At 36.5% G+C, this 135,342-nt stretch overlaps 4 protein-coding genes, 1 non-coding gene and 1 pseudogene across 6 annotated transcripts; 4 read left to right on the top strand and 2 right to left on the bottom strand.

Moving 5' to 3' along the window:
* Positions 1 to 3,999: 3,999 nt before the first annotated feature.
* On the top strand, positions 4,000 to 6,474 carry LOC130981060 (cytochrome P450 704C1-like). Its single transcript, XM_057904698.1, has 6 exons — positions 4,000 to 4,290; positions 4,849 to 5,064; positions 5,173 to 5,460; positions 5,554 to 5,871; positions 5,972 to 6,175; positions 6,277 to 6,474. The coding sequence occupies exons 1-6, from the start codon at positions 4,000 to 4,002 to the stop codon at positions 6,472 to 6,474; spliced, it is 1,515 nt and encodes a 504-aa protein (XP_057760681.1).
* An 856-nt stretch (positions 6,475 to 7,330) lies between these two features.
* LOC130981059 (13-hydroxylupanine O-tigloyltransferase-like) lies at positions 7,331 to 8,746 on the top strand (annotated as a pseudogene).
* Positions 8,747 to 23,259: 14,513 nt separating this feature from the next.
* On the top strand, positions 23,260 to 27,611 carry LOC130981058 (13-hydroxylupanine O-tigloyltransferase-like). The gene is made up of 3 exons (XM_057904697.1): positions 23,260 to 23,724; positions 26,596 to 27,050; positions 27,131 to 27,611. Exons 1-3 carry the CDS (start codon positions 23,260 to 23,262, stop codon positions 27,609 to 27,611), a joined length of 1,401 nt encoding a protein of 466 aa, XP_057760680.1.
* Positions 27,612 to 28,905: 1,294 nt separating this feature from the next.
* LOC130983164 (serine decarboxylase 1-like) lies at positions 28,906 to 35,124 on the bottom strand. Of its 2 annotated transcripts, none has more exons than XM_057907351.1 (7): positions 35,041 to 35,124; positions 34,832 to 34,905; positions 33,325 to 33,568; positions 33,010 to 33,241; positions 30,642 to 30,835; positions 30,346 to 30,482; positions 28,906 to 29,533 (listed from the first exon to the last, which is right to left on the bottom strand). In XM_057907351.1, exons 3-7 carry the CDS (start codon positions 33,560 to 33,562, stop codon positions 28,949 to 28,951), a joined length of 1,386 nt encoding a protein of 461 aa, XP_057763334.1. In that variant the 5' UTR covers positions 33,563 to 33,568; positions 34,832 to 34,905; positions 35,041 to 35,124; the 3' UTR covers positions 28,906 to 28,948. The 2 variants fall into 2 exon arrangements, with proteins under 2 accessions (XP_057763334.1, XP_057763333.1); XM_057907350.1 differs by having other exon boundaries at positions 34,832 to 34,887; positions 35,041 to 35,089.
* Positions 35,125 to 58,657: 23,533 nt separating this feature from the next.
* LOC130984519 (small nucleolar RNA R71) lies at positions 58,658 to 58,765 on the bottom strand. Its single transcript, XR_009088453.1, has one exon. It is a non-coding gene; the product is annotated as a small nucleolar RNA R71 (small nucleolar RNA).
* A 21,907-nt stretch (positions 58,766 to 80,672) lies between these two features.
* LOC130981057 (13-hydroxylupanine O-tigloyltransferase-like) lies at positions 80,673 to 84,340 on the top strand. Its single transcript, XM_057904696.1, has 3 exons — positions 80,673 to 81,137; positions 83,291 to 83,745; positions 83,860 to 84,340. The coding sequence occupies exons 1-3, from the start codon at positions 80,673 to 80,675 to the stop codon at positions 84,338 to 84,340; spliced, it is 1,401 nt and encodes a 466-aa protein (XP_057760679.1).
* The last annotated feature ends 51,002 nt before the right edge of the window (positions 84,341 to 135,342 follow it).

The raw sequence follows: 135,342 nt of genomic DNA, 5'->3' as shown, positions 1-135,342 counted from the left end.
TATAATTAGTTATAAAATAATCTGTCTGAGTTCTGTAATTTTGTGTGGGTCCTAAGTTCTGCAATAGTTACTACTATCCTTACTGTTTTATTTTACTATATTATTGATAATTCTAAAAAAATCACTTTTAAATATTAGTTATTTTATTTTTTGCAACAATTAAATATAGTCGTTTTTATATTTTATTGCTAAAAGATTTTAGTAACATCATACATTTGACGATAAAATTTTTTTTAATGGTCGTAAAAAGTATATAATTGTTACTGCCACCAAATTAAAAATAAAAGTTAAATAAAACATACAATAAACATTATATTATTGCCACCAAAATTAAATTTTGTTATCAGATGATATGATTTCTACTATATATTTTAGGTATCTATATATTAATATTATTTTAACTATTAATATTAGTCAAAAAAACAAAACCCATTAATATTTATATTAATATATAATTAGAAATGGTAGAATTTTGTTATTGATATAACGGTTATAACTCAATTCCATACGTTATAACTCAGTCAAACATTATAACTCATCAATTCTATACACCAAAACGAATATTATAACGTCTTTATATGATATCATTTCTTTAATATAAATTATTTCTGAAACGTAATTGTTAATATCTCACCTCACATATAAAGGAGATAAGACATTTTATAAAGCAAGAGAAGAGACATAATTTTTGACACACTCATTGACTTAAATGTTGACATGCCTTTTGTATATACTTTTCTTTTTTGTTCTTTCTGTACTAAGGTATAACTCTTTTCAAACAAAAAATTTAAAATTGACTGCCGAAAGACGAGCTATATCTCGACTATCTTACAAGAACAATTATATAATTATTTTTTTTCTTTTCTAAAACGTTTTTTCTTAATTAAACTCATATATTATTTGTATACATATTTGGGCCATAGATTCTTTATTTCTACTTTTTTGTAGAAATATGATTAATAAAATAATGTATTAATATTGTGTTTATTAATATCAAATGTTGAGTTCCACGAAACCGTTACGTGAAGTTTTAACCACGGTTAATGTTGTTGCTAAACCGTAAATTAAAGTGTAGTTCTTTTGCTTTTCATTTAGTGGATATACTAATAATAATTATTTGGTAAAATTTATATGCAGTTAATTTTATATAAAGTTAATAGTTGAGAATTATTAAATGAGAATTTAGTTAAATATATCAAATTATTTAATGACTCTTATTTATTAACTTTACAGAAAATTAATTACACTTGAGTTTCTATTTAATTATTATTATTTGAATAAAAAATAAAATTTAATTTTGGTGTACTGTTTGTGTAAAGTAAGTAATTTTATATGTGTATCTAATTAGATAATATATCACATTAATAAAAATAACTATCTTTTATATTAACTGCGTAAATAGTCATCTAAAAAAATAGATATAATTAAATTATTACAAAAATATTTTACACTGTTAATACATTAAATTTAAATTTTAAAAAATAAATTAAAAGTTTAATTAGCATGAGGCTAAGACAATAAAGAATGAGTTAATGAGTGGCAATAGGATAAAAAAGTATGACAATATATAGTCCGCCGTAATTCTTAATTACTTACTCAAAAATTTCCTTCTTTTAATTTAGTCTGTTTGGGACTCTTTAATTTTATCGACGGATAGCCGAGAATGAATTTTTTATTTTTTTCAAATTTTTTTTTTATAAAATATACTTTTTTATTATTTAATATTTTTTATATATATTTTTATTTTATTTAAAAATATTTAAAAAAATATATGATAAAAGATTATATTTTATAAAAAATTAAAAAAATTCATTTATAATAGTCAAATACGGTTGTAATTAATTTTAGCTTCTTTGTTGTTTCTCATCCATCATAACACGTATATATCTTTGACGTCGGCTAATTAATCCGCTGTATTTGGCTTTTAATGAAGAACGAGAACTTGAATTGTTGGTGAAACCTAAAACCCAGGACCTACGTAATTACGTATGTGGCTATGTCAGTATGTCACTTATCTTCCTTGAAATATGAATGAATTCGAAGTATTTTTATTGCCCAATGACCTGGAATATTACAAGTTTTATTCGGACAGTAAGGATCTAATTTAGTTTTCGAAAGTTTACATATTAGTCAATTTGATTTTTTCAAAATTTAATTGATGTAAAATATTTTTTAAACTTAACATTGTAATTTTATTTGTTTTTTTTTTAATTTTCAATTCTGTATTTCTCAAATTTGACATAGTTACTCATCAATTGGTCTCTAACTTTTCAATTACTATTTGTAATTAAAAGATATTGTTATTACTAAATAAATATAAAATATAATATTAATTTATATAAAAACAATTATTTATTAATTAAGTTTAACCAAATTATTATAACTATTTTTCACATAATGCGTTATTTATTATGGGTATATTTTTTTTACCTTTTTTAAATATACATCTTTATCTTTTTTTTCATTTTTGTATTTTATCTTATCATTATTATCGCTATCACTACCGCATCTTCCTCTTCGATCTTCTCATTTGATTTATTATTTTTTTCTCTTACTCTTTTATTACCACCACTCCCACTACCACCACCACTATCATCATCATCATCTTTTTCTTTTTTTCTTAATTAAATATTACACAATTAGTTTAACAATAAAAAAATACATTATATTTTTATGACACGATTAAGAAATTTCAATATCAAAATAAAAAAAATTTGTGTCACAGTTAAAAATTTATGATGCTATTTTTTGATAAATTCTTCTCTTCCTCTCATTTTTTTTGTTTTACATTCTCATAATTATTGGTTCACTCTTTTAACAAAAACCTGTGTCATAGTTACGAAATTTTCAATGTTAAAATTAAAAAGTTTTGTGTCATAATTAAAAAGTTTTGGTGCTATTTTTTTGATAAATTCTATATAATTTAAAATTACTCATTATTCTCCTCTTTTTCTTTAGTTTAATACTACACACAATCAATTCAATGATAATAAAATACATCATTTTATTCATTTAGTTAGAAATAACACATAAATTTTTAATAAATGACACAAAAAAATTTTGAAAAATTATAAGTCCAAAATCTTAACTCACTTAACTAATAAAATAAATTTAAATATATATATAAATAGAAAAAATCTAGGGACTACAAAATAAATTAATTAAGTCAATTTTTTTTTATTTCTGATTTTAAATTTTGAAACAATTAGGATAGTAGAAAATTATTATTTTTTTTATAATAAACCGATTTTTCAACTAATTAATTAAAGTTGATTTCACTCCTAATTAATTTCCTAGTGGAACCGATAAAAATAATACATATGAGTTTAATTAACCAAAAAGAATTATATAACAAAATCCTGCCATTTCTCATTATATATTAATACGTAATAAATTATTTAATAAAATTTATTTTTAGTGATAATAACATAATGTTCATTGTATGTATTATTTAACTTTTATTTTTACAGCAATTATATATTTATCGTTATTATTATATGTTATAATAACAATTATATAATTCTTGCGATCATTAAAAAAAGACTTTACCGACATTGCCGCTAAAATTTTTTAGTAATAAAACATAAAACGGTTATATTTAATTGCTGCTAAAAATAAAATAATTAATAATTAAAAGCGATTTTTCTAAAAGTATCAATAATATATTAAAATAAAGCAATAAAGATAGTAGTAACTATTGTGGAACTTAGGACCCACACAAAATTGCAGAACTCAGTAATATACAGATTATTTAAAGCTAATTATATAATAAAAACTCATGTATTATTTTAATTATCTAAAAAAGTTATAACAAATTTATAATACTAGTTCTTCACATATTATAAAATGACAGGCCAGGGTGGTAGACCAGTGGGTGACAAACATAGTGTTTAAATACCTTCCTATGAAAAATATTATAAATAATTCTGTTGTTGTTATAGGTATTTCAGTTTCTTCATGATCAAAATTTTATAGTAAATAGTCTTCTGCTGAGCCAAAATGTTAAATTACTTTAGCATTGATTGCAAATATCTAGCTGCAGCAGTTCTAGCCTTAGTTATAGCAGTGTTAGTTGCCGAAAGACATGGCCGGAGAAGAAAACGCCACCCCATTGCCGGAACTGTTTTCCACCAACTTGTCAACTTCAACAGGCTACATGATTACATGACAGATCTTGCAAGAAAGCACAGCAGTTATAGGCTGCTTAGCTTATCAAGCAGTCAGGTGAATACTTCAGACCCCACCAATGTGGAATATATCCTCAAGACAAACTTTTCAAACTATGGCAAGGTACTAATTCAACTCTACAAAGTTAAATCATGTGAGGATCTACTTTTGCATGTACACACTTGAATTTTATTTCCTAAATATTTGGCTATTTTTGTGCATGTTTTGTTGCTAATTTCCAAATCCGTTCTAGCCTCTAGAATTGATTCTAGCAAAAGTGAATATATTTACTTTCAGAATAGTAACAACCAAATATAAATACCTTGCATCAAAATCAATTCTATCAGAATTAGTTATACAAAAACAGAACTAAACATGTTCAGATATGTGATAATTTTGTGGCCAGAAAGAAAAGTTGTTATTTCAGTTTGCATAGTAATAGCAAAAAGCTGGAAGGAGAGGAAGTTCACAAGTCAGATTTAACGTTCCAAATTATGCAATTCCTAGTTGATTGGAATTTTAGAACTAAAGGAAAACTTGAATTGATTCAGACATTTTAAATATTTCATATCTTCGTGATGAACATATTTTCCAAATCTATAGTGGAAAATACAATGTATTATTGAATCAGTAACATAGTTTGGATGCTAGAGCCTAAAAAGTTCCTATAACTTGTTTCAGGGACGGCATCAGTATGAGATTCTGAGGGACCTATTGGGAGATGGGATATTCACAGTCGATGGAGAGAAGTGGAGACATCAGAGAAAGGCAGCAAGCTATCAATTTTCCTCAAAGCTTTTGAGAGATTACAGCAGTTCAGTTTTCCAATCGAATGCTGTAAAACTTGCTGCAATAGTATCTGAAGCAGCAACATCAAATAAGGCAATTGAATTCCAAGTATGACTCTTCAAATAGAGAGATATACTTCTACAACATTTAGTTAAACAACTTTGGTTATTATTTGAGTTTGTTACACAGTGATGAAAGAAAAGTTCTTATTGGCAGGACTTACTTTCCAAATCAACCATGGACTCGGTATTTAATATAGTACTAGGTGTAGAACTGGACACTATGGGTGGAACATATGAAGAAGGCATCGAATTCTCTAGTTCTTTTGATGATGCAAGTGCAATTACTGCACTTAGGTATATCGACGTTTTCTGGAAGGCGAAGCGGTTTTTGAACATAGGACAAGAAACTTTACTGAAGAAACATGTCAGAGTTGTAGATAAATTTGTGTATAATGTGATTAAAAGCAAGACTGAACAAGTCCATAATCAAGATGATAAGCCTGTAAGAATTCATAAGACAAAATCTTATTTACTGATAGTTATAGAAAATCATTGAAGAAATTCATTGGCATTACATGTTGTTTTCTTTTGACAGGTGAGGAAAGATCTTTTGTCAAGGTTTCTAGAATTGGATGAGACCAATCCGAAGTACCTGAAAGACATCATCTTGAGTTTCATCATAGCTGGAAAAGATACAACAGCCACTACTCTTTCATGGTTCCTTTTCCGGCTATGCAAGCTTCCTCATGTGCAGGAAAAGATTGCACAAGAAGTCAAAGATGCAACAGGGTTATCAGATTTTTCAAAGCCTGAGGAGTTTGCAGCTAATATAACTGAAGAAGCTCTTGAAAAAATGCAGTATCTACATGCAGCTTTGACAGAGACACTAAGACTCCACCCTGCTGTTCCATGGGTGAATGATACAACAAAACCACACGGGAAAAAAGATATTCTTCTATAGTATGTTTCGTATTCAATTTGTTTAACAACTTGGTTTGATGCTTGTATGGCAGGATACAAAGATTTGTTTCTCAGATGATGTGTGGCCGGATGGATTCTATGTGAAGAAAGGTGATGTTGTGGCATACCAACCTTATGCCATGGGAAGGATGAAATCATTGTGGGGTGATGATGCTGAAGAGTTCAAACCAGAAAGGTGGCTCGACATAGATGGAAAGTTTCAGCAAGAAAGCCCTTTCAAATTCACAGCTTTCCAGGTCAGAGCTTGATATGATATCACTTCAAAATAGTTTTCTTAGCGAACAAGAAACGTTGAAAGAATAGAAAGTTATATATATTTTGGTTGTTGATTCCACAGGCGGGTCCAAGAGTTTGTCTTGGGAAGGATTTCTCATACAGACAGATGAAAATCTTCTCTGCTATCCTCTTAGGCAGCTACAAATTCAAGTTGGTTGATGAACACAAATCAATACATTATAAAACTTCACTTACTCTGCATCTGGATGGAGGTCTTCATCTGAATGCTTATAGAAGATTTGGATATTCAAATTCATAGATATCAGAATGCTTTATTCTCATTGTATTGTAAACTAAGAAAACAAAGTTGTGCTAAATTGCTGTGTATTTACATAACAAGAATGGGAAAACAAATATATAAAAGATATTGATAAAATTATTATCAATCTTTTTTCTTACAATTTCTAGCTTTTAAAGATATATCTGCAACCTTTTACAAGCATCAATATGTTGAAAGAGAAGAGAAGAGTACCCTAGTACATTTTACAATTGTATTTGTAGGTTTTCGAAATTATTCCATTGGAGAGTAGCTGGCTTGAGATTAAATTAATTAAGCCATATTCTTCTTTGGGAATTTAATGATAATAAAGTATAAAGATTTAACACTTGATGCTATCAATAGTTTCTCCAACTGGTTTGATCATCATGTGGTAGTTTTGTGCAACATATGTAAACTGCTCATAAATTCTATCTACTCCAGCTGGCAGCAGCATAGCACCTCAGTCTTTTTTTTTTTTTTTTTTTTTTTTTTTTTTTTTTTTTTACAGTGTAATGAGGTAGTTACCATTCATGTGATTGAAGAGATAAGCTTCTCCTACACGTGGCAGCCATTAAAATCTCTCCAGCAGCGTCTCTAACTAGTTTGCTGTATAATCATCACTACTCGTCCTTTATTACTCTGCTAGCTGCACGGCAAAATAGTTTACTTCTATTTACAAATAGTTCCTCTCCTTCTATATGCTCCGCCGAATTCAATCAAGTTTAATTTATTCAGTTTTCACTTCTCTTTCTCTACCTTGTATTAATTAATTCTCTTGCTATCAACGTCTCTCTCAGTTTGTTCATCAAACACCAACATTTCCATTTTTTTGCTTTAGTTCACATAAAAATACATAATGGTTCTCCAGAAATCATCATCTATGGTGCTTAAAGTGAGGAGGAAGCCAGCGGAGTCAGTGGCACCAGCTGGACCCACCCCCCGTGAGCTCAAGCTTCTCTCCGATATTGATGACCAAAAGGGTCTTCGTTACCACCTTCCATTGGTGCAATTCTTTCCTTATCAATCTTCAATGGCAGGGAAAGACCCTGTCCATGTCATCAGGGAAGCGTTGTCCAAGGCACTTGTGTTCTATTATCCACTTGCCGGAAGGCTTAGGGAAGGACCTAGGGGAAAACTTATGGTGGATTGCACTGGCGAAGGAGTACTGTTCATTGAAGCTGATGCAGATGTTACACTTGACTATTTTGGTGTTGACCCTCTGCCTCCATTTCCTTGCTTTGATGAGTTCCTCTACGATGTTCCATTTTCTGATGATGGAATGATTTAAGTCTCCTCTGCTGCTTATTCAGGTAACACGTCTCAAATGCGGTGGTTTCATCTTTGCTATACGTGTTAACCACACACTGTGTGATGGATGTGGAATTGGTCAATTCATAAAGGGCATACCAGAAATAGCCCAAGGTGCATCAAACCCTTCAATTCTCCCAGTTTGGTATAGGGAGCTTCTTTGTGCCAGAGACCCACCAAGAGTCACATTCATCCACCATGAATACAAACAACTATCATCACTTGACAACAAAACTGTCTCCTTCAAACCCTCCCAAGCTTCCTTCTTCTTTGGCCCCCAAGAGATTGATGCATTGCGCTGCCTGCTCCCTCCTCGTCTTGCTCAATCTTCCACCACCTTCGAAGTCCTCACTGCATGCATATGGCGTTGTCATACAGCTGCATTGCAATGGCAAAACCCTAACCAAGAGGTTCGCTTGCTTTGCACAGTCAATGCACGTTTTGAACCTTGCAGGTTAAAATAATAATTACATCAGCATACTCCTGTTTAATTTGAACAAGGATAATCATTAAAAGAATGGTAATTTTTAATTGATTCTCTTCTCCTTTAATAGGTTTATTCCTCCACTGCCTGAAGGGTATTATGGCAACGCTTTTGTGCTTCCTACGGCAGTTTCCACCATGGAGATGCTTTGCAGGCGGCCTTTGAGCTATGCATTGGAATGGGGTTAAGGGTAGACCTGCGTTTTCCATGACAGCAACGTTTATAGTGTCAGACATCACAAAATGTGGGTTTAGAGATGTGGATTATGGATGGGGTAAGCCTTTGTATTCTGGATTAGTCAGAGCTGGTATAGATGATATTTCTGGTGTGAGCTACTATGTTCCATATACTAACTCTAGAGGAGTGCATGGTAGAGTTGTTTTAATTTCCCTGCCAGAAGAAGATGCCATGAAAAGGTTTGAGAAAGAGCTTAACGAAATCCTACAGATCAAGGATGAAATTATTGGTTATCTAACATAACTTTTTTTTAATAATAAAAAAATGATGATAATAATATATATGTTTTATATAAATATAGACAATTTATATTAAAAATTTCAATGTTGGGGCATTGCGTGCCTCCCTTGGCTTGTATGAGACGACTCTGTTTCTGCAAATACATATCTTCTTCATTCTGCTGCAAAAATAATTTTTATAGTAAAAAGTATAATTATCAAAAATACTATTCGTATATTAAAAGTAGTTATTATATATTTATATATAAATATATGTATAATTTAATTTATTTTTAATATGTATTTTATATTTTAATGTGTATCTTATACTATTAATTTAAATAATTAATTTTGATATTTATTTAACATAGTTGTATATTTATAATTTTATATAGTAAATTTGTGCAATATTTTTTTATTTTTTATCATATCTTTTTGTAATACTTTTTGTTAAAATATTAAGACATATAATCCAACTAACATTTTTTTTATTTTTATTAAAATATTGTAATCGATATTATAATATTAAAAATTGTTACGGTGGGTAACCGGAGATTGACTGAATGGATGGCGTTGGCTGGCCCAAATGTGTGAAGGAGGAGGTTGCCGAATGAGTGTGCAACTCGGGAGGCTCCGTCCGACTTGTTTGTGCGAGAAGAGGGGGTGGTACCTGCAAAGACACTCCGATACCTAAGTTAGCAAGAGTGTGAGCAGATCTAGAGAGTATTGGGCTTAGAGATACCTGAGGGATGTCAGTGTATTTATAGTGGTGAGCCAATAACCACCGTTGGAGTAGTGCCATATCTTTAGGATGTTGACCGTCCCATTATCTTAGGGAGGTTAAGATATGGCTTTATGAAGCGGTTAGAGAGATTTTAGGGCCGGTTACTCATTTGAATGAGTGCTTATCTGCCAGCTAATCTCATGTCCGACTTCTTTAGAGCAAGTCGTAGTGGACACCGACTTCTTATGTGAAGGTCGGTGCTTAGCTAGGCTTAATCTATCGGATTAGGCCTTTTAGTTGGACCTGGGCCCTTATCATTGGGCCAGGGTATGAACAGTGCCCCTACTTGAGCCCAAGATCTCTTTAGGGCTTGGGTTCAAGTATTTAACTCGGGTTCGTAGCCGACTTTCACGGGTTTTGAAACCGACGTGATTATCGCGACCTTTTGTTTCTGACAGTTACGTCTATTCAATCGTCGTGTCCGTTAGGGATGCACTTAGGGATTGATGGCTTTGGTAACGGTGCACTCTCATTAATGACTGCTTCGTTTTTACCACTATGCCCCTTAGCATGTTTATAAATACTTTCCCTCTCTTTCCTTTTTCCGTTTCTGCAATCTTTCAAACTTCTTCTTTCTTTGTACGTGTCGTATTCACTCGTACTACATTCTTGTGCTCTGGAGACATTTGCTTCTTCCTACCTTCATTCCAAAAAGAGGTTAGTTTCTTTCTCCTTTTTCGCACCTTTCGTATGACTTTGCTTTGTAGAGAAATAGGTTTGTAGACTTGCGCCTGGTTCTTTTTTCTCCTCTTTTAGAGACCTTTGTTTTTTGATTTTTTTTCTTTTCTTTTTTCCCTTTGTAGGTTTCTTCATTTTTCTTAGAGAAAGAAAATGGCCTCCGTAGATTGGGTTGACGTTACTGTTCTGGGGGAGGAGCCGTTGGTTGATGCGGAGTTTATTACTCACCTTCGCACCCATCACCGGCTCTGTACTTCGGATGAGGATGAGCCTAAATATGAGTTGCTTGTTCCCGGTTCAGAGGACCGAGTTTGTCATGGGAGAGCCAACGAAACGGCTCCCCATTTCTTCTTTATGTATGAGTGCATGATCACCCGTCTGGGCGTCTTTCTGCCCTTTTCAGATTTCGAGATGTCTGTTTTGCAGCATTGTCGGGTTGCCCCTACCCAGCTTCATCCCAACTCCTGGGGTTTCTTGAAAATTTACCAATTTATTAGCCATGCTCTGGATTTCCCGACTTCTCTAAAAATCTTTTTCCATCTTTTTCATATGACCAAGCCTTTTAGTGGGCTGAATAATAAACAACAATGGGTTTCCTTCCAAGCCATACAAGGTCGGAGGATTTTTACCCTTTTTGATGAATCTTTTCATGACTTTAAAAATTTCTTTTTCAAAGTGCAAGCTGTAGAGGGTCATCACCCCTTTTTTCTGGATGATAATTCTTTTCCTCGCTTTCCTTTATACTGGCTGGAGGCCTCCCCTTGTGAGAAATATGGTCTGGATGACCTGGATGAAGTAGAGGCTGCCGTCGTGGGGTTCCTCCGAGAAGTGTGGGGGAGGGCCCCATATTTGGATACTAAAAAATTTCTCCAAGGGTCTCCGACCTTTGTCCAATCACAGCTAGGTAGTTTTTTCTGGTCTGCTAAACTTCCGACTTGTTAACTGATCATTCCGACTTGTTTGATTCTTTAGCTATTGTTTTCTTTTTCAGAAATGGCAAAGACAAACGCTCAAGAATCTTTTCAGAGGGTCCAGGAGGCTAAAGCTAAGTCTCGCGCTCGGTCTGGTGGTGCCAGGGTTATCTCTCCTCCTCCTCCTCCTCGGAACGTTGGGACTCTTTCCAAGCCTATCGTAATTTCTTCTTCAGCTCCCCCTCAGTCGCTCCCCGTCGTCCGACCTTCCCCTGATCCAAAGAAGCGCAAGACTTTAGAGTCTGGTGCTTCTGAGGTTAAGGCGGATGCCATTGAGTTTGTCCGAAAGAATATCTATCCCCATGTTCGTATAGGCATGGATGATATGTCTGTTCGGGGTCACCTTACCACTATGGTCGAGGAGAGTCTCAAGGCGGCGGGGGTTTGTGGCAAGCTTTTGGATATCTTTGAGAAGGCTCCCCTCAGCTCTTTAGGGACGACCTCGAAGGTCGAGGAGCTAGAGGGGAGGCTTCGCTCATATCAGGAGCATGAGGGAGAGTTGAAGAAAGAAATTTCCAAGCTGAGGGAGGAGAGAGATACCTTTCGGGAGAAGGGGAAGGCTTTGCAGGCCCAGTACAACATGGAGATGGAGTTGAGAAAAACGGCGCAGGCCAGTTATCAAAGCTTATTCAAGGACCTTGTGTCTATGAGGAACGATCTGCTGAACTCTCGGAAGGCATATGATAAGTTGGAGGACTCAATTGCTAATGGCGCCGAGGAGTCTTGGAGGATTTTCTTGGAGCAAGTCAGGGTCATTGCTCCCGACTTGGATCTTTCTCCTTTACATCCTGACAAAGTTGTTATTGATGGTGCCATCGTGGATCCTCCTGCCCCCGAAGTTGTTTCCGAGTCAGAATTGAAAACTCATGGGCAGAGGATTATTGAGTCCCTTCCACGATCTAAGGACGCTCCGAGTTCTTCAGATGTTCCTCCGATTTCTTCTTCTTCTCCTGTGGCTACCCCTCTTCCTGGTCCTGATGGTGGTGATCCGTCTTCTCTTCTGAAAAAATAATTTTTTATGGCTATATGGGGGCTCGGCCTATGAGTCCCCCCTTTTTTTTAAACTTATTTATATGTTGTTTGGTGATGCTTGAACAATTTCTTTTGGCCTTTTAAGGCCGTTAACAAAATATTTCGGCAAGTGCCCTTTTTGAATAAGGGTTTAGATTAACAAAGTACCCTTTTTTGGATAAGGGTTTAAGTTACCTTGTGCGTGTATGCTTTTCTAATTTTCTGAATTCCCCTTGACTTTTTCTTGAAAACCTTTCTTTTTGGCTTGTTTGTTTTTCGGAGCTTTTCGTTTAAGGACTTTCGGGACATCCTTTAAACTGCTTCCTAGGTTTTCCTATCTCTTTTTGTTATCCCTCATACTCAACTTTGTTTTAACAAGTTCTTATGACTTAGGTTATTTTTGCGATGCGTTTTTCTTCTACTCGGTTTTATACTCCGATTTATGGATCGAAGTGTTTCCGAGCTTTCCTACTCGGGGTCTCGTTTCGACTTATGAGTCGGATTTGTTCCCGAGTTTTTACGATCGACTCATATAACCTCTTTACACCGACTTGTACCTCGTCGTTTTATCCTGACGACCACTTAGGTCGATTCATGGGATTTTCACGTTTTGTCGAGCTTAAGTCGGCGCGTTTCGTAGAAAGACTTAGAAAAAATAAAGAAGGATATTATAAGAGATATTGTGAATAAAAAAGATCTTTATTAATTGGGGAGGTACCTTCTTTTGCTACTAAGGGTCTTGATAGCCTATTTTCCCTTAGTCTCTACTATGATGCCTCGTTAAAAACCCTTCTCCAGAAAAAGCCCTTTTGGGAAAAAATCATGAAGTTGGGAAAAGAGTACATCAGGGAGTAGAGTTCGCTTTTAACTGTAGTACATTTTCATGTTACAAGCATGCCACGACCTTGGTAGCTCAGTGCCGTTCAGGTCGGTTACTTTATAATAACCTTTTCCTAAAACTTCATTGACTTTGTATGGTCCCTTCCAATTTGCGGCGAGCTTTCCTTCTCCCGATTTGTTGACTCCAATGTCATTTCTGATTAAGACCAAATCATCTGGAGCAAATGTTCTTCGAATGACTTTTTTGTTGTACCTTGTAGTCATCCTTTGCTTCAACGCAGCTTCTCTTATCTGGGCATCTTCTCGGACTTCGGGGAGCAAGTCGAGCTCCTCTTTGTGTCCCCGTACATTTCCGACCTCGTCATGAAGAATTACCCTTGGGCTTTGCTCATTGATCTCTATTGGAATCATGGCTTCTACACCATAGACTAGTCGGAAAGGTGTTTCTCCCGTGGCGGATTGGGGTGTTGTCCTGTAGGCCCATAGCACTTGAGGGAGCTCTTCAGTCCAAGCTCCTTTTGCTCCTTGCAATCTCTTCTTTAGTCCTGCCAGTATGACTTTGTTAGCTGCCTCGGCTTGCCCATTGGCTTGTGGGTGCTCCACCGAGGTAAACTGATGCTTGATTTTCATACTGGCTACTAAGCTTCTGAAGGTAGCATCGGTGAATTGGGTTCCATTATCCGTAGTGATGGAGTAAGGTATCCCATATCTTGTGATGATATTTTTGTAGAGGAATCTCCGACTTCTTTGAGCGGTGATGGTGGCCAACGGTTCTGCTTCTATCCACTTTGTGAAGTAATCTATTCCCACGATCAAGTATTTGACTTGTCCTGGCGCTTGGGGAAAAGGACCTAACAAATCCATTCCCCATTTTGCAAAAGGCCATAGAGAAGTGATACTAATGAGCTCTTCTGGTGGAGCCACGTGGAAATTTGCATGCATCTGACACGGTTGACATTTTTTCACAAATTCTGTGGCATCTTTCTGCAAGGTCGGCCAGTAGAATCCAGCTCGGATTACTTTTCTGGCTAGTGACCTTGCTCCGAGATGATTTTCGCAGATCCCACTATGTACTTCCTCCAACACCTCGGTGGTTCTTGAGGTCGGTACGCATTTTAACAATGGTGTCGATATCCCTCTTCGGTAAAGGACATTTCTCACCAAAGTGTAATGCTGTGCTTCCCTTTGGATTCTTTTGGCTTCTTTTTCCTCCTTAGGGAGGATGTCGAATTTCAAGTATTCGACTAAGGGATTCATCCATCCGAGGTTTAAACCGATTACTTCAAGTACCTCTTGCTTACCTTCCGTTTTTGCTACCGAGGGCTCTTGGAGGGTTTCTTGAATCAGGCTTCTGTTGTTTCCTCCTGGTTTGGTACTTGCTAACTTGGATAGGGCATCCACTCTGCTGTTTAGATCCCGAGTTATGTGTTTGACCTCGGTTTCTGCAAAGCGCCTAAGGTGCTCCAAAGTTTTTTCCAAGTACCTCTTCATATTAGGGTCCTTTGCCTGATATTCTCCGCTTATTTGGGAGGTCACCACCTGTGAGTCGCTGTATATCATCACCTTTGTAGCACCGACTTCTTCTGCCAACTTTAGTCCGGCGATCAAGGCTTCATATTCTGCTTGATTATTTGAAGCCGGAAATTCAAATTTTAAGGAAACCTCTATCTGGGTTCCTCTTTCATCTACCAATATTATGCCCGCGCCGCTCCCTGTTTTGTTGGAGGATCCGTCTACATAGAGTTCCCATGTAGTCGGCTTTTCCTCTTGATCCCCTGCGTATTCTGCCACGAAGTCGGCGAGGCACTGGGCTTTAATTGCTGTCCGAGTTTCGTATCTCAAATCGAACTCGGAGAGCTCTATTGCCCATTGAACCATTCTCCCTGCAACATCCGTCTTTTGGAGGATTTGCTTCATGGGTTGGTTTGTACGGACTCTTATTGTGTGAGCTTGAAAGTAAGGTCGTAGCCTTCGTGAGGCTACTATTACCAAGGAGTAGGCAAACTTTTCAAGTTTGTGGTACCTTAGCTCAGGGCCTTGTAGGACCTTACTGATGAAGTAGACTGGGTGTTGTCCGACCTCGTCTTCTTTTATCAGGGCTGACGAGACAGCCCTGTTTGCTACGGATAAGTACAAAACGAGGTCTTTCCCTGGTACTGGTCGGGTTAAGATAGGAGGTTGGCTTAAAAACTTTTTGAACTCTTGGAACGCCTCCTCACATTCCAGAGTCCATTCGAATTGGCATCCCTTTCTTAATAAGGAAAATAGTGGAAGGGATTTTAGTGCCGATCCTGCCAAAAATCTGGAGAGGGCTGCAAGTCGGCCATTGAGCTGCTGGACTTCTCTCAAACAAGTCGGACTTTTCATTTCTAGGATGGCTCTACATTTATCGGGATTGGCCTCAATCCCTCTTTGTGTTAGCATAAATCCTAGAAATTTTCCTGCCTCCACCGCGAAGGCGCATTTTGCGGGATTTAGTCTCATCTTATGCAGCCTTATGGTGTCAAAGACTTGTGAGAGGTCGGATAAGAGGTCGACTTCTTTCTTGGTTTTTACTAGCATGTCGTCGACGTATACTTCCATCAGGGTCCCTAGGTGAGAGGAAAAGACTTTATTCATCAACCTTTGATATGTGGCTCCTGCATTCTTTAATCCGAATGGCATGACCACGTAGCAATAGTTAGCTCGGGGTGTGATGAATGATGTTTTCTCCTGGTCGGGCTCATACATCGGAATTTGATTATATCCCGAGTAGGCGTCCATGAATGACAAGTATTGGTACCCCGAGCTGGAGTCCACCAGGGTATCAATACTTGGTAGGGGATAAGGGTCCTTAGGACATGCCTTATTTAGGTCGGTATAGTCGACGCACATTCTCCATTTACCATTCTGTTTTTTGACTAGCACTACATTGGCTAGCCATGTTGGGTACTTGACCTCTCTAATAAAGCCGGCTTCCAGGAGCGCCTGTACTTGCTCTTCTACTATTAGGGCTCGTTCTGGGCCGAGCTTGCGTCTTCTTTGTTGTACAGGTCGAGATCCTGGATAAACCGAGAGCTTGTGGGACATGAGCTCGGGGTCAATCCCAGGCATGTCGGAGGCCTTCCAGGCGAAGAGGTCGGAATTATCTCTTAGGAGCTTAGTCAACCCTTGTTTTAGAGTTTCCCCTAGGTTGGCTCCTATATGAGTGTTTTTCCCTTCCTCTTCACCAACCTGTATCTCCTCGGTTTTTCCTCCCGGTTGTGGTCGTAGCTCTTCTCTGGCCTTTGCACCGCCGAGCTCTATTGTGTTAACTTCTCTGCCCTTTCCCCTTAGGTTTAGGCTTTCATTGTAGCACTTCCTTGCTAGCTTTTGATCTCCCCTTACCGTTGCTATTCCCGCTGAGGTCGGGAATTTCATGCAGAGGTGAGGGGTAGATACCACTGCTCCGAGTCGATTGAGGGTAGCTCTGCCGATTAGAGCATTATAAGCTGACCCCACATCGATGACTATGAAGTCTATACTCAGAGTCTTTGATTTTTTCCCTTTTCCAAAAGTGGTGTGGAGGGGAAAAAATCCCAGTGGTTTTATTGGCGTGTCCCCTAATCCATATAGGGTGTCGGGGTAGGCTCTTAATTCTTTCTCATCTAACCCTAGCTTGTCGAAAGCAGGCTTGAAGAGAATGTCCGCCGAGCTTCCTTGGTCTACTAGGGTTCTGTGGAGATGGGCATTTGCTAGGATCATAGTTATTACCACTGGATCATCGTGTCCAGGGATTATTCCTTGCCCATCTTCTTTTGTGAATGAAATGGTAGGAAGGTCGGGTGACTCTTCCCCGACCTGGTAGACTCTTTTGAGATGTCTTTTGCGAGAGGATTTGGTGAGTCCCCCTCCCGCAAATCCTCCTGAGATCATATGGATATGTCTCTCTGGGGTCTGCGGTGGGGGGGTCTCTTCTATCCATATCATCTCGCTTTCTCTTTCCGTGACTGTCCGACCTTTCTATGAGATATCTATCAAGCCGACCTTCTCTAGCCAGCTTTTCTATCACATTCTTGAGGTCGTAACAGTCGTTAGTGGAGTGACCATATATTTTATGGTACTCGCAGTAGTCGCTGTGGCTCCCCCCTTTTTTTATTTTTAATGGGTCTAGGGGGTGGCAGTCTTTCAGTGTTGCAAATCTCTCTGTATACATCCACTATAGAAACTTTCAGGGGAGTATAAGAGTGATATTTCCTTGGCCTCTCGAGACCGAGTTCTTCCTTTTTCTTGGCTTCCCTTTCCCTCTCTTTAGTTGAGGGAAGAGGTCCAGGTCGCCAACTCAGGTCTCTTAACTTGGCGTTTTCTTCCATATTGATGTACTTTTCAGCTCTCTCTTGTACATCACTTAGAGAAACGGGGTGTCTTTTAGATATGGACTGTGAGAAGGGACCTTCTCTGAGCCCATTGACTAGCCCCATTATGACTGCCTCTGTGGGCAAGTCTTGGATCTCCAAACATGCTTTGTTGAACCTTTCCATATAGGCTCGTAAAGATTCTCCGACCTCCTGTTTTACTCCCAGGAGGCTCGGTGCATGTTTCACCTTGTCTTTCTAATTTGAGAACCTCATCAAAAACTTCCTTGAGAGGTCTTCAAAGCTAGTGATCGATCTCGGGGGAAGGCTATCGAACCACTTCATCGCTGCTTTTGATAAAGTGGTCGGGAAAGCTTTGCATTGCGTAGCGTCGGAAGCATCAGCTAGGTACATCCGACTTTTGAAGTTGCTTAGGTGATGCTTTGGATCCGTGGTTCCGTCGTAGAGGTCCATATCCGGGCTTTTGAAGTTTCTCGGAACTTTTGCCCTCATTATGTCCTCGCTGAAAGGATCCTCTTCACCCAAGAGCGGCTCCTCTTGTTCGTCGCGGGAGTTGTGACTCTTGAGGGAAGATTCCAGCTTTAAGAGTTTCCTTTCTAACTCTTTTCGCCGTTCCGTCTCCTCTTTTAGGTACCTTTCAGTTTCCTTTTGTCGCTCCCGCTCTTGTTCTAGCTGTTCCAGGCGGCTGTGGACTAACCCCATGAGTTCAGTTACATGGGATAGTCCTTCTTTTTCTGATGCGCGCCCGTCTGAGGAATTTACCTTCGGGTTTTTTTACCCCGGAGGTGCCCTCTCTGTGCTGATTGTTAACTTCCTGGTGTAGGTCTAGGTCCACATTGTTATTGCCCGTGTCCAGATTCTCTTGTTCAGAATCCGTTTCCACATGACCTTCTTCGTGGGATCTGTCCGCCATCAATGGATGATCTCTCGGTTTCCCGGCAACGGCGCCAATGTTACGGTGGGTAACCAGAGATTGACTGAATGGATGGCGTTGGCTGGCCCAAATGTGTGAAGGAGGAGGTTGCCGAATGAGTGTGCAACTCGGGAGGTTCCTTCCGACTTGTTTGTGCGAGAAGAGGGGGTGGTACCTGCAAAGACACTCCGATGCCTAAGTTAGCAAGAGTGTGAGCAGGTCTAGAGAGTATTGGGCTTAGAGATACCTGAGGGATGTCAGTGTATTTATAGTGGTGAGCCAATAACCACCGTTGGAGTAGTGCCATATCTTTAGGATGTTAACCGTCCCATTATCTTAGGGAGGTTAAGATATGGCTTTATGAAGCGGTTAGAGAGATTTTAGGGGCGGTTACTCATTTGAATGAGTGCTTATCTGCCAGCTAATCTCATGTCCGACTTCTTTAGAGCAAGTCGTACTTCTTTAGAGCAAGTCGTAGTGGACACCGACTTCTTATGTGAAGGTCGGTGCTTAGCTAGGCTTAATCTATCGGATTAGGCCTTTTAGTTGGACTTGGACCCTTATCATTGGGTCAGGGTATGAACAAAAATATTTGGTAATCAAAGAAAATTAACTATAATTTATTTTATTTAATATTTATTAATTTTTGTCACAATTAATGAATATTAAATAAAGCAAGTTGTGTGTTTTTTTTTAATTTTTTATCTTCATAGCATTATCGAATAATATTGAGAAAACTCGATCCTTACTAATTACTATACATTTTTAATAGATTAGTAAGTACATTAGTATCTACTAATACACTAATAAATATTATAATGGAGTGCACACATAATATAATTTGCTAGGAATTAAAGCACAAATATATTGTATAGCTAATACAAATCTGAATGACGATAACAAACTGTGCGTTGAGCAAGAACAATTTGCAGTACCAACATCTATCCTCTGAAAAGAAAAGCCATAATCCTTGAACCACCAAAAGGATCGTTTCTGAAGAAACTCGGCGACAAATGAATCCAACATTTCAATGGTAACGTGATGCATGACCACCACATGCGCAATGTTCCCTTTGCATGCCAGATTTCACCTACGGACGTTGAATTCATCATCAAGAGGCCTCCCAAGAGTTTATGTATCCAAAAAACCACACACTTCCGATGGGTTTCTTGAAACTTATCTTTGGTGCCTGCATGCATGCATAGATACATTAAAATGATAGATGTATAAATGAGAATGTAAATTAAAAAACTGTAATGATGTGACAATTAAGAAGAAGATGAAAGGATAGTACGAATGTATGAGTGAACATTATGAAGGATGAATTCTTCAATTATTCCCTTCTTCTGAGTTGAGGAAGAAACTCCTAATACAACTCTATTCAAATATTCCAAATGATTCTCTACTCAGTTATCTCTCAAATCGTATAATTTTTACTCACTCTAACAAACTCTCCAGTCTCCACATTACCGTTTACAACTACTTAACATAATCCTTCTCTTTGGCCCACTCTTTTCTTCATCTGATTTTGATCCAGTTACTCCCTTCTCAGTTCTCTCTGGCCCAATGAACCATCCTTACTTGGGCTAATGATTCCAACCAGCTCTTAAATATTGTTTCTATTAACCAATTTGGGTTGATCGTATCACTCGAATGCTTAAATAAGTGTCGGAGTTTGAATCTCGTATTGTGCATACAGTAATTTATTAACCAACAACAAATTATTAAATAAAGATTCACAATAAATTAATTTTTAGTCTATCAGACTAAAAAAGACTGTGCACAACAAGAAAATTTGTTTTTATTTTCTAGCTTATGCTAATAAGTCATCCATATCTATACTCTCAATAGCCTGCATAGACCCTTTCAAGCGGCCTTTTTAATTACCCCGCAAAGGAGGATACAACCCAATGTCATTTATCATGTATGTCTAGGGGCCTAATATAATTTAGGTGAATACACCATGGTAGAGTCTATGGTTATTATTATGATAGCTCCTATATATCGGCTATAAAATTTTAGTGTTGTTAAAATTAAAGATAGGAACAGGTAAAGTAGGATAGGATTTAACTTCTACCTTAATTATATCTATAGGTTTAAAATTTTTAACTCGAACTTTATCCGCATTTTAAATTTTTCAATTCGATTTGATCTAACCTGTAAAATTAAATTTATTTTAAAAAAACATTGGTTGAAATTGACTAATAAATTATTGGTTTTATAGTTAAATTCATTAAAAATCCATAATCTAAACTCTAACTAGAACTTAATTTATTATGTTAAATTGAACATGTGACTCAATTTAGTTCAACATCAACAACAAAAGTTAACAACAGTGCAGCACACTCTAGGTTAGAGGTAGAGGTGACAATAAATAAAATAAGGTTTAAACTCTAAATCCTATCAAATATAAAATCTATCTAAAATCATATTTATATTTCTACTTGCAAGTTTAAAACCTTTCAAGCTGAAAATTATGCATAAAGTGTCCTTTGGGTGTATTTTCTATAATCGTTTGGGTGTATTTTCTGTAATCGTTTGGGTGTATTTCTGAAGTTTCATTATTTTCAAAACGATTTCAAAACTTGATTTCAGAAACCATGAAAATCGAAAAAAACAAGTAAAAATACCAGTAATAAACGAGTAAAACAACTAATGAAAAGGCAAAGAGAATAACGAAGAAATATCGTTTGGGTGTATTTTCTATAATCGTTTGGGTGTATTTTCTATAATCGTTTGGGTGTATTTCTGAAGTTCTATTATTTTCAAAACGATTTCAAAGTTTGATTTCAGAAACCATGAAAATCGAAAAAAAAGAAGCAAGAATACCAGTAATAAATGCAAGTAAAACAACTAATGAAAATGCAAAGAGAATAACGAAGAAATATCGTTTGAGTGTATTTTCTATAATCGTTTGGGTGTATTTCTGAAGTTTCATTATCTTCAAAACGATTTCAAAGCTTGATTTCAGAAACCATGAAAATCGAAAAAAAACAAAGCAAGAATACCAGTAATAAACGCAAATAAAACAACTAATGAAAAGGCAAAGAGAATAACGAAGAAATACATGGAGGAGGAGGAAGAAGAAGAAGAAGGAGAAGAAGAGGAAGAGGAAGAGGAAGAGGAAGATGAGTTGTTCATAATCCACGGTGAGTGAAGAAGAAGAAGAAGAAGAAGAAGAAGAAGAGGAAGAGGAAGAGGAAAAGGAAGATGAAGATGAGTTGTTCATAATTCACGGTGAGTGAAGAAGAGGAAGAGGAAGAGGAAGAGGAAGAGGAGTCGTTCATAATTCACGGTGAGTGTAGCGCTTTGGAAATTAAATAACGCATTAAAAGACTCTAATGTGTAGCAACTTGTAAAACTTGTAAGTCAAAAAGACTTGTATGTGTAGCAAGCCTCTAAAACAAATTAAATATGAGGTGCGAATCCAAAACTCTAATTAATTAGCTAGATTACTAATACGTTATGGAGAAGATGCACTTGTTATGTCACACAAAAAACTTCTAGCAAGTGCTCGTAAGTTTTCAAGAGCTAGCAAGTTTCACGAATCATTTAAAAGTTCGTTCCAACTAAACCTTCATAATTTTTAACTTCATTTATTGCATGGTAGGCACCGTTCATATAAAAGTGACAAAAACAAATTTTTCTAAAGTTATTTATTTGATCACAGATAAAATATATATTTTAGAAAACGTAGATGAATAATAAAAAAATTCAAAAATAAATAAAAATTATTAGACTAAAAATAAAATAATTGACCATAAGAATTAATAAATTAAAATATAAATCTTTAAAAATAAAAAATATTAAAAAAATTATAAAAATTGTAAATAAAAGCTCAACTTGTAAAAAATTATTAAATTCGTAAAATAAAAAATATCAAAATAATAATAAAATGAAAGAAAAAATTATTATAAAATTTATAAAAAATAATAAAAATAAAACAATCTTTTTAATAAAATTTTTGTTAAAATTTAAATTTTAAACAAATTAACAAATTAGTATAAGTAACCATTTCAAGAATATAACAATATTATTTTTTAATAAAAATAATACTTTTAATTTATGTTATGTGTAAAAAATTTAATACATGATAATTTATTCAATGAATAAGATCAAAAATTTTTATTTAAAGTTATTTTAAATGCTTTACGACTGCCAAAACTTTAATCAACAGTATGTTACGGTAAATTTTAGAAGATTGGATTTAACAGTGTTTGTATAATTTTCTAAAGTATTTGAGAATGTTCTAGATGGTTCTGGAACGTTTTAGAACGTCCTAAAAGGTCCCAGAATACTCTAGAAGGTTCTAGAAGACTCTGAAAGGTCATAGAATATTCTAGAAGAATGTGAATGTATATAGGAGTATGAAGAGTAGTATGGAAGAATTTAGAAGTATTTAGAAAGTTGTAGTAGGATAGATTTTTGTAATGAAGGTTCTAGATAATTAATCTGAACCGTTGATTAGATTTAATCCTAACCATTCATTAAGCAGGTGGATGACTATAAATAGGAGGTGAGAGTTAGTGTGAGTTATGTGTAAATCATTTGTAACAAATACATAAATAATAAAGTGTTATTTTCACCAAAACTTCTTTTCTCTTGTATACTTAATTTTTTTGCTAAGTACTGAGAATTATACTGACTTGATTTTAACTTAAAAGATTGAGTAAGTTCAAGTACTGACACGGTAGCATTGAAATGTATGACAAGCAGCAATATTTGACAATAATCTAAGCCTCCATAAAAATTAAGTAATCATTTTTTAACAAAACAAAAATCAAGTCACATACATAGCAAACTAGTTTAGTTCTCTATATAAATAGTACTTTCTCTCGTTGTATACGCTGTAATGAATTCAATCAAGTTTTATTCATTCAGTTTTCACTTCTCTGATTTTTCTCTGGCTTACATAGTTACATTAATACTCTTACTGTCAACACATCTCAATTTGTTCATCAAACACCAAACCTTGGATTCTTACTTTAATTCACATAAAAATACAAAATGGTTCTCCAGAAATCATCATCATCAACATCATCTATGGTGTTTAAAGTAACAAGGAAGCCAGCAGAATTAGTTGCACCAGCTGGACCCACTCCCCATGAGCTTAAGCTTCTCTCCGACATTGATGACCAACAAGCTCTACGCATCCACTATACAGTGGTTCAGATCTTTCCATATCAGGCTTCAATGGCAGGTAAAGACCCTGCCCATGTCATCAGGGAAGCGTTGTCCAAAGCACTAGTATTCTATTATCCATTTGCTGGGAGACTTAGGGAAGGTACTAGGGGAAAACTTATGGTGGATTGTACTGGAGAAGGTGTGTTGTTCATGGAAGCTGATGCAGATGTTACACTTGACCATTTTGGTGTTGATTTTCTGCCTCCATTTCCTTGCTTTGATGACCTCCTCTGCGATGTTCCATCTTCCCATGATGGAATTATTAACTCTCCGCTCCTGCTTTTTCAGGTTAATTAAATTATACACACAAGCTGGTCCTATTATTATAAAACGAAAATATTTGGTAACCAAAGAAAATCAGTCAAAAATAGGTATAATTTATTTTATTTAGCATTCATTAATTGTTACGACAATTAATAAATATTAAATAATGCAAGTTCTGACTTTTTTTTTATCTACCTAACATTATAAAATTATTTTTAGTAGTAATTAAATTGTTTTTAGTAACCATAAAAATAGCTGCTAATACTACATTTATACTTAATGAATCGATACTTATTTTATATTTTGTGGCTAAAAATTTTTAATGACAATTATAATGATTGGCAATAAAAAAATGTTTAATAGTCATAAAACTTAATAATTTATCATTGTAATAATATATAATAATAATGATAAATATATCATTACTACAAAAAACTAATTAACTAAAAAATATCATAATATTATTACCATGAAAGCTAGTTTTTTTTTAGTGTATATATTTTTGTTTGGGTTGAAAGTGAGACAAGTCAACTCATGAGCTAGTTCGAGCTTAACTCGTTAATAGATCAATAAGCTAAACTCGTGAGCTGGTGAGCCAAACTTAAACCTAAAATTGAACTCATAAATTAAATGAGTCGAGTTTGAGTTTGAATAAGTTCAACTCATTAACTCGTGAGTTGGTTCGATTATATATATATAATCTATACTTTTAATATTATATATATGCATATAAAATAGTAATATATAATTATATATATTAATGATCTTAATTATTTAAAATTTTATATTTATTTTTATATATAATTTTGATGTAGGATATAAATAAAAAATTTATAATTTATTGATAGATAAACAATATGTAAAATTGATTTTTTTTAAATTTTTTAAAAATATATAAGTTGTATAATTTATTGATATAGAATTATAGATTATGTTACTATTATTTAAGCTAGCTCGTGAGCTCAAGCCAACTTGTGAGCTTTCAGTGAAGCGAATTTGAGCTTAAGAAATATGTTCGATTATTAACGAGTCAAGTCGCGAGTCGAACTTGAGCTCGATCTAGTTTGGCTCAGGTCGATTCACTTCCAACCCTAATTTTTGTTCAAAAAATTTGATGAACTAACATTAATTCAGTCAACTATTTAAAAATTAGCCAACAATTAAAAAAATATAAATAATAAAATACCCAAAATTTAGGTATAAAAAAGTGAAACAACATAAAATAAAACTGATTTAGAGAATAGAAATTAAGATTTACAGTTTAATTTTTTAAATTTAAGAGTTTAAAATTTAGGAGGATTAAGGCTTAAGATTGAACGTGATCGAAAGTAGTGGTAGAATGACAGTAAAAAAATGTACTAGTGGTCAATTGTGGAGGAGTGGTATTGGAGTGTATAAAAAAAATTGTCAGGTTGAGAGGAAGAAAAAGAAATAAAATATAAAAAAATAATTTTAAAATAATTGAATAAATGAATTTGTTACCTGCAATTGGTGTGTTGGCTTTCTAATTAGGTTGATTTTTTTGTTTATATATGTAATATTATTTTTATTAGTCCATCGTAATTTTGAAAAGAAAAACACTCAAGGAATAATAACAGAATTTATTATTTTTTGTTAGTATTTTTAAGTTCTAAGTATTGTTTTGTTCTCTAACGTTGAGGGTCAGAATCGAAACCGTTCTCAACATAATTTTTTATTTAGAATTATCCTTAACATTTTTTTCGTATTAAAATCGTCCTTTTAATTTTTTACGGACAAAAATACCCTCCACCATCACCAGTACCTTTACCACCATCACCACCACCTCTCTTACTCCACCATCACCACCTCCCTTTCATTAAATACTAATAATCAGATTCAAGAACATCAACAATAAAACATTTAAATTCAACATTAAATTCAACAACAAAATCAATCAGAAAAATAATAAATCAAAATCAAAATCGAAAGCAGAACAAAAATAAAGCAGAAGCAAAAATAGACAGACGCAGAAGAAGAAGAAAAAGATGCATCTGGCAGCCATCTCAAGCGGCAGCGGCGTTTTTCGGCGGCGAAGGCTTGTCCATCCATCACTAGCGGCGGCGACGGAGCGTGCGCAGACTGGCGGCGCACTCTACCCTCGGATCCCTCTCTCTCCTCGGCCACCCATTGCCCGCGGATCGGCGACGGAGCGTGCACGGACCAGCTCAGCATCGGATCCCTCTCTCTCTCTCCTTCGCGTGCCGCCCTTTTCGCGTCGGGCTCCCCTTTCCAGCAACGTACTCCACGGCGGCAGAAGCATGCATGAACGGTCATCTGTTCGCAGTTCTGGCGGCGGCTCGTGGACGGACCGACAACGATGTAGGTGTCGCGATGGTGGCGGCGACGGCTATGACAGTGGCCTCCTCTCCTCCGCTGGCGCTCCCTCTCTCTTTCCCCCTCTCCTCTTTTCCTCCCCCCATCCCTCGCGTCCTTTCCCCTTCCCTTTCCCGTCTCGTTTTTTTCTTTTTTTTTAAATTTTATATTTTTTTATTAGAATATGAGTAGTTTAGTAATAAAATAAAAAATTTTATTAAAAATGACGATTTTAAAAAGAAAAAAACTTTAAGAATGATTCTAAATAAAAAATTATGTTGGAGACGGTTTCAATTTTAACTCTCAACGTTAGGGACCAAAACAATACTTATCTCTATTTTTAATTATTAATTTAATTCTTTTAATTTAATAATCTAACAACATATTTTTAATCTATATTTTTAACATTAATAACTAAATTTAAAAATAATAAATTTTGTTAGGCGTCTAATATTACTTTTTAGGGTAACAATTTTATAGTTTTATGGTATGAGAAAAATAATATTTGTAATTTGTAACGGAGATAGTGATGATATATTATATGAATGAACGGATTGGCAGGTGACACGGCTCAAATGTGGCGGCTTCATCTTTGTTATTCGTGTGAACCACACAATGTGTGATGGAAGTGGATTTATGCAATTCTTAAAAGGCATAGCAGAAATAGCTCAAGGTGCAGGAAAGCCTTCGATCCTCCCAGTGTGGTGTAGGGAGCTTCTTTGTGCCAGAGACCCTCCAAGAGTCACGTACATTCACCCTGAATACAACCAACTACCCCTTCAAGACGACAACAAAAGTGCCTCCTTCAAACCCTCCCATGCTTCCTTCTTCTTTGGCTCCAAAGAGATTGATGCAATGCGCTTCCTCCTCCCTCCTCACATTGCTCAATCTTCCAACACCTTCGATGTTCTCACTGCATGCCTCTGGCGTTGTCATACAGCTGCACTGCATTGGCAAAACCCTAATCAAGAGGTTCGCTTCATGTGTGTAGCCAATGCACGTTTTGAACCTTGCAGGTTAAAATAACTATTAAAAGAAGATTAATTTTTAATTGATTCTCTCTTCTCTTTTGCTAATACCATTATTCTTGTGACAGGCTTAATCCTCCACTACCTGAAGGGTATTATGGCAACGCTTTTGTGCTTCCTGCGGCAGTTTCCACTGTGGTGAAGCTATGCGGGCGGCCCTTGAGCTATGCATTGGAGTTGGTGAAGAAAGCAAAGAAAGAAGCAAGTGAGGAGTATGTTCACTCTACTGCTGATCTAATGGCCATTAAGGGAAGGCCTGCACTTTCCTTGACAGGGTCCTTTATAGTGTCAGACATCACAAAATCTGAGATAAGAGATGTGGATTATGGATGGGGTAAGCCTTTGTATATTGGACCAGATAAGGCTGGTATAGATGATGTTCCTGGTTTGAGCTACTTTATTCCATATACTAATTCTAAAGGAGAGTACGGGAGAGTTGTTTTAATTTGTCTGCCAGAAGAAGCAATGAAAAAGTTTGAGAAAGAGCTTCATGGAATACTTCAGATCAAAGATAAACAAAAACCTATCAAGTCAATTTCCAATCTATAGTGGATGGTTGATATGAATATCAGAATATCTGAATATGTATGCATGTCAACTAATTAGTTTTATAACTTGTCGTGTTTGGGTGTGTTATTTTTTTATATATGTACTTTTAATAAAGAATTGACAATATGTTTTAGATTGGTGCTACCCTAAGAAGCATGGATATACTTTGCTAGTTTTCATGTTTGAACACGACACTTATCGACATGCTTGAACACACTTAAATATACCATCATGTGTCAGTGTATCCAATCTTATTTTTAACATATTTTTTTAAAATAAATTTAGATATAATATATATTATTAATATCAATAACATATCAAAATATTATTACGATTTATCTAAAAAATACTTTATATTTTATATATATACGTGTCTCCTTATCTTATAAGATTTTAAAATTCGCGTGACGATGTGTCTCATATCGTGTCGTATCCCGTATCCGTATCAGTGTCCGTGCATCATAGGTGCTACCCTGAAAGTATAACTTGTAAGGCACAAATATGGCACACCCTAGTAAATTAAATCAATCAAAACTTAATACTGCATTCTAACACTCGCCATAAAAATTTAGCATTAAATTGTCCTCCTAATTAATAATTATACAAAATTAAACCATCTTCTTATTGATTAGGTTCCATTCTTCTTATATTTATTTGTACATAGCCAAAAAAATTTCTTATGTGACCTCAGAATTCGTTATAGCCCAATATCTAGGATGGCGTTGGAATCTCTACTCTGGCTAGAATGTCTCTTGAGGGCAAAATAATATCGAAATCAAACTATATCCCACCAGAATTGGTTGGGATCAGCTAATAAAATATATCTCCATAGTAAAGTGCAACACTATAAATAATAGGCGAAACCTTCACTACTCTAGGTATATGTCATGTAACCCAAAACTTAATATCATTTGAGTCCTAAACTGACTTGATTATTAGAGTCTTTTACAGTTGTGAATACCAGCCACCTCTATTTGATTGGAGGATTGAAGCTGATCTGACTGAAAGTTTCTTTCTTGACTCTGATCAATAATATAATGTCAAGGAAACTTGTATATGTAAAAAATAAATTTAGGAGTCAACTATAATATAAGCCAACTTAGTTAATTTCTTTTTATTTTTAATTTTAAAATTCAAAAAATTAGCATAGTAAAATTTTTTTTGTAACAAACCTGTTTTTCAACTAATTGACTACACTCCTAGTTGGTTCCTAGGGAAACTCATGTATAAGAACAAACATATTGGTATATATTAATATTTAATACTACAATTGAGTGCACACATAATATAATTTGCTAGCAAGGCACATATATATTGTATAGTTGATACAATCTCAATCACGATAACAAACTGTGCATTGAGCAAGAACAATTTGCAGCACCAATTTCATCTGCAATGCAGCGAGGCTGAAAAGAAGATCCATAATCCTTGAACCACCAAAAAGATCGTTTTTGAAGAAACTCAGCAACAAACAAATCCAACATTTCAATGGTAACGTGCTGCATGACCACGACGTGTGCAATGTTCCCTTTGCATGCCAAACTCCACCTACGGCTAAATTCATCGTCAAGAGGCTTCTCAAACACAACAATGTTGCTATACTCATTTAACATTGCACCAATTCTTGCCTCACGCAATCGATTATGTAAGTAACGTGCATTCCTTATGCAAGTTTGAGCTTCTTTTTGAAGCCCCAATGAACCTCTTTTAGTGATAGCATACCAAAGGAAGATTGGAGCATGTCCAGATCGGCTACCTGTGATTGTTGCATCCCTTGAACCAATGTATTCTATGTCTCTACATAATGTATTAATATATTCTTTACGAGTTATTACAACTCCGCATGGAATTGGGCATCCTAAGAATTTATGTCCAGAAACACACACACTTCCGATTGGTTTCTTGAAACTTATTTTTGGTGCCTGCATACAGCATATATGTGCAATTACCCATACATTCTTAAGATGGACAAAATCAGGAATGAGATTCATTTCATTTATTTTTGAGAAAGCCACACTCTCTTTCCTTAGATATATTTTGTAAAATTATTATAACTTGAATCAAATATATATATAAGTTATACAGTTTAGCAACAGTTAAAAAGTATTACTAAGGTAATTTAGTCACCATATATAAGTCCATAACCACCGCAACTAAAGAAATGAGAGTCTTGTTAAATATCTCACAAAAAAAACTAAATATTATTCTTTCACATGTTGATTTTATTGCTATACTAATTAACTCTCTCTGACTTAGCTTTAAACCAGTGTCAAATAATTAATTATACGATCGTGTTAGAGAAAAAAAAAAAATCAGCCAAAACATTCTAAATTTATATTATTTAATATTTATTTATTGCATAATACATTAAATAAAGTCAAATATAATAAATTTTGACAATTTTTTACTAAAAATTGTTGTTCTCCGAAATTTTTCGTTAATTATAATTATGCACGCAAATGATATAAAGATATATAATTTATAAACATTTTTATTTTAAATAAATAATTAAACTAATTTATTGATAGAATTATCCTAAGTAATTACTCCACATATGGATTACATACCATAAATTAAATAATAATAATAATAATTAAAAAATTGATTTTGGATAAATTACTTTTTTCGAGATATAATATATAATTGAAAAAAGATTAATTGACTAAATTAATATTTAATGAGTAGCATATAAATAATGTATATAATTAAGTGTAAATAATTAAGTGTAACTCACTTGTTTGACAAAGGGGAGTATGATACCAAATAGAGCTCCATCACAGTGAATGTAGAATCGATCACGACTGAAACCATTTTTTTTCAATGTTTGTATTACAAGATCAATGTCATCAACAGCTCCTTTCATTGTTGTACCTATATATATATACACACATATAATATATAGTTTATTTTTAAATTCAACACAATGCTATTAATTAGATCTTCGGGAAATTAACAATTTTTTTGTCATAAATATATTGATTTCATTTTTGTATCATTTGATAATATATCAAAGATTAAACCAAGACCTACCTATGTTAAGATTGATGATGGCTGGCTTGTCCTTGTGAGCAAGTAATGAAGCTTTTAGTTCAGCGCAATCAATTTCACCGGAGACCAAAGTTCCAACTTTGACACATTGCATTCGGTACATTCTTGCAATTTTGAATATTGAATAATGCGAATCTTGTGAAGTATATAGAATTCCATCAGGAAATTTTTCTCTCCTATATTAATTGATACATATATAGATAAATGTCAGATTAGGATACATTTAAAAAATACAAAAGAAAAATAATAAAATGAGAAATGGTTTTCCATTTACTTCTTTTAATAAATCCAGATGATTGATTTTCATATATATTCATATATTATTAAGATAAAATGAGATTTTATTAATGCTGAATTAAGTTTGGTTTTGGACTAATATAGGATGACAAATATTAATTGGGTTAAAACTTAAAAGTTTAATTATGATTTAATGTGTATTTGAATGATGCAAGTCCATTACTCATTTCACTCTCAAACAATGCTGCTTGTATATTTTTTTAATGTGTCAAGTAAATGCACAAATTCAATGCACTTAACAAAGCACTGTTCGACAAAAATAGAAGGATATACATTTACAAAGTAAAAAATGGATGTTTGTCTTTGTCATAAAAAAAGGAGAACAGTTAGAACAAAAAGGAAGCAACAACACAGTAAGGACAAAGACAGGTGTGACTCTAGCAAAGTAATAAGGACATAAAGACATCAGTAAAAGCAATATTTAGAATATGGAAGAGCAAAACATAAACTTACACAAAAGCAAAAACAGTAAAATAGCTCCTCGGACAGCAAAAATAATGAAGTAAAGGGAGAAAGAAATGCATGCCAAGGAAGAAAGTAAATGGAAGGACACTAGAGATGGTGGTCGGAATGGCTTCTCAACCAGTAGAATTAGTGGAACAAGCTGAAAAAAATACTACATGCTCTCAAAGAGAACTTCAACGGGTTGATGGTATGAGGGATTGGAAGAGGCAATGGAGAGCAAACTGAAAGAGCAAGCTAATTCCATAAGAAGTCTCGTCTCAACATTTGAAAGTAAGAAAAAAAAGAGAAAACTCAAAGCATTATATCCTCTCAATCGAGCCAAATTTTTTTCTTCTACTAGTGCTTTATTTCTGATTTTCTTTATTATAATTGTCTTGTGTCATCTTTTGTATTAAGAAAAGGCTGTATATGTGAATGAAAAAGCCATGAGGAAAAAGGCAAGAGAGATGCATGAAAGAGCCACTAAAATTTGTGTATTTGGGTTGTTGAACTAGGACTAGTTTCTCTTGCCAAGTTAGGATAGCATTTGGTGAGTTTGAATCTTTTTATGTTCTCCTTCCAAATTGAGACTGCACTTGGAAAGTTGAACTTTGGTGAAGAAAGCTTAGTGGTAGATACTAGTTAAATTAGGTTGTAATTCAATAGTATTGGTTATTGTAATCAATTGATTATAGTGAAAATTCCACAATGATTATGGTGGAGACTGAACGTAGGATTCATGGCACTTAGAATCCGAACCAAGATACATGCATGCTGGTCTCTTTCTCTTTTTCCTTTCACCGTTTTTTTTTTTTGAGTATGAGACAAAACGAAAAAATCTCCTATAAAATTAACTTTCATAAAAACAGAACTTGCAATATTTATTTTTAGCCAACTTAATTCAACTCCTTTCTCAAGTTCAATCAGTTTTATCAATTAAGTTATTCAATTATGTGTATACTAAAAATTAGTCAATTTATTTATATAAAATGCATATTACAATATAAAATTTATATTAAAAGTATATATATATATATATATATATATATATATATATATATATATAAAAGATATGATGGTTGATGTTTTGTGAATACACAAATAAAATTTAATCAGGTTATTTGTATAAAATAATATTAAAATATAAAATATGTAATAAAAATATATAGATACTGATTTGATAATTAATTTTTTGTGTATATAATATTTTTGTGTGTTAAAAGAGTAAAGTTAGAATAAATTAAATTGGTTTAGAAGAAAAGATGATTACTGCAACTTTATATAAAGCAATGCTATAGAGCGACTAATAATATTTAAAAGTATTAACTAAAAATATAATATTAAAGTATTGGACTAAAAATAATTAGGTTTTTGGTTAAAACTGTTTGCCCTCAAATATATATATATATATATATTAATTATGGTGTTTATGAATATAGGGCTATATAATTAAAAACGTTTTTAATTTAAAAAATAAAAATAAAAATTTTACTTAACTATAAAAAATATGACATTAATTTTAGCAATACTTTTTAAACATTACTAAAGTTTTTTAGACACCACAACGATAAGCATAGTAGATTGTAGCATATATATGTATAAGACTGACCCTAATAAAATGGCGTGAAGATTGCTTTCAGTTCCACCAGTGGTGACGTATCCCCAGTACTTGTTGTTTTGTATCTCCCACAAATTTGCAAACCAATCAAGCACACTAACTTCAAATGATGTTGAATTTAGGCACACGGTGCTTCCTAAAAATGGATCACCCGCATTGTTCAGGTGAAATCGTAGCAATGGTGCCAATGCATCGTAGTTGAAATTCTGATTAAGGGGGTAGCCTGCAGTAGTTGTAGTAGTTGACAAATTGTATAGATAAAAAATATATTATCCAAAATTAAAATAAGAATGAAAAGGCGGGTACCCAAGTTTCGCAAGTTAAAGTGATTGAGAGTGTGGATATAGTGATTAATCACGGCACACAAATTATTGGTATGTGGCTCCCCATTATTATTCTCCTTCTCTTCTTCTTCTTCTTTAGAGAGCATGGCATTATTGCTGCTGCTGATAGATCTTATTAGTAGAAACGGATTTGTTGTTGCATCATGAGGTGGTGGAGTCAATGCCATTCGCACCTTCTTTCCCACTTCTTGATTCGCCATCTGTTTCTGTGTGGGTAAAACAGTAGAGGGACCTCTATTTAAAGATAATCTATTGGATATATTGAGGATATTATAAATTAATAATTTAATATTATATAATAATATCATTAAATTATAAATAGTAATTCAGAGGTTACCAAATTGATGAGTAGCTATGTCAAATTTGAGAAAGAGACTGAATTGAAAATTAAAAAATACCAAATAAAATTACAATGTTAAATTTAAGTGCTAGCAAGTTTCACGAATCATTCAAAGGTTCCAACTAAAAATTCATAATTTTCAACTTCATTTATTGCATGGTTAGTTGCACCCGCCTAAAAACTTTAATCAGCACTTCAGCAGCAGCCATATTTAAATATTTAACAATAATCAAATTATTCAAAGGTTATTTTTCCAACTAATTATACATTCTTCATTTAAACTTCAATTCATTTATTGGTTGTGGCACCCGGCGGCCAAAAAACTTTAATTGGCAGCAGCAACATTTGACAAAAACCTAAGCCTTGATTAAAATTAAGTAATCATTTTTTAACAAAATAAGAATCAAGTCACATGCACAGCAAATTAGCAAATTAAACTAGACTTAACTAGTTCAGTTCTATATATAAATAGTTTCTCTCGTTGTATATGCTGTAATGAATTCAATCAAGTTTAATTCATTCAGTTTCTCTGATCTTACATTAATACTCTTACCATCAACACATCTTAGTTGATTCATCAAACACCAATTATTTTCTAAAAATTGGGATACAAATGAATGGTTCAGGACAATTTCATTTATCACAAACTAAATATATTATTCTGTTATCCATAATTGGTATGGGAGGACAAGTCCAAAGCCTACTCCTATGATTTCTTCTCTTTATTTGATGTCTAAAGGTTTAAAAAATCCGAAGATCCAAAGTTCTATAGGACTGCGGTTGGATCATTACAGTACTTCACTATCAATCGCCCTAAATTATCCTTTGCAGTGAGCAAGGGAAGTCAATTCATACATTGTCCCTTATTATTCACTAGAAGGCTATTGAAAAGGTGTTGAGCTATCTTCAAGGGACAAAAGAGTATGGGTTGCAGCTTCACAAATATGAGATCACCAGATTGTTTGCCTTCTCTGATTCAGATTGGGCAATGAATCTCGAGATAGAAGGTCAGTTTCAGTTTCAGGCTTTTGTTTATACCTTGGGTCTAATCTTATCTCTTAATCTTGTAGAAAACAAGCTACTAATATAAGCTACTAGCTTTCATAGAGACAGAATTTAGGAGCCTTACATCATGTGAAGCTGAGCTTGTCTGGTTGAAGAACTTGCTTGGAGAGCTGAAAATTCCTACAAACACAGCACCAACTATATTTTATGACATGAGTACAATGTTGTTAATGGCTAATCGTATTCTACATTACACGACTAAACATTTTCAGTTTGAAGTGCAATTGATCAGAAACAAGCTGAATAATCAAGCTCTACATATTGTACATATACCTGGAGTTGATCAAATTGCATACATATTTACTAAACCTTCGTATTTTACATCATTTGAGAGACTTAGAAGCAAACTTCGAGTTGAGCTAACGCACTCTTCTATTTTGAAGAGGGGTGTTAAGGAGAGTAAAAGTAAAGAAGACAATTCTTTTAGATAAACCACTATTAGCTGATGAGAGTTAGGTAGATATGATTGTTTAACTATTTGTGGTTAGTAGTTGGTTAACTTATTGACCAAGTCTCTGTACTATTGCTATATATAGGTAGTGCATGGTTCATTCTGTTACTAGCAAATTTACATCTAATAGCTCATATATTCAATTCATGTATATCACTACTTCCCTGTTCTCTATTACTAGTTCCTGATCTATCATTTCCTTTTTTGTTTTCTTGTAATCTTCACAAAACCTCTTCAAAAACCTTTCAAGCTGAACCCTTAGATGCACTGACTCTGTACCCAGTTGATCCTACTTAACCTACCCACAGTGTGTGTATATATTGTTTCTTTAACTTTTTGTTGAATTAAATCGTTATTATTTGCTTGAATATGTATCTACTCCCTGTTTTTGTTCCACATATAGTATTTGAACTAGTATTTTTACCCATAATAATATTATGGAAATATAATTTTTTTAAAATTACAATCTATTTTGTTCTGACAATATAGATTATGCAGAGCACAAAAGATTTATAAAATCAAACTACTTTTACAAAAAAAGTCGTAAGTTGATAAAAGTCTCTAGCTAAAAAGACCAAGATATCTGTAGATAAAAAATCAAATAATAAGATTTTTAGTTATTATTTTTATATAAAAAAGTCTAATTTTTTATTAATAATTAATTTTAACATTTGTTATCTAAAATTTAAAACAATTTAATGTGTATACTTTTACATTTAATTAGGTGTTAACTGTTAAATTTGTTGCAGAAATAGAAATAATTAATTTTTATATTTACTATTTAAAAATAATATTTTTTCTCTCTATGTATATAAAAATATAATTAGATATTACCATAAAAAATTATACTGATAGTTATAAAATTAACTTAAAATTAATTTTTTTAAAACAATTGAATCTTGATTCTAACTTTTAATTATAATATTTTCTTCAAATGATATGTAATAAATATTTGAAAGAAGAAAAATAAAAAATATAAATAAAAAAGATAAGTAGTGAAAATATAAAACTAAATAAAAAACTAAAAAATTATGTATATAATAACAATAATAATATTTTTTATTTAAATTATATTATTTTGTTAATTTTGTTTTTTTAGAAGAGAAAGATAGAAAAAATAGAGAATGAGAGAAAAGAGAGAGAAAGATAAAGATGAAAATGCGAGTGAGAGTGAGAGTTTGTTAATTTTAAAAGAAAATTTTTTATTTTAATTGTAAAAAAATATCAGATGACATATTTTGATTTATCAAATTACTAATATAAAACATAAATTATATATGAGTAAAAATAGTAGAGAGAAACAGAAAAATAGAGAGAGATAGATAAGAGAATTTAGGAAGGGAGTTTATTAATTTTGAAAAAAAATATTTTCTCTCAATTTTAATAAAAGAGTATCATGTGAGATGTGACACATTTGATCGTTAAATTAGATAGTAATATATAATACATAATACATGTATATTTCAATTTCAATTTTAATATTTCAATTTTAATTTTAACACAATTAAAGAATGTCATGTTGCACACTTTGATTATCAAATTAGTAATTAGTTATTGACATTGATAATGATATATAAAATAGATAGATTGATTGAAGGAATGAGAGAAATAGAGAAAGGAAGAAGGAGGAGGGGAGAAATCTTTAATTTTAGAGGAAAAGATTTGATTTCAATTGCAATGAAAGAGTGACATGTGGCACATTTTGGTTGTAGAATTAGTAAGGAGGAGGGAAGAATTCTTTAATGGAAAAGCCTAGGGTCTAGTAACTTTATTAAATTTTGGCCAGGATGTAACCAGCGAAAGAAAAATGAGTAATCCTACCCCATTGGATCGGATGAAATCTCACACCATTAAAAACATCATTGATGGCTATTTGATAGCTACAAATCACAAAAGTTGCTATCCCTTAACACTCATCTTCTTTAATTTGGAGGAAAGGATTTAGTTTCAATTCTAATGAGAGAGTGACATGTGGCATATTTTAATTGTAAAATTAGTAAGGAGAGGAGCATTTTTTAATTTTGGAGGAAAAGATTTGATTCCAATTACAATGAGAAAGTGACATGTGGCACATTTTAATTGTAAAATTAGTAAAGAGGAGATGGTAATTCTTTAATTTTAAAAGAAAAGATTTGATTTCAATTATAATGAGAAAATAACATGTGGTATATATTTTAATTGTAAAATTAATAAGGAGAAGAGGAGAATTTTTTAATTTTGGAGAGAATGATTTAATTCCAATTACAATAAAAAAATAATATGTGGTATATTTTTGTTGTAAAATTAGAAATATATAATAGATATTTTATTTCTAAATCTCCTTACACTGCTTTTTGTTTTAATTTAATTTAATTTTGTTATTTCTAATTAAAAGACTGGATCGGATTGATTCTTCCAAAAGTTTAGTAGCCCAGTCAATCCAAAGAATTAAGCTCAAATTAAAACTCAAAATTAACTAAATCTGATCTAATTTCATTGGATAAAATTGTTCAAAGTAAAAAAGAAAAATATAATAAATATAAAGAGAAGATACAATAACTAATACACATTTTTGTTGAGAGCATAATAAAAAAGCATGGCCAAATAAATATTGTTAGGAATAAGAGAGTAATCTGAAATAGTGTATTATTCAGGTTGAGAAAAAGTATAATGTACAAGAGATATATATAGTTGCTAGTAGAATCAAAGTAATAAAAGTATAGAATCCTACAATTAATACACAGATATGCTATATAAATACAAATGATACTAATTGATCTAATTTGATTTTAATAATTCTCTTAACATCCCCCTTCAAACTCAAGTGGGAGTTAAGGATACCATCTTGAATTTGGATAATGGAGTCCGGAAACGAGTCGGATGATGAGCCTTCGTAAAGATATCAGCAGTTTGATCTAGTGTTCCAACAGCGACGAGACGAACAGCACCAATAAGGATACGTTGCCGAACAAAGTGACAATCATTTTCAATGTGTTTGGTGCATTCATAAACACATCATTATGGGCAATCTGAATAGCACTGTGGTTGTCATAAAAAATATCAATTGGGGATGATTGAGAAGCACCCAAGTCTTCGAGAAGCCAATGAATCAAGATAACTTCAGCAGTGGTGTCAGCGAAAGCACGGTATTCAACTTCTGTGCTTGATCGAGTAGTGAATCTTTGCTTCTTAGCTCACCAAGAGATAAGAGAGTAGTCAAGAAACAAACAATAACCAGTAGTAGAACGACGATCAGTGGGATCATGATAAACCACTATTTTATGGTTTATCTTGTGCTAAATTGTGTGGTCTTTATCAATCCTTTGCACACTTATTCATACAATTTGCATGATTTTAAAAATCCTTCCCAATTTTGTTTTATGGTTGAAAACCTGCTTCCTAAGCCCTTAAATTCTGTATTTTTAATTTTTATTTTTACCATTCGACGCCGTGATCTGTGTGTTAAGTGTTTTCAGGCTTTACAGGGCAGGAATGACTAAGAGGATAGAAAGAAAATTGGCAAAAATAGAAGGAACACAAGAAACTAAGGAGATGACTAGCGAGAATCGATGCGCACGGATGGCTCAGGCGTGCGCAAATTGGCGTATTCCATAGTGACGCGGACGCGTACCAGATGCGTACGCGTGACACGCACAGAGGACCATTGACGCGCATGCGTACCTGACGCGTACGCGTGACATGCACCACGTGCAGAAATTACTGAAGACGTTGGGGGCGATTTTGGGCTGAGTTTGGACCTAGTTTTCAGCCCAGAAACACATACTAGAGCCAGGGGACAACAGGGACTCAAGGGACATTCACACATTCTCATTCATTAGTTTTAGTTTTAGTTTTTGAATCTTAAAATGAGAATTTACCCCTTCTCTAGGGTTCTTCATATTCGTAGATTTCCTAGTTTCATGCTTTTGGATTGGATATTGAGAAGAGTTACTACCTCCGTTGAAGTCCCTATCATTATAGTTTGTTTTCTATTTTCTTACTCTTTTAATTCTCATTTACTTTGTTTAGAGTTACATAAGGATATCTTTGATTTTGGAATTTATTAATGCAAGGAGTACTTTTCTATTTAATTTCCATATTTTCTTAATTATCTTAATTCAATTTTAATTACCATGTCTTCTTTCTACTCCCTTTACATGCATGCGAAAATGGAATCCATGTCAATGGAGTAGGCTCTCAACTTGATTTTGGAGTTGATTAATAGGAGACCCTTGAGTTGGAATACTCAAGAGTTAATTTGAAATTGGACGTTGTTGGCTGGCTCTCTAGTCACTAACGCTAATCCTTCCCAAGGGAGAGGATTAGTACTTGTGAATAAGAATTGGCTCAATTACTTGACTTTTCTTTATTCGGTAAGGGTTAATTAAGTAAAAACAACAACCTCTTACTATTACTCTTGGAAATTTCCAACAAGGATAGAACTTCCCATTAATATTCTTCGAGTCAAGGCTTTTATTTTAATTACATCAAATTCTTTTCTTAATTTCCGCTGCTTTAATTTACAATCATTTATTTGCCCATTTCCCAAACTCTAAATTTTTGAGAAAACTCCTGACCAATAAATTGCACTCTCATAGCAACTCCTTGGGAGACGACTTGAGAATTCTACTCCCAGTATTTTATTCTAAATTTGTGACAACCCTTTTTAAATTGATACGCAAAATTTTCAACGGTTAAGAACTGTACTTGCAACGTTATTTCCGATATAAATTCTTAATCGGTAATTTTTCGTACGTCAATTTTTGGCGCCGTTGCTGGAGAGTTGCAACAGTGTGCTAAATTATTGGTTGGTGTACATATTTTTATATTTACATATTTGCATATTTTATTTTCTTTATTATTATCATGAGTTGTATGTTTCTTTCATTGAATGACGCGTTCACTATCTGATCCGAGCTTAGTCGCGTTTGATAAAAAATTACGTGAAATAGTTCTTTCAATTTCTGGATCAAACGCGACTAAGCTCGGATCAGGTAGTGAACGCGTCATTTAATGAAAGAAACATACAACTCATGATAATAATAAAGAAAATAAAATATGCAAATATGTAAATATAAAAATATGTACACCAACCAATAATTTAGCACACTGTTGCAACTCCCCAGCAATAGTGCAAAAAATTGACGTGCAGAAAATTACCGATTAAGAATTTATATCGGAAATAACGTTGCAAGTATAGTTCTTAACTGATAAAAATTCCGCGTATCAATTTAAAAAAAGTTGTCACAAATTTAGAATAAAATACTGGGAGTAGAATTCCCAGGTCGTCTCCCAACGAGTTGCTATGAGAGTGCAATTTATTGGTCAGGAGTTTTCTCAGAAATTTGGAGTTTGGGAAATGGGCAAATAAATGATTATAAATGATTTTAAATTAAAGCAACATCAGGTACGCGTCCGCATCGCTATGGAATGCGCCAATTTGCGTGCACGCATGAGCCATGCGTGCACGCATGAGCCATGCGTGCGCGTCGATTTTCGCTGGTCAGCTCCTTAGTTTCTTGTGTTCCTTCCATTTTTGCCAGCTTCCTTTCCATCCTCTAAGCCATTCCTGCCATGTAAAGCCTAAAAACATTTAACACACGGATCACAGCGTCGAATGGTAAAAAGAAAAATTAAAAATACAGAATTTAAGGGTTTAGGATGCAGGTTTTCAACCATAGAACAAAATTGGGAAGGATTTGTAAAATCATGCAAATCGTATGAATAAGTGTGCAAAGGGTTGATAAAGACCACGCAATTTAGCACAAGATAAACCATAAAATAGTAGTTTATCAATCTCTCCACACTTAAACATTAGCATGCCCTCATGCTAAGCTCAAGGAGACCAAAAGAATGAATGGGGAAAAGCAAGACTCATGCAATGCAACCTATGTAAATGAATGCATCTACATGCCGAGATGTTTCTACCTATTTGGTTAAAAGTAAACAAGTCCTCTAAGACAAACATAAATCAGATTCTACTAATTCAAATCACACAATAAGAAGTAAGTAAACTTGTAAGAAGATAGCTCATGAAAGCCGAGAATATAGAATCAAGCATTGAACCCTCACTGGAAAGGTATATGCACTCTAGTCACTTAGGTGTGTAGGGTTAATCCACTCTAGTCTCCTCTAGTCATGCTTTCTAAAACTTTGCTCTTCATCTAACCAATCAACAAATATCTAGTGTACGCATGCAAATATCATGAGGTCTTTCCGGGGTTGTAATGGGGCTAAGGTAAGGGTGAGGATATATGTATGACCAAGTGAGCTATAAATTGAATCTTTGACTAACGTAAATTCTCACCTAACACACACATACACTCTATATAATTCTAAATTCATGCCTAGCTTCCCGTAATCTCACTTTTGCATATTTCACATGCTCATGTATCAAATTTTCTTTAATTTCATCACATATGCATTGATTTTTCTATTGCACTTAACAATGGAGTAATTTTTGTCCCTTATTTATTTATTTATTTATTAATTTTTTTTTATAAAAGCATAATGGATCAATGCCTATGGTTTTTATAATTTCACATGAGTAGAGTAGCACCCAAATTCTCAAAATTTGTCAATAAAAACAGAACACATCCTTACTAACCCAAGTTCCCACATTTTCCCACACTTAATTGATACACAATCTCAATCTTAAGCTAACCAAAGATTCAATTAGGGTAATTACTTGTTTTTCTTCTTAAGGCTAGTGGTGTGGTAACATAAAGAACAGATGGGGGTCAAAAGGCTCAAAGTGGCAAACAAAGGCAGATGAAATGGTAGGCTATTTGGGATAAATGAGCTAATAACAAATGATGGCCTCAGTCATATGTATGCATGAATATACACTAAACAATGGACATATAGAATGGAACAAACCATAGATTACAATCATAGAGGAGAGAAAACACACAAGAATAAAAAATCATGGTTAAATAATGTAACCATATAATTAAGCTCAAAATCTCACCGGTTGTCTGTTCTTAGCTATCGACCATGTTCCAAATTACAGTCTTCAAACAAGTTTAACACAAATTTTCAGTTTGAATTAGTGAAATGCTCTAAAATAGGATCTTGAAAAGAAACTCATTCATTCAACCAAGTAGAACATACATGCAAATAGTTATTATCATGCAATCTATCCTATCTAACAAAAGAAAAATAACATATTGGTGTTAGGAGAGAGAGAGAAATTACCTCCGGAAGTCAGGTACTGACCTCCCCATACTTAAGTCTTGGCACGGTCCTTCGTGCCATCAATAAGGAGCAAGGTGGGGCTGGTAGCATCACCTCCGCAGTCGGGCTCGTCATGGATCCCAGTGCTGGTAGGTGAAGTGGAGTCCGGGGTATCCTTCTCCTCTGGAGGCGGGTGAGTACTAACAATGATTTCCTTCAGATAGGTGTATGGCGCTTGTTGCGGCGCTCCAATTGCTCCATCTGCCGATCCTGCCGGTCTAACCTCTGAAGAATCTGAAGGAACATCTGAGTAGGGGATGGTGTATGAGGTGTAGGTGATAGCGGGGCGGAAGTAGGAGGAATGTCTACAGATAGGCTGGGAGGTCGGCTAGCAGAGGGTACTGGGGGTCTGATATACTTCCCATGCGGGACATACTGATCAGCAATTGGGATCATGACTTTGGTGTCCCCAGCCCTATATGCAACTCCAACTGCAGAGATAAGATCCAAAACCAGTGCGGGAAAGGGTAGGTTGCCCCGCAATCTAGACGTGCCCCATGGCCTGTCGAATGTCTCTTGGTAAATTGAGAGGCTGCTCTATGAGAGTGCACCAAATGAGGACAGCCATGTCCGCAGTGAAGGTGGACTCATGAGTGCTCGGAAAGACATAGTGGGATATAATCTGTGCCCACACGTGAGCCTCCAAGGTAAGTGCAGGAGCTGAGATGCTCTTAGGTCGAGTCCAATGCTGTCCATAGATCCAAGTGCTGCCAGGTTGTGCTATTACGCCAAGGATGCTATCCCAGTCAAACTGGTATATCTGGCGCTTGAGGGAGGCCTCTTGATAGGCGTCCATCCCCTCAGGGCCAGGTGGAAGATTCAATGCTCTCTGAATGGCCCCTTCAGAGACAGGTACTTACTTTTGACGAGCATAGACAGACTGCAGGGTTGGAAAGTGAAAGTTGGAGTAGAATTCAACTACCCATGATAAATTGGCCTCCCGCGGCTGCCTCCTCAAGAATCCCCACTGTCTCCTTTCAATGTGGGGTTCCACCAAATCAATAAGGTGTGTTGGAAGAACGAGTAAATGCTCATTATTATAATTTCGCTCAGCCAGGATGGGGAACATTCGCTCACAGTAACGGTTAGTGAACCGTGCAGAGTTCTGCGCAGAAAACGCCTTATCCGCCTCATCAACTTTGATTGTCCATTTTACCCGCTTCATGGGCGGCTTAATGCTTGTAGTGGGTTGCGCCTTGGCCGCCACTCTTTTAGTGCCTTTCCTTGCCGGTGTCTTATCAGTAGCTTTCCCCTTTCCTTTCTGGGTACCCATCCTAAAGAAGAAAGAAAAAGGAAAAAGATTAAATATAGATAGCGAAAAACCCGGAAGGAAGAAATTTCAAGTGATGATAAATGTCTAAGAAAAAAAACAATGTCTTGAGGGCATGGTAGCTACAACATGCATATGGGACAGCAATTAAGATTATGAGGGCATATGAGAAGAACTAGATGCAAGAGAGGTTATGGCATGCAAGGAAGAAGCATGAGAAGCATAGATCAAGCATCAAGTTCAATAATAAGTATCACATGGAAGAAAATAATAAGCATTGGTATGATGAAAATTGTGAAAGATATGCTCAATACATGTGGATTGCAAGAGTTGTGAAAAAGGGCATCAAAGTAGTAAGAATATGATAGAAAATAATTCAAAATACCATGTTGGCTTTTTTACAAACACTTGGTGTTCAAGTTAAAATAGGAATAAAAATAAGTAATCCAAGTATATATGGGATCCATAATAAAATATCAATTGTCAAATAACACCTCATGATATCCACAAACTCAAATATAATAAAATAACATCCAAATAAAACTCCAATACCAACATAAAAATGCAAGAGAAAAGCATGAAAAAGAAACTATAAAGAATTAAGCTAAAAGAAAATTTAGAAGAGAAGAGAACAAGAATTAAATGCAATAAAAGAAAGAAGAATGAAAGAGGAGAGAAGAGGAAGAAAAGAAACCTCAAGAAGAAGATGGAGAGAGAGAGAGAGAGAGAGAGAGGAAAGAAGTAAGAAGAAAGGAAGAAGGAAGAAGAAAGAAGGAAGAAGAAAGAAGGAAAAAGAATTAAGATTTAGGTGGGGTTTAAAATCTGGGTGGCGTACTAGGTAATTGAGGCGGCGCAAGTGACGCGTATGCAAACAGCACGTGGACGTGTAGGTTGCTTAGGAAAGAAGGGACGCGTAAGCGTCCAGCGCGCGTACGCGTTCCTCTAGTTATGCAAGTTGCACGAGGCCGCACAACTTTCTGGTCATTCTGGGTTGGGGGCCAAAATTTCATACGACGCGTGAATGGTCATGCGTTAAAAGGGACGCACACGCGTCAGGGACGCGTACGCGTGAGTTAATTTGTGCCACTACAGTACTAGACCCAGACTAGCACAACTCTCGGGTCAAACATGGTTGTACGCAGATTTCTGCATCCACGCGGACGCGCTATAGACACGTACGCGTGGGTTGCTAGAATCGTAAAGCGACGCTTACGCGGTAGGTACGCATTTGCATGGGCTATATGGTGCCTAAAGCACGCGTCCAGCACAGCTCCTACTGAACTCTCTGTCTAATGTGAAGGTGTCGTGCATTCACGCATGACGCATGCACGTCATAGACGCTTGCGCGTCGGATACCTCTCTTTTTTATGCAGAATGTAGGTGACAATGCAGAATAAATGAATGAACACTAATAAAAAGAAAATAAAATAAAACTAAGAATGAAAAGGAACAATCATACCATGGTGGGTTGTCTCCCATGGTGGGTTGTCTCCCACCTAGCACTTTTTTTTAACGTCCGTAAGTTGGACGGTCCACAGGCTCAGTCTACTTTTGTTGGTGGATCCTCCAAGAGGAGGATTTCCAGCTCCTTGTTATCCTTCATCTTCTCACCATGGTAGAGCTTCAAGTGGTGATCGTTGACCTTGAGGATATTGGGGCTTGAAGGGTGACTCAAGTGGAAGACGCCGTATGTATGGCTCAGCCTTTTCCACTATGTAGGGGCCTTCCCACCTTGATTTCAGCTTGCCTGGCATGAGTTTCAACTTGGAGTTGTAAAGGAGAACCAACTCCCCAGGTCTGAACTCCCTTCACTTGATATTCTTGTCATGCACAACCCTCACCTTCTCTTTGTTTAGCCTGGAGTTCTCATAAGCTTCTAGGCGAAGGCACTCCAATACTTGTAGTTGCAGCTTCCGCTCAGCCCCCGCTTTCTCGAGTCCCATTTACATTCCTGCACTGCCCAGAAAGCCTTGTGCTCCACCTCCACTGGGAGGTGACAAGCCTTTCCGTAGACTAGGTGGAAGGGACTCATTCCAATTAGTGTCTTGTAGCAGTCCGATATGCCCAAAGCGCATTTGCGATCCTGGTGCTCCAGTATTTTCTATGAGGCTTGACGACCTTCTCTAGGATACACTTTATCTCTCTGTTTGACACCTTGACTTGTCCATTGGTCTGTGGGTGGTAAGCTGTGGCCACCTTGTGAACGATCCCATGTTTCTTCAGCAGACCTGTTAATCTCCCGTTACAGAAGTGAGTGCCTTGATCACTCACGATTGCTCGTGGTGATCCAAAGTGACAGATAATATTATTTCGAACAAAGGAGACAACAGTGCTAGCATCATCAGTATGGGTAGGAATTGCTTCCATCCATTTAGAAACATAATCTACAGCTAACAGTACATATAAGAAACCATGAGAGTTCATAAATAGACCCATGAAGTCAATGCCCCAAACATAAAAAATTTCACAGAACAACATAAGTTGTTAGGGCATTTCATCCCTCTTGGATATATTTCCGAGCCTCTGGCATAGGGAGCACGATTCATAGAAAGTAGCGGCATCCTTAAATAGTGTGGGCCACTAGAATCCACAGTCCAGAATTTTTCTAGCCGTCCTTTGAGGACCAAAATGTCTACCACTCCCTGAAGAGTGGCAGGCCTCTAAAATTGACTAAAATTCTGATTGTGGCACACACCTTCTAATTATCTGGTCAGCACCACATCTCCATAAATATGGATCATCCCATATATAATATTTGGACTCACTTTTAAGCTTGTCCCATTGATGCTTAGTAAAATTAGGAGGGAAGGTACGACTGACCAAATAATTAGCTATAGGTGCGTACCAAGGAACTACCTCAGATATTGCGTTCAAGCAATCAAATGGAAAAGAATCATTGATAGGAGTGGAGTCATTCTTAATGTGTTCAAGGCGACTCAAGTGGTCCGCCACTAAATTCTGGGAACCACTCCTATCTTTGATTTCTAAATCAAATTCTTGCAGCAACAATATCTAACGTATGAGCCTTGGTTTGGACTCTTTCTTAGCTAATAAATATATTAGAGTCGTATGGTCTGAGTATACTACCACCTTAGTACCAAGTAAGTAGGCTCAGAATTTATCCAGAGGAAAAACAATAGCCAGAAGCTCTTTTTCAGTGGTAGTATAATTAGACTGATCGAAGTCTAAGGTCTTAGATGCATAAGCAATTGTAAAAGGGTCCTTACCATCGCGCTGAGCCAGCGCCGCTCCTACTGCATGGTTGGAGGCGTCACACATTATCTCAAATGGCTGGCTCCAGTCTGGTCCTTTCACAATAGGGGCTCGGGTCAATGGGGTCTTCAGCTTATCGAATGCTTCCATGTAGTCTGCACTCAGCTCAAACTCAACATCCTTCTGCAGCGGTCGGAATAAAGGCAGTGCTACCTTACTGAAGTCCTTGATAAATCGCCGGTAGAAACCCGCATGACCAAGAAACGAATGGACTTCCCTCACGAAGGAGGGGTAAGGTAAACCAGAAATAACATCTACCTTTGCTGGATCAACTGAAATACCAGTATTAGAAACAACATGTCCTAAAACAATACCTTGTTGTACCATGAGATGATATTTTAAAAAATTCAATACAAGGTTTGAACTACCACACCTGTCTAATACTCTAGCTAAAATATCCAAGCAAAGGTTAAACGAATCACCATACACACTAAAGTCATCCATTAAAACTTCCATACAGGTCTCAAGAAGATTTGAGAAAATGCTCATCATACATATTTGGAACGTCGCCGATGCATTACATAAGCCAAAAGGCATTCTCTTATATGCATACATTCCAAAGGGACATCTAAAAGTAGTTTTCTCCTAATCTTTAGGAGCTATATGAATTTGAAAATAGCCAGTGTAATGATGAGCGGATAATTTATACACTTTTTGGCATTGTTTTTACATAGTTTCTAATATGTTTTAGTTACTTTTTAGTATATTTTTATTATTTTTATGCAAAAATCACATTTCTGGACTTTACTATGAGTTTGTGTGTTTTTCTATGATTTCAGGTATTTTTTGGCTAAAATTGAGGGACCTGAGCAAAAATCTGATTCAGAGGCTGAGAAAAGACTGAAGATGTTGTTGGACTCTGACCTCCCTACACTCAAAGTAGATTTTCTGGAGCTATAGAAGCCTAATTGGAGCGCTCTCAATTGAGTTGGAAAGTAGATATCTTGGGCTTTCCGGCAATGTATAATGGTCCATACTTTTTCCGAGATTTGATGGCCCAAATTGGCGTCAAAACGCCGGTCAGAGACCCTTTTCTGGCGTAAAACGCCAGAACTGGCACCCAAGCTGGAGTTAAACGCCCAAACTGGCACCAAAACTGGCGTTTAAACTCCAAGAAAAGCCTATGCACATGAAAGCTTCAATGCTCAGCCCAAACACACACCAAGTGGGCCCCGAAAGTGTATTTCTGCACTATCTACACTTAGTTACTCATTTTCTGTAAACCTAGTTTGCTAGTTTAGTATAAATAGGACTTTTACTATTGTATTAATATCTTTAGATCATTTTTGAGACTATCTTTGGATCACTTTTGATCACTTGATCACGTTTTGGGGGCTAGCCATTTGGCCATGCCTGGACCTTCATCACTTATGTATTTTCAATGGTGGAGTTTCTACACCTCATAGATTAAGGTGTGGAGCTCTACTGTTCCTCATGAATTAATGCAAAGTACTATTGTTTTTCTATTCAATTCATGCTTATTTTTGTTCTAAGATATTCACTCGTACTTCAACCTGATGGATGTGATGATCCGTGACACTCATCATCATCCTCCCTTATGAACGCGTGCCTAACAACCACTTCCGTTCTATATGCGAGAGCTTGAGTGTGTATCTCTTGGCCTCCTGGTTCACGACGCATGGTTGCCTCTCCTGACAATAGAGCCTTCCATTCTGTGAGATAAGAGTCTTCGTGGTATAAGCTAGAATCAATTGGCAGCATTCTTGAGATCTGAAAAGTCTAAACCTTGTCTATGGTATTTCGAGTAGGATCTGAGATGGGATGGCTGTGACGAGCTTTAAACTCGTGACTGTTGGGCGCAGTGATAGTGTACAAAAGGATTGATGGATCTTATTCCGATACGATCGAGAACCGACAGCTGATTAGGCATGCGGGAAATCGTAGCGGACATGTTTTCACTGAGAGGACGGATGGTAGCCATTGACAACGGTGATCCACCAACATACAACTTGCCATGGAAGGGAGTACGCATGATTGGATGAGGATAATAGGAAAGTAGAAGCTCAGAGGGAACAAAACATCTCCATACGCTTATCTGAAATTCCCACTAATGAATTGCATAAGTATATCTATCATATTTTATGTTTTATTTCTCTTTTAATCATCAAAACCTCATAACCATTTGAATCTGCCTGACTGAGATTTACACGATGACCATAGCTTGCTTCAAGCCGACAATCTCCGTGGGATCAACCCTTGCTCACGTAAGGTATTACTTGGACAACCTAGTGCACTTGCTGGTTAGTGGCACCGGAGTTGTGAAAAGTGTGAATCACAATTCCGTGCAACAAGTTTTTGGCGCCGTTGCCGGGGATTGTTCGAGTTTGGACAACTGACGGTTCATCTTGTTGCTTAGATTAGGTAATTTTCTTTTTTTATTTATTTATTTTGTTCTTCAAAATTTTTAAGAATGAATTCTAGAGTTTCAGTTGATGCTTTTATCATCACAGGAGCTAGTTGATTCCCATCAATTTGGCTGTTTTATGTAATGTCCTGCTAAAGCTCCACCCAATGGCTCTCTTGTGCTTTCTCAACACACTAAGCAACTTCTCCTCCTGTTGGGAAGTGAGTTCCCTTGCAATCATGGAGCTTCTGATTATCCTCAAGGTAAGCATACTTGAGGTGGGGGGAAGGGGCTTCAATTCCATTTTCTGCTCCTGGCTAGGCACTTTATCATTTGTAGCTATTTGTGGTGGTAAGGTATCTTTAGTAAGCTTAGAGGGTTTTCCCACACTTGCACCTTGCTCCGTGTTGATCGCTGCTACTTCTTCTTGATGAACTGTAGCCATGGCTTCGTCAATGAGATCGCACTGGAAGATGGAGTGATCTTTCAATGGATGCTTTATAACTTCATCCAGGTTGATGCTCACTCTCCTGCCATCTATCTCAAAAGAGTAAGTTTCTGAGAAGGCGTCCAACTTGAACTTCGAAGTCTTTAGAAATGGCCTTCCAAGCAGGATGGATGATGGTCTTCCTGATTCATTAGGGGGCATCTCCAAAATATAGAAGTCAATAGGGAATGTTAGCCCCTTAATGCTTACTAGCACGTCCTCAGCAATTCCAACCACCGAGATTATGCTTTTATCTGCCAAAAAAAAAAACGTGCTGTCGACCTTTTCAAGGGAGGGAGCCTCAAGGAATCATATACAGATAATGGCATAATACTCACACATACACCTAAATCATACATGCAGTCAAAAAATTGTGCACCCGCAATAGTACAAGTAACTATGCATGGACCCGGATCCCCACATTTTTCCGGTATGGCACCCATTAAAGCAGAAATATAGCTACCTAGAGGAATAGTTTCCAAATCATGTATTTTATCTTTATTCATGCATAAATCTTTTAGAAACTTAGCATATTTAGGTACCTAGTGAATAGCATAAAAAAGTAGAATGGTTACCTCAAACTTTTTGAATATCTCCACCATCTTGGGGTCTAGCTCCATCTGCTTTCTGGGCCTCCTAGCAAGGTGTGGAAATGGAATATGGATATTGTCTCCTGTAGCTTCTGCGTCCCTTGGTGCTCTATCCATTGGTTGAGCTGCTTCTTCTTCAACCATGTTTTGTACTTCATCCTCTTCTTCAACATCTTCTACCTCAACAGAGTTTTCAACTGGGATGTCTTCTTTTGAGCTTGGGTCCTCATGACTTCTCTCTTGCAGTATAGTCCCAGACCTCAAGGTAATGGCATTGATTCCACCCTTGGGGTTGGGTAAAGGTTGAGAAGGAAGTGCATTAGAGCTTGCAGGTTGATTGTTGAGGGTAGTCAATGATCCGATTTGGGAGACGAGGGCTTGTAAAGTAGAGTTCAGACCATTTATGGTAGGGTTAAGTGTGTTCTGAATGTCTTTTTGTCCTTGCGCAAGAGATTGAAGCAACTCGTCATTGGAAGAGGAAGGTGGGTAAGTGATTTGAGGGGCTTGCTATTGGTTATTTTGAGATCCCTAGGCTTGCCTTTAGTGAGGTGCTCTACTTCCTTGGTTGTAGTTGTCCCTCCATCCTTGGTTGGAGTTACCTCTCTACCCTTGGTTGGCGTTATCTCTCCATCTCTGGTTAGAGTTATCTTGCCAACCTTGATTGTAGTTCCCACCTTGGTTATAATTATCGCCTTGTTGATAGTATCCTTGATTCGGGCGGTCATAGAAATTATGGGTAGCTGCCAAGTTGTTGTCTTCTTGTTGGAGTTACGGACATTCATCAGTGTAATGAGTATAGCAGGCACATATTCCACGCACTCTCCGAGGGACCAGCTGTTGACACTGTTGTTGTGGAGGGGGCTGAGGTTGTTGTTGATTCAACTGTAGCTGCTTCAGTATGTTGGTCATTTCTCCAAGAGTCTGTGTGAGAGCACCGTCTTACTGCTAGAGGAAACCCCCGCAATAGCCTTGGGATGGTTGTTCCTGTGCCTAGCATTTCGGGTGGACTCAGCTAGATCGGTGATTAGTTGCCACGCTTCTTCCGCGATCTTGTGCTTCTTCAGAGAGCCATTACTCGCACCATCTAATGTAGTCTTGTCTTGAGGCTTCATGCCTTGTGTAAAATAGCTAATCAACACCAGCTTGTCAATCATGTGGTGGGGATATGCGTCTAGGAGATTCCTGAAGCGTTTTCAATACTTATAAAGAGTCTATGTTTCACCTTGAATAATGTAGGAAATTTCTTTTCTCAGTCTATCAGTAACTTCAGCCGGAAAGTATTTGTCCACGAATTCCCTTCTGACAGATCCCAATTAGTAACAATTGCTTCAGGTTGAGTGTAGTACCACTCCCTTGCCTTTCCCTCAAGAGAAAACGGGAAGGCAGATAGCAAAATAGTAGTCTCATCTGCACCATGACGCCAAATAGTCGAGCAGGCTGTCTGAATATCTCGGAGGTGCTTGAGAGGCTCTTGAGTAGGTAGGCCATGGAACTTAGGCAGTAGATTGATTAGCGTAATCTTAGTTCAAAATCTGCACCCAGATTTGGATGACGCGCTTGAAACAATGGCAGTGTAAAGTTCGAAGCTCCTGCTTCCTAGAGAGTAATCCTTCTGGGCTGCGCCATATTATCTGCACGTAACTCAACAGAATCAGTAGAAGAGGAGCTTGCTTCTTCCTCAAATGACGCTTCAGATTTGCCCTCAGATAAGACTGGCAAATTGGCAGTAACCACTTCACCACCCTCAGAGGCTAACCAACGCCGAGCTCGCCTTACACGTGAAATAGTTCTTTCAATTTTTGGATCAAACGCAGCTAAGCTCGGATCAGGTAGTGAACGCGTCATTCAATAAAAAAATATACAGTTCATGATAATAATAAAGAAAATAAAATATGCAAATATGTAAATATAAAAATATGTACACCAACCAATAATTTAGCACACTGTTGCAACTCCCCGGCAACAGCGCCAAAAATTGACGTGCGAAAAATTACCAATTAGGAATTTATATCAGAAATAACATTGCAAGTACAGTTCTTAATCAATGAAAATTTCGCGTATCAATTTAAAAAGGGGTTGTCACAAATTTAGAATAAAATACTGGGAGTAGAATTCTTAGGTCGTCTCCCAACGAGTTGCTATGAGAGTGCAATTTATTGGTCAGGATTTTTCTCAGAAATTTGGAGTTTAGGGAATGGACAAATAAATGATTGTAAATTAGAGTAGTGGAAATTAAGAAAAGGATTTGATGTAATTAAAATAAAAGCCTTGACTCGGAGAAGATTAATGGGAAGTTCTATCCTTGTTGGAAATTCCTAAGAGTAATAGTAAGAGGTTGTTGTTTTTACTTAGTTAACCCTTACCGAATAAGGGAAAGTCAAGTAATTGAGCTAATTCTTATTCACAAGTCCTAATCCTCTTCCTTGGGAAGGATTAGCATTAGTGACTAGAGAGCTAGCCAACAACGTCCAATTTCAAATTAACTCTTGAGTATTCCAACTCAAGGGTCTCCTATTAATCAACTCCAAAATCAAGTTGAGAGCCTACTCCATTGACATGGATGCCATTTTCGCATGCATGTAAAAGGAGCAGAAAGAAGACATGGTAATTAAAATTGAATTAAGATAATTAAGCAAATATGAAAATTAAATAGAAAAGTACTCCTTGCATTAATAAATTCCAAAATCAAAGATATCCATATGTAACTCTGAATAAAGTAAATGGGAATTAAAAGAGTAAGGAAATAGAAAACAAACTATAATGATAGAGACTTCAACGGACGTAGTAACTCTTTTCAATATCCAATCCGAAAGCATGAAATTAGGAAATCTATGAATATGAAGAACCCTAGAGAAGGGGTAAATTCTCCTTCTAAGATTCAAAAACTAAAACTAAAACTAATGAATGAGAATGTGTGAATGTCCCTTGACTCCCTGCTGTCCCCTAGCTCTAGTCTATGTTTCTGGGCTGAAAACTGGATCCAAACTCAGCACAAAATCGCCCCAACGTCTTCTACAATTTCTGCACGTGGCGCATGTCACGCATACGCGTCAAGTACGCGTGCGCGTCGATGGTCCTCTGTGCGTGTCACGCGTATGCATCAGGTACGCATCCGCGTCGCTATGGAATGCGCCAATTTGCATGTACACGTGAGCCATGCATGCGCGTCGATTCTCGCTAGTTAGCCCCTTAGTTTCTTGTGTTCCTTCCATTTTTGCCAGCTTCCTTTCCATCCTCTAAGCCATTCCTGCAATGTAAAGCCTGAAAACACTTAACACACAGATCACGGTGTCGAATGGTAAAATGGAAAATTAAAAATACTGAATTTAAGGGCTTAGGAAGCAAGTTTTCAACCATAGAACAAAATGGGGAAGGATTTTTAAAATCATGCAAATTGTATGAATAAGTGTGCAAAGGGTTGATAAAGACCACGGAATTTAGCACAAGATAAACCATAAAATAGTAGTTTATCAGATCACCAGCCCAATCAGTATCTCAGTATAACTGAAGGTATAAAGATCGATGAATGGGCAGAAAAATAAAGGCCATAGAATAGGGTACCTTTGATGTAGCAAAGAATGCGAAGAACTGTCGCATAGTGAGTAGTACGAGGAGCTGACAAGAACTGGCTAAGAACATGAACCGAATAGGCAATGTCTGATCAAGTGACAGTTAAGTAGACAAGTCCTCCAACTAGTTGTTGATAAAGAGTAGGATTATCTAAAACAGTGCCATCCATAGGAGTAAATCGAACATTAGGCTCAAGAGGAGTAGACTCAGTGCGAGTATCTGTAATTCCAACTCAAGCAAGAAGATCTGAAGCATATTTAGCTTGAGAGAGATAGATGCCATCATCGGTGGATATGACTTCTAGACCAAGAAAATAGCAGAGAGAACTAAGATCTTTCATATCAAATGTACGCTGAAGGGATGCCTTGAGATCAAAGATACCATCAACATCATCTCCAGTAATGATCATGTCATCAGCATACAGAAGTAGAAGAATAACTCCACGTTCACTTTTACGAATGAAGAAATCATTCTCATGAGGGCTGCAAGTGAAACCAAGACTGCATATGGTAGTGCTAAACTTGTCAAACCATTCACGAGGAGCTTGCTTAAGTCCATAGAGTGCCTTGTGAAGGAGACAAACTTTGCTAGAAGGGCAAGGATAACTCGGAAGGGGTTTCATATAGATCTTCTTTTTCAAATTTCCATTAAGAAATGCATTCTTCACATCCATCTAACTGAGAGACCATTTTTTAACCACAACAATGGCAAGAAGAGCTCAAACAGATGTAAGACGAGCAACAGAAGCAAAAGTCTCTTCATAGTGAATACCATACTCTTGCGTATAACCCTGAGCAACCAATTGTGCCTTATAATGGTCAATAGAACCTTCAGAGTGAGTCTTGATCTTGTATACTGATGAGCGGATAATTTATACGCTTTTTGGCATTGTTTTTATATAGTTTTTAGTATTTTTATTCACTTTTTAGTATATTTTTATTAATTTTTAAGCAAAATTCACATTTCTAGACTTTACTATGAGTTTGTGTGTTTTTCTTTGATTTCAGGTATTTTCTAGCTGAAATTGAGGGACCTGAGCAAAAATCTGATTCAGAGGCTGACAAAGGACTGCTGATGCTGTTGGATTCTGACCTCCCTGAACTCGAAATGGAATTTTTGGAGCTATAGAAGTCCGAATGGCACGCTCTTAATTGTATTGGAAAGTAGACATCCAAGGCTTTTCATAAAAATATAATAGTCGATACTTTGCCTGAGTTTAGATGACGCAAACTGGCATTTAACGCTAGCTTTCTGCCCAATTCTGGCGTTAAACGCCAGAAACAAGTTGCAAAGCAGAGTCAAACACTAGAAACAAGTTACAAACTGGCGTTCAACTCTAAGGAAGACCTCTACATGTGAAAGCTTCAATGCTCAGCCCAAGCACACACCAAGTGGGCCCAGAAGTGGATTTCTGCATCATTTACTTATTTCTGTAACCCTAGTAACTAGTTTAGTATAAATAGAACTTTTTACCATTGTATTAGACATCTTGGGATCTTTGGATTACCTTTTGATCCTTTGATCACGTTTTGGAGGCTGGCCTCTCGGCCATGCCTGGACCTTCATCACGTATGTATTTTCAACGGTGGAGTTTCTACACACGATAAATTAAGGGTGTGGAGCTCTGCTGTTCCTTGAGTATTAATGCAATTACTACTGGTTTCTATTCAATTCATGCTTATTCTTAATCTAAGATATTCATTCGCACTTCAACCTGATGAATGTGATGATCCATGACACTCATCACTATTCTCACTTATGAACGCGTGCCTGACAAACACTTTTGTTCTACCTGCGAAAGCTAGAGTGTGTATCTCTTAGATTCCTAGTCCACGACACATGGCTACCTCTCCAGACAATAGAGCCTTTCATTCCATGAGATCAGAGTCTTCGTGGTATAAGCTAGAATCCATTGGCAGTATTCTTAAGATCCAGAAAGTCTAAACCTTGTCTGTGGTATTCCGAGTAGGATCTGGGATGGGATGACTATGACGAGCTTCAAACTTTGCGACTGTAGGGCGTGGTGACAGACGCAAAAGGATAGTAAATCCTATTCCTACATGATCGAGAACCAACAACTGATTAGCCATGCAGGAAACTGTAGAGGACCTTTTTCACTGAGAGGATGGGAAGTAGCCATTGACAACGGTGACGCCCTACATACAGCTTGCCATAGAAAGGAGTATGAAGGATTGGATGAAGGCAGTAGGAAAGCAGAGATTCAGAAGGAATGACGCATCTCCATGCATTTATCTGAAATTCCCACCAATGAATTACATGAGTATCTCTATCTTTATTTTCTGTTTATTTATCTTTTAATTATTAAAACTCCATAACCATTTGAATCCGCCTGACTGAGATTTACAAGGTGACCATAGCTTGCTTCAAGCCGACAATCTCTGTGGGATCGACCCTTACTCACGTAAGGTTTATTATTTGGACGACCCAATGCACTTGCTGGTTAGTTGTGCAAAGTTGTGAAAAAGGATTGAGATTACAATTGTGCATACAAGTTGTTGGTGCCATTGTGTATCACAATTTCGTGCACCAAGTTTATGGCGCCGTTGCCGGGGATTGTTCGAGTTTGGACAACTGACGGTTTATCTTGTTGCTCAGATTAGGTAATTTTCTTCTTGTTTCAACCTTATTTTATTTTCAAAAAGTTTTCAAAAATCTTTCAAAAATTTTTCTTCTTTTTCGTTTTTATAAAAATAATTTTCGAAAAATAAAAAAATTATAAAATCATAAAAACAAAAAAATATTGTGTTTCTTGTTTGAGTCTAGTGTCAATTTTTAAGTTTGGTGTCAATTGCATGTTTTTAAAATTTGTGCATTTTTCGAAAAATTCATGCATTGCATTCTTCATGATCTTCAAGTTGTTCTTGATAAGTCTCCTTATTTGATCTTCATATTTTCTTATTTTGTGTCTTTTGTTGTTTTAAATATGCATTTTTGAATTCTTAGAGTCTAAACATTAAAAAGTTCTAAGTTTAGTGTCTTGCATGTTTTTCTTTTCTTGAAAATTTTTCCAAAATAAGTTCTTGATGTTCATCATGATCTTCATAATATTCTTGGTGTTCATCTTGACATTCATAGTGTTCTTGCATGCATCATTGGTTTTGATTCAAAATTTTCATGTTTTGGATCATATTTATGTTTTTCTCTCTCCTCATTAAAAATTGAAAAATAAAAAATATATATTTTCCTTATTTTACTCATAAATTTTGAAATATTTGGGTTGACTTAATCAAAAATTTTTAAAATAAGTTGTTTCTTGTTAGTCAAGTCAAGATTTCAATTTTAAAAATCTTATCTTTTCAAAATCCTTTTCAAAAATAAAATCTTTTTTATTTTTTTATTATTTTCGAAAACTTTTTAAAATTGATTTTCAAAATCTTTTTCTTAATTTTATTTCATAATTTTCGAAAATTTTACTAACAATTAATGTGATTGATTCAAAAATTTGAAGTTTGTTACTTTCTTATTAAGAAAGGTTCAATCTTTTTCTAGAGTCATATTTTTTAGTTTCTTGTTAGTTAAGTAATCAATTTTAATTTTAAAAATCAAATCTTTTTAATTTCCTTTTCAAATCTTTTTCAAAATAAATTTTAATCATATCTTTTCAATCATATCTTTTCAAACATATCTTTTTCAAATCATATCTTTCTTAAAAATCTTTTCTAACTTCTTATCTTTTCAAAATTGATTTTCAAATCTTTTTCAACTAACTAATTGACTTTTTGTTTGTTTCTTATCTTTTTCAAAACCATCTAACTACTTTTCTCTCTCTAATTTTCAAAATCACCTTCCTCTTTTTTTCAAAAATTCTTTTAATTAACTAATTGTTTCAAATTTTATTTTTAATTTTATTTCTTCTCTTAATTTTCGAAAACCACTAACCATTTTTTTCAAAAATAATTTTTGAAATTCTTTCCCTTTCATCTTCCTCTATTTATTTATTCATTTACTAACACTTCTCTTCATCTCAAAATTCGAACCCTCTCTTCTCCTATTTGTTCGAATTTTTCTCTTCTCCTTCTTCTATTCTTTTCTTCTTCTACTCACATAAAGGAATATCTATACTGTGATATAGAGGATTCCTCTTCTTTTTCGTTCTCTTCTTTTTCATATGAGCAAGAGCAAGGACAAGGACATTCTTGTTGAAGCAGATCCTGAACCTGAAAGGACTCTAAAGAAGAAACTAAGAGAAGCTAAAGCACAACAATCCAGAGAAAACCTTACAGAGAATCTCGAAAAAGAAAGAGACATGGCCGAATCCAATAACAATGGTGGAGGCGCAAAGAAGATGCTTAGTGACTTTACTGTACCAAATTCCAACTTACATGGAAGAAGCATCTCAATCCCTGCCATTGGAGCAAACAATTTTGAGCTAAAGCCTTAATTAGTTTCTCTGATGCAACAGAATTGCAAGTTTTATAGACTTCTATCAGAAGATCCTTTTCAGTTCTTAACTGAATTCTTGCAGATCTGTGATACTGTTAAGACCAATGGGGTTGATCCCGAGGTCTACAGGCTTATGCTTTTCCCTTTTGCTGTAAGAGACAGAGCTAGAATATGGTTGGACTCTCAACCTAAAGATAGCCTGAACTCTTGGGATAAGCTGGTCACGGCTTTCTTAGCCAAGTTCTTTCCTCCTCAAAAGCTGAGCAAGCTTAAAGTGGATGTTCAAACCTTCATACAGAAAGAAGGTGAATCCCTCTATGAAGCTTGGGAAAGATACAAGCAACTGACCAGAAAGTGTCCTTCTAACATGCTTTCAGAATGGACCATCCTGGATATATTCTATGATGGTCTGTCTGAATTATCTAAGATGTCATTAGACCATTATGCAGGTGGATCTATTCACCTAAAGAAAATGCCTGCAGAAGCTCAGGAACTCATTGACATGGTTGCAAATAACCAGTTCATGTACACCTCTGAAAGGAATCTTGTGAGTAATGAAACGCCTCAGAGGAAGGGAGTTCTTAAAATTGATACTCTGAATGCCATATTGGCTCAGAACAAAATGTTGACTCAGCAAGTCAATATAATTTCTCAGAGTCTGAATGGATTGCAAAATGCATCCAACAGTACTAAAGAGAAATTTTCTGAAGAAGAAGCCTATGATCCTGAGAACCCTGCAATGACAGAGGTGAGTTACATGGGTGAAGCCTATAGAAACACCTATAATCCCTCATGGAAAAATTATCCAAATTTCTCATGGAAGGATCAACAAAAGCCTCAACAAGGCTTTAATAATGGTGGAAGAAACAGGTTTAGCAATAGCAAGCCTTTTCCATCATCGTCTCAGCAACAGACAGAGAATTTTGAGCAGAACCCCTCTAGCTTAGCAAACATAGTCTTTGATCTATCTAAGGCCACTCTAAGTTTCATGAATGAAACAAGGTCCTCCATTAGAAATTTGGAGGCACAAGTGGGCCAGCTGAGTAAAAAAGTCACTGAAACTCCTCCTAGTACTCTCCCAAGCAATACATAAGAGAATCCAAAAAGAGAGTGCAAGGCCATAACCTTGCTTGGTGTGGCCGAATGCACAGAGGAGGAGGAGGACATAAATCCCAGTGAGGAAGGCCTCCTGGGACGTCCTCTAGACAAAAAAGAGTTCCCAATTGAAGAATCTAAGGAATCTGAGGCTCATCTAGAGACCATAGAGATTCCATTGAACCTCTTTTTACCATTCATGAGCTCTGATGACTATTCATCTTTTTCAAAAGATGAAGACATTGTTGAAGGGCAAGTTGCCCAGTATTTAGGAGCAATCATGAAGCTGAATGCCAAGCTATTTGGTAATGAGACTTAGGAGGATGAGCCTCCATTGCTCATTCATAAACTGAATACCTGGGTTCAGCACACTTTACCTCAAAAGAAACAGGATCCTGGTAAATTCCTAATTCCCTGTACCATAGGCACCATGACCTTTGAGAAGGCTCTGTGTGACCTGGGGTCAGGCATAAACTTAATGCCACTATTTGTAATGGAGAAACTGAAAATTTTTGAGGTACAGGCTGCCACGTTCTCATTAGAGATGGCAGACAAATCCATGAAAAAGGCTTATGGACAGGTAGAGGACGTGCTAGTAAAGGTCAAAGGCCTTTATATCCCTGCTGATTTCATAATCCTAGACACTGGGAAGGATGAGGATGAATCCATCTTCCTTGGAAGACCCTTCTTAGCCACAGCAAAAGCTGTGATTGATGTGGACAGAGGAGAGTTAGTCCTTCAACTGAATGCGGACTACCTTGTGTTTAAAACTCAAGGATTTCCCTCTGTAACCATGGAGAGGAAGCAAGAAAAGCTTCTCTCACTGCAGAGTCAACCAAAGCCCCCACAGTCAAACTCTAAGTTTGGTGTTGGGAGGCCACAACAAAACTCTAAGTTTGGTGTTGAACCCCCACATTCAAACTTTAAGTTTGGTGTTGGGAGGTTCCAATAATGCTCTGAACATTTGTGAGGCTCCATGAGAGCTCACTGTCAAGCTATTGACGTTAAAGAAGCGCTTATTGGGAGGCAACCCAATTTTATTTATCTATGTATTTTCCTTTTTTAGATTGACGATCATGTGAAGTCACAAAAATAATTGCAAAAATTCAAGAAAAATAAAAAATAGCATTAAAAATAGCACACCTTGGAGGAGGAACTTACTGGCGTTTAAACGCCAGTAAGGGTAGCAGAATGGGCGTTTAATGCCCAATCTGGCACCATTCTGGGCGTTAAACGCCAAAATCAAGTACCAGACTGGCGTTAAACGCCAGAAAGAAGCAACAATCTGGCGTTAAACGCCAGAAACAGGTTGCAGCCTGGCGTTTAATGCCAGGAAAGGAATAAAAGCTGGTGTTTAACGCCAGAAACAAGAAGCAGTTTGGCGTTAAACGCCAGAATTGCACAACAAGGGCATTTTGTATGCCTAATAGGAGCAGGGATGATACATCCTTGACCCATCAGATTTTGTGGACCCCACATGATCCCCACCTTCCCCCTCTTGGCCGAATTCACTCCTCCCTCCATCTCCTCCATTTTTCTTCTTCACCCCCTTCTTTCTTTCTTCTTTTGCTCGAGGACGATCAAACCTTTTAAGTTTGGTATGGTAAAAGCATTGCTTTTTGTTTTTGCATAACCATTTATGGCACCTAAGGCCGGAGAAACCTCTAGAAAGAGGAAAGGGAAGACAAAAGCTTCCACCTCCGAGTCATGGGAGATGGAGATATTTATCTCAAGGGTCCATAGCCCAATAGTAGAGCATTTGACAGCAAACAAGAGAGCCCACTCATGGACCTCAACAAGAGCATAAGGAATTCCCTCATCAAGAAATCCCTGAGATGCCTCAAGAGATACATTTTCCTCCATACAACTATTGGGAGCAACTAAGGATAGGAGCACCAAAAGCACTAAGGATGGAGCAACAAAGGCAAGGAAGAGACATAGAGGAGCTCAAGAGTTCCATTGGTTCTTCAAGAGGAAGACGCCACCCACACTAAGGTGGACTCATTCCTTAATCTCCTTGTCTATTTATTTTCTGTTTTCGGTTTTTGAGCTTCATGTTTGTCTATGTTGTGTCTTCATTACATGATAATTAGTGTCTAGTGTCTATATCTGAAAGCTATGAATAACTCCATGAATCCTTCACCTCTCTTAAATGAAAAATGTGCTTAATTACAAAAGAACAAGAAGTACTTGGATTTCAATTTTTATCTTAAAATGAGTTTAATTACTTTGATGTGGTGGCAATACTTTTTTTCTGAATGAATGCTTGAACAGTGCATACTTTTGATAGTGAAGTTTATGAATGTTAAATTTGTTGGCTCTTGAAAGAATGATGAACAAAGAGAAATGTTATTGATGATCTAAAAAATCATGAAATTGATTCTTGAAGCAAGAAAAAGCAGTGAAAAAGAAAAAAATGGCGAAAAAAAGAAAGAAAAGAAAAAGAAAAAGCAAGCAGAAAAAGCCAATATCTCTTTAAACCAAAAGACAAGGGTAAAAAGCATCCAAGGCTTTGAGCATTAATGGATAGAAGGGCCCAAGGAAATAAAATCCAGGCCTAAGTGGCTGATGAGCGGATAATTTATACGCTTTTTGGCATTATTCTTAGTATGTTTTTAGTATGATTTAGTTAGTTTTTAGCGTATTTTTATTAGTTTTTAATTAAAATTTAATTTTTTGGACTTTACTATGAGTTTGTGTGTTTTTCTGTGATTTCAGGTATTTTCTGGCTGAAATTGAGGGATCTGAGCAAAAAACTGATTCAGAGACTAAAAAGGACTGCAGATGCTGTTGGATTCTGACCTCCCTGCACTCGAAGTAGATTTTCTGGAGCTACAGAAGCCCAATTGGCGCGATCTCAACGGCGTTGGAAAGTAGACATCCTGGGCTTTCCAGCAATGTATAATAGTCCATACTTTGCTCGAGATTTTATGGCCCAAACCGGCGTTGCAAATCAGCTTCAGAATTCCCAGCGTTTAACGCTGGAACTGGCATAAAAATTGGAGTTAAACGCCCAACTGGCATAAAAGCTGGCGTTTAACTCCAGGAAGAGTCTCTACACGAAAATGCTTCAATGCTCAGCCCAAGCACACAACAAGTGGCCCGGAAGTGGATTTTTCTGTCATTTACTCATTTCTGTAAACCCTAGGTTACTAGTTCACTATTAATAGGATCTTTTGACATTGTATCTGGACCTCATGACACCTTACACGTTTCTCATTGTATCTTCTACAGCATGAGTCTCTAAACCCCATGGTTGGGGGTGAGGAGCTCTACTGTGTCTTGATGGATTAATGCAATTACTACTGTTTTTCATTCAATCACGCTTGCTTCTATTCCAAGATATCACTTGTTCCTAACCCGGATGAATGTGATGATACGTGACACTCATCATCATTCTCACCTATGAACGTGTGCCTGACAACCACCTCCGTTCTACCTTAGATTGAGTAGATATCTCTTGGATTCCTTAATCAGAATCTTCGTGGTATAAGCTAGAATTGATGGCGGCATTCAAGAGAATCCAGAAGGTTTAAACCTTGTCTGTGGTATTCTGAGTAGGATTCAAGGATTGAATGACTGTGACAAGCTTCAAACTCCTGAGGGCTGGGCGTTAGTGACAGACGCAAAAGAATCACTGGATTCTATTCCGACCTGATTGAGAACCGACAGATGATTAGCCGTGCTGTGACAGAGCGCGTTGAACATTTTCACTGAGAGGATGGGAGGTAGCCATTGACAACGGTGAAACCCTACATACAGCTTGCCATGGAAGGAGCCTTGCGTGTTTGAAGAAGAAGACAGTAGGAAAGCAGAGGTTCAGAAGACAGAGCATCTCCAAAACCTCAACCTATTCTCTATTACTGCAATTCAAGTACCTGTTTCATGTTCTTTTGCTTTTTACAATCAATCCTGATAATTTTTGATATCCTGACTAAGAGTTACAAGATAATCATAGCTTGCTTCAAGCCGACAATCTCCGTGGGATCGACCCTTACTCACGTAAGGTATTACTTAGACGACCCAGTGCACTTGCTGGTTAGTTGTGCGGGATTGCAAAGTGTGATTGCAATTTCGTGCACCAGTGGCTAAATCAAGTTGTCCCTAACCATGTGCTTGTGTCATGAAGGTCCAAGTGAAAAGCTTGAGACTGAGTGGTTAAAGTCGTGATCCAAAGTAAAAGAGTGTGCTTAAGAACTCTGGACACCTCTAACTGGGGACTTTAGCAAAGCTGAGTCACAATCTGAAAAGGTTCACCCAGTTATGTGTCTGTGGCATTTATGTATCCAGTGGTAATACTGGAAAATAAAGTGCTTAGGGCCACGACCAAGACTCATAAAGTAGCTGTGTTCAAGAATCAACATACTGAACTAGGAGAGTCAATAACACTATCTGAAATTCTAAGTTCCTATAGATGCCAATCATTCTGAATTTCAAAGGATAAAGTGAGATGCCAAAACTGTTCAGAAGCAAAAAGCTACAAGCCCTGCTCATCTAAGTAGGACTAAGTTTTATTGATATTGTGATATTCATTGTATATTCTCTTCTTTTTATCCTATTTTGTTTTCAGTTACTTGAGGACAAGCAACAATTTAAGTTTGGTGTTGTGATGAGTGGATAATTTATATGCTTTTTGGCATTGTTTTTATATAGTTTTTAATATATTTTATTCACTTTTTAGTATATTTTTATTATTTTTTAAGTAAATTTTATATTTCTGGACTTTACTATGAGTTTGTGTGTTTTTCTGTGATTTCAGGTATTTTCTGGCTGAAATTGAGGGACTTGAGCAAAAATCTAATTCAGAGGCTGACAAAGGACTGCTGATGTTGTTAGATTCTGACCTCCCTGCACTCGAAATGGAATTTTTGGAGATACAGAAGTTCAAATGGCACGTTCTCAATTGCGTTGGAAAGTAGACATCCAGGGATTTCTAGCAATATATAATAGTCTATACTTTGCCCGAGTTTAGACGATGCAAACTGGCGTTTAACGCCAGCTTTCTGCCCTATTCTGGCGTTAAACGCCAGAAACAAGTTGCAAAGAGAGTCAAACGCCAGAAATAAGTTACAAACTGGCGTTCAACTCCAAGGAAGACCTCTACATGTGAAAGCTTCAATGCTCAGTCCAAGCACACACCAAGTGGGCTCGGAAGTGGATTTCTGCATCATTTACGTATTTTTGTAACCCTAGTAACTAGTTTAGTATAAATAGAACTTTTTACCATTGTATTAGACATCTTGGGATCTTTGGATCACCTTTTGATCCTTTGATCACGTTTTGGAGGCTGGCCTCTCGGCCATGCCTGGACCTTCATCACTTATGTATTTTCAACGGTGGAGTTTCTACACACCATAGATTAAGGGTGTGGAGCTCTGCTGTTCCTCGAGTATTAATGTAATTACTACTAGTTTCTATTCAATTCATGCTTATTCTTATTCTAAGATATTCATTCGCACTTCAACCTAATGAATGTGATGATCCGTGACACTCATCATTATTCTCACTTATGATCGCTAGAGTGTGTATCTCTTAGATTCCTGCGAAAGCTAGAGTGTGTATCTCTTAGATTCCTGGTCCACAACGCATGGCTGCCTCTCCTGACAACAAAGCCTTCCATTCCATGAGATTAGAGTCTTCGTGGTATAAGCTAGAATCTATTGGCAGCATTCTTGAGATCCGGAAAGTCTAAACCTTGTCTGTGGTATTTGATGAGCGGATATTTTATACGCTTTTTGGGGGTAATTTCATGTAGATTTTAGCATGTTTTAATTAGTTTTTAGTTAAATATTATTAGTTTTTAGGAAAAAATCATATTTCTGGACTTTACTATGAGTTTGTGTGTTTTTCTGTGATTTCAGGTATTTTCTGGCTGAAATTGAGGGAGCTGAGCAAAAATCTGAGTTAGGCTGAAAAAGGACTGCTGATGCTGTTGGATCCTGACCTCCCTGCACTCGAAATGGCTTTTCTGGAGCTACAGAAGTCCAATTGGTGCGCTCTCAATGGCGTTGGAAAGTAGACATCCAGGGCTTTCCAGCAATATATATAAGTCTATACTTTGCGCGAAGATAGACGACGTAACTTGGCGTTGAACGCCAAGTACATGCTGCTGTCTGGAGTTAAACGCTAGAAACACGTCATGATCCGGAGTTGAACGCCCAAAACACGTCATAACTTGGAGTTCAACTCCAAGAAAAGCCTCAATTCGTGGATAGCTTCAGTCTCAGCCCCAACACACACCAAGTGGGCCCCAGAAGTGAATTTCTGCACCAATTATCTTAGTTTACTCATTTTCTGTAAACCTAGGTTACTAGTTTACTATTTAAACAACTTTTAGAGACTTATTCTGTACCTCATGACATTTTCAGATCTGAATTACATACTTTTTGATGGCATGAGTCTCTAAACTCCATTGTTGGGGGTGAGGAGCTCTGCAGCGTCTCGATGAATTAATACAATTCCTTTATTTTCCATTCAAACACGCTTGTTCTTATCTAAGATGTTCATTCGCGCTTAATTATGGAGAAGGTGATGATCCGTGACACTCATCACCTTCCTCAATCCATGAACGTGTGCCTGACAACCACATCCGTTCTACATCAGATTGAATGAGTATCTCTTAGATTCCTTAACCAGAATCTTCGTGGTATAAGCCGGATTGATGGCGGCATTCATGAGAATCCGAAAAGTCTAAACCTTGTCTGTGGTATTCTGAGTAGGATTCTGGGATTGAATGACTGTGACGAGCTTCAAACTCCTGAAGGCTGGGCGTTAGTGATAGACGCAAAAGAATCAATGGATTCTATTCCAACCTGATTGAGAACCGACAGATGATTAGCCGTGCTGTGACAGAGCATAGGAACGTTTTCACTGAGAGGATGGGAAGTAGCCATTGACAACGGTGACACCTTACATAGAGCTTGCCATGGAAGGGACTCTGCGTGTGGAGAAGGATTTTAAGGAAGAGTTGAAGTTCAGAGGACAAAGCATCTCCAAAACTCCAACATATTTCTCATTACTGCACAACAAGTAACGCTGTTATTCTCTTTTATTTTTCCAATCTAATAATTCCAACTGATAATTTTAATTAATATCCTGACTAAGAATAATAAGATAAACATAGCTTGTTTCAAACCAATAATCTCCGTGGGATCGACCCTTACTCACGTAAGGTATTACTTGGACGACCCAGTGCACTTGCTGGTTAGTTGTGCGAATTGCCAAAGAGTTAGATTGCATTTCGTGCACCAAGTTTTTGGCGCCGTTGCCGAGGATTATTCGAGTTTGAACAACTAAAGGTTTATTTTATTTCTTAGATTAGGAATAATTTATTTTTATTGTTATAGAGTCATTAAATCTTGGTAGGATAATTTCTTTTCAAAAAAAAAAATTTTCTTTAAAAATATTATTTTTCTTTATTAATTGTTAAATTTTCGTGAGTCTAGTGTCTTGTTCTAAGTTTGGTGTTAATTGCATATCTTATATTTTTCTTTAAAATTTTCGACTTGTGTTCTTTGTTCTTCATTGATCTTCAAGTTGTTCTTGTTTATTTTTCTTGTTTGATCTCAAGTTTTTTTGTTTTGTGTCTTTTCTTATTTTTCTTGTGCTTTTTCAAAACATTAACTTTCAAAAATTTATATTTTTATCCATAAATATGATACATTTTTAAAACCAACATTGAGATTACTGCCCAATTGGCTGGAGCATTGGTAGTTATTCTTGATAATTGGGTATCCGCTTTGGAATCTTTTTCAAAAATAATTTTTCTTTGATTGAATCTTGTGCCAAACTCTAAGTTTGGTGTTTTCTTGTTAATCTTTCTTTAATTTTCGAAAATTTTATTAAAGTTCTCTAAAAATTTTAAGTTTGGTGTTCTTTCTTTTGTTCTTGGTGTTCTTGTGAATCTTCAAAGTGTTCTTGAGTTTTTCTTGTGTCTTGATCTTAAAATTTTTAAGTTTGGTGTTCCTTGGTGTTTTCCCTCCAAAAATTTTCGAAAATAAGGAGCATTAGATCTAAAAATTTTAAGTCTTATGTCTTTTGTGTGTTTTTCTCTTTCATCATAAAATTCAAAATTCAAAAAAAAAATATATATTTTCTAACTAATTTTGAACTACATTTTTCGAAAATTTTATATAAAAATTCAAATTTCAATTTCAAAATATTTCCAATTTCTTTTATTTATTTCGTTTTTTTATTTATTTTATTTTATTTAAAAAAAATAAAAAAATAATAATAAAAAAATAATAATATCAACATATATATTATCTCTTTTATTCCATCATGGAAGCAAGTAGGAATGAACAGTCCAGGAGGACTCTGGGGTCATATGCTAACCCCACTACTGCTTCATATGGGAGTAGTATCTGTATACCCTCCATTGGAGTTAGTAGCTTTGAGTTGAATCCTTAGCTCATTATCATGGTGCAGCAAAACTGCCAGTATTCCGGTCTTCCACAGGAAGAACCTACAGAGTTTCTGGCATAATTTTTACAAATTGCTGACACAGTACATGATAAGGAAGTAGATCAGGATGTCTACAGATTATTACTGTTTCCGTTTGCTGTAAAAGATCAAGCTAAGAGATGGTTAAATAACCAGCCTAAGAACAGCATAAAAACATGGAAACAGCTGTCAGAAAAATTCCTGAATCACTATTTCCCTCCAAAACGGATGACACAGCTAAGGATAAGCATCCAAGGCTTCAAACAAGGAGATAATGAATCCCTTTATGATGCCTGGGAGAGATACAGAGAGATGCTAAGAAAATGCCCCTCTGAAATGTTTTCAGAGTGGGTGCAATTAGACATCTTCTACTATGGGCTTACAGAAAAAGCTCAGATTTCTTTAGACCACTCAGCTGGTGGATCTATACATATGAGAAAAACAATTAAAGAAGCTCAAGAGCTTATTGATACAGTTGCCAGAAATCAGCATCTGTACCTAAGCAGTGAATCTTCCATGAAAGAAGAAGCTAAAACAGTAACTGCTGAACTCAGTCCTGTAGATCAGGCTAATGAATTCAATCAGCAATTAGACTTTCTAACTCAGCAGCTAGCCGAATTCAAGGAAATACTACAGGAAACAAGAATGGCTAACAGGAATATGGAAGTACAGCTAAAGCAAACAGAAAAGCAACTGTCAAAACAAATAGCAGAAGAATGCCAAGCAGTTCAATTAAGAAGTGGGAAAACATGAAATACCTCACTTCAAAGCAGCAGGAAGCCAAGAAATGAACAAATGGCTACTCAAAATCCCTCTGAGGACAATCAGAGCCCAGAGAGGAATAAAGCTGGCGCTGAACGCCCAGCTCATGCTCATTCCTGGCGTTCAACGCCAGAAACAAGCATCAATTCGGCGTTGAACGCCCAAGGGGAGCATGGTTCTGGCGTTCAAACGCCAGTAACAAATAAGGAGGTGGCGTCTAACGCCACTCCAGCTTCCACCCCTGACATTCAAATGCCAGTGGGGGATCAGTCACATACAAGTGCTGATAACAACCCTTCTAAAAAGGCTTCCCAACCCACTTCTGTAGGTAATAAACCTGTAGCAACTAAGGTTGAGGAATACAAAGCCAAAATGCCTTATCCTCAAAAACTCCGCCAAGCGGAACAGGATAAGCAATTTGCCCGCTTTGCAGACTATCTCAGGACTCTTGAAATAAAGATTCCGTTTGTAGAAGCACTTGAGCAAATGCCCTCTTATGCTAAGTTCATGAAAGAGATCTTAAGTCATAAGAAGGATTGGAGGGAAACTGAAAAAGTTTACCTCACTGAAGAATGCAGTGCAGTCATTCTGAAAAGCTTACCTGAGAAGCTTAAAGATCCTGGGAGCTTTATGATACCATGCACATTAGAGGGTACTTGTACCAAGCAAGCTTTATGTGATCTTGGGGCAAGTATCAACCTAATACCTGTATCTACTATCAGAAAGCTTGGTTTAACTGAAGAAATCAAACCAACCAGGATATGTCTTCAACTTGCTGATGGCTCCATTAAATACCCATCAGGCGTGATTGAGGACATGATTGTCAAGGTTGGGCCATTTGCCTTTCCTACTGACTTTGTGGTGCTGGAAATGGAGGAGCACAAGAGTGCAACTCTCATTCTAGGAAGACCTTTCCTAGCAACTGGCCGAACCCTCATTGACGTCCAAAAAGGGGAAGTAACCTTGAGAGTCAATGAGGAGGAGTTCAAGTTGAATGTTGTCAAAGCCATGCAACATCCAGACACCCAAAATGACTACATGAGTGTTGATATTATTGACTCTCTGGTAAGAGAGGTAAATATGGCTGAGAGTCTCGAATCAGAGCTAGAGGACATCTTTAAAGATGTTCAGCCTGATCTGGAGGAATCAGAGAGAATAGTAGAACCTCTGAAAATCCCTCAGGAAGAGGAGAAACCTCCTAAACCCGAGCTCAAACCATTACCACCATCCCTAAAATATGCATTCTTGGGAGAAGGTGATACTTTTCCTGTGATCATAAGCTCTACCTTAGAGCCACAGGAAGAGAAAGCACTAATTCAAGTGCTAAGGACACACAAGACAGCACTTGGGTGGTCCATCAGTGATCTCAAGGGCATTAGCCCAGCCAGATGCATGCACAAGATCTTACTGGAGGGTGACGCCAAGCCAGTGGTTCAACCACAAAGGCGGCTGAATCCAGCCATGAAGGAGGTGGTGCAGAAATAGGTCACTAAGTTACTAGAGGCTGGGATAATCTATCCTATTTTTGATAGCCCCTGGGTAAGCCCTGTCCAAGTCGTCCCTAAGAAAGGTGGCATGACAGTAGTTCATAATGAAAAAAATGAACTGGTTCCTACAAGAACAGTTACAGGGTGGCGTATGTGTATTGATTACAGAAGACTCAATACAGCCACTAGAAAGGATCATTTTCCTTTACCATTCATAGACCAGATGCTAGAAAGACTAGCAGGTCATGAATACTACTGCTTCCTGGATGGATATTTAGGTTATAATCAAATTGCAGTAGATCCCCAGGATCAGGAGAAAACGGCATTCACATGCCCATCTGGAGTATTTGCATACAGAAGGATGCCATTTGGCCTGTGCAATGCACCTGCAACCTTTCAGAGGTGCATGTTCTCAATTTTCTCTGATATGGTGGAAAAATTTCTGGAAGTCTTCATGGATGACTTTTCAGTGTTTGGAGACTCATTCAGCTCCTGCCTTAACCATTTAGCACTTGTTCTAAAGAGATGCCAAGAGACTAACCTGGTTTTAAACTGGGAGAAGTGTCACTTTATGGTGACTGAAGGAATTGTCCTTGGGCACAAAATCTCGAACAAGGGAATAGAGGTGGATCAAGCTAAAGTTGAAGTAATTGAAAAATTACCACCACCCGCCAATGTTAAGGCAATCAGAAGCTTTCTGGGGCATGCAGGATTCTATAGGAGGTTTATAAAGGATTTTTCAAAAATCGCCAAACCTCTAAGCAACCTGCTAGCTGCAGACACGCCATTTATCTTTGATAAAGAGTGTCTGCAGGCATTTGAGACCCTGAAAGCTAAATTGGTCTCAGCACCAATCATCTCTGCACCAAACTGGGCATTGCCATTTGAACTAATGTGTGATGCCAGTGACCATGCCATTGGTGCAGTGTTGGGACAAAGGCATGACAAGCTTCTGCACGTCATTTACTATGCCAGTCGTGTTCTAAATGACGCACAGAAGAATTACACAACCACAGAAAAAGAGCTACTTGCAGTGGTTTACGCCATTGACAAATTCAGATCCTATTTAGTAGGATCAAAAGTGATTGTGTACACTGATCATGCTGCTCTTAAATATCTACTCACAAAGCAAGATTCAAAACCCAGACTTATAAGATGGGTGTTGCTTCTGCAAGAGTTTGATATAGAAATAAGAGACAGAAAAGGAACAGAAAACCAAGTAGCAGATCACCTGTCCTGAATAGAACCAGTAGAAGGGGCGTCCCTCCCTCTCATTGAGATCTCTGAAACCTTTCCGGATGAACAACTCTTTGCCATCCAGGAAGTACCATGGTTTGCAGATATCGCAAACTACAAGGCAGTAAGATTCATACCCAAAGAGTACAGTAGACTGCAATCAAAGAAATTGATTACAGATGAAAAGTACTATCTTTGGGATGAACCATATCTCTTCAAGAGATGTGCAGACGGAGTAATCCGTAGATGTGTGCCTAAGGAAGAAGCACAGAAGATTCTATGGCACTGCCATGGATCACAGTATGGAGGACATTTTGGAGGTGAGCGAACAGCCACAAGAGTCCTCCAATGTGGCTTCTACTGGCCTACTCTCTATAAAGATTCCCGAGCATTTGTACTTAATTGTGACAGTTGCTAAAGATCTGGCAATCTGCCTCACAGTTATGCCATGCCTCAGCAAGGGATCTTAGAGATTGAGTTGTTTGATGTATGGGGTATTGACTTTATGGGACCCTTCCCACCATCATACTCAAACACTTATATTCTGGTGGCAGTGGATTATGTATCCAAATGGGTGGAAGCTATTGCAACACCCACCAATGACACTAAAACAGTGTTAAAATTCCTCCAGAAACACATCTTCAGTAGATTTGGTACCCCTAGAGTATTAATCAGTGATGGGGGCAGTCATTTCTGCAATAAACAGCTTTACTCTGCTTTGGTTCGTTATGGAGTTAGCCACAGGGTAGCTACTCCATATCACCCACAGACTAATGGGCAAGCTGAAGTCTCAAATAGAGAACTCAAAAGAATCCTGGAACGGACTGTAATTAACCGTAGAAGGGATTGGGCAAGGAGCTTGGATGATGCTCTGTGGGCATACAGAACAGCATTCAAGACCCCTATAGGGACCTCTCCATACCAGCTTGTGTATGGAAAGGCATGTCACTTGCCAGTGGAACTGGAACACAAGGCCTACTAGGCAACCAGATTCCTAAACCTTGATGCCAAATTAGCTGGAGAAAAACGATTGCTTCAGTTAAATGAGCTAGAGGAATTTAGACTCAATGCTTTCGAGAATGCAAAAATTTACAAAGAGAAAGCAAAAAGATGGCATGATAAGAAATTGTCATCCAGAGTCTTTGAGCCGGGGCAGAAAGTTCTGCTATTTAATTCCAGGCTCAAATTATTCCCCGGGAAATTAAAATCCCGGTGGAGAGGTCCATATGTGATTACAAGCGTATCACCATATGGATACGTAGAGCTTCAGGATAATGAATCCAACAAAAAGTTCATTGTTAATGGACAGAGAATTAAACATTATCTTTAAAGTAACTTCGAGCAAGAATGCTCGAAACTGAGACTTGATTAGAGCTCAGTGGTAGTCCAGCTAAAGACAATAAAGAAGCGCTTGCTGGGAGGCAACCCAGCCATTTACAAAGTTTATTTACTAATTAAATAAATTTCCTTTTTTTACAGGTATGTGTCCAAGTATCTTCAAGGTAAAATAGCAATTGCTTGAATTCACAGAGTTACCGGGGAATTTGGAAGTTCACTGGCGAAAAAAAGCCAGTAAGAAACATTTTGGGCGTTGAACGCCTAAAAGAAGCACCCACTGGGCGTTCAACGCCAGTAAGGGTAGCCATCTGGGCGTTAAACGCCAGAAAGGAGCATCTTCTGGGCGTTAAACGCCAGAAAGAAGCACCTTCTGGGCGTTTAACGCCAGATTGACAGCATCCTGGGCATTCAGAAAAACGCCCAGTGACAAAGGACTTCCTGGCGTTCAACGCCAAAAAGATGCATCTGCTGGGCGTTGAACGCCCAGGAGAAGCAACATTTGGGCGTTAAACGCCCAAAACATGCAGCGTTTGGGCGTTTAACGCCAGAATGGTGGGGAGGAGGTAAAATTCGTTTTTCTTCACAAATTTTCTAATTTTTATGTTTCAATTCATGATTTCTTGCATAAACATGTTTCAATTCCAAAGATTTTAATCCTAATTTCTAAAAACCCTAATTTCTAAAATCCCTTTTTCAAAAAAATATCAAATGTATCTTAATTCATAAACACAAATTTTTTTCCAATCCAATTCTTTTTCAAATCTTTTTAATTTCTTCTCATATCTTTTTCAACTCATCTTATCTTTTTTTCGAGACTGCCTCTCCTTTTACTCCTCTCCTTTCCTTTCTTTTGCTTGAGGACAAGCAAACCTCTAAGTTTGGTGTGATTTGCCATGATCACTGAGCTAAAACTCATTAAGATCATGGCACCTAAGGGAACAGGAAGAGCAAGGATGTGAACTTAAGGGAGCTGAAGCGTCAGAAATTAATTCTTGAAGGCACCCCACAGACTAGAGGAACATCCACTTCCCAAAATACAGGTTGTTAAGTTCTAATTCTAGCTTTAACTCTGTGATATTATTATTATAGGATTTTACCTTAGAAGTTATATAGGAGTAGTAGTAAGTAGCATATCTATTTTGGCTTTATTTCCAATTAAGTTATAACTTATTTTTCTCATCATCATCAAACATGAATAAAATAGTAGATTTGTAGAATAAAGAGGCAATTTAATTTTTTCGAGTTCTTAATAAGGAAAATTCTAATTATTTATATATGGTGGCAATACTTTTTGTCTTCTGAATGAATGCTTGAACAGTGCATATTTTTGATATTGAATTTTACGAATGTTAAAATTGTTGGCTCCTGAAAGAATGATGAACAAGAGAAATGTTATTGATGATCTGAAAAATCATGAAATTGATTCTTGAAGCAAGAAAAAATAGTGAAAAAAAAATTTCTTGCGAAAAAAAAAATGCCAAAAAGAGAGAAAGAAAAAGCAAGCAGAAAAAGCCAATAGCCCTTAAAACCAAAAGGCAAGGGTAAAAAGGATCCAAGGCTTTGAGCATTAATGGATAGGAGGGCCCAAGGAAATAAATCCAGGCCTAAGCGGCTAAATCAAGCTGTCCCTAACCATGTGCTTGTGGCATGCAGGTCCAAGTGAAAAGCTTGAGACTGAGTGGTTAAAGTCGTGATCCAAAGCAAAAGAGTGTGCTTAAGAACTCTGGACACCTCTAATTGGGGACTCTAGCAAAGCTGAATCACAATCTGAAAAGGTTTACCCAATTATGTGTCTGTGGCATTTATGTATCCGGTGGTAATACTGGAAAACAAAGTGCTTAGGGCCACGGCCAAGACTCATAAAGTAGCTGTGTTCAAGAATCAACATACTAAACTAGGAGAATCAATAATACTATCTGAATTCTGAGTTCCTATGGATGCCAACCATTCTGAATTTCAAAGGATAAAGTGAGATGCCAAAACTGTTCAGAAGCAAAAAGCTACTAGTCCCGCTCATCTAATTAGAATCTGAGCTTCACTTGAAACTCTGAGATATTATTGTTTCTTAATTTCATTTCATCCTATTTTATTTATCTAGTTGCTTGAGGACAAGCAACAGTTTAAGTTTGGTGTTGTGATGAGCGGATATTTTATACGCTTTTTGGGGGTAATTTCATGTAGATTTTAGCATGTTTTAATTAGTTTTTAGTTAAATATTATTAGTTTTTAGGCAAAAATCATATTTCTGGACTTTACTATGAGTTTGTGTGTTTTTCTGTGATTTTAGGTATTTTCTGGCTGAAATTGAGGGAGCTGAGCAAAAATCTGAGTTAGGCTGAAAAAGGACTGCTGATGCTGTTGGATCCTGACCTCCCTGCACTCGAAATGGATTTTCTGGAGTTACAAGAGTCCAATTGGCGCGCTCTCAATGGCGTTGGAAAGTAGACATCCAGAGCTTTCCATCAATATATAATAGTCCATACTTTGCGCGAAGATAGACGACGTAACTTGGCGTTGAACGCCAAGTACATGCTGCTGTCTGGAGTTAAACGCCAGAAACACGTCATGATCCGGAGTTGAACGCCCAAAACACGTCATAACTTGGAGTTCAACTCCAAGAAAAGCCTCAGTTCGTGGATAGCTTCAGTCTCAGCCCCAACACACACCAAGTGGGCCCCAGAAGTGGATTTCTGCACCAATTATCTTAGTTTACTCATTTTCTGTAAACCTAGGTTACTAGTTTACTATTTAAACAACTTTTAGAGACTTATTCTGTACCTCATGACATTTTCAGATCTGAATTACATACTTTTTGATGGCATGAGTCTCTAAACTCCATTGTTGGGGGTGAGGAGCTCTGCAGCGTCTCGATGAATTAATACAATTCCTTTATTTTCCATTCAAACACGCTTGTTCTTATCTAAGATGTTCATTCGCGCTTAATTATGGAGAAGGTGATGATCTGTGACACTCATCACCTTCCTCAATCCATGAACGTGTGCCTGACAACCACCTCCGTTCTACATCAGATTGAATGAGTATCTCTTAGATTCCTTAACCAGAATCTTCGTGGTATAAGCCGAATTGATGGCGGCATTCATGAGAATCCAAAAAGTCTAAACCTTGTCTGTAGTATTCCGAGTAGGATTCTGGGATTGAATGACTGTGACGAGCTTCAAACTCCTGAAGGCTGGGCGTTAGTGACAGACGCAAAAGAATCAATGGATTCTATTCCAACCTGATTGAGAACCGACAGATGATTAGCCGTGCTGTGACAGAGCATAGGAACGTTTTCACTGAGAGGATGGGAAGTAGCCATTGACAACGGTGACACCCTACATAGAGCTTGCCATGGAAGGGACTCTGCGTGTGGAGAAGGATTTTAAGGAAGAGTTGAAGTTCAGAGGACAAAGCATCTCCAAAACTCCAACATATTTCTCATTACTGCACAACAAGTAACGCTGTTATTCTCTTTTATTTTTCCAATCTAATAATTCCAACTGATAATTTTAATTAATATCCTGACTAAGAATAATAAGATAAACATAGCTTGTTTCAAACCAATAATCTCCGTGGGATCGACCCTTACTCACGTAAGGTATTACTTGGACGACCCAGTGTACTTGCTGGTTAGTTGTGCGAATTGCCAAAGAGTTAGATTGCATTTCGTGCACCAGTATTCCGAGTAGGATCTGGGATGGGATGACTGTGACGAGCTTCAAACTCGTGACTGTAAGGCGTGGTGACAGACGCAAAAGGATAGTAAATCCTATTCCTACATGATCGAGAATCAACAGCTGATTAGCCATGCGGGAAACTGTAGAAGACCTTTTTCACTGAGAGTTTGGGAAGTAGCCATTGACAATAATGACGCCCTACATACAGCTTGCCATAGAAATGAGTATGAAGGATTGGATGAAGGCAGTAGGAAAGCAGAGATTCAGAAGGAATGACGCATCTCCATGAACTTATCTGAAATTTCCACCAATGAATTACATGAGTATCTCTATCTTTATTTTCTATTTATTTATCTTTTAATTATTAAAACTCTATAATCATTTGAATCCGCCTGACTGAGATTTACAAGGTAACCATAGCTTGCTTCAAGTCGACAATCTCCGCGGGATCGACCCTTACTCACGTAAGGTTTATTACTTGGACGACCCAGTGCACTTGCTGGTTAGTTGTGCAAAGTTGTGAAAAAGAGTTGAGATTACAATTGTGCGTACAAGTTGTTGGCACCATTGTGTATCACAATTTCGTGCACCATATACCCATCTGCTTCCCACAACTTCCTAATTAGAATGAGGATCAACCAAATCCCAAGTGTGTACTTTTTCAAGTGCCTGTATTTTTTTCTTCATTGCTTGTTGTCAATTTGGATTTGTAGAGGCTTCTCTGAATGACTTAAGTTCATGTTGATGAAGAATAGTAGAAAAACAATGATAATCAAGAAGATGAGGAGGTGGATGTCTTACCCTGGAAGAACGAGTGGAAGATAGAAAACATTGGGAGATAGAAAACACGAAAGAACGGGAGGCTGTAGAGGGTGACTCGAGATAGAACCTGTAGAATCATTACTAGAAAAAAGATCAACATTGGGGTTAGTGAAAAAAGGTGACCGAGTAGGAGGAATAGACTCAAAGGAGGAGAACCGAGAAAACATGTGATGCTCCCAGAAGACAACATGACGAGATATATGAATACGGTTAGAGAGAGGATCCCAACAATGATAACCCTTGTGTTCAGTGCCATAACCAAGGAAACAACACATACAAGCCCGAGATTCAAGTTTACTATATTCATGAGGCTGAAGAAGAACAAAACAGACATAACCGAAAACTCGAAGAGAACTATAATCTGGGAAGGTATGATAAAAACGCTCAAAGGGAGTAACATTACTAAGAACAGAAGAAGGAAGTCTATTGATAACATAAACAGTAGTAAGAACAGCTTCACCCTAAGTACGCTCAGGACATGAAGAAGAAAGAAGCATTACACTAATAGAGTCAAGAATGTGACAGTGTTTACGTTTAGCTCGGCCATTTTGTTGAGACGTACCAAGGCAAGAAAACTCAGACAAGGTACCCTGTTTTGCAAGAAACATTAAGAGTTTGAAATCACGGTATCCCATAGCATTATCGCAGCGAAAAAACTTAGTAACCTTGGAAAACTGAGTTTAATCATAATGGCAAAGTTAATATAAATCTGAGGTAACTCATGGTGATTGGTCATCAAATAAACTCAAGTAAAGCGTGAATAATCATCAATGAAAACAAAAAAGTAGCGAGCCCTTCCCATAGAAGCGGTGGGAGTAGGACCCCAAACATCAGAGTAGATAAGATCAAAAGGAGAGCAAGTAAGAGAGGAATTATTGTGAAAAGATAAAGCGGATTGCTTAGTAGTTTGACAAGAAATACAATCAAAAGACTCATGATTAACCTGACCCAAAACACCTTGAGACACAAGAGGACGCATCTTTTCCAAAGAGGTGTGGGCAAGACTTTGATGCCATAAGTGAAGAGTAGAAGGAGAAGAAGCAGCACAGATATTTGGCACAGGAGGAATATGAAGATTCTTGAGTTCAAACAACCTTCCGACCTTACGTCTAGTCCTAATGATTTGTCCCGTCCGACGATCCTGTACACGACAACCAGAAATGGAAAAAGTGACATCAAAATCAAGATCAATAAGTTGACCAACAGAAATAAGAATAAAGTTCAATTTGGGAATATAATAAGTATCAGGAAGATTAAGAGTTGGCTGGAAAATAGAACCATTGTGTGTCGCGTGTAAGAGGGAACCATTAGTAGTATTGACAAAAGGTGCATTTGTAGTGGTAGCCAAAAACATAAAAAGATGACGCAAAGGAGACATGTGATTAAAACAACCGGAATCAAAATACCATTTAAAATTACCTGGAGGAGTCAAAAAAGCAGCAGGAGTATTACCAGAAAGGAAAAGAAGATGCTTAAGAAGAGACGCAGTATCAGATAGAGATACAGGAGGCGGATTGAGAGGAGCAGAAGTGGGAGATTCGGTAGTAGCAACAGCAGAAGCAGACCCATGCTTGGGATGAGAAGGATACTTGTGATGATCAGGACGTGGTGGGCGAGTAGGACAAGTAGTAATCAAATGTCCCGAGAGCTTGCAATAATGACAAAACAGCTATGAACAATGGTAGCTAATATGACCTCTTTGGTGGCATGTGCGACATTCAACAAAAGGACAGTTGGAGAAGAGGTACCCGGAACGGTTACAGTTTCAACAGAATTGACTCTTTCTATATGTGGCAGCAAAAACATCTAATGTTTCTATAATAGTAGACACACAGATCAAAGAGTTGAGAGAAAACTACAATTTTGGAGCAGAAAATGAGAAATCGGAGGGCAAAATCAGAAAGAACTCACCAAAAAATCTTAGGAAGGGTCCTACTGTCTGCCACGTAGCGACGACTAAATGGAGGAAGGAACCACGTCAGTGCTGACTGGACGGACGGATCAACCAACGGATCAGGTCGGGTCCAGGCGTGGGTCTGGCAGGTCGGAGCAGATGGGGTCGCGGGTGGATAAGCCGAGGCGCGACACGACACGTGGGAGCCTCTGAATCGTTGATCAGGTGTGCAATCCGACGGTTTGAAATGAATCTGGAGAGGAGAAGAAGCTCGTGACGGCAGCGACGTATTGGGACTCATTGAACTCGTGGCGACGAAACAAAGACGATGGTGTGAGTAGTGACGAACCAAAGCGTCGGAAGGAAATAAAAATCAAGGACAAAGAATACTACCGGAAGAGAAAATAAAATGGCTATGGACTAATTGTTGCTGAAAAAAAAAATCTAAACTCTTGATACTATGTTAAGAATAAGAGAGTAATATGAAATAGTGTATTATTCAGGTCGATGAAAAGTACAATATACAAGGGATATATATAGTTGTTATTAGTAGAATCAAAGTAATAAAAATATAGAATCCTATAATTAATATACAAATACGCTATATAAATACAAATAGGATTCCGCTAGGGAGACAATGGACTATTTGTACATTGTGTACAATGGGCTATTGAGTTACAAAATAAACATCCCCATACTATCTAAAATAACCATCCGAGTACTAAGGATAATAAATATCTTCCCAAAAAATTAAACTAATTTTGAGGTTCACTAGAGATCAAACTCCTGACCTTTTAGATATAGCACTCTAATACCATGTCATGATACCACTCATCCAAAGAACTTCAGCTAATGAGAAAATATAACACTAATAATTATATCTCTAATACTCCATAAATCTCCATTGTACACATTTAATAAGTATTCCATTGGCTCCTCATACTTTTCTATACAAATAATATTAATTGATCTAATTCGATTATAATGATTCTCTTAATGGATATAATATAAAATAAATATGGAGGAGTAAATCCAAAACTTTAATTGATTAGGGGGTACTATTACATCATGGAGAAGATGCACTCTTTATGTCGCACAAAAACTTCTAACAAGTGCTCATAGGTTTTCAAGAGTTAGCAAGTTTCACAGATCATTCAAAGGTTCCAGCTAAACATTCACGATTTTTAGTTGCACCCACCTAACAATAATCAAATTATTCAAAGGTTATTTCCAACTAATCATAACATTCTTCATTTAAACTTCAATTCATTTATTGGTTGTAGTACCCGGCCGCCAAAAAAGCTTTCATTGGCAGCAGCAAAATTTGACAATAATCTAAGCCTTGATAAAAATTAAGTAATCATTATTTTTTAACAAAATAAAAATCAAGTCACATGCATGCACAGCAAACTAGTTCAATTCTCTGTATAAATAGTTTCTCTCGTTGTATATACTATCAACACATCTCAGTTTGTTCATCAAACACCAAACCTTGGATTCTTACTTTAATTTACATAAAAACACATAATGGTCCTCCAGAAATCATCATCATCAACATCATCTATGGTGTTTAAAGTAACGAGAAAGCCAGCGGAGTTAGTAGCACCTGCTGGACCCACTCCCCATGAGCTTAAGCTTCTCTCCGACATTGATGACCAACAAGCTCTACGCTTCCACTATTCAGGGGTTCAGATCTTTGCTTACAACCCTTCAATGGCAGGGAAAGACCCTGTCCATGTCATTAGAGAAGCATTGTCAAAAGCACTTGTGTTTTATTATCCATTAGCTGGGAGACTTAGGGAAGGTCCTAGGGGAAAACTTATGGTGGATTGCAGTGGCGAAGGTGTATTGTTCATGGAAGCTGATGCAGATGTTACACTTGACCATTTTGGTGTTGATCCTCTTCCTCCATTCCCTTGTTTTGATGAGCTCCTCTACGATGTTCGATCTTCTCATGATGGAATTATTAACTCTCCACTCCTACTTTTACAGGTTAAATTATTTACACACACGATGATAGTGTCGTTATAAAAAAAATCACTTTTGGACTCCAATCCATATACGTACAATTAGACAACAGGTGTCTTATGCTTATAATTAAAAGGAAAAATTAAAAATTTTTAGTAACAAATATAACATTTATCAATAATTTTTATTTAATAGTTACAAAAACTTACAACTATTTGTCATTATAATATATAACTATAATGACAAATATATAATTATTATAAAAGGCTTGGGACGAGGCTTATAGAAAGGTAGTTTGCGAGAGTAAATTATTTATTTGTGATATATTTATTAATAATTACTGAATAAAATGGGTTGACTTATCACAATAATATTAACTCTTAATAATGATATAATTTAACTAGCTAATTAATCAAGGTATAACTTTTTTGCAATTTAAAAAAATTATTAGAAAAATTATATTTTGTAATTTTGTAATTTTAACCACATAATAAAAAATTTCAAAAATAAAAAGAATAAATAAAATTTTTGGTGTCTCTTTGAAGTTGAAAGTTAATAAAAATTCTGTTTGTTTCATTCTATTTTAAGATCAAGAGAAGGTATTATTGCACTCTCTGTCCCAAATTATTTATCGTTAAATATTATTAACTAACTTTTTCATATATATGTTCATATTTATTAATTACCTCTCATATTCACTTTTTCACCAAACACTTACTATATATATAAAGAAAAAATTAATCACCATCATCTGTACCTACCATAAATATAAAGAGAAAATTAATCACCATAGTCTGTTTTTTCTCTTTTTATAACCTCTTTAATTTTTCTGTAGTATTATATATGTACAATAATAATTTCTTCTCTTTCTAATTTATCAAGAGAGAGTTTTAGGAAACTTTGATGTCTAGTAATTTTTATAATTTGCGAAAAAATTATACCATGACTAATTGATTACGTAATTAAAATTTATTAGATTAAATTAAAAGTTAAAGTTAATCATGATAAGCCAATCAATTTCATTCAATAATTATTAAATATATTATTAAGAATAATTTACCTTTTAATTTATTTTAGATAGAATTAGATAGAATTTATCAAAAAATAATCATCATAATATTAATATTCACACTAATTTTTTTATAATATATATTTTTGTTGAAAAAGTCTAAGAAACTAATATTATATTCAATCAACTAATTTAAAAATCAATATACAATTAAGAAAATAACATACAAAATAAACATCCAAAACAAAAAATAATAAAATTATTCAAAAATAAAAAAGTGAAACATTTTTTGTATAAATTGTATTTCATATATGTTGTTGGTCTATTTTACTTATGTTGGTATTTCTGATGTTTGTGTTGTGTTTTCTTTATTCTTTTAGTTTGGGTAGTATCTTGTATTATGTTTGTTGTAACTTATATAGTCTTGTAGTTGAGTCTCATCAATTTTTATTTGCATCTTTGTGAGGGTTTTAATTAAAAGAAAAAAAAGTTAAACAATACAAAATAAAATTAATTTAAAGTAGAGTTTATAATTTAAGAGTTTAAAATTTAGGATTTAATTTTTAAAGAAAGTTAAAATTTAAGAGGTTTATATTTAAAATTTAGGATTTAGGATGGTTAGAAGCAGCGATAGGCGGCAATCAGCCACACACTAGTAGTTAGTGGTGGAGGGCTGACGGTAAACAATACAGTGGTGGTGTGTGAAATTATGATAGTAGGAGGGGAAAAAAGTAGAAGAAGAAATGAGATGATATAAAAGGATAATTTTAAAATAATTGAATAAATGGATTTGTTGGTCGAAGATGGTTGCTAGGTTGTTGGCTCTCTAATTAGGTTTATTTAGGTTGATTCTTTTGTTATATATGTAATATCATTTTTATTAGTCCATCATAAACTAGAAAAGAGTTATGTTCTGTCTATATTAAAATCAGTTATTAAAATTAGTCACTAAATAAAATATATACTGAAATATAAATATATATTAAAAATAAATTAAACCACACATGTATTTATACATAAATATATTAGTGGCTGATTTTAGTGGCTAATTTTAGTGTACAAATAACATTTTTATTACGAAAATAATCATTTTTTATGGTATGAAAAAATAAGATTTGTAACCGAGATAGCTAGTGATGATATATTATATGAATGAACGGATTGACAGGTGACACGGTTCAAATGCGGCGGTTTCATCTTTACTATGCGTGTGAACCACACAATGTGTGATGCAATTGGATTTGTTGAATTCATAAAGGGCATAGCAGAAATAGCCCAAGGTGCATCAAACCCTTCAATTCTCCCAGTTTGGTGTAGGGAGCTTCTTTGTGCCAGAGATCCACCAAGAGTTACATTCATCCACCATGAATACAACCAACTACCGCTTGAAAATGACAACCAAAGTGTCTCCTTCAAACCCTGCCATGCTTCCTTCTTCTTTGGCTCCAAAGAGATTGATGCATTGCGCTGCCTCTTCCCTCCTCACATTGCTCAATCTTCCACCACCTTCGATGTCCTCACTGCATGCCTCTGGCGTTGTCATACAGCTGCCCTCCAATGGAAAAACCCTAATCAAGAGGTTCGCTTCATGTGTGTAGTCAATGCACGTTTTGAACCTTGCAGGTTAAAATAACTACCTTTGCACATACACTCCTCTTTAATTTGAGCAAGAAGGAGTAATTTTTATTTGATTCTCCTTGATCTTCTCTTTTGCTAATACCATTATTTTTGTGATAGGCTTAATCCTCCACTACCTGAAGGGTATTATGGCAACGCTTTTGTGCTTCCTACGGCAGTTTCCACCGTGGAAATGCTTTGCCGGCGACCTTTGAGCTATGCATTGGAGTTGGTGAAGAAAGCAAAGAAAGAAGTAACTGAGGAGTATGTTCACTCTACTGCCGATTTGATGGCCATTAAGGGAAGGCCTCCACTTTTCTTGACAGGATCTTTTATTATGTCAGACATCATAAAATCTGGGATAACAGATGTGGATTATGGATGGGGTAAGCCTTTGTATTCTGGACCAGATAAGGCTGGTATGGATGATATTCCTGGTTTGAGCTTCTATATTCCATATACTAACTCTAAAGGAGAACATGGTAGACTAGTTTTAATTTGCCTCCCAGAAGAAGCCATGAAAAGGTTTGAGAACGAGCTTAATGGAATACTTCAGATCAAGGATAAACAAAACCCTACCAAGTCAATTTCCAATCTGTAGTGGATACTTGATGGTGAAAACTCAGTTATCAACTTTACATCAAGTTATTTGCAGATGAGTTATCATACTTGATATGCATGCATGTGTCAACTTAGTTTTATAAAGTTTTATAACTTGTCGTGTGTGGGTGTTATACATATAGGTAAATACTACAATAAAAATTTTATAATTGTCTTCATATAAAAATATTTATTTTTGACTATTGGATTATAAATTATATGGTTAAATTTGGATATTTGTAAAAATATTATCTTTTCTTTAAGTGTGGCTAAATAAACAAATCACACTTTTGAATAAAGTATTTTCATAAAAAATATTTTTATCATTTTTATTTAAGTAGTTGCTATATATATATAAAGACTTGACAATATGTTTTGTATGTATTGATGTTACCGGTCAAAGTATAATTTGTAAGCCACAAATATGGCACACCCTTGTAAATTAAATCAATAAAAACTTAACACTGCATTCTAACACTACTAGTCATAAAAATTTTGAATTGAATGTGTGGCTTAATTTAGAAAATATTTGGTCCAGAATTGATATTTAGACAAAAATATTTTTTTTAAAAAATTAAAATTATTTATTAATTTAAAAAAAATGGATTGATTCGTTTATTTCGTGGGTTTCTCTTAAATAGATCAAATTTATTTTGTCAAAACTCATATATATTTGATATATATAATTAGTTTTCTCGTATAAGTCTGTAAATTTAGGCTTGATTTGGTAAAACTTTTACTTTTTTAAAGTAGTTTATGAAAGCTGTCTTTTAAAAACGGTCGTATTTGTGTTTGATAAAATTAAATTAAAAATAACTTTTAATAAGTATAAGCACCATAATTATGTTTGGTAAAACAGCTTTTGAAAGTTAAAAAAATTATAATAAACATGTTTATAACAAAAAATATTTTTTTTTTCAAATTCTTTAAAATTTCATAAAATATTTTAAAATAAAATAATGTTAAAATAAAAAATTTATAATAAACATAAATATAATAAATAAACTCTTTTATTTTTTAACTTTAAAATTTTATATAAGTATCATAAAAATTTATTTATCCTAAATATCATCACTAAAAGTACTAAATTACCTAAATCACTATAACCTACTTTTTTCCAGCAATCAAACTTGATGCTATATTATTTTAAACCATCTCCATAGTTCTAAGAAACTCATCTCCAATCAAATTTTGGAGTTCTAATTGAATCAATTGAAACTTTATTTTGATACTAACTCAAATTTTAGAAACTAATAATTTACATATTTACTTGATTTACTCTATGTACTAATATAAATAGAGTTATTATTAGTCAATAATAAAATTTGTATGTAATCCAATGTTAGTACTGGATACGTCTATTACCCACCTATATATATTGGCTCACCTTTACAGATCACAAAAAATAGGACACATATCTCAAATAAACTACTGAAAACCAGGTCAACCTCTTCCCATTTCAAAGAATAGAAAAAAACAAACAAATATAATAGATTTACTGAAAAAAATACAAAAATAACGCAAGAAAAAAAAGATAAATAGATAGAAGTTCATACCTAACATGTGATAGAGATGTATTTGTGTTGAAATTTATGAAGATTAGGTTGGAAAATAAAAAAATATATGAAGATTGTGTTAGAATTTGTGAAGGTTAGGATGAGAAGTTAGAAATATACGAGATTTCAATGGCAATATAATAGCAGAAAATATGTGTGAAAAAATGAATAAAATTTGGTAAATACAAGCCAGTTTTAAAAAGCTTCCTCCTAGGTGTTTTCAAAAGCATCCCTAACTTTTAAAGATACAAGCACAAGCATTTGAGTTTTTTAATTTACCAAACACAAAATGAGGTGTTTGTGCTTTTTAAAAGCACAAGCACCTCTTGAAAAAATTTTATCAAACCCAACTTTAAATAGGTTGACGTAAACGGATCAAACTATCCATTTGACAATCTTAAGTAGGTGCGTTATGTGGTAGCCATTGTTTTAGTGTGGCTATAATGTTTACAAGGAGTTTATTAATTAATTATAGACACCTAGTATTTTAAAAAAAAACTTTGACTTTAAGTTACTTTGTATTAAATATGGTAAAAAAGGTAATGACAGGAGTAAATATTTTAAACAGTAATTTTGGGAAAATGAATCTCTTTGGTTAGAAAAAAAAAAGAAAAAATAGATGTTAGTACATCATCTATAGCTGATGAGGTGAAAGACCGTACATTACAACGGGCATTGGGTATTTACATTGCATTGTTTGTAATCTGCCGCAAAAAAAAAGTGAAAAACTAATAAAAAACTGCCGTGGAGATTGTAAAAAGATGTCAGAGAACTAACCATCAATGATCATACTTCTTATTTTAAATAAATCATTTCAAAAAATAAATAATAAAATGAGTGAAACCATCAATCCATGCAAGAACTAAAGAATCCAAGCTAATTGGTTCTTGGTGATATGGTTTTGTTCAAAAGATTTGTCTGACTATTTTGGGTCAGTGGATAAGGTGATGGAGCATCGGATGAATTGGACAACACAATTGGGACTGAGTTTAATTTTTTAAATTTTATAATATATTTTTTAAAGAAAAAATAAAACTTAGTTTAATTCACAATTATTTTTTTGATATAAAAGAATTTATATTAATAGTAATGAAATTAAGTCAAAATTATTTTTTTAAATAATTGAATTTTAATTCTAACTATTAATCATAATATTATTATCCTCTTCAAATTATATGTAATAAAAATTTGAGAGAAAAAATGTAAAAATATAGACTAAAAAATCGATAAAAATTTAAAATTAATAACAAAGTTAAAAAATATGTATATAATAATAATAATAATATATTGCTTTTGTGAATAATAGTACGGATTTATTTTTTAATTATATTTAGTTATAACTTTAATGTATTTTTTATAATTTTTTGAATTTATTTAAATCACATTAATTTTAGTTTTTATAAAACAGAAAGGTAGAGAGATAAAGAACGAAAGAGAAAAGAAAGAGAAAAATAAAGAAGAAAGAGATAGAATTTGTTAATTTTTAAAGGAAAAAAATTTATTTTAATTATAATAAAAAATATCTCGTGACATATTTTATTTTGTTAAATTAATAATATAAAATATAAATTATAAGTTATACATAAAATGGGAAGGATAGAGAAAAATAGGAAAGAGGAGAGAGATAGATAAGATGATGGAGGAATGGAGTTTATTAATTTTTGAAAAAAATATTTCATATCAATTTTAATGTTAGAGTGTCATGTGGCATATTTTAGTTGTTAAATTAGTAATATAATATTGTTATATTATAATTTTAATTTTAATATTTTAATTTTAATTTAATTATAATTAAATAATGTTATGTTGTATATTTTTATTGTTAAATTCGTAATTAGTTATTGATAATGATATATAATAGAAATAGAGTGGGTGAAAGAATGTGAGAAATAGAAAAAGGGAAAGAGAGGAGGAGATAACTATTTAATTTTGGTGGAAATATTTGATTTCAATTACAATGAGAAAATGACATGTGGTACATTTTGGTTGTAAAATTAGTAATATATAATAGAATATAATAGATATCTAAGATATCTAAAATTATTTTATATAATATAGTAATTATAATTTTATATATGTAATATTTATAATTATATATTTATTATATTTAAAATTATATAATTATTCTAGCTATAATTAATTAATAGTAAATAAGATAATTTTAAATTATCTAAGTTGATTTTTATTGTCTTTTAAATTATAAATTATAAATTTTAAATCCTAAATTTTAAATATATGTAATTGATATAAATTATAATAAATAAAAAATTAAATTTTATTTAATTGATAAAGAGTGCAAACGTTTTATTTAATAAAAAAATTTAAAATTAATTCCTTAATCTAACATTTATTTTTGGAACTTAGTTATTTTTTTTTCTAGTGAATCAATATCTAATTTATAAAAGAGTTGCGGATAACAAAAAATTTATCTTTTTTTTTAATTTTTATTTTTCTCGAACTCATTTCATGTTGCCAATGGACATTCAAGTTGTTAGATCACAAAATGATAAAGTTACTACACTTACTTTATTGCTAATCCTTATTAGGGCTCCATTAATTTTTTCTAATGTTAACAAAGATTGTCATATGTTACTTTTTTTATTGACAAATCAAATATTAATCACCAGTAGTCACCACTCTTATGGTCACCAGAAACCTGACCTCTAAGTATTGATAATGTTCTTCTCTCTTCCCATTCAACTTACATTATTTTTCTATATTTTGGTAATATTTATATCTTTAAAATTTTAAAATATTATCTGTAACACCCTATCACACAGAGTATTACACTTAGGATGTAACACAGAGGTGGTAAAGCGCTACGACCTCTAAAATAAAATGTGTACATATAATAGTAGAAGAAATATAATAAATTAGGAGCCTTGGAAAATGGGTAAAACAAAAAAAATCGCGAAATAAAAAGCGCAACGCTCTTGAAACGGAATAACTTGCGTGTGAAGAAAACTATAACTATCAAACGTAAGATAATAAAAGTAGGAATAGAAAGCCAAAGGTACAAAATAACAAGCTCCTAACTCAGCCTGCGAAGTCAAGGCTGGCCGGAGAATATTTACATACATATATATATATATATAACCAAAATCGTAATGTACATAAACAAAAAATCCTGTTTTTCCATAAACCTCTAAGAAAATGAACAAGTTATGTGGAGAGAAAGTTAAGTACATATATATAAATCACTGGACAACAAAATAGCCCAACCACTTCGCTTCAAGTGTCCAGATGCCTAGTGAGATACCTCTTGACCTGCATCTGAAAAACGACAACACAGTATGGAATGAGAACCGAAGGTTCTCAGTATGGTAAAGGTGCCACACACATAAGATATAAGGTCTTGGGAATGCCAGAGGCAATCCTAGAACGCCGACACTCAGATTATAGAGCTTAAAGTATTAAACAGAAGTCATAAAAGGTGATTTTCTATGAGTACCCAACTTGACTTAACCTTAAATCTAAACCCCATATTGCCATTCCTCCATACCTTTAGTTCCATCAGTATTTCACAGACAGTTAAACAGATATAAACAAGCACAAGAAGGTTACAAGTACAGCAGGTAACAATTACACATTTAACATGGCAAGTACAGTTAGGCACACCCAACTAATGCACAAGCAAGTAATTCAAGTAATATGCATATGATACATGCCTGTCCTATGGCTGATGAGGCTCATCTGTCGGTTATCCAGCCAACCCGACAAGTCTGAATTGTACTTAGACTGTCCCCTGACGTGTATCCCCAAGAGTCTATGCATAACTTTTTCTCAAATAATCAATATTGCTCAATGGGGGTAACATTCCCGAGAATTTATATAGTGCCCGGTCACACTTACGTCGTAGGGTCAACAGAGTATCGAGTTTTCAACCTGGTACACTTGGTGGCAAGCCACGACACTTAATCCAGGGAATCTCGTATATCAGATCATTCAAATTCATAAGCCATATAAATAATTCAATTATAATTCAACAACATCCACATCATTCTCAATCGCATCTCATTCATCATCATACATCAATCATATTCAATCCTTATCCTTCATTATCACACCTCCCATTCCGTACATCAATAGTTCCAATTCAAAACATAATTCATTCTTTTTTAAATGAATCAAACTTAAAACATACTCATTTTCTTAATAACTCAAAATCAAACCATATAACCTTTGAATCTAAATCTTTTTAAATAATCATATAAACAAAATCTCTAATTTTTATAAATTTTGACAGCATCTCCTCTAAAACTCGGACTTTGCCACCCTTTTCGGGTCCAAACCTGCATTTTTTTCAATTCAACATACCCTTCCTCATCATCATATCAATCACCACAATAAATCTACCTCAGATCAACAATTATACTCATACAATATTCAAATCCAACAACCAAAATTCAACTAAGAATCATAGTTCACAAATCCTAGGCTTTTAACACAAAATATCTCATTTTTCATTCGAAATTTCCATTCCAATTATTTTCAAACCTATTACCACCAATCCAAATCGCCAACAATAATCCTCAACAAGCTCCATATCTTTTCATCAATCCTCATTCACCAAACCAAAATATAGCCATATAATCAACAATTCAATCACATATCCTTTCAAAGATCCAACTAGCAACCAATATCATCTTACAAACAAATCACCAAACCAAACCAAGCATATTCATTAACCCATTACTAAACATTAAATATACACCTGCATCCCAACTTATCCTATGGTCATCTAGCCTAAGTTTTCACAGAACATTATATATTAAATGAGAGAAACCTAAACCATACCTTGGCCGATTCCTACATAACGATCAAGGCAATTTAATTAAAGCACAGTCCTTCCAAAACAAACATAGCCCTTCCAGAATTTATTAAACACTAGGCTCAGCTTCCTCCAAGTTCCAATTTCACAATTCCAAGTTCCAATTATTTATTCACAACCTTACCCAAGCTTCACATAAGTAAGAGTGAACGTTTTCCTCAAGCTAATTGGATCCTATGAAATTGTTTTGGTAGAAACGTAGAGCTCGACGTGGTGAACGCGTGGCCACAAACAGTGCAGCGATCGGAGCTCGGACGGAGGAGTTACGTCAGTTGGAATTTCACCGTAGGGTTACGGGATTCCTTTCTCTCCTTTCCCCTGTGGTGCACGAAATTGCAATCACACTTTTGCAACCTCGCACAACTAACCAGCAAGTGCACTGGGTCGTCCAAGTAATACCTTGCGTGAGCAAGGGTCGATCCCACGGAGATTGTCGGCTTGAAGCAAGCTATGGTTATCTTGTAAATCTTAGTCAGGATATCAGAAATTATCAGGATTGATTGTAAAAAGCAAAAGAACATGAAATGGTTACTTGTATTGCAGTAATGGAGAATAGGTTGAGGTTTGGAGATGCTCCATCTTCTGAATCTCTGCTTTCCTACTGTCTCCTTCTTCAAGCACGCTAGGCTCCTTCCATGGCAAGCTGTATGTAGGGTTTCACCGTTGTCAATGGCTACCTCCCATCCTCTCATTGGAAATGTTCAACGCACCCTGTCACGGCACGGCTATCCATCTGTCGGTTCTCAATCAGGCCGGAATAGAATCCAGTGATTCTTTTGCGTCTGTCACTAACGCCCCGCCCTCAGGAGTTTGAAGCACATCACAGTCATCCAGTCATTGAATCCTACTCAGAATACCACAGACAAGGTTTAGACCTTCCGGATTCTCTTGAATGCCGCCATCAATTCTAGCTTATACCACGAAGATTCCGGTTAAAGAATCTAAGAGATAACTACTCAATCTAAGGTAGAACGGAGGTGGTTGTCAAGCACACATTCATAGTTGAGAATGATGATGATTGTCACGGATCATCACATTCATCCGGATTAAGAACAAGTATTATCTTAGAATGGAAGCAAGCATGATTGAATGAAAAACAGTAGTAATTGCATTAATCCATCAAGACACAGCAGAGCTCCTCACCCCCAACCATGGGGTTTAGAGACTCATGCCGTGGAAGATACACAAAGAAACGTGTAAAAATGTCATCAGGTCATAAGGTACTGATACAATGTCAAAAGATCCTATTAATAGTGAACTAGTAATCCTAAGGTTTACAGAAATGAGTAAATGACAGAAAAATCCACTTCCGGGCCCACTTGGTGTGTGCTTGGGCTGAGCAATGAAGCATTTTCGTGTAGAGACCTTTTCTGGAGTTAAACGCCAGCTTTCATGCCAGTTTGGGCGTTTAACTCCAAGTTTTATGCCAGTTCCGGCGTTTAACGCTGGAATTTCTGTAGGTGACTTTGAGCGCCGGTTTGGGCCATCAAATCTTGGGCAAAGTATGGACTATCATATATTGCTGGAAAGCCCAGGATGTCTACTTTCCAACACCGTTGAGAGCGCGCCAATTGGGCTTCTGTAGCTCCAGAAAATCTACTTCGAGTGCAGGGAGGTCAGAATCCAACAGCATCTGCAGTCCTTTTTGGTCTCTGGATCAGATTTTTGCTCAGGACCCTCAATTTCAGTCAGAAAATACCTGAAATCACAGAAAAACACACAAACTCATAGTAAAGTCCAGAAAAGTGAATTTTAATTAAAAACTACTAAAAATATAATAAAAACTCAACTAAAACTACCAAAAACATACTAAAAACAATGCCAAAAAGCATATAAATTATCCGCTCATCACAACACCAAACTTAAATTGTTGCTTGTCCCCAAGCAACTGAAAATCAAAATAGGATAAAAAGAAGAGAATATACTATAGACTCCAAAATATCAAAGAAACACAGTCCCAATTAGATGAGCGGGACTAGTAGCTTTTTGCCTCCGAACAGTTTTGGCATCTCACTCTATCCTTTGAAGTTCAGAATGATTGGCATCTATAAGAACTCAGAACTCAGATAGTGTTATTGATTCTCCTAGTTAAGTATGATGATTCTTGAACATAGCTAGTGTATGAGTCTTGGCTGTGGCCCAAAGCACTCTGTCTTCCAGTATTACCACCGGATACATACATGCCACAGACACATAATTGGGTGAACCTTTTTAGATTGTGACTCAGCTTTGCTAAAGTCCCCAATTAGAGGTGTCCAGGGTTCTTAAGCACACTCTTTTGTTTTGGTTCACAACTTTATTTCTTTCTTTTTCTTTTTCTTCTCTTTTCTCTTTTTTTTTTCGAAAAAAAATATATATTTTTTTTGTTTTTTTTTTCACTGCTTTTTCTTGCTTCAAGAATCATTTTTATGATTTTTCAGATCCTCAATAACATGTCTCCTTCTCCTCATTCTTTCAAGAGCCAACAATTTTAACATTCTCAAAACAACAAATTCAAAAGACATATGCACTGTTCAAGCATTCATTCAGAAAACAAAAAGTATTGTCACCACATCAAGCTAATTCAACTAGTTTCAAGGATAAATTTCGAAATCCTGTACTTCTTGTTCTTTTGTGATTAAAGCATTTTTCATTTAAGAGAGGTGATGGATTCATAGGACATTCATAACTTTAAGGCATAAATTTTATTAATTATGAACTAAGAACAAGACTCAAATATAGATATAAGATGAGACTAAAAAAAATAAAAATAGGAATAGAAAACAAAAGAAAAACGCAACGATAGGCTCCTAATGATAGAGGTTTTCACAGAGTTAGGACTCAACAACCTTAATTTTGAGAAGTGGATGCTCCCTCAGCTTGAGATGAGAGCTTTTGGCGCTTTATCTCTTGGATTTCACGCCCCTGCTTCTCTTGTTCCTTCCATTGACTTCTTAGTGATTGGATGTTCAATGGGTATGAATTCATCTGCTTCCATCTTCACCCCAGCCTCTTTACAGAGCAAGGAAATCAAGCTTGGGTAAGCCAATTTGGTTACAGTGGAATTCTTATTTGCAATTGTGTAGATCTCACAAGCAATCACATGATGGACCTCCACTTCTTTTCCAAGCATAATGCAATGAATCATCACTGCCCTCTTGATAGTGACCTCAGAACGGTTGCTAGTGGGCAATATGGAACGCCCAATGAAGTCTAGCCAACCTCTTGCAATTGGCTTGAGGTCTCCCCTCTTGAGTTGGTTTGGGACACCCTTTGAATTGGTTATCCACTTAGTCCCAGGGAGGCATATGTCCTCTAGAACTTGATCCAACCCTTTATCTGCTCTCACCATCCTCCTATTGAAGGAATCAGGATCATCTTGCAGTTGAGGCAACTTGAAGATTTCTCTTATTTTGTCCAGATGGAAGTACATAACTTTCCCTCTGACCATAGTTCTGTAGGTATGGTAAGCGGTTCCAGTCATTCTCTGCTTATCTGTCAGCCACAGATTTGAGTAGAATTCCTGAACCATGTTCCTTTCAACTTTTACTTCAGGATTGGTTAGAACTTCCCATCCTCTGTTTCGAATTTGCTCTTGGATCCCCGGATATTCATCTTCTTTCAGATCAAATTTAACTTCCGGGATCACTAACCTCAGACCCATTATTTTGTGATAATGGTCTTCATGTTCTTTGGTTAAGAACTTTTCTTGATTCCAAAGATTCTTTGGATTATTCTCTTTCTTGCCTCTTAAATTGGTTTGTTTTCCCTTAGGAACCATGATATTGATGAATCTTGGCTTAGTGATCACGGAAAAGCACACCAAACTTAGAGGTTTGCTTGTCCTCAAGCAAAAGAAAAGAGAGAAGAGAGGGAGAGGAAGAGGAAATTCGAATGCTGTGGTGTGATGAGGGAGCCAAACGTGTATTTATAAGGTGGGGAGGGGAGTTTTCGAAAAAAGAGAGAAATTTGAAAGGATATTTGAGAAGATATGGAAAGAAATTGAGAAAAGGGTAAAATTTTTGAACAATGTTTGTAATTGATTTGAAATAAATTTGAAGAATGGTTTTGATTTTTGAAGATTTGAAAGTGAATGATGAATGATTGAAGTGTGATTTTGTAGAAAAGTATGGGTGAGAAAAGGAAAGTTTGAAAAAATTTGAATTGAAAACAAAATTGTGGTCCCCCCACCTTGCTGGCGTTAAACGCACAGAATGGCACCCATTCTGGTGTTTAACGCCCATTTGCTGCCCCTTTTGGGCGTTTAACGCCCAGCCAGGTGCCCTGGCTGGCGTTAAACGCCAGAAATCCTTTGTCACTGGGCGTTTTTCCAAAACGCCCAGGATGCTGCACACCTGGCGTTAAACGCCCAGAATGGTGCCCATTCTGGCGTTTAACGCCCAAAATGGCACCATTCCTGGCGTTAAACGCCCAGAATGGTACCCATTCTGGCGTTTAACGCCCAAAATGCCCCTTACTGGCGTTTTTTCGCCAGTAAGCTCATTTTCTCTGCTTTTTGAGCTGAATCCTTCTGTAATTCTGTGAATTCCTTCATTTTTGATACTTGCCTCTGTAAGAACAATTCATACAACTTCCTAATGACTGGGTTGCCTCCCAGCAAGCGCTTCTTTACTGTCTTTAGCTAGACTTTCATTGAGAATTATTCAAGTCTCAGTTTTGAGCACTCCTGCTCAAAATTTCCTTCAAGATAATGCTTGATTCTCTGTCCATTAACAATGAACTTTTTGTCAGAATCAGTATCCTAAAGCTCAACATACCCATATGGTGAGACTCCTGTAATCACATACGGACCCCTCCACCGGGATTTGAGTTTTCCTGGAAACAATTTGAGCCTAGAGTTAAAGAGCAGAACCTTTTGTCCTGGCTCAAAGACTCTGGTTGACAATTTCTTGTCATGCCATTTCTTTGCCTTTTCCTTATAAATTTTTGCATTTTCAAAGGCATTGAGTCTGAACTCCTCTAGCTCATTTAGCTGGAGTAATCTTTTTTCACCAGCTAACTGTGCATCCATATTTAGGAATCTGGTTGCCCAGTAGGCTTTATGTTCCAGTTCCACAGGCAAATGACAGGCCTTCCCATACACCAATTGGTATGGAGAGGTTCCTATAGGAGTCTTGAATGCTGTTCTGTATGCCCACAGAGCATCATCCAAGCTCTTTGCCCAATCCTTTCTTCGGGCTATCACAGTCCGTTCTAGGATTCTTTTTAGCTCTCTGTTAGAGACTTCAGCTTGCCCATTTGTCTATGGATGATACGGAGTTGCCACTTTATGGCTAATTCCATATCTAACCATAGCAGAGTATAGCTGTTTATTGCAGAAATGAGAGTCCCCATCACTGATTAGTATTCTGGGAACACCAAACCTGCTGAAGATGTTTTTCTGGAGGAATTTCAGTACAGTCTTGGTATCATTAGTGGGTGTAGCAATTGCTTCTACCCACTTAGATACGTAGTCCACCGCCACCAGAATGTAAGTGTTTGAGTATGATGGTGGGAATGGCCCCATGAAGTCAATTCCCTATACATCAAACAATTCAATCTCTAATATCCCTTGTTGAGGCATGGCATATCCGTGAGGCAGGTTACCAGCTCTTTGGCAACTGTCACAGTTACGCACAAACTCTCGGGAATCTTTATAGAGAGTAGGCCAGTAGAAGCCGCACTGGAGAACTTTAGTGGCTGTTCGCTCACTTCCAAAATGTCCTCCATACTGTGATCCATGGCAGTGCCATAGGATCCTTCGTGCTTCTTCTCTGGGTACACATCTGCGGATCACTCCGTCAGCACATCTCTTAAAGAGATATGGTTCATCCCAGAGGTAGTACTTGGCATCTAAAATTAATTTCTTTCTTTGCACTCTGCTGTACTCCTTGGGTATGAACCTCACAGCTTTATAGTTTGCAATATCTGCAAACCATGGAGCTTCCTGAATGGCAAAGAGTTGCTCATCTGGGAAAGTCTCAGAGATCTCAGTAGAAGGGAGGGACGCCCCAGCTACTGGTTCTATTCGGGACAGATGATCAGCTACTTGGTTCTCTGTCCTTTTTCTGTCTCTTATTTCTATATCAAACTCTTGCAAAAGCAACACCCATCTTATAAGCCTGGGTTTTGAATCCTGCTTTGTGAGTAAGTATTTAAGAGCAGCATGGTCAGTGTACACAATCACCTTTGATCCCACTAGGTAGGATCTAAACTTGTCAATGGCATAGACCACTGCAAGTAATTCTTTTTCTGTGGTTGTGTAATTCTTCTGTGCATCATTTAGAACACGGCTAGCATAATAAATGACATGCAGAAGTTTGTTATGCCTCTGTCCCAACACTGCACCAATGGCATGATCACTGGCATCACACATTAATTCAAATGGTAATGCCCAATCTGGTGCAGAGATGACTGGTGCTGTGACCAGCTTAGCTTTCAGGGTCTCAAATGCCTGCAGACACTGTGTGTCAAACTCAAATGGTGTGTCAGCAGCTAGCAGGTTACTCAAAGGTTTTGCAATTTTCGAAAAATCCTTGATAAACCTTCTATAGGATCCTGCATGCCCCAGAAAGCTTCTGATTGCCTTAACATTGGCAGGTGGTGGTAATTTTTCAATTACCTCTACCTTTGCTTTATCCACCTCTATTCCCCTGCTTGAAATTTTGTGCCCAAGGACAATTCCTTCAGTCACCATAAAGTGACATTTCTCCCAGTTTAAAACCAGGTTAGTCTCTTGGCACCTTTTCAAGACAAGTGCTAGGTGATTAAGACAGGAGCTAAATGAGTCTCCATATACTGAAAAGTCATCCATGAAGACTTCCAGAAATTTTTCTACCATATCTGAGAAGATAGAGAGCATGCACCTCTGAAAGGTTGCAGGTGCATTGCACAGACCAAAAGGCATCCTCCTATAGGCAAACACGCTAGAAGGGCAAGTGAATGCTGTTTTCTCTTGGTCCTGAGGATCTACTGCAATTTGGTTGTAGCCTGAATAGCCATCCAAAAAGCAGTAGTAATCATGACCAGCTAGTCTTTCTAGCATTTGGTCTATGAATGGTAAAGGAAAATGATCCTTTCTGGTGGCTGTGTTGAGCCTTCTATAGTCAATACACATGCGCCACCCTGTGACTGTCCTTGTAGGAACCAGTTCATTTTTTTCATTATGAACCACTGTCATGCCTCCCTTTTTGGGAACAACTTGGACAGGGCTCACCCAGGGGCTATCAGAAATAGGATAAATAATCCCAGCCTCTAGTAATTTAGTGACTTCTTTCTGCACCACCTCCTTCATGGCAGGATTTAGCCTCCTCTGTGGTTGGACCACTGGTTTGGCATTATCCTCCAATAGGATCTTATGCATGCATCTAGCTGGGCTAATGCCCTTAAGATCACTTATGGACCACCCAAGAGCTGTCTTGTGTGTCCTCAGCACTTGAATCAGTGCTTCCTCTTCCTGTGAATTTAAAGCAGAGCTTATAATCACTGGAAAAGTGTCACCCTCTCCCAGAAATACATATTTCAGGGATGGTGGTAGTGGTTTGAGTTCAGGCTTAGGAGGCTTATCCTCTTCCTGAGGAATTTTCGAAAATTCCCTTGCCTCCTCTGATTCTTCTTGATCAGGCTGAGCATCTTTGAAGATGTCTTCAAGCTCTGATTCTAGGCTTTCAGCCATATTGATCTCTTCTACCAGAGAGTCAATAATGTCAGCGCCCATGCAGTCATTTGGTGTGTCTGGATGCTGCATAGCTTTTACAGCATTCAACTTGAACTCATCCTCATTGACTCTCAAGGTTACTTCCCCCTTTTGTACATCAATGAGAGTTCGTCCAGTTGCTAGGAAAGGTCTTCCTAGAATGAGAGTTGCACTCTTGTGCTCCTCCATTTCCAGCACCACAAAGTCAGTTGGAAAGGCAAATGGCCCAACCTTGACAATCATGTCCTCTATTATGCCTGATGGGTGTTTAATGGAGCCATCAGCAAGTTGGAGGCATATCCTGGTTGGTTTGATTTCTCCAATCAACCCAAGCTTTCTGATAGTGGATGCAGGTATTAGATTGATGCTTGCTCCAAGATCACATAAAGCTGTCTTGGTACAAGTGCCTTCTAATGTGCATGGTATCAGAAAGCTTCCAGGATCTTGAAGCTTTTCTGGTAAGCTTTTTAGAATGACTGCACTGCATTCTTCAGTGAGAAATACTTTTTCAGTTTCTCTCCAATCCTTCTTATGACTTAGGATTTCCTTCATGAATTTGGCATAAGAAGGTATTTGCTCAAGTGCCTCTGCAAACGGAATCTTTATTTCAAGAGTCCTTAGATAGTCTGCAAAGCGGGCAAATTGCTTATCCTGTTCCGCTTTGCGGAGTTTCTGAGGATAAGGCATCTTGGCTTGATATTCTTCAACCTTAGATGCTGCAGGTTTATTCCTTACAGAAGTGGTTGAAGAAACCTTTTTAGAGGGATTACTGTCAGCACTCTCAGGTGTCTGATCTTCCCTTGGTGTTTGAACGCCAGGATTGGGTGGAAAATGGGCGTTTAACGCCAGCTTTTCCCCCTTTTCTGGCGTTTGAACGCCAGAACTGGGCAAGGAATGGGCGTTTAACGCCAGCTTTCCTTCCCTTTCTGGCGTTTGAACGCCAATAAAATTCCTCTCTGGGCTCTTACTGTCCTCAGAGGAATTTTGAACAGTGGTTTGGTTGTCCTCTGTCATTTGTTCCTTGTTTGGCTTTTTGCTCTTTTGAGCAGTGTTATTCAAGGTCTTCCCACTCCTCAATTGAACTGCTTGACACTCCTCTGTTATCTGTTCAGATATTTGCTGTTTTGCTTGATTCAACTGTAGTTCTATGCTCTTATTAGCAACTTTAGTTTCATAGAGCATTTCTTTAAATTCTGCTAACTGTTCTGTCATCAGGAGTAGTTGTTGATTAAGCTCAATTATCTGTTCTTGAGGATTAGAGTCAGTGGCTACTGTCATGACTTCCTCTTTTGGAACGAACTCATTGCTAGAATATAGGTATTGGTTTCTAGCAACAGTGTCTATAAGCTCTTGAGCTTCTTCAATTGTCTTCCTCATGTGTATAGATCCACCAGCTGAGTGGTCTAAAGACATCTGAGCTTTTTCTGTAAGCCCATAGTAGAAAATGTCTAACTGTACCCACTCTGAAAACATTTCAGAGGGACATTTCCTTAGCATACCTCTATACCTCTCCCAGGCATTGTAAAGGGATTCATTATCCTCTTGTTTAAAGCCTTGGATGTCCAGCCTTAGCTGTGTCATCCTCTTTGGAGGGTAAAAATGATTCAGGAATTTGTCTGACAACTGTTTCCATGTCTTTATGCTTGCTGTAGGTTGGTTATTCAACCACCTTTTGGCTTGATCTTTTACAGCAAATGGAAACAGTAATAGTCTGTAGACATCCTGATCTACCTCTTTATCATGCACTGTGTCAGCAATTTGTAAGAACTGTGCCAGAAACTCAGTAGGTTCTTCTTGTGGAAGACCGGAATACTGGCAATTTTGCTGCACTATGATAATGAGTTGAGGATTTAGCTCAAAGCTGCTTGTTTTGATGGGAGGTGTACAGATGCTACTCCCATATGCAGCTGTAATGGGGTTAGCATATGACCCCAGAGTCCTTTTGGACTGATCAATCCCACTTATGTCCATAATGGACAAAAGGGAAATGATAATGATTGTAAAGAGATAAATTTTGTTTTTTTTTATATTTTTTTGAAATAATCGAAAAAAAAAATTAAAATAAAATAAAATAAAGCAAAAGGAAAATAAATTAAAAAAATTCGAAAATCAAAAGGAAAATGAGATCAAAGCAAATTGGGAACTGAATCAATTAGTAAAAAAAAAGATTTTGAAAACAGCAATTAAAAAGATATGATTGAAAAATTTTTATGAAAAAGATTTGATTTTTGAAAAGAGGAAAGAGAAAAACACAAAAAGACACCAAACTTAAAATTTTTAGAAAATCAAAAACTAATTTTCGAAAATTTTAAAGGAAAAACACAAAGAGGACACCAAACTTAGAATTTTTATGAATCAAAAAGGGACTAAGAACATAAAAATTCGAAAATTAAAAGAAAAACAAAAGCATGCAATTGACACCAAACTTAGAATATGAAACTAGACTCAACTAAAAGACTCTAAACCAATTAAAAATAAAACGGTTCTAATCTAAGCAACAAGATAAGCCGTCAGTTTTCCAAACTCGAACAATCCCCGGCAACGGCGCCAAAAACTTGGTGCACGAAATTGCAATCACACTTTTGCAACCTCGCACAACTAACCAGCAAGTGCACTGGGTCGTCCAAGTAATACCTTGCGTGAGCAAGGGTCGATCCCACGGAGATTGTCGGCTTGAAGCAAGCTATGGTTATCTTGTAAATCTTAGTCAGGATATCAGAAATTATCAGGATTGATTGTAAAAAGCAAAAGAACATGAAATGGTTACTTGTATTGCAGTAATGGAGAATAGGTTGAGGTTTGGAGATGCTCCATCTTCTGAATCTCTGCTTTCCTACTGTCTCCTTCTTCAAGCACGCTAGGCTCCTTCCATGGCAAGCTGTATGTAGGGTTTCACCGTTGTCAATGGCTACCTCCCATCCTCTCATTGGAAATGTTCAACGCACCCTGTCACGGCACGGCTATCCATCTGTCGGTTCTCAATCAGGCCGGAATAGAATCCAGTGATTCTTTTGCGTCTGTCACTAACGCCCCGCCCTCAGGAGTTTGAAGCACATCACAGTCATCCAGTCATTGAATCCTACTCAGAATACCACAGACAAGGTTTAGACCTTCCGGATTCTCTTGAATGCCGCCATCAATTCTAGCTTATACCACGAAGATTCCGGTTAAAGAATCCAAGAGATAACTACTCAATCTAAGGTAGAACGGAGGTGGTTGTCAAGCACACATTCATAGTTGAGAATGATGATGATTGTCACAGATCATCACATTCATCCGGATTAAGAACAAGTATTATCTTAGAATGGAAGCAAGCATGATTGAATGAGAAACAGTAGTAATTGCATTAATCCATCAAGACACAGCAGAGCTCCTCACCCCCAACCATGGGGTTTAGAGACTCATGCCGTGGAAGATACACAAAGAAACGTGTAAAAATGTCATCAGGTCATAAGGTACTGATACAATGTCAAAAGATCCTATTAATAGTGAACTAGTAATCCTAAGGTTTACAGAAATGAGTAAATGACAGAAAAATCCACTTCCGGGCCCACTTGGTGTGTGCTTGGGCTGAGCAATGAAGCATTTTCGTATAAAGACCTTTTCTGGAGTTAAACGCCAGCTTTCATGCCAGTTTGGGCGTTTAACTCCAAGTTTTATGCCAGTTCCGGCGTTTAACGCTGGAATTTCTGTAAGTGACTTTGAGCGCCGGTTTGGGCCATCAAATCTTGGGCAAAGTATGGACTATCATATATTGCTGGAAAGCCCAGGATGTCTACTTTCCAACGCCGTTGAGAGCGCGCCAATTGGGCTTCTGTAGCTCCAGAAAATCCACTTCGAGTGCAGGGAGGTCAGAATCCAACAGCATCTGCAGTCCTTTTTGGTCTCTGGATCAGATTTTTGCTCAGGACCCTCAATTTCAGTCAGAAAATACCTGAAATCACAGAAAAACACACAAACTCATAGTAAAGTCCAGAAAAGTGAATTTTAATTAAAAACTACTAAAAATATAACAAAAACTCAACTAAAACTACCAAAAACATACTAAAAACAATGCCAAAAAGCGTATAAATTATCCGCTCATCACCCTGCAACTTCAACGTTGATGAAATGGGGAAGACGAGGACGTGGGTCTTTTTAAAAGCTGGCTCGGTTGGACCCACAGTCCGGTTTGGACTCAGTTCAACCAGTTCGACCCATTTGATTCAATTTTAGACCAATTTTTTTTAAATTAGTGTCAAAATTCTCGTTTCGATGAGCTTTATCCTAATTTGATATAATATTCGCATTTCTAATCTTTCTTATTAAAAACTAATTTATTGACTAATTATCTACTAATTTAACCGGAATTTACATTATCAAACAATAAAAAATATTTTAAAAATTATATAACCACCATATTATTATAATAATAGACACTATATCATGCATCACTACACAAATAAGTTGTATTCAATTTTAAAAGTAGGACAAAATATAATATTTGTAACACCCTAACTTTTAGCACCTCATGATCGTACTAAAAGTCTGAGTGCTACTTACCTCTAAACCTTTTTATTATATACTATCTTTATTTAATATCGAGCCTTCGCGAATACGAACCGAAACTTTAATTAAGAAAACGAAAAGAGACTTTATTTTACGCCACTAAATCACAAAAGTATATATATTCACATAGTATTAAATACATAAACTTATTTCAAGATTCCCAAAAACAAATCCTACCCCTCTAAAAACTCTAACTAACAAGGCGAGGGGAAAACAAATCCTAACAACTCAACTTATAAACATATTCCTCTGTTCTCCCGTAACTTGACAATGAGCCTTTGCACCTGTAGCTGAAAGGGGTGGAAATAAGGGGTAAGAACCGGGAAGTTCTTAGTAGGGTCGGGGTTAGAAGTTAAGTTCATTTTGCCATTATTAACCAACCGCAACTAACAACAAAACACTTATAAGCATGAATAATAAAAGAACTCAGAAGTCAATCAGTCACGCAGCACACACACACAATCACAGAGTTACACAGCACAGAGATATGCGCAAACAAGCATGATGCATGTCTATTCCTATCGCAGGTAATGAGCTCATTTGTCGGTTTTGACCCGCGTCCGACGCAATCCGACTCGCAAGTCAGATAAGGCATTCCAGCGGCATAACCTCTGCAAGTTTCCACTTCTTGCAGGCGCTGATTCTCCAGCTGAAGTATGCCGAACATGACCTCTGCAAGTACTTGCAGGCGCTAATTCTCCAGCTGAAGCATGTGCCACTTTCTCCTGGAAGCCGTTCCATACACACGGGCGTCCCCACACAATCATTCAAAAACAAAGCCCACGGCTTAACACTTTCACATCGGCACCATAACTATTTACTTTCCGTCACCCTCTCGCGACCTTTCAATCATTCTCATAAGTACACGTGCCGATTTATCTTCTCTTTTTCTTTTAAAACTAAAACCACATCTTTATGCCATTCTCCAAAATCTTTAAAACAATTAATAATCCAACCGACTCCAGCAGCAAAAATATTTCCTTAATAATTCAAAATCAGTTAATATATTTCTTAAAGCTTTTGAAAATTCTATTTCTTATTCCCAAAATAATCAAAGCATCCCAGCTAGTTGTTCATACATAACTGAATCAAAATCTCAAGTAAACAACAATAATTCAATAATAATTTAACATAAACTCATTCAAATTCACGCAATAATCAGCTAAATCAACATTCACTTATCAAACTCACATTTAATTATTATAAAGTTACCAAACCCTACCTCCATACGAAATCAAACTAATGGGACCTCCGGAGAAGTTTTCTGACCGAACTGCTGAAGGAGAAAGCATCAGAAATCGTTTGTACTTTCTAGAACTCCAGTTAACCAAACTCAAAGAGAAGAGGAGCTACGTCACCGTCAACTTCCACCGAACAAAAATAATGCCAACGTATAAAGAAAAAAGATACGAACACTTTTACCAGATTAGATTTTTTACTGGAGTTACGAATCACAAGAAATCAGAACCGAAGTTTTTGGTGTGGGTTATGGTTTTCTCATGCAAATATTCGGGGTCTCTCTCCGTATGAAAGGAGTATGAAAGGAAAAGAAGCTAGTGAATTTTAACAAGGATTATTTATGATTAAAGAAGTGATTCAGCATGAGGAATATTAGGTGTCATGGTTTAATAAGAAAAACGAAACTCATGTCATGATTATATATATACATATAGTAAGTCAAGTTCCATTTCCTCAAGTTCCATTTTCTCCTCTTTGATTCCTTTGAAGGCTACGCACCTTCTTAAATAATAATAATAATAATAATAATAATAGTTTAATATTATTAATAATAAAAACTATGTCTCAATATAATATATTTGTTTATAAATAACTAATTATTTAATTTTTAAAAATTTGGGGTCTTATATCCTACCCCACTTATAAAAATTTTTTCGTCCTCGAAAATTGATATAAGATAGAAAAAGTTTGCATCAACTTCACTTTCAAAACGTCAAAGAAAAGAAAGAAAAAGGTTTGGCATGTGCAGTTCATGTGAAGGAAATCATATCTTATAAATAACAAGATATGGTCGGGAGTTATTCAAAACATATGTCAAAAAAGAAGTTTGAAACAAAGAATTTCACTACAAGCAGTCAAGGAAGAGATGACTTCAAGCTACATTAGCACAAGTAAGGATTATACGTTGAAACGAAGCTTACCCCTAAAACTTAACCTCTAACGTTCCCAAAATCCACGATTCACGTTACCTATTATTTCTATTTTGCCTATGATAACCTGTTAACTTTCTCGTATACATAAACCATCAACATTATGTTGGCCAAACTTAGTATTAACAGATATGCAATGGTAAACTAACGGCATTAATCAATAGACAGTCATGCATCTAAAACTCAAACTCTTGCCATTAAAACAAGTCCTATTGCATGACAGACACTCAGAGTATGCAGTAAAGCATAGTCAGTCCATTCCCAAGGCTCTAACGGGAACGAACAGCTCTGATACCATAATGTAACACCCTAACTTTTAGCACCTCATGATCGTACTAAAAGTCTGAGTGCTACTTACCTCTAAACCTTTTTATTATATACTATCTTTATTTAATATTGAGCCTTCGCGAATACGAACCGAAACTTTAATTAAGAAAACGAAAAGAGACTTTATTTTACGCCACTAAATCACAAAAGTATATATATTCACATAGTATTAAATACATAAACTTATTTCAAGATTCCCAAAAACAAATCCTACCCCTCTAAAAATTCTAACTAACAAGGCGAGGGAAAACAAATCCTAACAACTCAAGTTATAAACATATTCCTCTGTGCTCCCGTAACTTGACAATGAGCCTTTGCACCTGTAGCTGAAAGGGGTGGAAATAAGGGGTAAGAACCGGAAAGTTCTTAGTAGGGTCGGGGTTAGAAGTTAAGTTCATTTTGCCATTATTAACCAACCGCAACTAACAACAAAACACTTATAAGCATGAATAATAAAAGAACTCAGAAGTCAATCAGTCACGCAGCACACACACACAATCACAAAGTTACACAGCACAGAGATATGCGCAAACAAGCATGATGCATGTCTATTCCTATCGTAGGTAATGAGCTCATTTGTCGGTTTCGACCCGAGCCCGACGCAATCCGACTCGCAAGTCAGATAAGGCATTCCAGCGGCATAACCTCTGCAAGTTTCCACTTCTTGCAGGCGCTGATTCTCCAGCTGAAGTATGCCGAACATGACCTCTGCAAGTACTTGCAGGCGCTGATTCTCCAGCTGAAGCATGTGCCATTTTCTCCTGGAAGCCGTTCCATACACATGGGCATCCCTGCACAATCATTCAAAAACAAAGCCCACGGCTTAACACTTTCACATCGGCACCATAACTATTTACTTTCCGTCACCCTCTCGCGACCTTTCAATCATTCTCATAAGTACACGTGCCGATTTATCTTCTCTTTTTCTTTTAAAACTAAAACCACATCTTTATGCCATTCTCCAAAATCTTTAAAACAATTAATAATCCAACCGACTCCAGCAACAAAAATATTTCTTTAATAATTCAAAATCAGTTAATATATTTCTTAAAGCTTTTGAAAATTCCATTTCTTATTCCCAAAATAATCAAAGCATCCCAGCTAGTTGTTCATACATAACTGAATCAAAATCTCAAGCAAACAACAATAATTTAACAATAATTTAACATAAACTCATTCAAATTCACGCAATAATCAGCTAAATCAACATTCACTTATCAAACTCACATTTAATTATTATAAAGTTACCAAACCCTACCTCCATACGAAATCAAACTAACGGGACCTCCGGAGAAGTTTTCTGACCGAACTGCTGAAGGAGAAAGCGTCAGAAATTGTTTGTGCTTTCTAGAACTCCAGTTAACCAAACTCAAAGAGAAGAGGAGCTACGTCACCGTCAACTTTCACCGAACAAAAATAACACCAACGTATAGAGGAGAAAGATACGAACACTTTTATCGGATTAGATTTTTTACTGGAATTACGAATCACAAGAAATCAGAACCAAAATTTTTGGTGTGGGTTATGGTTTTCTCATGCAAACATTCGGGGTCTCTCTCCGTATGAAAGGAGTATGAAAGGAAAAGAAGCTAGTGAATTTTAACAAGGATTATATATGATTAAAGAAGTGATTCAGCATGAGGAATATTAGGTGTCATGGTTTAATAAGAAAAATGAAACACATGTCATGATTATATATGGTAAGTCAAGTTCCATTTCCTCAAGTTCCATTTTCTCTTCTTTGATTCCTTTGAAGGTTACGCACCTTCTTAAATAATAATAATAATAATAATAATAATAATAATTTAATATTATTAATAATAAAAACTATGTCTCAATATAATATATTTGTTCATAAATAATTAATTATTTAATTTTCAAAAATTTGGGATCTTATAATATTAAAAATAAGACACAAAAAAATATTTCATATTTTATTTGATGATAAATTAAATATAAAAATAATAAATTATAAAATTTAATTTATTTTTTTATATAAAAATTAAAAAAAATTTATAAAAAACTAATAAAAATAAAAAAATAAAAATAATAAATTGTACTTTTATATATTTTTTATTAAAATGAATACAAATATATTAATTCAGCATCTTAAAATATAATATTTATATCTATATTTTATCTTGCTAAACATAATTTTATATTGTTGTATTTTTTAATAAGAGTCTTATACAGTTATATTTGTAAACAAAGGTAGCAATTATGTGCATGTACTATGACCAATTTGGATAGCCTATTGCCACTACTCGTTGACTCGTTCTTTATATATTTATATATTAGCCAAGGCTGGTCGATCTAGGAGAATTTTTTCAAATGTGAGCTTTTATATTCTTCACACACGTCACGTACAACATCCAAAAGAGAGCAAGGATGAGTAATTCTTATTTGCTTAGCTTTAAAAAGTTTGAAAATTAAAATAATTCGATCATAATTAGTTAAAAACTTTTTAATGTAAATTTATTTATATAATTTTTTATTTTATTTTCTTATCACTCAACTTATCACGTTATATTTTTAACTATTAGAATATAATATATCATATATTAATAAAATTTTTTGTCATTTGATTTTATATATATTATTGTATTAAAAACTAATCATAATAATATACTTTAAATATCATTAATGTTAATTGATTTTTTTATAATCATTAATTTATTATTTTCTTATTATTTTACTGTATTTACATAATATTATAGAGACTAGTGTATACGGATAATGCATAAAATTATATAAAATTTTTTATAAAAATTTAAATAAAAATATACATAGTAATTATTATTATAAATATTTTACAACTTAAAAATATTAAAAATAATTAATATTTATTTTAATCAATTTAAATTTATTGAATGGTCATTTCATTTGTCCCTTAAACAAGTATTTAGAGTTTGAATCTCGCCTTGTGTGTATCACAATTCATTAGTTAGTGACATACTCTTAATAAATAGAGCATCAATATATGGTGGATTAATTCTCAACTTGGCAAGTTAGGAAATCCATAAAAAAAATTGTATTTGTCTTTAAAATAGATTAATTTTTCATTAATAGAAATACTTATGAATTTTTGTGTTTGTTGAAATTTACTTGGGACAATTTTATTTATTGCTATCGTATTCATTCTTGAAATCAAAACAATATGATCAACATTATTAGTTAGTGTGAAAAGAAACTGATAACAACTTTTGTTATTCAATATATAATTTATTCTATTAAAAAATAAATTAATATGATAATGAGGACTAAGGGGAGCATGAGAAACCCACTTTCCATCTCTCATTCCTATTTTAAAAAAATGTCCCCATTTTTTCTCCGTCATTGCAAGTTCCTTACCCCTTAGAGAACGTAGATCTCTTCGGATATCTACGAATATTCTTTGAAAACTTTTAAAAAATTAATACAAAAAGACATAATATAATAAATCATAAAATAATCAATTCAATATAATTCAACACAATTTATAACATATTCGTTATAAAAAATAACATTTCAAAAGGAGAAAATATAAAAAAATAATCCAACATAATAACATAACATAATTTTTTAGAACGATACTGAGCGACATAGTGACGCACTTGATGAGAGGTAGAGAAAGTGAGTTAGAGAGAGAGAGGATCAAGGCTGAGAATGAGTCTGGAAGAAAAAAAATTCGAATTAGAGGCAGAAATTAGGGTTACTAAATTCAAGAAATGGATTTACGTATATATAAATTATGATAAATTAATAATTTTATATTCGCGTATATTTAATAAGTTTCATGGGACGGGTGATGATTGAATTTTTGACGGCTTAGAAATTCACTAATGAATTCTCGTTGCAAGTATAGTTTCTAAACCAACAATAATCCTTTCATACAAAAGATTGTTTGTCACAAGTAACAAACCCCTAAAATTAATAACCGAAGTATTCAAACCTCGGGTCGTTCTCCCTAGAAATTACAATAAAGTGTCTTGTTATTGGTTTGAGTTGTTTTGGGGTTTTGATAAGAGGCATGAAAGATAAATGACAAGAAAGTAAACTAAGGCCTAAAAAGGTCTTGGCAAGGGTTGGTGGTCAAGGATATCTATCCTAATCACTAACCACAATATGAGAATTGGCAAGGATTAATCTCATTAAATCATCCTCTAACTAGTAGTAAAGGAAAGTCAAATGAGCTATATCAATCCTAGTCCATAAGTCCTAACTCTCCACTAATTCAATTAGTGAGAACTAGAGTCAATGGATCCCAATCATCAATTACTTGGACATTAGTAACTCAAGAGGTCCTAAGTTACCTTTCCAAGCCAAGAGTATAAAATTCTACTCTAAAATCCAACCAAGCATTTCATCAAACACTTGGAAGGCATAAAAGGAAAGCATAGTAAAATTGCAAGAAAAGTAAATCTACACTACTCAATTGCAAGGAACTAAACAACAACAAATCAAATGAACACAATTATTATGAATTACTTCTAATTGAATTGAAAGAGAATAGGAGGAACAAAAGTAGATCTACAACAAAGTATAAGAACAACATAAAGGAAATTACAACAAAAGAATAGAGGAAGATGAATGTAACAACAAAGAATTGAAAGGTAGAAGTAGAAGAAAATGAATTAAAACCTAGATCTAAGAACTAAACCTAATCATAATCCTAATCCTAGAGAGAAGTGATAGCTTCTCTCTCTAGAAACTAACTCTAACTAAATTATAAACTAATGGTAACTAACATGTCCATCCCTCTTCAATCCTTGGCTTAAATAGGATCAGAAATGAGTTAGATTGGGCCCACAAGGCTTGTAAATTCGCTAGCCACGAGTTTGCATGAAGTGAACCACGTGCACCAACGGCGCGTACACGTACAGTGTGCGTAAGCATCCTTATACGTATAGAAACTATCGCAAATCTTATATCATTTTGAAGCCCCGGATGTTAGCTTTCCAACCCAACTGAAACCGCATCATTTGGACCTCTGTAGCTCAAGTTATGGTCATTTAAGTGCGAAGAGGTCGGCTTGACAGCTTTCCGGTTCTTTCATTTCTTCATGAGTTTTCCAACTTTTCATGCTTTCTTTCTTCATTCCCTTGATCCAATCTTTGCCTCCTAAACATTAAATCACTTAACAAACATATCAAGGCATCTAATGGAATCAAAGAGAATTAGATTTAGCTATTTTAAGTCCTAAAAAGCATGTTTTCACTCTTAAGCACAATTAAAGGAGAATATACAAAATCATGCTATTTCATTGAATAAATGTGGGTAAAATGTGATAAAATCCCCAAAAATCAATACAAGATAAACCCTACAAATGGGGTTTATCAACTCCCCACACTTAAACCAAGCATGTCCTTATGCTTAAACCAAGCATGTCCTTATGCTTAAACCAAGAGAAAGCGAAGGGCATCAACATTTATTCAATGGAAACTAACTAAATGCAATCTACCTACATGCAACTATCTAAATGAATGCAATTGCTTGGTCAAAATAAATCAATTTCCAAGAAGCATATATGCATGAGGGCTAAAGGACTAGCAAGTCTAATCCACAATTGAATTGAGCTATTAAATATTTTTTTTTACAAACTTGCATGAAAGGAGATGATCATAGGTGGAGATATGTAATTGAGCATCAAACCCTCACCGGATGTGTTTGCACTCTATTCGCTCAAGTGTTTAGGGTTGACTCTCTCAATTCTCCTCTATTTCATGCTTTCTAAGATTTGTTTTTCTTCTAACAATCAACAAATATTTCATGCATGCATACATATATCATGAGGTCTTTTCATAGGTTGTAATGGGGCTAGGGTTAAGGTTGGATGCATATTTGGTCAAGTGAGCTTAAAATTTGAATCTTTGATAAACTTAGACTTCTCACCTAACCTATGACATCCTATACAATTTCAAAGCTAGCCTAACTACCCATTTTTTACCTTTTCACATACTCATGCATTTTCTTTTTCATTTCACAACACTTATCCATTGATCTTATTGAGCTTCACTTTGGGGCATTTTGTCCCCTTTTTATTATTTTTCTTCTTTTTCTTTCTTTTTCTATTTTTTTCTTTTCCATATTATTTTTCTTTTCTTTTTCTTTTTCTCATTTTCCTTTTTTTTTCCATATACAAGAACATCAATGCATAAGGTTTTATATTTGATCAATATATGAGTATGTACCAAATTTCCAATATTTACACTAATAATACAAAACTACCCTTTTATTCACCCAATGTCCCAAAGTTTCCACACTTGAATGATACTCACATACACTAGCCTAAGCTAATCAAAGATCCAAATTAAGGACTTTTATTGTTTTCCGCTTTAAGGCTTGTAATGTGCTAAATTAAAGAACAAGTGGGTTAAGCGTAGGCTCAAATTGGCTAACAATGGAAGATAAAAGGTAAGGCTATTTGGGTAAGTAAGCTCAATGAAATGATGGCCTCAATCATATAAATGCATGAATACACAAAATAATGGACATAAAGAATCAAACAAATCAAAGATTACAATCATAGAAAGAGAATAATGCACACAAGAAGGAAAATAAGTGGTTATAAGATATAACCACACCATTAGGCTCAAATCTCACTTGCTTGTGTTCTTAGCTCAAAAACATGATCCACAAAATATATAATTCAAGCAAGTTCTATGAAAAGTTTTTACTCAAATCAATTGGTGCCCTATAGATAGAATTCTTGAAAATTTTCATTATTTTGACTAAGCTTATTGTGTATATATATGCAAAAATAAAAAAATGCAAGTAAAAATCCTAAAATCCTAGAATGAAATGCACAAGTGTTAGGATTAGAAATTTGTCACCCAAAATCGCCGGCTGGTCGGACGACCTCCCCACACTTAAAAGTTTGCATCGTCCTCGGTGCACTTAAAGATGAGCAAGGGGTACAGCGAATCTCCGGATTGCTGCGTGTTCTTTCTTCCGCTTCCATGTTTGCTTGTGGTGCATTGTTCATGGAAAACAAAAATATAACACCATAAGATGAGACAATACAAAATCAAGGAAGCATACTTTGTTGGAGTGAGGTAAATCACTAGAATTGAGTGAGTGAATTAGTGTGACATTAAGAAATATTAGGTGTGTGAATTTTAAATTGCGCGGTTTAGAACACACATTAGCATAAAAGCTATGTCACAAAAGAAGCATGCACTTTACTCATTCTAGTATGCTTGAGATGCTTTAAGTGAACTTGTAAGGTAAAACAAGCATTAAAGAAGCATGAAAGCATGCAAGCTAAGCCTATAGATGCATATGTTCATGAAATACAATGCATTAAGGTAAATGCACAACATCATCCATCAAGAAGTTGCCTAATTACAAAATAAGGCTCAAATCACATGGTGGCCAAATCATGCAATTCAAAAAGAGTTACAAGCTCGAAGGCAATTCTCATCACTTGGTATTCTAAAAAGGTAAGCATGAAAAACTCAAAACCAAGTAGCAAAATATAACCTCAATCATAGAATCCAACAAAGATTGTAAACATAATGATGTTAAGAAAACATCCCTTTTTAATACTTAGCAGCAATTAATGGTAAACAAGAATATCAATCCAACACTTATGATGAAAAGAGAGAAAATAAAATGAAAACTAAACTAAAACTAACTAATCAACTAACGAACTAACTAATTAACTAACTAACTAACTAATAACTAACTAAAATAAATGGTTATCGATGGTGTTTGGAAGTGTTGGATGAGGGGTAGGAGAAAGGAGAAGGAAAGAAATAGAAAAAGGAGAAGAAAAGAAATGTGGTGAAGGAAGGAAATCCGCGCGTACGCGCGCATGCCGCGCGCGCGGATGGTGGTGTAATGGATTCCGCGCGTACGCGTACAGAGTACGTCTGCGTCGATGGCTTATTCCGAGAGTGGCGCGTACGCGTCATGTGTGCGAGCACGCAAATAGGTTTGTACCAAAGGCACAATGTTGGCGCGGCGCAGGCACAACTCTCTGGAAAATGTATGGAAGGTGAAACTTCTCAATCCACGCGTACGCACGCAAGGCGCGCGTGCGTGGATGGTCCAAAACGCTAGATGCACGCGTACGCATGCAGTGTGCGTACGCGTGGATGGTGCTCTGTTTTTCAAAAAAAAATTTTTTGTTATGTTTTTTTTTTGCACCAATCCAAGCATTCTAAACCTCCAAACAGCTACCAAAACACCATAAAACCTTATTTAACATACTAAACTACCAATTAAACTCATTAAAACAATCAAAACAAGAATTTAAACTAATTCTACCAATATGTACAAAAAGATAAAATGAAATGAAGTTACCATGGTGGGGTGTCTCCCACCTAGCACTTTTGTTTATTGTCCTTAAGTTGGACTTATGGGGAGCTCCTCATCAAGGTGGCTTATGCTTGTATTCATCTTGGAACTCCCACCAATGCTTGGTTCTTCATTGTGCCCCAAGATTCTTCATGGATTGAGCCAAGTCTTGATGGAGTTCTTCACAAGCTTGGGGCTCCCAAAGTTGATCCTCTTCTTGTAATCTGGGATCTCACACTTTGTTTTCACACCTGTCTTGAGGTTGATCATCATTATTAGTCCAACCGGGTGGTGAGTGATGAGCGGATAATTTATACGCTTTTTGGCACTGTTTTTAGTATGTTTTTAGGATGATTTAGTTAGTTTTTAGTATATTTTTATTAGTTTTTAATTAAAATTCACTTTTCTGGACTTTACTATGAGTTTGTGTGTTTTTCTGTGATTTCAGGTATTTTCTGGCTGAAATTGAGGGATCTGAGCAAAAATCTGATTCAGAGGCTAAAAGGACTGCAGATGCTGTTGGATTCTGACCTCCCTGCACTCGAAGTGGATTTTCTGGAGCTACAAAAGCCCAATTGGCGCGCTCTCAACGGCGTTGGAAAGTAGACATCCTGGGCTTTCCAACAATGTATAATAGTTCATACTTTGCCCGAGATTTGATGGCCCAAACCAGCGTTGCAAAACAGCTTTAGAATTCCCAGCGTTTAACGCTGGAACTGGCATAAAAATTGGAGTTAAACGCCCAAACTGGCATAAAAGCTGGCGTTTAACTCCAGAAAGAGTCTCTACACAAAAATGCTTCAATGCTCAGCCCAAGCACACACCATGTGGGCCCGAAAGTGGATTTTTCTGTCATTTACTCATTTCTGTAAACCCTAGATCACTAGTTCACTATTAATAGGATCTTTTGACATTGTATCTGTACCTCATGACACTTTACACGTTTCTCATTGTATCTTCTACAGCATGAGTCTCTAAACCCCATGGTTGGGGGTGAGGAGCTCTGCTATGTCTTGATGGATTAATGCAATTACTACTGTTTCTTATTCAATCATGCTTGCTTCCGTTCTAAGATATCACTTGTTCTTAACCCGGATGAATGTGATGATCCGTCACACTCATCATATTCTCAACTATGAACGCGTGCCTGAAAACCACCTCCGTTCTATCTTAGATTGAGTAGATATCTCTTGGATTCCTTAATCAGAATCTTCGTGGTATAAGCTAGAATTGATGGCGGCATTCAAGAGAATCCGGAAGGTCTAAACCTTGTCTGTGGTATTCTGAGTAGGATTCAATGATTGAATGACTGTGACGAGCTTCAAACTCGCGATTGTGGGGCGTTAGTGACAGACGCAAAAGAATCACTGGATTCTATTCCGACATGATCGAGAACCAACAGCTGGATAGCCGTGCCGTGACAGGGTGCGTTGAACATTTCCACTGAGAGGATGGGAGGTAGCCATTGACAACGGTGAAACCCTACATACAGCTTGCCATGGAAGGAGCCTTGCGTGTTTGAAGAAGAAGACAGTAGGAAAGCAAAGGTTCAGAAGATAGAGCATCTCCAAAACCTCAACCTATTCCCCATCACTGCAATTCAAGTACTTGTTTTATGTTCTTTTACTTTTTACAATCAATCCTGATAATCTTTGATATCCTGACTAAGAGTTACAAGGTAACCATAGCTTGCTTCAAGCCGACAATCTCCGTGGGATCGACCCTTACTCACGTAAGGTATTACTTGGACGACCCAGTGCACTTGCTGGTTAGTTGTGCGGGATTGCAAAGTGTGATTGCAATTTCGTGCACCAAGTTTTTGGCGCCGTTGCCGGGGATTGTTTGAGTTTGGACAACTGATGGCTTATCTTGTTGCTTAGATTTGGACCGTTTTATTTTTGTTGGTTTAGAGTCTTTTATTTAAGTATAATTTCATATTTTAAGTTTGGTGTCAATTGCATGCTTCTATTTTTCTTTTAATTTTCGAATTTGCATGTCCTTAGTCCCTTTTTGATCTTTTAAAATTCTAAGTTTGGTGTCTTCTTTGTGTTTCTCTTTAAAATTTCGAAAATTCATGTTTGATTTTCTGAAAAATTTTAAGTTTGGTGTCTCTTTGTTGTTTTCATCTTTCCTCTTTTCAAAAAAATATATATACATATATATCTTGATTACTATTCACATCAATTCCCTTTTCCCAAATATGGACATAAATGGGAATGACCAGTCCAAAAGGACTCTGGGGTCATATGCCAACCCCATTACAGCTGCATATGGGAGTAGCATCTGTATACCTCCCATCAAAGCAAGCAGCTTTGAGCTAAACCCTCAACTCATTATCATGGTGCAGCAAAATTGTCAGTATTCCGGTCTTCCACAGGAAGAACCTACTGAGTTTCTGGCACAGTTCTTACAAATTGCTGACACAGTATGTGATAAAGAGGTGGATCAGGATGTCTACAGATTATTACTGTTTCCATTTGCTGTAAAAGATCAAGCTAAGAAGTGGTTGAATAACCAACCTACAGCAAGCATAAAGACATGGAAACAATTATCAGACAAATTCCTGAATCACTTTTACCCTCCAAAAAGGATGACACAGCTAAGGCTGGACATCCAAGGCTTTAAACAAGAGGATAATGAATCCCTTTATAATGCCTGGGAGAGGTATAGGGGTATGCTGAGAAAATGCCCCTCTAAAATGTTTTCAGAGTGGGTACAGTTGGACATCTTTTACTATGGGCTTACAGAAAAAGCTCAGATGTCTCTAGACCACTCAGCTGGTGGATCTATACATATGAGGAAGACTATTGAAGAGGCTCAAGAGCTCATAGATACTGTTGCTAGAAATCAACATTTGTACTCTAGCCATGAGTCCTCTACAAAAGAAGAAGTTATGGCATTAGCCACTGATCCTAGTCCTCAAGAACAGATGGTTGAGCTTACTCAACAATTACACCTGATGACAAAACAGTTAGCAGAATTTAAAGAGATGCTCCAAGAGACTAAAATTGCTAACAAGAACATGGAATCACAGTTGAATCAGGCAAAACAGCAGTTATCTAAACAAATAACAGAAGAATGCCAAGCAGTTCAACTGAGGAGTGGGAAGACACTGAATGACACTGCTCAAAGTAGCAAAAAGTCAGTAAAGGAACAATTGACAGAGGATAGCCAAACCACTATCCAAAATCCCTCTGAGGATAGTAAGAGCCCAGAGAGGAATACTATTGGCGTTCAAACGCCAGAAAAGGATGGAAAGCTGGCGTTAAACGCCCATTCCCTGCCCAGTTCTGGCGTTCAAACACCAGAAAAGGGGGAAAAGTTGGCGTTAAACGCCCATTTTCCACCCAATCCTGGCGTTCAAATGGAAAAGGGGAACCAGACACCTGAGAGTGCTGATAGTAACCCCTCTAAAAAGATTTCTTTAACCACCTCTGTAAGGAATAAACCTGCAGCAACTAAGGTTGAAGAATATAAAGCCAAGATGCCTTATCCACAGAAACTCCGCCAAGCGGAACAGGATAAGCAATTTGCCCGCTTTGTAGACTATCTGAGGACTCTTGAAATAAAGATTCCGTTTGCAGAGGCACTTGAGCAAATACCTTTTTATGCTAAGTTCATGAAAGAGATCTTAAGCCATAAGAAGGATTAGAGAGAAACTGAAAAAGTGTTTCTCACTGAAGAATGCAGTGCAGTCATTCTGAAAAGCTTACCAGAAAAGCTTCAAGATCCAGGAAGCTTTATGATACCATGCACATTAGAAGGTGCTTGCACCAAGATAGCCCTGTGTGATCTGGGAGCAAGTATCAATCTAATACCTGCATCCACTATCAGAAAGCTTGGGTTGACTGAAGAAGTCAAACCAACCCGGATATGCCTCCAACTTGCTGATGGCTCCATTAAATATCCATCAGGCATAATTGAGGACACGATTGTCAAGGTTGGGCCATTTGCCTTTCCAACTGACTTTGTAGTGCTGGAAATGGAGGAGCACAAGAGTGCAACTCTCATTCTAGGAAGACCTTTCCTAGCAACTGGACGAACTCTCATTGATGTACAAAAAGGGGAAGTAACCCTAAGAGTCAATGAAGATGAGTTCAAGTTGAATGCTGTAAAAGCCATGCAGCATCCAGACACACCAAATGACTGCATGGGCGCTGACATTATTGACTCTTTGGTAGAAGAGATCAATATGACTGAAAGTTTAGAATCAGAGCTTGAGGACATCTTCAGGGATGCTCAGCCTGATAAGGAAGAACCAGAGGAAACAAAAGAAATTTTGAAAATTCCTCAGGAGGAGGATAAGCCTCCAAAACCTGAACTCAAACCACTACCACCATCCCTGAAGTATGCATTTCTGGGAGAAGGTGGCACTTTTCCAGTGATTATAAGCTCTGCTTTAAATCCACAGGAAGAGGAAGCATTGATTCAAGTGCTAAGGACACACAAGACAGCTCTTGGGTGGTCCATAAGTGATCTTAAGGGCATTAGCCCAGCAAGATGCATGCACAAGATCCTATTGGAGGATAATGCTAAACCAGTGGTCCAACCACAAAGGCGGCTAAATCCAGCCATGAAGGAGGTGGTGCAGAAAGAGGTCACTAAATTACTAGAGGCTGGGATTATTTATCCTATTTCTGATAGCCCCTGGGTGAGCCCTGTCCAAGTTGTCCCCAAGAAGGGAGGCATGACAGTAGTTCATAATGAAAAAAATGAACTGGTTCCTACAAGAACAGTCACAGGGTGGCGCATGTGTATTGACTACAGAAGGCTCAATACCGCCACCAGAAAGGATCATTTTCCTTTGCCATTCATAGACCAAATGCTAGAAAGACTAGCTGGGCATGATTATTACTGCTTTTTGGATGGCTATTCAGGCTACAACCAAATTGCAGTAGATCCTCAAGACCAAGAGAAAACAGCATTCACTTGCCCTTCTGGCGTGTTTGCCTACAGGAGGATGTCTTTTGGTCTGTGTAATGCTCCTGCCACCTTTCAGAGATGCATGCTATCCATCTTCTCTGATATGGTGGAGAAATTCCTGGAAGTCTTCATGGATGACTTCTGATGAGCGGATAATTTATACGCTTTTTGGCATAGTTTTTACATAGTTTTTAATGAGTTTAAGCTACTTTTAGGGATGTTTTCATTAGTTTTTATGTTAAATTCACATTTCTGGACTTTACTATGAGTTTGTGTGTTTTTCTGTGATTTCAGGTAAATTCTGACTGAAATTGAGGGATTTGAGCAAAACTCTGAAAAAGGCTGACAAAAGGACTGCTGATGCTGTTGGATTCTGACCTCCCTGCACTCGAAATGGATTTTCTGGAGCTACAGAACTCCAAATGGCGCGCTCTCAACGGCGTTGGAAAGTAGACATCCAGGGCTTTCCAGCAATATATAATAGTCCATGCTTTATTCGAAGAATGACGACGTAACTTGGCGTTAAACGCCAAGTTCATGCTGCTGTCTGGAGTTAAACGCCAGAAAAACGTCATGATCCGGAGTTGAACGCTCAAAACACGTCATAACTCAAAGTTCAACGCCAAGAAATGCCTTAGCTCGTGGATTGAACAAGCTCAGTCCAAACACACACCAAGTGGGCCCCGGAAGTGGATTTATGCATCAAATACTTACTCATGTAAACCCTAGTAGCTAGTCTAGTATATATAGGACATTTATCTATTGTATTAGACATCTTTGGTCTCAGTTTTGTTTTATTCTTCATCTTAGGAGATCATTGATCACGGTTTAGGGGGCTGGCCATTCGGCCATGCCTGGACCTTTCACTTATGTATTTTCAAAGGAGGAGTTTCTGCACACCATAGATTAAGGGTGTGGAGCTCTGCTGTACCTCAAAGATTAATGAAGTTCTATTTTCTTTTATTCAATTCCTCTTTTATTCTTATTCCAAGATATTCATTCGTACCCAAGAACATGATGAATGTGATGAGTTAATAACCCTCATTATTATTCTCACTTATGAACGCGCGTGATTGACAACCACTTCCGTTCTACATGCAAAGAAGCTTGAATGTGCATCTCTTAGATTCCCCAACAGAATCTTCGTGGTATAAGCTAGATGGATGGCGGCATTTATGAGGATCCGGAAAGTCCAACCTTGTCTGTGGTGTTCCGAGTAGGATCCTGGGAATCCGGAAAGTCTCACCTTGTCTGTGGTATTCCGAGTAGGATTCCGGTAATGAATGACTGTGACGTGCTTCAAACTTTAACCTGCTGGGCGTTAGTGACAAACGCAAAAGAGGGATTCTATTCCAGTAGGAGCGGGAACCAACCGGTGATTGGCCGTACTGTGACAGAGTGCGTGCATTAGCTTTCACTGCGAGGATGGGATGTAGCTATCAACCATGGGTGATGCCTCCAGACTGGTTAGCTGTGCGAGTGACAGCCGCACAGGTTATTTCCCCGAGAGGAATGAAAGTAGCCACAGCTGATAGTGAACCCCTATACAAAGCTTGCCATGGAAAGGAGTAAGAAGGATTGAGTAGAAGGAATAGGAGAGCAGGCGTCCGTGAGCTCTACATCACCTCCATTCCACTTATCTGAAATTCCTACCAATGAATCTGCATAAGTATTCTATCCCTTTTTATTATTTATTTTATTATTAATATTTGAACTCACCATAAACAGATTTAATCTGCCTAACTGAGATTTGCAAGGTGACCATAGCTTGCTTCATACCAACAATCTCTGTGGATTCGACCCTTACTCACGTAAGGTATTACTTGGACGACCCAGTACACTTGCTGGTTAGTTGAACGGAGTTGTGAATGAAGGTCAATTTCTAAAAGGAATAATTTTACAATGATGCCAAAAGGCACAAAATAGGAATCACAATTTCGTCCACCAAGTTTTTGGCGCCGTTGCCGGGGATTGTTCGAGTATGGACAACTGACGGTTCATCTTGTTGCTCAGATTAGGTAATTTTCTTTTCAAAAATATTTTTCAAAATTTTTCTTTTTATTTTTCGTTTTTCCTAACATTATTTTCGAAAAAAAAAATTAAAATAAAAATACAAAAAAAAAAATTAGAAAATCATAAAAAACCAAAAATATCTTGTGTTCTTGTTTGAGTCTTGAGTTAATTTTTAAGTTTGGTGTCTTTTGCATGCTTTTAAAAATTTTTCTTGCATTTTTCGAAAATCCCATGCATTCATAGTGTTCTTCATGATCTTCAAGATGTTCTTGATAAGTCCTCTTGTTTGATCTTGATGATTTCTTGTTTTGTGTCTTATGTTGTTTTTCATGTGCATCTTTGCATTCATAATTTCCATGCATTAAAAATTTCTAAGTTTGGTGTCTTGCATGTTTTCTTTGCATTAAAATTTTTTTCAAAATTATGTTCTTGATGTTCATCATGATCTTCATAGTGTTCTTGGTGTTCATCTTGACATTCATAGCATTCTTGCATGCATCTTGTGTTTTGATCCAAAATTTTCATGTTTTGGGTCATTTTTTGTGTTTTTCCTTAAAAATTTAAAAATCAAAAATATCTTTTCCTTATTTTCCCTCCAAAATTTCGAAATTTTGGGTTGACTTGGTCAAAATTCTTAAAAATTAGTTGTTTCTTACAAGTCAAGTCAAAATTTCAATTTTAAAAATCTTATCTTTTCAAAATCTTTTTCAAAAATCATATCTTTTTCATTTTTTCTCTATTTTTCGAAAATTTCAAAAAAATATTTTTCAAATTATTTTCAAAATCTTTTTCTTATCTTTACATCTAGTTTTCGAAATTACACTAACAATTAATGTGATTGATTCAAAAATTTGAAGTTTGTTACTTTCTTGTTAAGAAAGGTTCAATCTTTAAATTCTAGAATCTTATCTTGTAGTTTCTTGTTAGTTAAGTCATTTTAAAAATTAAATCTTTTTCAAAATATCTTTTTCTTAAAAATCTTTTTATCTTTTTAATTTATCTTTTTCAAAAATTATATATTTTTCAAAATTTGATTTTAAAATATCTTATCTAACTTACTATCTTCTTATCTTTTTCAATTTTGATTTCAAATCTTTTTCAATCAACTAACTAACTTTTTGTTTGTTTCTTATCTTTTTCAAAATCACCTAACTACTTTTCCCTCTTCTATTTTCGAAAATATCTCTCTCTTTTTTTTTAAAATTTCTTTTTAATTAATTAATTGTTTCATGTTTAAATTTTAATTTTCGAAAATCACTAACCATCTTTTCAAATTTATTTTCGAATTCTTCCTTCTCTTCTCCTCTTCTATTTAATTAATTAATTACTAACACTTCTCTTCACCTCTCTTCCTCCATAAATCCGAATCCTTCCTTCTTCTTTCTCTACCCCTTTCTTTTTCTACTAACATAAAGGAATCTCTATACTGTGACATAGAGGATTCCTCTTTTCTTTTCTTGTTTTCTTCTCTTTCATAGGAGCAGGAACAGGGATAAAGGCACTCTTGTTGAAACAAACTGTGAAGTTAATTTTGGACCAGGTTCTGTGCACCAAATCTTGGGAGCCATTACCTTGGATTATTGAAGTAAAAAGAATAAATAAAGAAAATTAAGAGAAGCTAAATTACAACAATCCAGAAGAGACCTTCTTGAAATTTTCGAACAAGAGAAAGACATGGCAGAAGAAAATAATAATAACAATGCAAGGAGAATGCTTGGTGACTTCACTAAGCCAACGTCCAAGTTTGATGGAAGAAGCATCTCCATTCCTGCCATTGGAGCCAATAACTTTGAGCTTAAGCCTCAACTAGTTGCTTTAATGCAACAAAATTGCAAGTTTTATGGACTTCCATCTGAAGATCCTTACCAGTTTTTAACTGAGTTCTTGCAGATCTGTGACACTGTAAAGACAAATGGAGTTAATCCTGAAGTCTACAGACTCTTGCTTTTCCCTTTTGCTGTAAGAGACAGAGCTAGAGTATGGTTGGATTCACAACCCAAGGATAGCCTGGACTCATGGGATAAGCTTGTCACTGCATTCTTAGATAAGTTCTTTCCTCCTCAAAAGCTGAGCAAGCTGAGAGTGGATGTTCAAACCTTCAAACAAAAAGATGGTGAATCCCTCTATGAAGCTTGGGAAAGATACAAGCAGCTGACCAAGAGATGTCCATCTGACATGTTTTCAGAATGGACCATATTAGATATATTCTATTATGGTCTCTCTGAATTTTCGAAAATGTCATTGGACCATTCTGCAGGTGGATCTATTCACCTGAAGAAAACGCCTGAAGAGGCTCAAGAACTCATTGACATGGTTGCAAACAACCAGTTTATGTACACCTCTGAGAGGAATTCCGTGAACAATGGGTTACCTCAGAAGAAAGGAGTTCTTGAAATTGATGCTCTGAATGCCATATTGGCTCAGAACAAAGTGTTGACTCAACAGGTCAACATGATCTCTCAAAATCTGAATGGATTGCAACATGCATCCAACAGTAATAGAGAGGCAGCTTCTGAAGAAGCTTATGATCCTGAGAACCCTGCCATGGCAGAGAGGTTAATTACTTAGGTGAACCTTATGGAAACACCTATAACTCATCATGGAGAAATCATCCAAATTTCTCATGGAAGGATCAACAAAAACCTCAACAAGGCTTTAACAATGGTGGACGCAATAGGCTGAATAATAGTAAGCCATATCCATCATCTTCTCAGCAACAGACAGAGAACTCTGAACAAAACACTTCTAATTTAGCAAATATAGTCTCTGATCTGTCAAAGGCCACTTTTAGTTTCATGAATGAAACAAGATCCTCCATTAGAAATCTAGAGGCACAAGTGGGCCAGCTGAGTAAGAAAGTCATTGACACTCCTCCCAGTACTCTCCCAAGCAATACAGAAGAAAATCCAAAAGGAGAGTGCAAGGCCATTGATTTAATCAAAGTGGCCGAATGCACTAAGGAGGAGGAGGACGAAAATCCCAGTGAGGAAGACATCCTGGGACGTTCCTCAAGCAAGAAGGAGTTTCCTATTAAGGATCCTGAGGAATATGAGGCTCATCTAGAGACCATAGAGATTCCTTTAAATCTCCTTCTGCCATTCATGAGCTCTGAAGAATATTCATCCTCTAAAGAGAATGAAGATGTGACTGGAGAGCAAGTTGCTCAATACTTAGGAGCTATCATGAAGCTGAATGCCAAGCTATTTGGTAATGAGACTTGGGAAAGTGAACCTCCCTTGCTCATTAGTGAACTAGATACTTGGATTCAGAGAACTCTACCTCAAAAGAAACAAGATCCTGGCAAGTTCTTAATACCTTGCACCATTGGCACCATGAGCTTTGAAAAAGCTCTATGTGATCTTGGGTCAGGGATAAATCTTATGCCACTCTCTGTAATGGAGAAGCTGGGAATCATTGAGGTACAACCTGCCTTGTTCTCATTACAATTGGCAGATAAGTCCATAAGACAAGCTTATGGAATAGTGGAGGACGTGCTAGTAAGGGTTGAAGGCCTTTACATCCCCACTGATTTCGTAATCCTAGACACTAGGAAGGAAGATGATGAATGCATCATCCTAGGAAGACCTTTCCTAGCCACAGCAGGAGCTGTGATAGATGTCAACAGAGGTGAGTTAGTCCTTCAATTGAATGGGGACTACCTGTGTTTCAGGCACATAGCCATCCCTCTGTGACAAAAGAGAGTAAGCATGAAGAACTTCTCTCAGTTCAGAGTCAAGAAGAGCCCACACAGTCAAACTCTAAGTTTGGTGTTGTGAAGCCACAACCAAACTCTAAGTTTGGTGTCCAAACCCCATATCCAAACTCTAAGTTTGGTGTTGGGAATACCACACTTAAGTTGATCTGATCACCTTGTGGCTCCATGAGAGCCACTGTCAAGCTATTGACACTAAAGAAGCGCTTGTTGGGAGGCAACCCAATTTTATTTATCTAATTTTATTTTATTTTGTTTCTTTGTTATTTTTGTGTTTAATTAGGTACATGATCATGAGGAGTCACGAAAAAATTAAAAAAATTAAAAACAGAGTCAAAAACAGAAGAAAAAAATTTTCACCCTGGAGGACGCACGGGCTGGCGTTCAACGCCCAGAAGGTGCATCTGGCCGGCGTTCAACGCTAGAACAGAGCACCATTCTGGCGCTGAACGCCCAAAACAAGCTACATCCTGGCGTTTAACGCCAGGATGCGCACACAGAGGACAATCTGGCGCTGAACGCCAGAAACAAGCTTGAAACTGGCGTTCAACGCCAGAAACAAGCATCACATGGGCGTTTAACGCCCAGAACGTGCACGAATGGGCGTTTAAACGCCAGGATGATGCATGAAGGCATGTTACATGCCTATATGGTGAAGGAATGGTATTTGTTTTCACCTCAGGATCTGTGGACCCCACAGGATCCTCACCTCAGGATCTGTGAACCTCACAGGATCCCCATCTACCTCGCCCTATCTCTCTATATTCATGGTTATCCCTTCTTCATTCACCACTCACTCTTTCCCATACACCCCACCTACCTTTACAATTCAACTTCTCCTCCCCACCCAATCCCACCCATATAGCCGAATCCATCTCCCCTCACTCTCCTCCATCTCTTTTCTTCTTCTTCTTTTCTTTCTTCTCTTGCTCGAGGGCGAGCAATATTTTAAGTTTGGTGTGGTAAAAGCATAGCTTTTTTGCTTTTCCATTACCATTAATGGCACCTAAATCCAGAGAAACCTCAAAGGGAAGACAAAAAGCTTCCACCTCTGAGTTTTGGGAGATGGAATAACTCATGTAAGCTGGAATAGCTCAGTTGGTTAGAACATGTGGCTGCAAAACAAGAGATCCCTGAGATACCTCAGGGGATAAGTTATCCTCCACACAAATATTGGAAGCAACTAAGGGGAAGAACACCAAAATTACTATGAATCAGTCAACAAGAAGCAAGGAAGAGACACAGAGGAGCTCAAAAAGCACCATTGGACCTTCAAGAAGGCGCCACCCTCATAAAGGTGGATTCATTCCTTGCTCTTTATTTCTTTCTGTTTTCGGTTTTTAATGTTGTGTTTATCTATGTTTTGTGTCTTTATTTCATGATCATTAGTATGTAACCATGCCTTAAAGCTATGAATAAAATCCATTAGTCCTTCACCTCTCTTAAAAGAAAAATGTTTTAATTCAAAAGAACAAGAAGTACATAATTTTCGAAATTATTAGTAAATTTAATCTAATTATATTGATGTGGTGGCAATAATTTTTGTTTTCTGAATGAATGAATGAACAGTGCATATGTCTTTTGATATTGTTGTTTATGAGTGTTAAAATTGTTGGTTCTTGAAAGAATGATGAACAAAGAGAAATGTTATTGATGATCTGAAAAACATCATGAAATTGATTCTTGAAGCAAGAAAAAGCAGCAAAAAAAAAAAAAGAGAAGAGAAGAGGCGAAAATTTTAAAGCAAGGATCCAAGGCTTTGAGCATCAATGGATAGGAGGGCCCAAGGAAATTAAATCCGGGCCTAAGCGGCTAAATCAAGCTGTCCCTAACCATGTGCTTGTGTCATGAAGGTCCAAGTGAAAAGCTTGAGACTGAGTGGTTAAAGTCGTGATCCAAAGCAAATAGTGTGCTTAAGAGCTCTGGACACCACTAACTGGGGACTTTAGCAAAGCTGAGTCACAATCTGAAAAGGTTCACCCAGTCATGTGTCTGTGGCATTTGTGTATCCGGTGGTAATACTGGAAGACAAAGTGCTTAGGGCCACGGCCAAGACTCATAAGTAGCTGTGTTCAAGAATCAACATGCTTAACTAGGAAAGTCAATAACACTATCCCAAATTCTAAGTTCCTAGAGAAGCCAATCACTCTGAACTTCAAAGGAAAAAGTGAGATGCCAAAACTGTTCAGAAGCAAAAAGCTACAAGTCTCGCTCATGTAATTAAATTAATATTCATTGATATTTTGGACTTTATAGTATATTCTCTTCTTTTTATCCTATTTGATTTTCAGTTGCTTGGGCACAAGCAACAATTTAAGTTTGGTGTTGTGATGAGCGGATAATTTATACGCTTTTTGGCATAGTTTTTACATAGTTTTTAATGAGTTTAAGCTACTTTTAGGGATGTTTTCATTAGTTTTTATGTTAAATTCACATTTCTGGACTTTACTATGAGTTGTGGTGTTTTTCTGTGATTTCAGGTAATTCTGACTGAAATTGAGGGATTTGAGCAAAACTCTGAAAAAGGCTGACAAAAGGACTGCTGATGCTGTTGGATTCTGACCTCCCTGCACTCGAAATGGATTCTTTGGAGCTACAGAACTCCAAATGGTGCGCTCTCAACGGCGTTGGAAAGTAGACATCCAGGGCTTTCCAGCAATATATAATAGTCTATGCTTTATTCGAAGAATGACGACGTAACTTGGCGTTAAACGCCAAGTTCATGCTGCTGTCTGGAGTTAAACGCCAGAAAAACGTCATGATCCGGAGTTGAACGCCCAAAACACGTCATAACTCAAAGTTCAACGCCAAGAAATGCCTTAGCTCGTGGATTGAACAAGCTCAGCCCAAACACACACCAAGTGGGCCCGGAAGTGGATTTATGCATCAAATACTCATGTAAACCCTAGTAGCTAGTCTAGTATATATAGGACATTTATCTATTGTATTAGACATCTTTGGTCTCAGTTTTGTTTTATTCTTCATCTTAGGAGATCATTGATCACGGTTAGGGGGCTGGCCATTCGGCCATGCCTGGACCTTTCACTTATGTATTTTCAAAGGAGGAGTTTCTGCCACATAGATTAAGGGTGTGGAGCTCTGCTGTACCTCAAAGATTAATGAAGTTATTTCTTTTATTCAATTCCTCTTTTATTCTTATTCCAAGATATTCATTCTTACCCAAGAACATGATGAATGTGATGAGTTAATAACCCTCATTATTATCTCACTATGAACGCGCGTGATTGACAACCACTTCCGTTCTACATGCAAAGAAGTGAATGTGCATCTCTTAGATTCCCCAACAGAATCTTCGTGGTATAAGCTAGATGGATGGCGGCATTTATGAGGATCCGGAAAGTCCAACCTTGTCTGTGGTGTTCCGAGTAGGATCCTGGGAATCCGGAAAGTCTCACCTTGTCTGTGGTATTCCGAGTAGGATTCCGGTAATGAATGACTGTGACGTGCTTCAAACTTTAACCTGCTGGGCGTTAGTGACAAACGCAAAAGAGGGATTCTATTCCAGTAGGAGTGGGAAACCAACGGTGATTGGCCGTACTGTGACAGAGTGCGTGCATTAGCTTTCACTGCGAGGATGGGATGTAGCTATCAACCATGGGTGATGCCTCCAGACTGGTTAGCTGTGCGAGTGACAGCCGCACAGGTTATTTCCCCGAGAGGAATGAAAGTAGCCACAGCTAATAGTGAACCCCTATACAAAGCTTGCCATGGAAAGGAGTAAGAAGGATTGAGTAGAAGGAATAGGAGAGCAGGCGTCCGTGAGCTCTACAGCACCTCCATTCCACTTATCTGAAATTCCTACCAATGAATCTGCATAAGTATTCTATCCCTTTTTATTATTTATTTTATTATTAATATTCGAACTCACCATAAACAGATTTAATCTGCCTAACTGAGATTTGTAAGGTGACCATAGCTTGCTTCATACCAACAATCTCTGTGGATTCGACCCTTACTCACGTAAGGTATTACTTGGACGACCCAGTACACTTGCTGGTTAGTTGAACGGAGTTGTGAATGAAGGTCAATTTCTAAAAGGAATAATTTTACAATGATGCCAAAAGGCACAAAATAGGAATCACAATTTCGTCTACCAACTTCTCAGTATATGAAGATTCATTCAGCTCCTGTCTTAACCACCTAGCACTTGTCCTGAAAAGGTGCCAAGAGACTAACCTGGTTTTAAACTGGGAGAAATGTCACTTTATGGTGACTGAAGGAATTGTCCTTGGGCACAAAATTTCAAGCAGGGAAATAGAGGTGGATAAGGCAAAGGTAGAAGTAATTGAAAAATTACCACCACCTGCCAATATTAAGGCAATCAGAAGCTTTCTGGGGCATGCAGGATTCTACAGAAGGTTTATAAAGGATTTTTTCGAAAATTGCAAAACCACAGAAAAAGAGTTTACTTGCAGTAGTCTATGCCATTGACAAATTTAGATCCTATTAGTAGGATCAAAGTGATTGTGTACACTGACCATGCTGCTCTTAATACTTACTCACAAAGCAGGATTCAAACCCAGGCTCATAAGTGGGTATTGCTTCTGCAAGAGTTTGATATAGAGATAGAGACAGAAAAGGGACAGAAAACCAAGTAGCTGATCATCTGTCCCGACTAGAGCCAGTAGCTGGGGCGTCCCTCCCTTCTACTGAGATCTCTGAGACCTTCCCAGATGAGCAACTATTTGCCATTCAGGAAGCTCCATGGTTTGCAGATATTACAATTATAAGCTGTGAGGTTCACCCCGGAGTACAGCAGAGTGCAAGAAAGAAATTGATTTCTGATGCCAAGTACTACCTATGGGATGAGCCTTATCTCTTTAAGAGATGTGCAGACGGAATAATCCGCAGATGTGTACCCAGAGAGGAAGCACAAAGAATCCTGTGGCATTGCCATGGATCACATATGGAGGACACTTTGGAGGTGAGCAAACAGCAGCCAGGTCCTCCAATGCGGATTCTACTGGCCTACTCTCTATAGAGATGCCCGAGAGTTTGTGCGTAACTGTGACAGTTGCCAAAGAGCTGGTAACTTGCCTCATGGTTACGCCATGCCTCAGCAAGGGATCTTAGAGATTGAATTGTTTGATGTATGGGGAATTGACTTCATGGGTCCCTTCCCACCATCATACTCAAACACTTATATTCTAGTGGCAGTAGACTATGTATCTAAATGGTGGAAGCAATTGCCACACCCAATACTGATACTAAGACCGTGCTGAAATTCCTCCAGAAACACATCTTCAGCAGGTTTGGTGTTCCCAGAGTACTGATCATGATGGGGGCACTCATTTCTGCAATAAAAACTATACTCTGCTATGGTTAATATGAATTAGCCACAAAGTAGCAACTCCGTATCACCCACAGACAATGGGCAAGCTGAGGTCTCTAACAGAGAGCTCAAAAGAATCCTGAACGGACTGTTATTGCCCGTAGAAAGGATTGGGCAAAGAGCTTGGATGATGCTCTGTGGGCATACAGAACACATACAGACTCCTATAGGAACCTCTCCATACCAACTGGTGTATGGGAAGGCCTGTCATTTGCCCGTGGAACTGGAACATAAAGCCTACTGGGCACCAGATTCCTAAACATGGATGCTAAGTTAGCTGGTGAAAAAAGATTGCTCCAGCTAAATGAGCTAGAGGAATTCAGACTCAATGCCTTTGAAAATGCAAAAATTTATAAAGAAAAGGCAAAGAATGGCATGACAAGAATTGTCATCCAGAGTCTTTGAGCCAGGACAAAGGTCCTGCTCTTCAACTCTAGGCTCAGACTGTTTCCAGGAAAGCTTAAGTCCCGCTGGGGGGTCCATATGTGATTACAGGAGTATCACCATATGGATATGTTGAGCTTCAGGATAATGATTCTGACAAGAAGTTCATTGTCAATGGACAGAGGATCAAGCACTATCTTGAAAGCACTTTGAGCAAGAATGCTCAAAACTGAGACTTGAGTGATTTTCAGTGAAGGTCCAGCTAAGACGGTAAAGAAGCGCTTACTGGGAGGCACCCAGTGATAGAAGGGCATCAGTTCTGTCTAATCAAGGTTTGATACATATTCCTAAAGGCAATTATTAAAATTGAAGGAATTCACAGTTACAGAAGGATTCAGTGCAAAAAGCAGAGAAAATAGCTTACTGGCGAAAAAACGCAGTAAGGGCATTCTGGGCGTTAAACGCCAGAATGGCACCTTTCTGGGCGTTTACGCCAGTAATTGTGCCATTTTGGGCGTTAAACGCCAGAATGGGCACCATTCTGGGCGTTTAACGCCAAGTGTGTAGCATCTTGGGCGTTTAGCAAAACGCCCAGTGATAAAGGGATTTCTGGGGTTTAACGCCAGCCAGGACCTGGCTGGGCGTTAACGCCCAAATAGGCCACCAAGTGGGCGTTAAACGCCAGAATGGATACCATTCTGGCGTTTAACGCCAGAAAGGCAGGGGAGGAGATTTTGTTTCCCACTTTAATTTTTTTCAAATTTCTTGTTTTGATCCATATCTTTCTCCATAAACACATTACAAATTTTTATTATTCACCCCCCAATCTCAAATCTCAAAAATTTCTTCTTCAAATCTATTTCAAATTCTTTCCTAGACTCTTTCAAAAAACTCAATTTTCTCCTCAAATTCTTTCCATATCTTCTCAATCTCCTTCAAATTTTCGAATATTTCTCCTCCTCTCCTATTTAAAACATTCGGCCACCCTCCTTCCCCACACCATTCGAATTTGCTCTCCTTCTCTCTCCCCTCTTTGCCTTCTTTTGCTTGAGGACAAGCAAACCTCTAAGTTTGGTGTGCTTTCCGTGATCACTAGGCCAAGATTTATCAAGATCATGGCTCCTAGAGGAAAACAAACCAATTCAAGAGGCAAGAAAGAGAATAATCCAAAGGATGTTTGGAGTCAAGAGAAGTTCTTACCAAAGAACATGCAGACCATTACCACAAAATAATGGGTCTGAGGTCAGTGATCCCGGAAGTCAATTCAATCTGAAGAAGATGAATATCCGGAGATCCAAGAGCAAATTCGAAATAGAGGATGGGAAGTTCTAACCAACCCTGAGACAAAGGTTGGAAGGAACATGGTTCAGGAATTCTACTCAAATCTGTGGCTGACAGATAAGCAGAGAATGACTGGAACTGCTTTTCATACCTACAGAACCATGGTCAGAGGGAGAATTATTTACTTCCATCTGGACAAAATAAGAGAGGTCTTCAAATTACCTCAATTGCATGATGATCCTGAATCCTTTAATAGGAGGATGGTGAGAGCAGATAAAGGGTTGAATCAAGTTCTAGAGGACATATGCCTCCCTGGAACTAAATGGATAACCAATTCAAAAGGTGTCCCAACCACTCAAGAGGGAGACCTCAAACCAATTGCAAGAGGTTGTCTAGACTTTATTGGGCGTTCCATATTACCCCTAGCAACCGTTCTGAGGTTACCATCAAGAGAGCAGTGATGATTCATTGCATTATGCTTGGAAAAGAAGTGGAGGTTCATCATCTGATTGCTTGTGAGATCTACACAATTGCAAACAAGAATTCCACTGAAGCCAAACTGGCGTACCCAAGCTTGATCTCTTTGCTCTGTAAAGAGGTTGGGGTCAAGATGGGAGTAGATGAATTCATACCCATTGAACATCCAATCACCAGAAGTCAATGGAAGGACAAATGTAAGACAACTCTATCAAAAAGAGGGCGCAGGAGTTCCTCCTGAATTTCCTGAGATTGACTACTGGACCAGCCTAGAAGCATCTATCACCAAGTTGCAAAACTATGGAGCAACTTAAGGAAGAACAGCAGAATCAGAACTGCATGCTCTGCAAATTGCTGAAGGAACAAGAGAGCAGGGGCGTGAACTTCAAGAGATGAAACGCCAAAAGCTCTCCCCTCAAGTTGAGGAGCATCCCCTTCTCAAAATCAAGGTTGTTGAGTCCTAACTCTGTGATAACCTCTATCATTAGGAGCCTATTTAAATTTTTTGTTTTATATTACTATTAGTCTTATCTTAATCTATTTCTGAGTTTTGTTCTTAATTCATGATTAATAAATTTAAAATTCATGTCTTAAAGCTATGAATGTCCTATGATCCATCACCTCTCTTAAATGAAAAGTGCTTTAATCACAAAAGAACAAGAAGTACAGGATTTCGAATTTCTTTGAAACTAGTTGAATTAGTTTGATGTGGTGACAATACTTTTTGTTTTCTGAATGAATTCTGAACAGTGCATATGCCTTTTGAATTTGTTGTTTTAAGAATGTTAAAATTGTTGGCTCTTGAAAGAATGATGGAAAAGGAGACCTGTTATTGAGGATCTGATAAATCATCAAATGATTCTTGAAGCAAGAAAAAGCAGTGAAAAAAAAAACGAAAAAATAGAAGAAAAAGAAAAAAAGCAGAAAAATAATAGCCCTTTAAACCAAAAGGCAAGGGTAGAAATAAAGTTGTGATCCAAGGTAAAGTGTGCTTAAGAACCCTGGACACCTCTAATTGGGGACTCTAGCAAAGCTGAGTCACATCTGAGAAGGTTCACCCAATCATGTGTCTGTGGCATGTATGTATCCGGTGGTAACTGGAAGACAGAGTGCTTTGGGCCACGGCCAAGACTCATAAAGTAGCTGTGTTTCAAGATCATCATACCTAACTAGGAGAATCAATAACACTATCTGAATTCTGAGTTCCTATGATGCCAATCATTTTGAACCTCAAAGGATAAAGCGAGGTGCCAAAACTGTTCGGAAGCAAAAAAGCTACTAGTCCCGCTCATAATTGGAACTATGTTTCTTTGATATTTTGGAGTCTATAGTATATTCTCTTCTTTTTATTCTATTTTAATTTCAGTTGCTTGGGACAAGCAACATTTAGTTTGGTGTTGTGATGAGCGATAATTTATACGCTTTTTGGCACTGTTTTTAGTATGTTTTTAGGATTTAGTTAGTTTTTAGTATATTTTTATTAGTTTTTAATTAAATTCACTTTTATGACTTTACTATGAGTTTGTGTGTTTTTCTGTGATTTCAGGTATTTTCTGCTGACTGAATTGAGGGATCTGAGCAAAAATCTGATTCAGAGACTAAAAGGACTGCAGATGCTGTTGGATTCTGACCTCCCTGCACTCGAAGTAGATTTTCTGGAGCTACAGAAGCCCAATTGGCGCGCTTTCAACGGCGTTGGAAAGTAGACATCCTGGGCTTTCCAGCAATGTATAATAGTCCATACTTTGTCCGAGATTTGATGACCCAACCGGCGTTGCAAATCAGCTTCAGAATTCCCAGCGTTAACGCTGGAACTGGCATAAAATTGGAGTTAAACGCCCAAACTGGCATAAAAGCTGGCGTTTAACTCCAGGAAGAGTCTCTACATGAAAATGCTTCAATGCTCAGCCCAAGCACACACCAAGTGGGCCCGAAAGTGGATTTTTCTGTCATTTACTCATTTCTGTAAACCCTAGATCACTAGTTCACTATTAATAGGATCTTTTGACTTTGTATCTGTACCTGGTGCACGAATTTGCAATCTAACTCTTTGGCAATTCGCACAACTAACCAGCAAGTGCACTGGGTCATCCAAGTAATACCTTACGTGAGTAAGGTCGATCCCACGGATTATTGGTTTGAAGCAGCGATGTTTATTTTATTATTCTTAGTCAGATATTAATTAAAATTATCAGTTGGAATTATTAGATTGGAAAAATAAAGGAATAAAAGCGTTACTTGTTGTGCAGAGAGAAATATGTTGGAGTTTTGGAGATGCTTTGTGCTTTGAATTTCTACTTTTCCTTGAATCCTCTTCCACACGCAAGGTCCCTTCCATGGCAAGCTCTATGTAGGGAGTCCCGTTGTCATGGCTACTTCCCATCCTCTCAGTGAAACGTTCCTATGCTCTGTCACACACGCTAATCATCTGTCGTTCTCAATCAGGTTGGAATAGAATCCTTGATTCTTTTGCGTCTGTCACTAACGCCCAGCCTTCAGGAGTTTGAAGCTCGTCACAGTCATTCAATCCCAGAATCCTACTCGGAATACCACAGACAAGGTTTATACTTTCCGGATTCTCATGAATGCCGCCATCAATCCGGCTTATACCACGAAGATTCTGATTAAGGAATCTAAGAGATACTCATTCAATCTGATGTAGAACGGAGGTGGTTGTCAGGCACACGTTCATGGATTGAGGAAGGTGATGAGTGTCACGGATCATCACCTTCTCCATAATTAAGGCGCGAATGAACATCTTATATAGAACAGCGTGTTTGAATGGAAAACAAAGTAATTGTATTAATTTATCGAGATGCTGCAGAGCTCCTCACCCCCAACAATGGAGTTTAGAGACTCATGCCGTCAAAAAGTATGTAATTCAGATCTGAAAATGTCATGAGGTACAAAATAATTCTCTAAAAGTTGTTTTTATAGTAAACTAGTAATCTAGGTTTACAGAAAATGAGTAAACTAAGATAATTGGTGCAGAAATCCACTTCTGGGGCCCACTTGGTGTGTGCTGGGGCTGAGACTAAAGCTATCCACGAGTAGAGGCTTTTCTTGGAGTTAAACTCCAAGTTATGACGTGTTTTGGGCGTTCAACTCCGGATCATGACGTGTTTCTGGCGTTTAACTCCAGACAGCAGCATGTACTTGGCGTTCAACGCCATGTTACGTCGTCTATCTTCACGCAAAGTATGGACTATTATATATTGCTGGAAAGCCCTGGATGTCTAATTTCCAACGCCGTTGAGAGCGGGCCAATTGGACTCCTGTAGCTCCAGAAAATCCATGTCGAGTGCAGGAGGTCAGGATCCAACAGCATCAGCAGTCCTTTTCAGCCTAAGTCAGATTTTTGGTCAGCTCCCTCAATTTCAGCCAAAATACCTGAAATCACAGAAAAATACACACACTCATAGTAAGTCCAGAAATAGATTTTTGCCTAAAACTAATAATATTTAACTAAAAACTA

The sequence above is a fragment of the Arachis stenosperma genome, chromosome 5 (assembly GCF_014773155.1).
Source record: "Arachis stenosperma cultivar V10309 chromosome 5, arast.V10309.gnm1.PFL2, whole genome shotgun sequence".
NCBI lineage: Eukaryota > Viridiplantae > Streptophyta > Magnoliopsida > Fabales > Fabaceae > Arachis > Arachis stenosperma.
This window is presented reverse-complemented; position numbering and strand designations above follow the sequence as displayed.

Bases quoted from the DNA above. Each gene is read 5' to 3' on its own strand.
- LOC130981060 (XM_057904698.1), top strand. From the start codon at position 4,000: ATGTTAAATTACTTTAGCATTGATTGCAAATATCTAGCTGCAGCAGTT. The intron at 5,461-5,553 runs GTAAGAATTCAT...TTCTTTTGACAG, and splicing joins ATAATCAAGATGATAAGCCT to GTGAGGAAAGATCTTTTGTC. The intron at 5,872-5,971 runs GTGAATGATACA...CTTGTATGGCAG, and splicing joins TCCACCCTGCTGTTCCATGG to GATACAAAGATTTGTTTCTC.
- LOC130981058 (XM_057904697.1), top strand. From the start codon at position 23,260: ATGGTTCTCCAGAAATCATCATCATCAACATCATCTATGGTGTTTAAA. The intron at 23,725-26,595 runs GTTAATTAAATT...ACGGATTGGCAG, and splicing joins CTCCGCTCCTGCTTTTTCAG to GTGACACGGCTCAAATGTGG. The intron at 27,051-27,130 runs GTTAAAATAACT...TTCTTGTGACAG, and splicing joins GCACGTTTTGAACCTTGCAG to GCTTAATCCTCCACTACCTG.
- LOC130981057 (XM_057904696.1), top strand. From the start codon at position 80,673: ATGGTCCTCCAGAAATCATCATCATCAACATCATCTATGGTGTTTAAA. The intron at 81,138-83,290 runs GTTAAATTATTT...ACGGATTGACAG, and splicing joins CTCCACTCCTACTTTTACAG to GTGACACGGTTCAAATGCGG. The intron at 83,746-83,859 runs GTTAAAATAACT...TTTTTGTGATAG, and splicing joins GCACGTTTTGAACCTTGCAG to GCTTAATCCTCCACTACCTG.
- LOC130983164 (XM_057907351.1), bottom strand. From the start codon at position 33,562: ATGGCGAATCAAGAAGTGGGAAAGAAGGTGCGAATGGCATTGACTCCA. The intron at 33,242-33,324 runs GTACCCGCCTTT...CAACTACTGCAG, and splicing joins CTTTAACTTGCGAAACTTGG to GCTACCCCCTTAATCAGAAT. The intron at 29,534-30,345 runs GTGAGTTACACT...TGCTGTATGCAG, and splicing joins TACTCCCCTTTGTCAAACAA to GCACCAAAAATAAGTTTCAA.